The sequence below is a fragment of the Cupressus sempervirens genome, chromosome 2 (genome assembly GCF_028749045.1).
Source record: "Cupressus sempervirens isolate cs-2001-9-10 chromosome 2, ASM2874904v1, whole genome shotgun sequence".
Taxonomy (NCBI): Eukaryota; Viridiplantae; Streptophyta; class Pinopsida; order Cupressales; family Cupressaceae; genus Cupressus; species Cupressus sempervirens.
The window spans coordinates 363,588,825-363,733,003 of NC_143119.1; the positions used below are offsets into that span (position 1 = coordinate 363,588,825).

The 144,179-nt window shown below is 35.1% G+C and overlaps 1 protein-coding gene across 1 annotated transcript; it reads left to right on the forward strand.

Moving 5' to 3' along the window:
* The first annotated feature begins 2,322 nt into the window (after positions 1-2,322).
* LOC149572638 (phosphoinositide phosphatase SAC2-like) lies at positions 2,323-120,874 on the forward strand. The gene is made up of 16 exons (XM_089813749.1): positions 2,323-2,921; positions 13,290-13,494; positions 39,161-39,326; positions 61,897-62,119; positions 75,344-75,420; positions 75,539-75,726; positions 75,838-75,935; positions 76,210-76,343; positions 76,507-76,635; positions 77,525-77,834; positions 81,610-81,731; positions 81,883-81,996; positions 92,124-92,327; positions 107,732-107,917; positions 119,601-119,703; positions 119,810-120,874. Exons 1-16 carry the CDS (start codon positions 2,820-2,822, stop codon positions 120,002-120,004), a joined length of 2,556 nt encoding a protein of 851 aa, XP_089669875.1. The 5' UTR covers positions 2,323-2,819; the 3' UTR covers positions 120,005-120,874.
* The last annotated feature ends 23,305 nt before the right edge of the window (positions 120,875-144,179 follow it).

The following is a 144,179-nucleotide window of genomic DNA, read 5'->3' on the forward strand; positions in this document are numbered from 1 at the left end:
TTTATATCTCTAGAGGGACACAAGGAATAACAATGGTTAAAATAATATATAACACTAACCCTCCAACTTTTGCTATTGAGCTCATGCACATAGCAATATTTAGTAGGGCTCAGATGAAACATATGAAGGAGAGGATTGAAGAGTTGTAGATAAGGGAGATGGATATGAATTTGGCAATAAATAAAATGCATACAAATATTAGGAGGTTAGAAAGTGCGCTCCATAGTCTAAAAGCCCTTCGCACATCAGGTGCCATTGTTGTTAATTAGGCAACCCCTGCTATTATAGTCCAGGAAAAGCAACCCAAATAGGTCAAGGAAGAAAACATACATTAAGAATGTACCTATAAAAAACTTTAGGATATCCTAGCATTTAGGATGAAGATTATTGTGGCAAAGTGAAATGAAGTACATGAAGGATTTCATAATGTAAGTAACATGCTTAATTTCTTCAATAAAAATAAAACTATATTGCTGGAATTAGAGAGAAAATGGAAGTCCTCCCAATTTGAATTGGGTCAGCTTTATGAGATAACCAAAAGAGACCCTAGTGCTCCTCGACAGATTAAATAAACATTGATATGCTGGAAGCTATATAAAAAAACTTGGCATATATGGAGCAAGATTGAGCAAAAGATATTGCTTATCATTTTTATTGAACATTGTGTCACACCTGCTTTGAAGGACAATGATGAAAAAACTAGGAACTTGGAGGAATGGAGAAACGAAAAGATGACATTACCTCAGAGAGCTATGACTTGTTTCAAGGAAAATAAGAGATTTCAGATAAATGATTTTCATATCTTATTAGATAAAATCATTATTTTGGAAAGCAAGTTTGTCAAATTCCAAAATGATGTACAAGTTACTACAAGGAAGAAGTGGCAAGATATACAAAGGTTCATTCTCAAGAGCATCAATTAGTGAAATTTGCAAAAGTGATATTAAGCAGTTTTTATAAGGTATACCCACCTAGGTTAGCAGAGCCTAAAGAGAAGATGATTTGATCATTGAGTATCAGTCCTAGTCGTTGGTTGAATTGTATTGGATTACCTAGCATTAAGTAAGCAAGGCTCATAGGTTTTCCAACCAATAATTTGAGGAACCAACAGGTCACAAGGTCAATCTTAGCCCCATGATTGCCTAAAAGATCCTTTGCTTAACTCTCCTTTACAAAATAATAGAATAGTGAATACTCTTTGAATACTATCCTTAGTTAAAACAACCTCTCTTTACCAACTTCAATAACTATATTCAAACCCTAAATGAAAACGAATAACTTGACTACAATCTTTTTGCATGAGTTATGTTTCACGTTTCCACAAATACCATAGACACTTAATAATCTTTTTAATTCCAATAAAGCAAAACATAATTATTATTAGAATATTCTTACAATCATCTCTCATGATAAGTACTACACCCACTTTACCTACATTATATTCAAAAGCTACTATTGACATTGAAGTTTAAGAAACAAGAGGGAGTCCAACCCAAAGAATATTTACAAGACAATTTTCTTCTATTTATATTTTACTTTAATATTTATAATTACAAATAAAATTAATCAAAATCTAATTTCTTTCCCATGGTATTTTTTTTATTAATTACTATGTTATAATAATAAGCACTACACCCACTTTATTATATTCATTTTATTCACATTGGGCTTCAAGAAACAAGAGGGCTCCAATACACATGTTCTTAAATATTCCCATATTCTTCCACTTTTATTTTTATTATAGTAAAAAACAAAATGAGTGGAAACCTAGTTCTTTACACATGACGTTATGTTCTCTCTTAGTGACACTTTTTGTTTGGTCTCTCTCCTCGCCCTTACCCCACACAAATCCTTGTAGATGAAGCTCGAGGAACATGAGGGATTGATTAGACAAGTGAAAACTCGGTCGCATGATTGCTAGATGAGCAAGGGAGGAAATCCAAATGAGACGTTCCCATGGGCCATGATTGAAGCAAAGACAAAATGACAAAGAGAGGAGTAATTAATCAATTTGACTTAGTAAAGGCATCCAAGTCAGGGTCTTAAAAGTGTTCCTTGGAGCTGATCTCTCAATAATTGCATTGGAAAGGAGGAAAATAACTTGCCATCTCATTCATCATTTGGGCCTTCAATCATTGAGTTTCCAAAGTCTACTAGAAAGCCTGCCTCGCCAGAGTTACGCGGGGCGGTCGGCAAAACATTACGACTTTGCACACGTCACCGTCGTGGGCCCCGTGCCACGCAAGCAGAGAATGCATGTCGACGTGTCATCATTTATTAGTAGGTATCTGTTTTATGTGAAATTAATTGGGCTTGTCGTTTAGTACAACCCCTGCATGTGGCCACTTGGAATTCGTGTTCAACTCTGGAAACTAAACTAAACTAAAACTCTGCGTTTATGCGAACCGCAGAGTCCGCACAAGAGGATAATTCCTCCGCGGTAAATCTCGGAAAAATTGAAAGAAAAACGAGAAAAAGCCCAAAAATATAGCGAAATAAAAAGAGGAGGCTTGGATTTGGGCTGGAAGGAAGGTGTGGTGTGCATTATTCGCAGGCAATTTGGAGGGATAATATTTATGCGGAACAATAGGCGGTGCTCTGTTTAGCTCTCGTGAATCTTGACAACTCCTCTGCTTTGCTTTCTGTTTGCCGTCACAGGCGCCGCTTGCAGAGCTCTGGTTGATTTTCAGCGGTTGATTTGGCTGAAGAGGGAGTGTATTTGTTGTGCTTTGGCAGCGGGAGCTCTTTCCCCTGTCGCGAATGAAGAACTCGGAGTATATTACTTGAGTGATTGAGGGAGCTGACAGGGGAGGTAATTGATGTCGCTGGAGCACGAGGAATGCCCCACAGATGGCTGTGATGAAAATTTGGAGGAGAAGAGCTTTTCTTTGCAGAAATTCAAGCTTTATGAAACTCGATCGGTACGTAGATTTATCTCCCAGATTTTGATGCTCTCGGAGTACAGATCAGGCTTTTGTTATCAGTATGGAGCGTCTGAGATTCGTACATCATTTTTTTCAACTTTGCATTTCCTGCACGATTTATTTGGATCGGGATGATGTGATGAGCGCGTTTTTTGAAAATAATCTGTTCTCGAGTAAAGACAAGACTTAATTCTATGCCTGAGAGACAAAATGAATGATATATTTGAATGAGAGTTAGGTAACTCATAAAAGGCCATGCTTTTTATTTATTTTTGTATAAAATTTACATGTAAAACGATCTGCATCGTGCATGAGGTTTGTCACCTTATTCTTCTTCTTTTTGGTCAATTTCTATATGCCTTGTCCCATAATTTCCCAGAACTGAAATGTTGGGCTAACCTTTTGGCTAAGGTGCGAATATGTTCAGTAATCGTGCTATATTCCTTCGTGAATTGAGTAAATTGCATTTGGTCAATCCGTATCTTTGGTTGCATGTGCACTTCTAGTTGAGCCTTTCTTTGAGATTTGTAAGGGCTAAGCGGTTGCTCAAAAATTTGTCAGAACTGGTATTTGACAAAACAATTATGCGTTGATTACTGCGGTGAGATATGCAGTCACTGGTGTTTTGTTTCTCATACAAATTGTGTCGATCAAAAATCATCATCTAGCTCTTTTCGTGGTCTGTCTCTCGTTTCGTTTTGTTGGAAATTAGAAAAGAATTTTAATAAAATGATTGTAGTTGACCTGCTTGGCTAATGTGCTGAGATGTACACTAATCCGTGTTATATCTGATGCTCAAGTTGTATACTTTAGATTTTCATCATTCTGATCTGTTTTTTTCCCCTTGTTATTTGTTTCACATTATTAGTTCAATTTCATAAACATTTGTCCAAATTTGTTGATTTCTATAAATAATAAAATATGTTCTTATGTCACCATTGGAACTGAAAAGCAAAAGAAATTCAGCTGGCTGGTAAGCTAATGTGCCGAGATATCCTCTATATTGTTCATTTCACAATAAAAAGGCTCAATTTGGCTTTTCTTTTTTTATTTACTATTTGTTTTTTAAGATGTAATTAATGTGGGATGTTATGAAAGCTACCCATTTATCTCCTGGTTTCCAAGGCATTTTGTTCACAGATTACAACAGGGCTTTAGTTTTGACCTAAATATTGATTTTCAGGCTTTTTTCATATGGATACAAGATATCCTGTTGTAAGATTAGGCTAACTTCTTAGAATGTCCTTGAATATTTTGCCTTTCGACGAAAGAAATAGCAACAATTTATTAGAATTGATTTCAGTCAAGAGTAGCATGGCACATTGAAACACTCCTTACAAGTGTTGGATGCGATAAATTTGATTTCAAACAGGCTTTTATTAAGCCACTGCGGTAGGGTTGAAACTTGACTATTTTCAGCCAGTTTCTAAGCAGTTTCTTACTGCCTCTTATGTGAAAGAGAGATCTGTTAAGCTGGGGAGCTAGTTATGACCATTCTTAACAGTTTTAATTAGTTGTTAAAGTAGCTTAAAACATTCTTGTAGAATCTAAGGAAACAATATCGTGTCAAATTATTTGGATTGATTATAGTATTTTGTCTTCTTTACTTTGAGGAAATCAAACTATTTTCCTAGGGATTCACGAGAGCAGTCAATTGGTGCAAATGGCTTTTGATTAAGAACTACTTGGAATAGGGACATGAATTAAGACGAGTTTTTGATGTAATTATCTTTTTTTATAGACAAGATTCTCTTAGAAATATCGTCTTGGTTGATTTTCTGCATATTTGAGCATATTCTTGAGTAGCTTTGTACTTATAAGAATTTATATCTCTATAAATAATTATGTGAAAACTATATTTGTTGTCGAATTTCTCCACATTTACATTTTATTCTGTCCCTTTTGAGTGAAAGCTTAAGCTAGTCCTCTCTTTTGCTCTTTTGGTGGCTAAAATTTGTTCGATTGCCTCAGTTCTACAGTGGATATTTGGGAGCTTTGACAACTTGAACAAATTCTCCTATTTCTCTATACATTCCTAGAGCTTGAGTGCCATTCTTTTGTTGCTGGGTATAGTTTACCATGAGTGCAACACATTTATATGCAGGAAATTTATACACCTTTTAACTCTGTTTTTGGGCATATTGTATATGGTTCCAGTGATTGATGTCAAGGATTAAATGAAAGCAGTTTCTTCAGTAAATCTATGCATATTGTTTTTAGAATATGTGGCTCCTTTAGAGTGTGTTTATGGAGGGAAAACGTAAGGAGCTCAGTGGATACAGTAGAAAACATGTTTAGAAAGATAACTGAAGCAGACTGGAAACCTTCTTGCATATTTGTATTTTTAATGGAGGCATGAAAATTTGGAATTTGCAAGGGATGTATATCAAGTGGGTCTCTCTCAAGGGTCATATTATGAGTCTTAGAGGCAGAGAGAATCTAGGTAGGATGCAAAGTTTCAGGGAGCAAAGGTGTGAAATTAATTATAGAAGTAGCCAAACAAGATGGTGGGAGAGAACTAGATGATTGTTAAGCCATAATTCTAACCTACTAAGCCTATCAAATATGGACATTTTTCTTGGCTATGGTCACTCTGGGATGATGGCAATGTCCTTATCATCAATTTAATTTTCTGTTACCTTGCAGGGAAGTTAGCCTAAGAAAACCCTTTACTGAATGTCCAAGTAATGCATTGTCAAATTCCTATGCTTCATTGTCTTTAGACTTTATTTGTCTTCAGCTGCAATAGACTCAAGATTGGCTATATGCAGACACTTATGTTTTATAATAACTTGTGAATTTTATTTACAGATTTTCCAAACTCTTCCATTCCTTTGGTCGCATGAGTATAACCGTAGCAGTTCTCAAGCAAATAAGAGCTAACTGAATGACTGATTACAAAGCTCACAAATATTTTGGGAAGATTTTGAACCCAGCTGCATAGTCAACAAGTGACAAAAATAATCCAACTGAATGCCATGTTGGACAAATGACATTGGGATTTGAAGGGATGTAGTCTCGAGTGGGTGACTTGGAAAGTTCATCTCTCAGCCTAGTACACAAGCACCTCTATTGATTGGTGAATAATCATCATTTGGCATCGAGTTATTTCTGCATTTGGTGCCATTAATATCCATGATGAAAACCCAACAAAAACAAAAACAAGCAATTCTTATTTCATATGTCCCCCTAGTAAGTGAGAGCTTGCAGTTAAAATCTACTATGCACTCGATAGTGCAGAAGATGAATTTATTCCCCATGGTGTTTCCACATCTCTGGTGAGGTGACTTTATACCAAAGAATTTTTGAGGCGATATGTACCAAGAGGCATGTGGGTTAGCATATGGTTGCTTTGGAAAAAAAAGTGAATGCTTCACACTAAGGTCCATCTTGGTTTTGAGCATTATGAAATCCACGAGTATTCATGGGGCTATGCAATATCTGATTAATTATAGAGTAAATAGCTCTTTCTCTCTACGTGGGGACCCCACATTAGACCATGTGAAATGCTTGTGTCGTGGAGAAAGAGACAAGTAGTCAGAAGGTAAATAAACATATATTTCTTACAATTCCAAACAATTGAAATTTCATCACCTCCAAACAACAATTTACACAAATACACTGCAAAGCTGCAACTACAAAATTCTTAGCTTCAATAATTTAATAGGTAATTTTAGGGATTGGGACAGGTTGTTTGAGAGCTTGTGGCTATGAAGCACATTCACAATACTCTGTTTCAAAGCTTTCCTTTGGGTGCAGGTAGGTGACAAAGGATGCTGGTGTCATTGATGGGTTAAATGTGATGAGAATCATCAATGAACAAACTGCTGCTGCCATTGCCTATGGTCTTGACAAAAAGGTTACCGCTGTTGGTGAGAAGAATGTTTTGATTTTTGATGTTGGGGCTTGTGTGTGTGTGTATCAGAGAGATGCAAACAACCGAAACAAAATAGAGAAATACAAACCAAAACTGAAACTATTTTAGGTGGTGCCAATTGCTTGTTCACCTGTGTGCTCCTGCACCTTTGAAGCCCATCATTGAGCTTGTTGCTCAACTCAGCCGTGCTTTTTCATCCTCTTCTTTGAATTGTATCTTTTCAGTTTGTTTTTTGTTTCTGCAATCATGAATTGATGAAGTAAATAATCATATTGATATATTGGATCAAGGGATTGCTATTACGGATTAGCATTCTGTATTTGTTCTATAAGATCTAACCTGTTTCTGGTTCGCTTAAGTTATTTTAAGATTCACTTTATGTTAATACTCAAATATTGATTTTGATATATTACTATGGTCACCGTTCCTTGAAATCCCCAAAATTCGCTTCTTCTGCCATCCCTGAAACTCACAGAAACAATTTTACATTAAAATCTGATAGTATATGTATAGGTGTTTTTCCTTTTAATCATTTTCTTTTTGGTCTGTAAAATAAGTATTTATTTTTATAAGATAAAAATGTTTACAAGAAATTAGTGTCAAAATGATTCATCATGTCCAATCAGAAAAAAAGGACCCAATTGGCTAGGTGTGCAACTCCCCTGCCCCCACCCGTAAAGATCATTCTCCATATGATGGCTCGCACTGCATCTATCCAACAGAGAATTACATCATTCGTATTGAGATGTGCATTTACAAATTCATCCAAAAAAGTATGGAGAAGATACAAAATCATCAAAAAACAAGTATGGGAAATAGGGGCACAACTCATGCATGTCCTCTGTGATGTCCTAAACTACCTCTTCCTCGTGGATCACAAACGCTCGCCTCATTCTGATAGTCTCCCTCCAGCAATCCGCTCATTGAAACTTCTTTTTTTGCTTCTCCATCTTTTTTTTTCGGACACTTGACACCAGAGCCACCTCCAAATCCTGCACACAGTGTTTTATGAAGCCCTAGGTCTGTGCCATTTCACTTCTATGAGAGGGTTTGTCCTCCAGTGCACACCCTAGAATGAAGGGATGCACAGAGGTGGAGAGTCAGGCATATTCACCCAGTGAACCTCATTTGAAACAAAACCACACCATGGTTCAGCGATTGCAAGCATGACATCAAAGCCTTGGCGCCACTGTGGCCGAACACACTGAAGCATCACCCTTGTCACTTCTTTCTCACCGAATTCCAAATGGCAGACACAAGACATGGGTGCAACATTAGTATTTGTGCAATATTTTTTTTTCATCAGCATGAAACCATCCCCAACCAGAGAATGAACAAGCATAAGGTAGAAAGGATTGTCTATTGTGAAGATATTCCTCAATCTGTCCTCTATTATCCTCCCCCAAAATGACATTTTGTGCTTGGTGACTTTCAGACTGAAATTTGCTTCCATTGAGTTTAGTTCTTTACTGCAAATCAAAAGATGAAGGAATGTCTTCCGAAATGTGAATGCAAATCAATTTACTGCTCATGCACATGTTGTCCACCCTGAAGCCTCATAAATGAGATGTCCTCCCCCAGCTACCGACACACCTCACCATCACTTGGGTGTCACATCAACCGTTCTCAAATCTTCAAACAAAACACCGCAAAAGTTGGCACAAAGAGAGTTTACTGCTCTAGAGAAGGTACTGATAACTTTATTTACCCTTTTCAAGTTTATGTAAAACTTTGAAATTATTAAAATTGCCAACTTCATTCGAATGATATGTATCTCTTCTTGATCTTTCATGAGTACACATTACCATTTACAATTGCGTTTGCAATTATCTGTGAGTCTACTTCAAGATGAAGCTGATCGACAAGAATTTTATTGACTGAGTCCACAACCACTAATGCGGCCTTCATTTCTTCTTCATTATTGGCCCCATCCTCTAACTTTTAGGCTTCCATAGCTAATATATTGCACCCTGCATCCCAAGCAGCACACCCAACACACGAAGGCCCCGAGTTCCTTTTTGAGGGTCCATCAAAAGTGACCTTAACCCACCCTATATCCGGGCATTTCCACTTCAACTTAGATCTATCACAAGGATCATGTTGAATACTAGTTTTCCCATTAGCAAACCTTTTTCTTTTTAATAATAATTATTAAAGGGAAACAATCAAGTGGAACGAGTAGGAAGTATTTTTGTAATGTCTCAATTTATGAAATTAAATATTGTGATTCAACTGCATTGAATGATCTATATTTCATGAGAAGGGTTTTTCATAAACCTATTTCTTATGAGAATCAATGATCTACTTAACACTCATTGTTGGATACAATTGATTAATTGTGTGTTGTCTTTGATGTTACACAAATGTCATATCAGTTGATAGTCAGTGCATACTGAGCTCACTTGGTTAGTGAAGACAGTTTTTCTTGTCTACCGAGCGTTCCCGAGTTTACTCTGTGCAAAGACAATGTCTATCGAGCTCACTCGAGCATCGTAGGAATTTATGCAGAAAAGAGTGTTAACCAAGCTCACTCAGTCAATGAAGGAAAGTTGAACAGAGTTAGTGTTAACCGAGTTCACTCGGTTACCAAAGAATCAATTGAGTTCACTCGATTACCAAAGAATCTTCGCAAGTTCGCAATGTTAACCAAGCTTCTGTTGGTCAACACAGGAAATTGCTTCAGAGTTAGTTTCTACCAAGCTGGGTCGGCTAACGAAGGATTTTCTTTTTTAGCATGTGAAGCCTAATTATTTTACCTATTGATTCTAGCCGACTATGGTAATGAATATTGGTTATTCTAATTTGTATTTGAGCCAACTTAACAATCTGGAAGGTATAAGTAAAAGGTCAATTTGTGATTTTAAAGTATGCATGAGGTGTTGAATGAATTGCAAGAGATAAAAGGAGGAAGTCAACTTGAAGGATAAGAAAGTATCCTTGTGGAGCAGAAAAGTGATATTTGATCAGGAAGGATCGAGTATAAACCAGAACAAAGATCCGTAATCAGCAATTCAGTTGCATCTTAATCAGGTTATTTCGTTGTTACTCTCTAACCATTGTAGCAGTGATCTAAAAATCTCTTAACAGAGTTGGTTTAACAGCCATTTGTAAATCCTCTAACAAGGTGGCAATTCCATTGAATTGTTTCAAGACCTCTAACAAGGCCACTTCTAATAAAGTGATTGGGTCACACTTGACAGTGTGTTTTGTAACCTTTAATAGGGTTGGCTCCTAACAGGGCTCACTTCAGAAGAGTGAAAAACAATAACTAGTTACATTCGTGGTTTTCCCAAATTGGGTTTCCACGTTAAATCCTGGTGTCATATGTGTTCATGTTATTGTTTTCATGCTTGAAATTAAGATTAAGTAATCACTGACAATATCTTAAATTCTGCGAACATAACACATTCTGCATTTACCGAGTTACCGTATTTTATGTATGTTTACCGAGCATCAGCAGTATACAGTTATCAGATTATATTTTGTATTGACATCTAAGGGATCTAGGATTTATTTTAGTAGTAACTGATTCACCCCTCCCCTCTTAGTTACTCCTCTTATATTTCCAACACTCATTGCATCTTGGTGATGCTCATAGAGGTGAAGCGTTGAGATTTCTTAATAGGTCATCCATCCTAGTGCTATTTTGACTCAAGTATGCTTAGCCATGGACTTTTACTAGAGATCAAGCCCACGTAGCTTTCTACATCATTTCCAAAACCTTCAACAAGTTTTGTGTCTTACGAACCATTCATCACGGAGCCTTATGTTAATTTATATGTTTTATAAGATTGTGTTTTCTATAATTGTATAAAATATTATTTCTAAACTGATCATCTCATAAGGTGAATCTTATCTATATTTTTCATTCTTTCGCTAGATGTGATTACTGGGTTGAGGAGCTAATGCTATAATAAGAATAGTCCGGCTTGCATCATGCACCTTGAGTGTTCAAATTAGATAGTAGAATTCTCAATTCTATTTATGTGTAATTTCTTTTGATAACACAATGTCTGCCTTTGTGGAGAACTATTAGTGTTTGCAAGGCTAAATTTGTCTTTAGCAGTTCCATTGTCCATTTCTATGCAGGACAATGATGAGCTCCCCCAATTTTTCAACAGCTCCCTTGCTGAAAAGACTATAAATCAGTTGTCAAGACAATAACATAATTTCTCTTGATGGTGCTGTAATCATCACAATCCAAGAGGAAGCATCTTTTAGAATCAATTGCCCTAGAAGTGCAAAGAACACACACTCTTTCTTCCCAAGTTCCTTTCAGCTGTTTCTGCCACCCAATTTCACACTGAAGTTGATGAGAGTTAGCTCTTGATTGAGCAAAAAGAATTTTGGCTTTCCATGGGATACACGCCTTTATGCATCCTTTTCGAAAAAGATCACAAGTAGGATTGAATTCAACATGGTATTTTAATTTCTCCCAAGCACTTTACCCCAAGTATGCTTGCTAAATTTATCTTAAAAAAGATTTTATCAATTTCTTGCCCTTGGGCAAGCATTTAAATATATATTCCATTTACTCATTCATTTGCTGTTTTGTCTCATCCAAGTCTTCTTTCTTTTGCTCAAACTATCACCAAAAGCAATGTTTGGCCAACTATTTGTTTCCATGTTTTCAATTCTTTTCAAATAACCTACAAGACACATCATAGCAAGAACTTTAATAGGGCCTGTGTCTGCTTAACAAAATATCTTTTTTAACCAAACTTTTAAATTTTGAACTTTTCTATTCTCTCAACTTGTTTCCACTTTGAAATAGAAGTGCTGTTAGCCCACAATTCACATCCATAAAGCACAGCTGGGAGCACTAAAAGCCCAAAAAGAACTTGCATAGTTTTCCAATTCCAAAATTTGGCCGTCCTGCACCTAATTTGAAGAGTATACAATGCTTTCCATCCACCTGAAGTTTTATTTCCACAGCCCTCCCAAATTAATTTTTTGAAGTTGAAACCAAGATATTAATGCTTGTTAACTTCTTCAAGAGTGTTGCCGTAAAGTGAAAGTTATGCCAATTTTGGTTTATTTTGTTAGAAAAAATCAATTTCGTCAGCCTCTGTGTACTGGTGGAGCATTAAACATAGAGACATGCCTATTCTGCATAAAATAAAGAATAGAAAAGGTTTTTGTCACTCAACCACATTTGTGAATTTCACCACTCCCTTTTTATGTTTATTGTGAGGTCAAACTAACTGAAGAAACTATAATACTTATCTCGGAAATAATTATACCAAGAGGTGTTCGGCAATGACAGCAGGCCATAAAGCCTCATTTTATGACCATGTACATAAAAACCAAAGCAGAGGCAGTATCTATTTAAAAGAAACTAAATTTATACAATAAAAAATATAGCTAACAAAAAATAAAAAATAGAAATAAAACAAATGAATGTTTTTATTTTTATTTGTCGACAATAAGGAATAAATGTATATAGTATAAAGTAATTAGTTTATGATTAGTAATAATGTTATTTTTATTTGAATTATTAAGGCATCAAAATTTCAAAATATATATTAATGCCTACAACTAAAACTAATAAAAAGTAACATATAAGGATATAATATTTAATACACTTCTAAAAGTAGAAATAAAACAAAAGAATTCTTGATATAATGGCTGGTGGCTTTTACAAAAGTAAAAATAGAAGTTATCTAAAAACTAAAAGAGCTTTTGGCTTTTTAGATAAGAATAAACTGAACGTTGTAGATAAAATGATATAATTCTCAAATAAAATACTAAATATTAATTTTTTATTTGTCCATGTATGTATGTAGTAAATAAAATAGGTCTAAACTCTCAAGTAAAGTAACTCTGGAGCTTATAAAACAGCTCAAAACTAATATTTCTGGGCTCTTTTAGTTAGACATTCAAGATTTTACTCGTATAAAGTAACAGTGTCATTGTAAAGTGATTACGATATTCAGTTAGACATTTATTTGAATGATGACCATGAATTTATTCTGATGCACCTCTTAATGGCATATGCATTTTTTTTAATAACTAACATTGTTCTGATTCTCTTGAAATTTTCCATCTAAAATGCTTTTATGAATGTGCCAACAAATTGATCTTGAATCTCAGAATAGATCATTTCAATTTCCTTCTTGTGAAAATGTTTTCAGGTGTATTAATGAATTTCTGAATGTCACGCTCTGGCAGAATTTGATTCCTTGACCATATTCATTATTGATTGTCACAAAACATGCAATTTTAACCATTCTATTATACATCAAGATACTTGAGAGCCTATTAGAGGCAAACTATACATGCTGCCAATATAATCTAGTTATTACGACTATATCAAAATATTAAATATAACCTTATTTTCAATTTTTTAATTACAAATAGTTTTCTTTTTAATGTTCCATGAGACAATTTCTGAGCCAAGATGAGAAGGTTGTATTTTGTCTTACTAGCTTTGAGTACACTGAGATTGGCTATATCTCTAACATATCTAGTGGCTCAATTTATTACAGAACTTCTATATGCTAGGAAGGGACAAAAGAAGAGCACATTGGAGAGTCCTGAAGATAGATAGGTTAGATCCCTCTGAATTAATAATTCGTGAGGATCCTACCATTTATACGAAAGATGAGTGTCAAGAACTATTGCAGAGGATAGATGAAGGAAACAAGTCAACAGGAGGCCTTAATTTTGTCACCAAGTGCTATGGAATTGTTGGTATGTGCTTGCTGAGTACAACAATGGATCTTACATGTTTGTATTATGAAACAATTTCCCTTCGTAGAATTTATTCTTCTGAGTCTAAATAAGGGGATGTGCTGTACTCACTAGAAGTGATGCATATTACAAGATAATAATTAAAAAATAATAATTGTTTTTGCCATTTGTCATTTTTGCAAGTTAGAATTGCATCTCTTAGCTAATGGTAATACTTTCTATAGAGTTACATTTTCTAAAATGGCTGCCAATTTTTTTTTCATAATATGCTATAAAAATTAGGGTTCCTTTCATTGATTTTGAAATATTTTTATCATAATGTTATTATCATTGAACTGAATCATAATGATCTTCATTCCTGGTTCTTTGTTTAAAATAATAAATTTTTGCCATATGATTTTGTCTTTGCTCTTTGTTTTCTTTTTATCATTAGTATGTGGGAGATACTTTGGGTGTGATTTTGAGGTACACAATGAGAATGTTAAAGGGCAAGGTGCTTGTGTGGCGATGCATTTCTCTCACTCACTCTGTACAATGTTAGATGTAGCGTGAATATAATCTAGTTATTAACCACTCTATTCTGAAGGTTCATGTTCCCTCTTGTAATACCTGTCTTAAGCAGTATGTTCTTATTCAGTATTTTGCAATCAATAAGTACAACATAATCTTTAAAATATTTTAGGTGAGTTAAGTTCTATTAGGAAATGTTTCAATAGGGTGTTATTTAAAGGAATACAATGTTTGACATTCATTTGTTATCATCTTTCTTAGTTTAATTTCTTTTTGAGTTCTTTATGAAGATTCTTAAGGGGACTGTTATTTTCTATGTTCCTTTCTTTTCTTTTCTATGTCCATCTCTGTTAGTTATTTCACTCAGTTTTCTTTCTACATATCTTTTATAAATTGAATTCATTGTGATATACCTTTTTCTATGCTTGCTCCATTTTAAGAGCTGTTGGATCCTTGATATGATGGCACATAACTGGAAATTGACAACACTCAAAGAATTGCGTTTCAACTAGACTGCTGAATAACTGTCACCTGCATTTTCTGTAGTCAAGCATTACATTGCAATAGCTTTTCATGTCCATGAAGAAACATAAGTGTGCTGAACATCCTTTGGCTGAATGAATAGCCAATCATTCAAAACCAGGGCCACTGCTGTACCAAAAGAATGTGGAGAATGTAGCTATGTTATAATGAAAAACATGCCATTTTTGTGAGATAGATTGTAATTTTCTCTGGTGTAGTTCACTACCCTGGTAGCATGGGGTAGCTTAAATCAATTCAAAGTACTTACTATTGGTAGCTTGACAATCTGGATCAGCACTCAATACAATGTTACTCAATAGAAAAAGTTTGAAATTGCCATTCAAATGTCTGATCAATCTTTGAATCTGCATTACTTTTTGCATGTGTTGGGAATTAAAAAACCATCCGCAGTCTCTGATTAAACTGGATCCATGAAGAAACTGAACTTGGTTGTAGCAGATTGCATTAATGGTTTATGGCTGTGCAAATTCTGTGAAATAAATTGTTGTTAATACTGATGTGTACATACTTCAAAGGGCACCAATTGGAAGCTATTGCAATTTTGGATAAGATGAAAAACAATAACTTAACAAGTACTTTTTAGGACCAACCATTGTTAACACCAGCTTGCTCAAAAAAAGAAGGCAATGTGATACTAGAAAATAATTGGAATGTAGTTCAAAACAACACTGAGAACAAATTTGCTATGAGTTGCCAATTTTGGAACAATGAAAGGGGGCTAACAAAAAGCTATAGTTGCTGAATGCGGATTGCATGGATTCTTGAAAATACTTTGGAGATGAACTGAAACAATGATAATTGATTTCTGGATTAGAAAATTCCTTCAAGAAGAGCTTGGGAACCTATTGATGCGAGTTTCGTTCCACTACAACAAACAAAATCGAATACTTAGCATTTCAGGATGAAACACCAAATCTCCAACTCTCTCTTGATTAAGGATGCTCATATGCCAAACAGGACAACCTCAAGGTTCCTTCTTGTTGTTTTCAGAGTGTATATATGTATACATATTCTTTTTTATTCATTACCAAGAGGAAGATTTGATCTTCCTATATATATGTTGCTAGTGCATCTTCACCAAGGGTCACCACTCTTGGCTCAATTATTTAATTCAATTAATCCTATTATATTATTATATAATATAATTATTTTATCTTAATAATAATATAATAATTATTCATCATTAATTATTAGTATAATTATTATATCGTAATAATTATATTATCACAACCTTTATGTTATCTATGTCGGTCTGAAGGAATCTGACCATAGCTGCAATTCCCTTAGTGGATTGTTTCATTGGCAAATGGAGGAATATGAGGTGATCCAGCTGAGGAAATTGCCAAAATAGAGGAGAAGGAGACGAAAATAAAGCCCAAGTACAAGGAGGAAGGTTGAAGGGAACCCCAAAAGACAACACCAGTGGAGTCAATGAGACATAAAAAGGTACGAGAGATATAATTTTCCTTAAAAAAATCATTAAGGAAGAAGGCCAACCCTAAAGGCGAGCTCATGATTATAAAATGAAGAGGCCACTTGAAGACTCCACATAACATAAACATAACTTTGGGAAAAGGAAACATGAAGTTCGCACGAGGTGTTGTAAAGGCAATAAACAATCACTATAGAAGCTTCATGCTCATAGGGAAGGGGGAATCACGTACGCAACGTACGTCCAAAGTTTTGTGGGATCTCATATGCGGAGGGGAGAGCTTCATCTGTGGTGTACGATAGGAGCCTTGTACGCAAGGAGCCAAGGCCACGTACACAAGAGAAGGAGAAGGCACCATGTACATAGGAGGTAGAGCCACGTACTCAGAAGGTAGTGTCACGTACGCTCAAGGAGGAGGTAGTGCCATGTATGCAAGAAAAGGAGGAATTGCACATAGGATGGAGAAAAGATGACACGTGGGTGGCTATTTATAGCCTTAGTCGTGTGGCATACATTTAAAGAATCATATAAAGGAGTAACACAAAGACTCAACAAACCTAAAGTGACCATTATAAAAGAAAAGGATAAAGAGACAAGGGGAAGAGAGAAGAAGGCCAAAACAAGAAACAACATGGCCACAACAAGTAAAAGCCACAAGAATAGAGGGAAAATGGAAGATGTATCTACTACAAACATCAATTTCGAAGGAGTTACAGGAACCGAAGTAGGAATTGGTGGCAAGGGAAAAATGATCAGCATCCATTGAAGGCCATGTTGACGAAAGTGGAGGTAGATAAGATTATATTCATGCCTATTTTTGATCTCAAGGAGTTTGAACCGGTAATGCAAATCCTAGTACATGACTACAACAAGAAACACCATAAGTCCAGTATCAAATACTTGCAACTAAATGTGATAGTCTCTAATGCACCCCAGAACTCCACAAAAGTATTTGGAGTACCTAGCAGAGGGCAACAAGCGACCAAAGCTCCAAAAATGACGGTGGAAGAAAGAACACAATTAGTAGAATTAGCATGCAAGGAAAATCTGCCACAAAAATAGTGGGATGACATTTGGAACAACAGTAGAGGTATCAAGAAGACCTTTTTCAGGAATGCAGAATGGCGTTGTATAGTGGACTTGATCCAAAGTAAACTAACAAAAGGGAGCTGACCATCGGATATTGCCATTTCCATGCTTTTATAGGTGAAAGGGGTATATGAGGGTAAGGTTTATAACTGGGCACAACTACTTTTAGATAGGATAAAGGAATTTTTCTTGTTCAAACACAAGACTTTTTATAAGCCTCATCATGCCATAACACCATTTCTAGAGGCTCTATGTACATAGGTTGTCCCTGAATATTGGGGAAGTTTTGTTCCAGCAAATAGGGTTGAGCTGTACAGGCCTGCCATGTTTTACTAATTGCATATGGACACTATAGTGGGAGGAGGAAGTATCGAAGCTATTGAACCATGCAAGAAGGCAAGACAGGGTGAACCCAACACAAATAACTCAAGCATGGAGAGAAGCCCCAGAGAAGAGGAAGAAACATCATCAAAAGAGGAGGAATCTAGCTGGCAGGAAGAAGAAGAGTGTCAAACTTCACGAACAACTGCGATAGATACATTGGAAGATATTGATATGGTGGAAGTCATAGAAGGACCACTCCCAACACCAACAGGCAATGTGCAGAAGAAGAAGGCTAAGGATGGTGTTTGTATGCATACAACCTCCAAGGAAAGCACAGGTTGTATGGATGCCAACCGTATGGGCCAGGAAGGTCATACGGACATCAGCCATATGGGTTAGGAAGGTCGTACAAACATCATCCATACGAGCTAGGAGGGCCGTATGAACATCACTCACATGAGCTAGGAAGGTTGTACAAACATCAGGTGTACAGGCATGGAAGGCATAAGCAAGAAAGAGATAGGGGGCACGTGCGAGGAAGGAACATTGAGTTGACTGACTTCGACAGATTGGGGTGCCAAGCAGATAAATTTTGCACCCTCCTAGCTTTCACAAATGACTCATCTTGTTCCTATAGACATGATATCAGGTACTAAAATAGTGGATTTGAGATGTACTAAAGTGGGAAGTCATACAATAAGGATCCCTACGACTCAAGGGATCTTGGTGTCACCCAGGACAGTACCACCAAACAAAGAAATAGCGGCACCCACTCTAACCGTCTATCACTACTACTGTGGCCTCACAAATGATAAGTAGGCCACATAATCAAGAGCACAAGTAGTGTGATGGAGAGACCATGGAGCAACAAGATAAAGAGGTTGATACCTTGTTGGCACAATTTCAGTTGGGAGTGGAAAATATAGCATCGCCATCCCTGCATTTTCTAGGAGAGCAAACACTACTTGTACTTTTGGTAGGACCCCTACAACCACACAAGGAGACTAGAGTCATTCAGGTAGAGATGACATGTTTAGAGGAAGAGAGCTAGCCCGATGCAAGAGAAAGCATATCCCCACCTAGTGACGAACACACTCAAAGGATTTTGGCTGAGTTGGAAATCATAACTAAGGCAACACAAGAAATTAGGCAGCAAGCCAAGGAGGCAGATATGACTACCATAGTCTCTCAAGATGAATCCTTTTTACACTTTATGAGGATAGGATGCCACGAAGACTTTAAGAGGACATTTGTAGACCAAGGTTGGCCTATTGAGGAGATGGAAGTATAGTCTCAACAATGTCAAGCGTCACAAATAGTATAGTCAGGTGAGCCATTGGCTCCGGTTTTATTTGAAATGGAAGGAACATTTCACGCTGTATTTTTTGACTCAGAAAAAATCCATTGGGAATTGGCAAAAACCAAGGGTGATCAGGTAATTCTGACAGAGCAAGTCGAGAGTTTGGAAGCCAAACTTAAGGAAGAACAAACTACACATACAGAACAATTGAGCAGCGGTAGAGAAAGACAGAATGAATGCACTAAGGCTTCTACAAGGTGCGCATACTAAAAAACTTGCAGCAGAACGGGATGTGCAGCTACTCAAGCAACAATTAACATGTCTCACAGCCTTGGCACTCTAATTGCAACTTCAATTTTAGCTTCAGCTCTATGGACATACTCTCATCCCTCTTCCTGAGCTTGTTAGTCGTATGGAAATGACTTCTTTTTTGGGGGGGTGGGGGAGGATAATGTAGAGGGCAATCTCATAATAAAATAATAAAATAGTTGTTAGGAGAAGTTTGTACCAAAGGTCACTTTGGTTGGTATTAGTAATGAACCCAAGCACCATATGTAGTACGCAAATAGAATAGACTAGCATGGTAATTTTGGATATCATTGGTACTAGCATGTAACTTGATAGGTACAATTAATAAAGAGATAATTTCCCATTTCTTGTGCATTGCTCATTCAAGTAATGCGATAGTATTATAATGTTTGTAGATCATAATTGATATCAATGTCCTTATGAATAGTCCATTATATATTGTACTTGGAATTGGCCCGCCATAGTGGCAATAACAAAAATCAACACTTCCACCTAGCTAGAGCAAAATCTTTCTTGATAACTTCTGGTTTGTCCTCCCAACATTAACATCCACTCCCTCTTAGCCAGGGAGGATCTTCTCAGATATTTGAGTTATAATGTCCGCCATGACTACTCCCAAACAGTGGCTCCATCATGGCTACTCGCATGAATGAAAAATGCAAACAAACACAAGTGTTCGTCACGGAATTGCTCTCGTGATATCGTCATCTCATGATGATGGTCACCATAGCTACTCCTAGAGGGTGACGCCACAAGTATTAGTCACGGAGTCGCTCACATGACGACCATGGCTACTCCTAGAGGATGCTTCCATGAATGGAAATGCAAGCAAACACAAGTGTTCATCACGGAATACTCATGTGATGTCATCATCTCACAGTGATAGTCACCATAGCTACTCCTAAAGGGTGACTCAACACAAGTGTTTTAGTCACGCACTCACTCACATGACCTCCACCATGGATCCTCCCAAAGGGTTGGTCCATAATGACTATTCCCATGAATGGAAATATAAATGAGCACGAGTGCCCATCACGGAATAACTCAACATGATGTTGTCATCATGACATTGACCATAACTACTCCTAGAGGGTGAATCAACACAAGTCCTAAGTCATGAATTATCTCACATGACATCCACCATGGCTACTCCTAGAGGGTGGAACAAGGGCTTTCAACTCAAACTTCTCTCTCTCACAGAGAAAATTGCATTACAAGGGTTGACACCTCAAATTTCTCCATCTTAGAGAGAAATGCTACAAGGGCTTTCACCTCAAATTTCTCCGTCTTAGAGAAAAATGCATTAAAGTATATCTCAAGAAATCATTGATGTCAAGATTCCCTCTCAGCAAGGGCTTCATTCTCCACAATTCCAAGCTTGTAAAATGCACAACCTTCACTTTGGCAAGAGGCTTGGTGAGAATATCAGCTGTCTGTTCTTCAGTGCTAATGTACCTTGATTGTATAGTGTTCCTTTGCACCATATCTCAAATACAATTGTACTTGATCTCCACATGCTTTGAGTCTTGACCTGTCATAAGGTTGGATTCTGCATCACTCTTGGTGAATCCCAAGCTCACCAATTATCCATCTATCCAGGAATATCGTGACTTGGGTGTCCGCATAAAGGCCTTTCAACCTACAGACATGGAACTCCATCCCATGAATCATAGTTCTTTGATTCCTACAGTTTCCTGATCACTAGAGAGATCATCTCGCTGCTCCCTCTGGACCAATATGACCAAGATTCTTGGTAGTCAATAAAAGCATATCCTCTAGCTGCTCCCTCTGACATGTAAATATACCCTTCTCACATGGTCTGAATTATGGAAGATATCTTGCTTCAACAATGCGGTCAGGTCTGAATTGTCTCCTATGACTGGAGAATCAGCCTGATTTGCTGCTGTTGCTGCTGAAAGTTCACGACTTTCCTTCTGCAACAACTCTTCACTTTGGACGAGCAATTCTACTGCAGGATGCATTAGAGCTGAATCTTCTGTAATAGGTCTCCTCATCACAGGGACATGATTATTGACCAGCTGTGGAAGTCACTGGTTTCGATGACAGTGACCAACCAGTATACCTCAGAATAGATATAATCGCAGCTAGGAGGAAGGACATAGATGTTGTTGATGGTCTCACAGTCACAAAACAATTCATAGCCTACATCCTCCTTGATTTATATAAATATTGTTGTTTCTATTAAATGACAGCTCCAAACAAGTCCACCTTTGAAAATGATACTGCCCCTTTTCTTTATCGAAACCGAGGATAATTGCTCAATATCCCTATGATGAAGCATGTTACCTTTATATTATATTGATGTGGTCACCAAGGTTCAGAACTTATGTTAAATTAGCTGCTCTTTATTAAATATCCGCTTCTCTATCTAGCATGGATAATCATCCAAGAGACATTGCTGCAAATAAAACTTGATATCTTGTATTAAATGTTTTCACCACTTATATATAATGATGCCTTTATATTATAGCCTTTGTATATTGCTGTTGATGGAAACTGATGCACAATATAAATGCCATCAAGGCTATATTGCAGCAGATAATACTGGCTTCTTATTGGAGAAATTGCACCTCTTTGCATATGTTGATGTTGCTGGAGGAAATCAATGCCACATAAGTCATATATATAACTTCTTGTGTATATCAATATCTCTGCTTTTAATATCAGCCTTATGATATTAAAAATACTGTTCCTTACAAAATTGAGTCTAATAGCATGTTGCCACCTTTGCACCTTACACAGCTACTCATTAGATGAGATATCGATGCTTACTATTTAATAAAATGCAAGTATTGATTAGAAAGGGGAGGCTTGATGTGGTTAAGTGCTGCCAATATATCCCTTCTTCAATAGTGATATCTCTCCTCTCTTATTATCCACTCCCTTAATAAGGTTTCCTTATGTAATTTCTGCTAATGAATGATGATAATATGGATGTGAAAGAGTTGGTTTCTTGGGTGATCAAGGTTTGGTTAAGTGCTGCCAATATATCCCTTCTTCAATAGTGATATCTCACCTCTCTAATTATCCACTCCCTTAACAAGGTTTCCTTATGTAATCTCTGCTAATGAATGATGATAATATGGATGTGAAAGAGTTGGTTGCTTGGGTGATCAAGGTTAATGATGTCACTGCCTTAATTTATTGCCGCCGGTTCTGTTTACTGGAGAGGAAAGGTCAAAGATATAACTGTCTTGCTGTATATATCTATGAACTTCTTGCGTAAACAATCATTCCATTATTCTATATCTGGTTTATTATTATTTCCTTATTTATTTTGGTTTCTATCATTTTGTAAATCATTTGCATTGCATCGCAAGTTGGCCAACAGTATTTTATGGATCACCATCTTTTATAAATTTTTCTTTGCCAATCTTATTCGATGATTGCTGCTATATATTATGAATCACTAGACCTGTAGAGAAATATTTGTGTAGAAATTTCCTCCTTTTCTCCTTTTCTCTTTTTAAATTCAATATCTCTTCTTATGATCCATGAAATATGGTAGCTTGGAAGCATATCCTCGCCAATAGGTTAGTTTATGCCACGTGACCTAGATGTTTCATTGAGATTGACGAAGGAGACACAGTTTCTCCCAAAAATCTAATAAATTCATTGCAACACATTGTGTGGACTTGCATTGAGTCGAGAATTTTTATTCAACTGCTCAATATTTGTAGAAGGTAAGGATGGAGGGATCAAAGAAATGCCCCCATCTTATGATTGTCTTAGACCTCGACAATACCATGGGAGAATTCTTTAAGATCTTTAGTGAGAATATCGACTTTAGCAGGTAAGTATCATAGCCACTATTAACTCTTCTTATGCCTATGTTACAATCTTCAGGAATAGAGTCGAATTCCATGTACAAGTGCCAATGGAGATGGTAAGAGCTGCAACACATTCACCACAAGAAGGCTACTGAAACCATAGATAAATGCCTCTTGCAAATATTGAAGGTAAACCAAGTCTGGACAATACTATTTGTATACCATCAATATTGGTGTCAATAGATCTTTCAAGCAATTCATTCACCCATTGAACTAGGCCAGGAGAGTCATACTGGCAAAATGGAGACCTTAGCAACTTCCTGAGGACTTCATTGATCAAATCAGCTTTTCTAAAAATTAGCAAAACTTAGATTTGTTCTTTCAACTCCATGACCATGCGCATAAATATACTCCTTATTCTTGTAGAGTAGTTCAATCAATTTGTTCTTTTCTTGCTATAGGAAGGGAATCGATCCCGCTTTGATACCATGTTTTTTTTTTGCGAAAGTGGCAAAGCCACTATATATATATATATATTAATAAACGCTGGTTCAAGGGCTCATGAAGGGAAGAACACAAGAAGAAACCCTACAATCGTTAGCCAATACGAAGAGAACATATACAATAAATCCATAACAAAAACACTCCCAAAAGCAAGTTCCCACTAACTAATCATCTCTCTAAAAACTACAAGAACTTTAACAATTACAAATACGAAAGACCTGAAGACAAAAAGGCCATAACAACAAATGTGTTTTTATCAAGGAAGACCACATAACAATGCTCCAAAAATGAATGTAAATACCAACATAGCAATAAAGGAGAGACCCAAATATCATTGGATAGAAATTAGATCGAGATTATACAAAATCAGCTCTCCCTTAATCATCCTACTAGCAACTATTTATGACATCTATCTTGCATATTTACTGAAGCCATAACATATGCCAATACAATAACCCTCGAACAGTTGGAACCCGTACTCCACCAATGTCCACGTTGGCCAAGAAAAGAGAATGAATGAACTATCTTCCATGTCCATCTCCTAGATCTTTCCCCTGAGCATCAAAGAAGAACATAAAACAGGGGGATCTTGTAAACTTGGATACTTGTAGCCTCCACCCCATTACAACTTGAATAGAACATACCAGATCATATACTTTGAAATATGGGCATGTAGATCAAAATCTGCTTCCGGAATCCAAAAATTTTTACCCAAAAATGCAACCCACAAAATAATAGGTTCATCTCCCATAGGATTAGTACATATATATATTTCTTTCTTTTTTCTTTACCAAGAGGAAGATTTGATCTTCCTATATATATGTTAATGGTGCCCCTTTACCAAGGGTTACCACTCTTGGCTCAATTAATTTTTTCAAATAATTATATCATTATATTGTTATAATTATGTCACAGTAATATTATCATATAATTATATTTTGAATATAATTATTATATCATAACAATTATACTATCACAACCTTTATGTTTTCTATGTTGGCCTGAAAGAATCCAACCATAGCTACAATAACATCAACGCTTCTTATTTTATGTTGGTTATCACAAAGGGACTTACACTATTCATTCAATGGATATCAACTTGACTTTTACAACTTCAATCACTTCCAACCAAATAACTTGCTATCTAACTCTATAAATGTAAGATAATATTGATGTTGGGGTGATCTTCCAACCAATCTTTGCTTTGCTGTGTCAACTAGGCACAGGAGGCTTCTATCTTCTATGTATACAAGAAGGCTTATCACATTGACAATATTTATTCAAATGCCGTATGAAGGAACAATCTAAATGACCATCTCTAGTACAAGTTAAACACTTGCAATTTAGGTCCAAATTAACCTTACTATATTTTTTACAATTAACAAGTACCAAAAGGTATGAACACTAGCTTCACCATTAATTACCATTCAACAATATTTTCCATTCATCTTATTCTACTTCTGCTTAACATGAAATGAAATCTAACATAAGTAAGGAATTGAAGAAACCATGCAATACTTCAAAGCAACATTAAGTAACTCACCATGAAGACTGACAATGAATCATGAATTACTTTGATCTAATATAAGTGAGGAATTGAAGAAACCATGCAATACTTCAAAGCAACATTAAGTAACTCACCATGAAGACTGACAATGAATCATGAATTACTTTGATCTAATATAAGTGAGGAATTGAAGAAACCATGCAATACTTAAAAGCAACATTAAGTAACTCACCATGAAGACTGACAACGAATCATGAATTACTTTGATAGCATTATGGCAAAATTTCAAACAAGTCTTCTACTCTACTTCTACTAGCTGTCTCTCTAGTGAATCTAAAATTGAACCCTTTACAAATTTTAGGCATTGGCTTTTTATAGTTGTTCAATTACAATGAAGGGCCAAGATCAGTTCAAGATCAAGAACCATGACCAACCCACCACATACCCTAATTAGGGTTTTATACTATCATCCAATTATATGAAGGCAACACCATGTGGGCCAATAAAAAAATTATAATACTTTTGAGAGCCAATGAGAAAATTGTACACTTGGCATAATATGACTGAATGTTGGAATTTCTAAATGGTAGAAGAAAAGTAGGCACCACCTCAACGTCCTTATCTTGTAGACGTGATCAATCCTTTGGTAATGAGAAGTTATCTCCTGATACTCAACATTAACAAGTCTTCAATTGTGATAGCATATTTGAAAATTGCCTCATCTTCTCAAATTGTCTTTATCTTCGTTCTTGGAGATTTTCTCATTGCCATGATTTGAACTGGTTTGCACTTGTAATCTTAATGTCTCTTTCGATACCTTGTCTTTGATTTTCTTATAGTGATGAAGTCTTCATGCACTTGGATCCTTCAAAATAAACTTGAATTTCCTCCGGAAATTCAAGTTTTGGCAATTTTTTTTTTCCACTTGTAGATTTGCTTTCTTGAATTCCATTTGGGTCTTGCCTTGAATTTGTACTTTGATAATCTGATTTGAACCTCCTTCCCATTTGAAGTTTTGAGCTTGACTTTGTCTCCATCCTTTCTCTTTCCTCGAAGTCTTGAATTTACCCTTGCCATCATCTCCTTGCTTTTCAATCTTCTCCCTTTTCAAAGTTTACCTTGCAAATCTATGAGAGAAAAATTGCATGAAATGGTGAAACGAAGGAAACATGAAAGCTTCATGAAAAAAATCGACATCAAAACAAGGGGGCAAAATGAATTTTATTAAGTTCAAGATCATTTTTCTCTCTTCTTGTAAACTTTGAACTGAAATTATGTTAAAATTTGGAAAACAAATGAGTTTTGCAACATAGCACGCCCAAATTTTATTTTCTCACCACCCTTAATCTCAGATTTTGAGAATAAATCTGCTCTTATTTGTCTAAAATCATTGCTCTTCAAGAGATTTCTTTTGCCCCATAGAGTAACTTATTTAATGCACACAAGAATGATAGAAAATGTAATAGAACATAGTATATCAAAAAACTCACAATTGCTTGTTCATTAATCCCATCAAATGCTTTTTGAACAACAATACGACAATGCCAATAACCATAATGATATCCCTCGAAAGAAAGTACATGACATATATTTGTGTTGAAGGGGTGTGAGTGCCAACCGTCATGACCATTCTCAAATACCTACCCTTCGACCAACTAACAAGTACTAGCAACACTTAATTACCCAACAACATCATCCCCCCTCCCCCCCCGAACAGAACGTCATCTTCAGGTGATGTACACCAAAGTGGGAATGAAATAATTATACAACTCTACAAAAAAGGAAAATCAAGACTGAGATGGGGGTTGAGAGTGAGACAACATCCCTAATGAGGAAGGCAGCAATGGTGGTGTAGAGGATGCTAGTCGAGCTCACAACTCATGAAGCTACTTTGTTCCATGGTGTAGATCTCTCTTTGCAAGCATTTGTCACTCCCAAGCGCCCTTCATGAAAACGGCCTCCAAAATCCCCTTACTCTTTTTACCTACCTCCTCCAGAGCTGTCATATGGTGACACTATAGAGTTGCTACTTGCTCTTGGTGCTACACCTCCAAAGCAGTCACTGCATCACTATACTGTGACTCTAGAGCCACCATTTGATCCTGCTGTTGTGCTAACACAACTTTCATCTATGCTAGTTCTTCCTCCACGACTTGTATCCAAGTGCCTAACTCCTCCTGAGCTGCTACAATGGCGACCTGCTCAGCCTCAACCCTTGCCTATAGGTGCTTAACTCTCCTCAGCTCATAGTACACCTGTCAAAAGCTCTGATCCACTTGCTAGAGTAAAGTATGGGTCTGACTCTCCCCCTTGGATATTTCACTTCTGTATTCCACAGAGCGCTGCTCTTTTATAAAGTGTTTGCTGCCTTTTTGAGGATAATTCACTGTCTCAATGAAGAAATCACTGCCTTAGCAGCAAAAGTAAATCTGTTTTGATTTGATGCTTGAAATGAATGCTCATCACCCTCCTTAAATAGGTGATTGTCAACTCGAAAGAGTATGCCTTATTTAAAGGCCGACTTGGTCTTTTTAATTTAATTAGCTAATTTAATCACTTTTCTTTCTCCCTAATACAGGGGGACATGCTAAGAGAGCAACAAATGCAAGTTATAATTATCAACTATCAATCACATTGCAACCTTATCATATCCATTCTATTGTTTCATGTTGCCTATCACATTATAAATTTTGAAGATCCAATCCTTATGAGGACAAGGTGGAAATAATGAGAGGTTGGGGATTTTCACCTTCTCAAATTCACATGACATCATGCGAATTGAGTTTAATCCTTTGTCATTTTCACTTAGTCCTATGTTGAACTCACACTTGGAGGCTAAAGATTGGCCTTATAACATCCATAATGCTAGGCAGAATTTACGCACCCTAGAGGATAATTTATCTTGATTCCACAATCCCTCAAGGAATTTCCTTGACTTACCTATCTTCAAACTCCAATTTTAAAATCATATTTCTCATCGCCTTGCTTTCACCATTCTTGTGTTGAGGCAAAATTTGAGGGAAAGAGAGGTTTTAATCTTTGGTTTCAAACTTCGAATTTTCCCATCCTCTTTTTGCTTCGAATTTTCCATTGCCTCTCCTTTGGTTGATCTCGTGTTTGATTAGGATTGAGTCTTCTTTGTGTTTGTTCAAATCAAGCCATGGAATTGCCTCCACTTGAAGCGGGGAATTGGATGCCTCCAAGGATTTTTAAAATCACCTTTATGAAGAAAAGGCTGGATTGAAGGGCCTTTGAGGATTTTCAATCCTTCCTCTCACTTTCTCTAGTTCGGCCTCAATCCTTCAATTCCTCACCCCTTTCTCCTTTGTTGTCTATAATGTAAATTTGGAGGGACCTGATTTATGTTTTGTCCACTTCCTTTCAATGCGGAAATTGGAGGTATGAGAGGATTGATAATTCTTGGAGGGTGGCAAAATCCACCATGTCCAAAAGAATTTTTCTTTAATTCATGCTCATTCCCTCTAACTCAGTTTTCATCCCTGCTTTGTTCATTTTACTCTTCATCTTACAAACACATGCTTTCTTGTCCTCATGTCTAAGCGGAAATGTGGCTTCTTAGAGGATTTTTATGACCACTTTAACTGATTTCAAGTCAGTCCATGTCCTAAACTTGTCTTGCTCTCCTCAACGTTTCCTTTGAATTGATTTGTTTTACACTCCATGACCTCATGTTGATCATTTTGTTCAAACTTATCCCCCTTTCACACCATCAAATCATGTTTTATGTTGTCTTCCTCTAGATGGCAGAAATCATATTTTTTAGTGGATTTAGGAATCCTAGAGGGGCAATGGATTCCATCCCCCTCATGAGGGTTTTTATCCTTTACCTTTTTTCATTCTCAAATCACTATTTCCCCTTCAAATAATACATAATGCTTTCTATCAAATTGCAAGGTTATTTGTATAGTCTTCTCAATCTGCATTGGATGTTTAAGTTTGATTTCTAATGTATATCTCCACCTTTCTCTGTGATCTTGACCTCCAAACTATACCAAAATCACCCCTATTCACCTTTCGGATTTGCCCACAGACGAAATTGGGAGTTCAGCTAGGATTTTGAGTAATCGAGAATAAGGTGAAAATTTGGTGTGTTAGAGGATAATTAATCCTCATGGGATGATGGAATCTTCTGTCCCTCAAGAAATTTCATCATCATTTAATCAAAATCTATCCAACTCTCATGTCAATCTCTTATTGCATTCGGCCTATATTAGTCTTAAAGGTCACCTCCATGCCTTTGGTCTCTAGTCTCCTTTCATCTGGTCACTTCAATTATGGGCAAAAATTCTATACATTAGAGGATTTGGGAATTTTAGGAGGTAGGTAGATTCCACCACTTCCTAGGGATTTTTCTTCTATTCACAACTTCATCTCAAAAAATAAGCCTTTTTGCATTTCTTTCACTTTTTTAAAACAATTTGCACTTGGAACTTGACTTCGCAAGGGGGCAGCATTGTGGGGTGTCAGAGGATTGGAATCATAGGACATGGTCGGATTTCGACCTAGTGCCAAGATTTTTCATTTGCAAGTTAACACCTAAGTTCTGGAAGTCAGTTTCTTCAGCTCAAAGGGTGGGAGGATTTATATAAAATATAATACTTAAGTATACAAAATTTCCTTTCTTATACTTAAGTTATATTTAATATAAATATTGTCAAGATGTTTGAGATAGCTTTTAGATTCATAGGAGTTATAATAAAGACTCTAGATTTCAAGAGTTTCCAAAAAAAATCAAATTTAGTGTAATGTTCCCTTTCAGGATCACCTTGTACTTTGCATTTGCTTTGAAAATTTGAATAATAATCTTTTGTTGCTGCTCCTCCTTTTTGGCCTGGTATGAAATCTCCTTAATACTTAATTGAAAAGGCCACTACCTTTCATTAGAATTGAATCACCACTTTTCATTGTTTCCTTTGAGAGTAATATGTTTTTCCCCAAATTTCTCTCCCTTCCTTGTCCCTCAAATGAAACATCCTCCATTTATTCTTCCAATGTGGAGAAGAGTTACACCTCTTCATCATATCTGCCCTTTACAATGGTTGCAACCTTTGTACTTACTACTCTTTTGAAGAGTTACAAGACTTCATCATTGTTACTGTTTAGAAGAGTCACAATGAAACATCCTCCATTTATTCTTCCAATGTGGAGAAGAGTTACACCTCTTCATCATGTCTGCCCTTTACAATGGTCACAACCTTTGTACTTACTACTCTTTTTCATTGTTATTCTATAGAAGAGTCACAATCTTTAATAATTACTACCCTTTAATTGTGTCACAACCCTTCATCATTGTTTCCATTTGGAGGAGTCACAACATTTGATCATTGCTGCCCCTTTGGAAGAGTCACAACCTTTTGAAATAATCAGCTTTTAAAAGAGTCACAACCCTTCATCATGGTTGCCCTTCGGAAGAGCCGCAACCTTTCAGATTTACTACCCTTTGAAAGAGACAAACTTTCAGAATTACTCCTCTTCTCTTAAAAGAGTTGCACACTTAATTAATTCCTATGCTCTTTTATTCTTTTCTTCTCACCCTCCAAATGAAGTTCGCTTCGCCTTTTTTATAGCTCATGTTTAAGGGAATCACAACTTTTCCTTCCATGCCTTTTGGCCCTTCATTTTAAAGTTTCTGCAAATTCTAAATGATCAGATCTGAAATAATACCTTTAATATTCTTGCTGTTCTGATTTTCTTTTCTGTCTGACCTTGAAATGAGGTCACAATATTAATTGTCCTTATTAAATATATATTTATTACAACAGGTATCAATTTGTGGCAGAGTCGTTTATAGGAGCAGAGTTGGTGTTCAATTATGTGTCCTTTAACTACAACTTCACCCCCCTTATATACCATAACCAAAGGGTATGTCCCTTAAAGGGACATGACCCTATCTAAGTCAGCCCAAAATACCTTCTCATAATCGGCACCTAGAAAGAAGAAGTTAATCTTGACTAACATATCTAGTTAATGTTAAAGCTAACAAACAGTCATTACCAAGGATTGCTGATGATAAAGGTGCAAGGTATTAATAACCAACAAAACAGTATTCCATAAGAAGAAGAGGATTGTGTGATCTACACAGTCAGACCAGTATGAGGATCCAAGTTATAGTTTTAACACTCCCTCTTAACTTGATAATCATATTGACATATAACATATCTAGCATCAAAAATTATGATGAATAAGCATAGAATGATACTCTATATCTATTTGAATCTTCTGAGCATGTGGTACCATTGAACACGTGATACTATGTCATATTACCAAACTTGTGATATGACATATCATTGATACTAGTGATAACAATATTGGAAAGAATACAATATACAAGATAAATCTGGAGAATAATTAAATTCTTCATTTATCCAAGTTGTGACTCGTAGGTATTGGTGTTCCTATATCACACCGTGATGCTGAGTTAAGATCTACCAGGACACAGGATAAACTCTAGAGAATAATAAAATTCTTCCTTTATCCAAATTGTGACATATAGACATAGCAATTTCTACATTACAATGTGATCTTGAACTCATCTAGATCTTACAGTAGAACTCTACTGTTTAGCACAATATCAAAGAGATCGTCATCTCTCATAATGTCATTCATACAAGTGTTCATTATCTTAGAGATTGTCACCTCTAAAATAATGAATACAAATGGTGGAGCCCATAACAGTCAATAGCTTGACAAAAAAATTATTTTATTAAATAATTTAAAGAATACAAATGAATTACAATTCAACCATACCAAATCTTTTTCTAAAGTGATCTATCTTCACTCGAGAGAGAGGTTTGGTGAGAATGGTTGCTGTTTGATTTGCAGTGCAAATGCATTCTAATTTTACAATATTTTTGTCTACCGTATCTCTTACATAATGGTAAGGTATTTCGATATGCTTGGACCTTTCATGAAAAACTGGATTCACAGAAAGCTTTATAGAACTCTGATTATTACAATGAATAATCGTAGGATTCATGGCTTGACCAAATAATCCCACAAGTAACTTTCTAATCCAAACTGCTTCCCGAGAGGTCATTGTTGTTGCAATGTATTTGGCTTCTGTGGAACTTTGTGCTATTGAAGACTATATTTTGCATATCCATGATATCATTGCTGATCCTAAACTGAAATAGCTTCCTGAAGTACTTTTTCTATCATTAACACTTCCATCCCAATCTGAGTCTGTGAATCCATGTAAATCCAAGTCAATTTTCTCATATTTAAGCCCAAGGTTAAGAGTGCCTTGTATCTCATAATGGATTTGACTGCAACTAGGTGAATCTCCTTTGGCTCACACATAAACTAACTTAAGGTGTTAACAGCATAGCAAATATTAGGTCTTTTATTTACCAAGTACATAAGGGACCCAATCATCTGTCTGTAGAGAGTAGAATCTATGGAAGGTGATTTTGTTGTTGCTTCTTTAAGTTTATGTAGATTAGTCTCCATTGGAGAAGGCATAGACCTGCAGTTCCACATTCCAAATCTCTTCAAGATATCTAATGTATACTTCCTTTGATTAAGTATAATGCTTTTAGAATTTTTCTGTACTTCTAGTCCTAGGAAGTAATGGAGTCCCAAATCTTTCATCTCAAATTCTCTAATTAGATCTTTCTTGCATTGATCTATGAGATGATCATCACCTGTTATTAATAAATCATCAACATAAAATATCAAAATTACCATATCATCTTTATCCCTTTTATAATATAGATTTGGATCAACTTCATTTTTGGAGAATCCTAAGCCGGTGAGATACTTATCAATTCTTTCATACCAAGCCCTTGGAGCTTGTTTAAGCCCATAGAGAGCTTTCTTGAGCTTGCAAACAAAAACTTTAGGATCATGAGTTTCAAATCCTTTAGGTTGCTCCAAATATACCTCTTCTATAATCTTTCCATTCAGAAATGTTGTTTTTACACCCATCTGATGTACTCTCCATCCCTTTGATGCTGCAATAGCTAGGACTGCTCTTACAGAGGTGTATCTGGCAACATGAGCAAAGGTTTCTTCATAATCAATCCCTTCTTTCTGAGAGAATCCCCTGGCTACAAATATGGCTTTATATTTTTGAATGCTACCATCAACAACATGCTTAATTTTAAATATCTACTTGGAAGAAACAACAGATTTTTCTTCAGGTCTAGGAACAATTTCGCAAACATCATTCTTCATAATGGATTTGTATTCTTCCGTCATAGCATCCTTCCAACCTGTATGTTTAATAGCATTTGAAACATTGGTTGGTTCTGATTTAGACAAATCATTCATGTTTGCTGTATAACTAGAAAATCTTTTGGGTCTTTTGCTTTCTTTGATTGTTCCGGATGGTGTAGCGAAGTCTTGTGCTTCCTCTACTATCTTAATGGCCCAAAGTGGTCTTTTCTTAGAGTTTTGAGTTTCTTTAAGATTGAGATTTTGAATTTCATCTTCAATTTCTTTAATGTTCTCCCTTTGAGACTCAGATTCAGTATTTCCTTCAGAACTAGGTAAGGGAGAGGGATCTTCAGAATTTAGGGCTCTTTTGAATGCTAAATCTTCTTCAAAAATTACATTCCTACTAAGTTCAATATTTTTCTGACCAGGTATGAAAATCTTATACACTTTAGATGTTTCACTATACCCTACAAAAATACTTTTCCTCTCGGAGGGTTTTAACTTAGTGCTCTTTTCTTTTGGAACATGTATATATACTGGGCACCCAAAATTTTAAGATGACTTATTGGGTTTAACCTTGGTAAATATTTCTTCAGGAGTTTTATCTCTAAGGTAGGAGTGAGGGCTTCTGTTTTGAATATAGACAATAGTACAAAAGGCTTCTGCCCAAAGATAATATTCTAGATTTTGATCAATATCATAGCTTTAGCAACTTCTATAATTGTTCTATTCTTCCTTTCTGCTACCTTATTTTGTTGCGGGTTATAAGGAACAATATACCCCCTCTTAATTCTAGTTTCTTTACAAAACTCTTTAAACAAATCTGAGATATATTCCCCTCTATTATTAGTCCTAAGAGTTATAATATTATGTCCTGATAAGTTTTCAGTTAAGGTTTTAAATTTTTTAAATCTCTTTAGGATTTCTTCTGATTCTTTGCATTTTAAGAAGTAAATCCAAGTTTTCCTAGAGAAGTCATCTATAAAAAGTATATAGTATCAGAATCCTCCAAGAGAAGGAATAGACATAGGTCCACATAAATCTGAGTGGATTAATTCCAAAACATTGTTAGCTTTTCTAGTGCTATCATGAAATGGACATTTGGTGTTCTTACCCAGAGCGCATCCTTTGCATATGCTTGAGTGATCTTTATTCAGTTTAGGTAAACCAATAACCATCTTCTCCATAGTTGATAAAGTTTTGCAATTTAGATGTCCTAACCTTCTGTGCCATATTTCATTTATATCAACAACTTCATGAATTAAGGCTTGAATAGGTTGACTAGGTTTTGAGTTTAATTCATACAAATACCCTTTTCTTTGACCAATCGATTTTTCTTTCTTAAACGAGGAGTTCTTAGCTCAGGTTATGACTTTACCATCTATGAATGCAACATTATGTCCATCATCTTCAAGTGTTGTAACCGAGATTAGATTCCTTTTTATTCCTGGTACATAGAGTATTCCTTTGAGAAGAAGAGAACTACCTAACTTTAGTTTCAAGGTGCAATTTCCAATTCCTTTGACGGAATGTGCTAAATTATCACCAATGGTGACTTCGCCATTAACCTTTTCTGATTTAGAGTCTAGTGCTTCTTTGTATCCTATAATATGTTGAGATGATCCACTATCAATCACCCATGCCTTACTTGAGACTTTATTTGATAGTGCCGAATACAATGCACGATTCTCAGGATCATAGTTATCTTCTTCCCTAGTAATGTTTGTACAATTCACTTGTTGTTTAGAATTCTTAGGGTAATTAGGTCTGTAGTGTCCAAACTTTTCGCATATGAAGCATTTTATTTTGGATAGATCTTTCTTAGGTTTGTCATTCTTTAGATTACCCTTTTTCTTCTCGAAGTGCTTCTTCTTACCTTTATAGGAATTTGTATTAAGAATATGAAGTTCTTCATCTTCAGTTTTCAATTTTCCCCCTTCCTTAAGTTTTCTGGATTCTTCCTGAAGACAATCTCCCTTAAGTCTATTGATGTCAGGAAGATTATCTCTGGCACTTACTCCTTGTGCGAATGTTTCCTATGAATCTGATAATCCATCTATAGCCATCTGTGTGAGTTCCATGTCATTAATGATGGTTCCTATACTTGCAAGTTCATCACTTAGACTGACAACCCATAGGAAGTAAGAATTCATCGATTCTCCCTTCTTTATTTGTATATGATTTAGTTGCCTTTTAGTGTGAGAACTCTAGTTGCATTGTTAGCCTCATATGCATTTAGTAATGCACTTATCATATCAAATGCTATTTGATATTTTGTTAGCATGGGTACTATATCATTTTGCACTCCATCTAATGTGAAGTTCCGTGTCATTAATGATGGTTCCTATACTTGCAAGTTCATCTCTTAGACTGACAACCCTTAGGAAGTAAGAATTCATTGATTCTCCCTTCTTTATTTGTATATGATTTAGTTGGCTTTTTAATGTGAGAACTCTGGTTGCATTGTTAACCTCATGCATTTAGTAATACACTCATCATATCAAATGTTGTTTGATGTTTTGTTAGCATGGGTACTATATCATTTTGCACTCCATCTAATATGATCTGTATGGCTTTCCTGTTTCCTTTACTCTAGATAGTTTTATGAGGTTCAACAGTAGGTTGTTTGGATGCTGAATCAACAAATTGTTTTACATCATTTTCTTCAAGAATCATCACGATTGTGAATTTCGAAGCATCAAAGTGTTCTTTCCCATCAAACCTGTCCTCGGGTTTGATTGTGTATGCCATTGAAGATAGGAGAATGATGCTAGATATATATCAAGTCTGATTATTTAATTTGTAGAGCCTAGGTTCGACTACCAAAGCTCTGACACCATGTAAAGTTTCTGCAAATTCTAAATGATCAGATCTGAAATAATACCTTTAATATTCTTGCTGTTCTGATCTTCTTTTCTGTCTGACCTTGAAATGAGATGACAATATTAATTGTCCTTCTTAAATATATATTTATTACAGCAGGTATCAATTTGTGGTAGAGTTGTTTATAGGACCAGACTTGGTGTTCAATTGTCTATTCTTTAACTACAAATTCACCCCCCCTATATACCATAACCAAAGGGCATGTCCCTTAAAGGGACATGACCCTATCTAGGTTGGCCCAAAATACCTTCTCATAATCAGCGCCTAGAAAGGAGAAGTTAATATTAACTAACATAACTAATCTAGTTAATGTTAAAGCTAACAAACAGTCATTACCAAGGATTGCCGATTATGCCTAATAAAGGTGCAAGGTATTAATAACCAATAAAACGGTATTCCATAAGAGGAAGAGGATGGTGCGATCTACACATTCAGACCAGTATGAGGATCCAAGTTATAGTTTTAACATTCATTAACTTAAGTTGAGCTACGTTATATTCTAATTTTATTATTATTTTATATTTTAATTTTAATTTTTTATATTTTATATTTCTTATTATATCAATCATATATAATATTATTATATTAATGATATTCTATATTATTATATTAATGATATACTTCATTATTATATTAATAATATATCATATTATTATATTATATTATTTATTCATTTATTTTAATTTTATTATTATTTATTTATATTGTAGTTTTCTTATATTGTTATTTATCTATTTATTAATTTATATTTAATATTATCATCTATTTATTAAATCTTCTTTTGAATAGGGGGCATCACAGTAACCCTTCCCAAAATTGCTTGTCCTCAAGCAATTCAAGCCTTCAAAGTGAGTTATGTCTGCTATGCAACTTTGATATCCAATCCGACGACTTTGAAATGGTACTTCTAACTTGAGTTTAGAACCACAATATATTTACAAACATAAACTTATCAAAACAAAAAACATTACAATATTCAATTTAAAATTCTTAGAAAAGTTCCAAAGATAAGATTTATCTTGATTTATGGTAGCAGTTCCTTTTCTTGTTTTATGTGTTGTTTTGCTCTTGGATAAGTAAACCTTCAAAGATATAGAAACTTTTCCTTAATCCTTTATAGGAATTACAACATTTGTTAAGAATGTTCTCTTGGTTTCAACACTCACTAAGAATGCTCTTGATCCAATCTTGACACCCATATAGAATGTCCTCAATCTTGACATTCACTAAGAACGTCCTTGATTGTCAACACTCACTAAGAATGTCCTTGATTCTCCACACTCGCTAAGAATGTCCTTGATCCTTGACACTAGCTAAGGATGTCCTTGACTCTTGGCACTCACTAACAATGCCCTTGATCTTGACACTTAGTAAGAATGTCTTGATCTTGATACTATGTAAGAATGTCTTTGATTTTTTGCACTTACTAAGAGCACCCTGAGCTTGACACTCAATATGAATGTCTTGATCTGGTTTGGCACTCACCAAGAATGTCCTTGACTCTTGACACTCACTAAGAATGTCCTTTGTACTTAATAAGAATGTCTTTGGTCCTTGACACTTACTAAGAATGTCCTTGACATTCGCTAAGAATTCCTTCACTAAGAATTCCTTTGGCTCGTGACACTCACTAAGAATGTCCTCGATGCTTACTTAGAATGCCTTCAATTCTTGACTTTTACTATGAATGCCTTAATCTTTGCTCCGATTTTGACTTGTTTCTTTTCTCAAGTTCTTCTTAGGTGCATTCCGACAAAACAACTAAAGAGATTTGGGGACCCTCGAAGCTTCTCTATGAGATGATCATGATGGATGAGAAGATGTCTCTCTAGGTACATCTTACAAAGATCAAGGACATCTGTAACCATATCAAGGCTATTGGCTGCAAAATGGAAGAAGATATGGTAGTGATCACACTGAAAAGCCTACTTTTATCCTATGATCATTTCATTGAGATGCTCAATATCACTTTTACTAGTGATGATCTAATTTTTTTCGATCTCTGCAACATGCTATTGCAGTAGGATAGATGGAAGCGATAATTTGTTTACAATGCTAGTTTGTGCTCTTCCGAATCGGACCTTGACAACCAACGCCTCAAACAAGAACAAAGGTAAACCTTAGTCTTCCTAGTAAAAAGCACCAGGTAACCTCTGACATCTACAAAGGAGAGTGTTCAGTGCAATTATTGTCGCAATTTTGATCACAAGATTGATTGCAAGAAATGGTTGGCCATCACACAATCTTCACAGGGAGGGTCTTAGTAGAAGGCCCGTGTTACTACACGTATTGATCAAAAGGTGTTTTCCTTGATGTGTTCATGGTCACATTCCGATTAGATTATAAGACATTGTCTGCTTGGTACATTGATTTGGTGCATCTCGACATTTCATACATCAATGGGATTGGTTCATAGAGTTCATGCCTTACACCAATGCAATGATCTTTGGAGGAGGTGAGAAGCATGTAGTTGTTAGCAAAGGCAATGTTAATATTTCACTTGGTGGGAGGGATTTGATCATTCTCAATGTATATATTGTCCTAGGTTTGAAGCTCAATCTATTGGTAGTTAGTCAAATTATGCTTCATTCTCCACAATTGGATGTTGTCTTCAGTTCGCACAAGTGCGACATTGTTGATAGGGAGTCTCATGCTATAGTTGCAGTTGGTCTTGAGGATTGTGGTCTTTATAGACTCCTTAATATAGGTGATTCTCAAGAGTAGGCCATGGTAGCCAAAAGTACTTCCATCAACAATCTTTGGAAACATCCCTCGAGGTCATCTGTCCTAGTAGTACTCTTAACTCAAGCCCATTTGCAAAAGCTATTCATAATTCAGTCATTTGGTTACAATCATACTATGTGAAGCAGCATTGCTATAAGCATTTAAATTTAATAAATCTAGAGATGGCATACTACAATGGTCATTTTACTAGATTCAACTTCCTTATGAAAGGTGTTTAAAGAGTTCTATGTTTTGTAAACCATCTTCCCTTGTTTACTACTTGCCTATGGTTTGTCTTGTACTAGCATTTATCGTATGCTTAATTTTTTTATAATTTATCACTATGGTTGGGTTTTCATCTTTCCCATAAGTTGGTTTTGACAATCTTTGTTATTATATATGGGTATATTGCTATAGTGGAAGTGGTTTGTGTATAAGAGAGACATAAGAACTAATTACAAACTATTGTGTATTGCAAATAGAACACCACCATGAAATTACAAAGCATAAACAAAAATATATAAAGACTACACACATTTTATTTATTTATATAATTCATTTTTTGTATGTAGGGTTTATCAAGTTTTTGGAGCCGTACTATATGATACTCATTAAAAAGCGAAGACAAATTGGAGATATATGTGGGCATGCCATATATGGAATCACTGAGAGCCAGATAATTTTGGTTCCTCATCCTACTGTACGAACAAACTTGGCATATTGCAAAGATGAACAAAGGTATATATATTGTGGTCTTCTATTATGACATCTAATGGTAATTTGTTGCACTTTTAATATCAAGTTTAAATTTTGTGTGGTTGGATGTGTTATTCAACAAAGCATAAGGTCCTCATTGAATAATGCCTTCAAAGTTGAAGGATTGTGCTTCTGTCTTTAATTTTAGAGCTGTAACAATTTATTGAGTTCTTACAAATAGGTAATTTAGTTGCTGAAACTTTTGATTTTTGAAGTACACAAAATTGGTGTGTCAATTTTGTTGAGGCTGCATTAAATTTTAATTTTCATTGTGTCTGCCAACGTAGATTTCTTCTTGACCTTAATTATATTCTTTGGCATTTCCTTAGATTTAATATAATTCTAGTTACAAAAAAATTGTTTACCGGAAATGCACTATTGCTATTGCTAAACTAAATGGTGAGACAAGTGCATAAACTATAAGAAACGCTGACAATTGTAAGGAAAATATTTTTGTTCTATGTGTAGGTTTGTCTTAATGCAAGTGCTAGTCAAAACCATATTTGCAGTGATTTGGATCCTAGTGATTGATCCAATATAGCTTATAGTTTCTTTTGTGAGTATGCCTTGATTAGATAAGATAAGGAAGAAAGTTTCTTTCTGTTCTATGGGTAACTATTAATTAATTATAGTCATTATGCAATGGGTTATGATTTAGCACATGCTAAATATTACGCGTGGGAACATTTTTCTAGGGCAGTGGGAAGACAAGTTATATAGTGTCTTCCTTAATTTAATGCTTTAATTGACCATCTAAATTTGGAGGTTACTACATATGCATATGCTGTACCAACTGTAATATCTAAGGTCAGATGAATGAGGTTTAACTTTGCACATGAACACTTGAATACCCAAAGAGATATCGCTAGTGGATGTCTGTGCTTATCTAAATATGGACATATAAAACTCTAAAAAACTGATTTGATGGTGTTACCAATACACCAAATATATAGAGTAAAAAGCGTTGACAAAAAAGAAAAATTATCTAAATCAAGATGATGACTAAAAGTAGAACTGATCAAGACAATTCAAACATAGAGCCTTAATGAGTGTTAAACTGAGATTCTAAATACCAGATACATTCTAATATCCTCAATGGTCATTCTATCAACTATTCAATTGACATAATAAAATCTGCTTATCAAAATGCATGGTAGGTTGACTTTTCTTTTGACCGCTCTACTATAGGAGTTTGCTCTTGAAACTCTCCCTGGTTGACCTTCTAATCAGCCAACCGCTTCCTGCAGAACTCCTGGATATAACCAAGCCTCCCAAAATAGTGACGTGATTTTCTTCTTGGAACCTTCCTTGGTTGTGTATTGTCCTTTCTGTTGAGTGGACACCCCTTTACCTTTATCTATGGTAGTAAGTGCTTGTTCTGTACTGACCATGTCACAGTTGCTACCAAATTGTTGTCTTCACCTATTATGCTACAAAAATTTATTGCACAACTCATCAAATTTCAAATCAACATTAGTCGGGGTAATGTTGAGTGTCTTTATAAAGTGTTTGTAGGAGCTTGGTAAACTCTTCAACACAATCTCCACCATGACCTCTTCTATATTGTGACCAGTGGCCTCCAATTGATCACATATATTCTTGATCTTCATAAGATACTCTTGTAGAGTCATCTTCTCATCCATCATAAGGGAAAACAACATGCTCTTTAGAAAGAATGCTCACCTCTTGTCAGACTTCTTGTGAAGACTGTTCAAGTGATCATAAATCTCTTTAGGTACCTTGTTTGAGGCACTTCTGGAAGTATCTCATGAGCAACTGATATTTTCGGTAGCATGACTGCCTCTTGGTTACACTTATCAAACTTGTTTTGGTTGTTTCCCGCCCTTGTAGTACAAGTAGTGGTACCTAGAATGACAACTTCTAAACTTCGGTACTAAAATCTTGAAAGCATCCTTTGCTTCCAAGTATTATAGTTCTTGTCATTGAAGCACTGATTGCCTTCCAAAATGATGTTGGTCAAGGATGCCCTTCCTCTCATTTTTCAATGACCTCTCATAAAATTGAAAGATCTGTTTTTTCTATAAAAAACCTTCAGTAAGCAGTTGATATAGAGTTTGAGGCACTGCTTGGACAACAAAACACACTTTGCAGAAAACAAATTGATTTTTCTCCAAAATCATGCAAAAATCAAAAACCACAAATTTTACTAAAAACCTAGGAATTTTTCTGCATGGTCTAGGTTGTAGGAAAATTATCAGCAAAACCCCCCAAAAATGGAAAAAACTTCTGTGCAGCAGAAAAACAAATTTCACATGGGTAGAAAACTATGGTTTTGTTAAAAAATTCTAGGTAACACGAATCAATCACGTAGGTAGAAAATTGTGCGGAAGATTTCTCCATGAATCACCTTTATTGTCTAGGTGAAGGGATGAAACACCCACTAATCACCTCCACCTTTGTACTTTGCCCTCAATATTGAGTTTTGTGCAACAAGTAAGCTTAATTGATTGTTAACAATGAACATAATTAATGTTAGTTTTATATGAATCAATTCGTCCCAAAATCCACAGCTTCTGGTGAATTAATGTAAGCATAGTTGAATGTTTGAATGATCTATAAGAAATTCGGAGTTTAGTATAAGTGAATGTTTATTTTCTTGAATCTATATTATGTAAGCAGTTTGCTTTTGAATTTTATAGTTTAAGAAAAGAAGAGACTTGGATCATAAAGGCCTTAAGGTCTCCAAAGTGGTATCAAGGCTTTAGTCTTGCTGTAGTCGACATAAAATGCCCATCGTGGTTTTCAATAATATTAGTTATCTATCATTTTATTAATTGTTGTTAATTTATTAATTATTGGTGGTTGTTACTCTTGAGTGGTTGCAAGTGTTTGTTGGTTGCTGGTTGTGTTCTTCGTCGCAACCATTAGGTCATTTAGATATGTTGTGTATTACAAAGGAAGGTAGCATGGTATCGTTAAGTAAGTTGTATTTCTTGGTTGACCTTCTTTGGTCTTCTTTGTAATGAATTTGTGAGCTAATAAAGATATATGTCATACCTTAGAGGGATCTGTGTTATTTGATCTTCGGGACAACAACTTGATGTAGTCCATTAGAATAACAAGTGGCTACCATGATCTTCGGGACAACAACTGAATGTAGTCCATCATGAATAGCAAATAGGTTATCATGACCTCCAGGACAACAACTTAATGTAGTCCATCATGACAGGTAGGTTATCATGACCTACGAGACACCAACTTAATGTAGTACATCATGATAACAAGTTAAGCCATTATTAAGATCGTCACCTTACAACAACGACCATAATCAAACATTGATGAATGATCGTCACCTCTCATGATGTTTTCCAACAGAATCATGTAGTAACTCACATGATATCCACCATGAACCATGTTAGAGGGTAGATCCACCATAGGTGCTTCTAGAGGGTGGAATAGGGGTTTTCACCTCAAACTTCTCTCTCACAAAGAAGAATGTATTACAAGGAATTTCAACTTGAACTTCTATCTCAAAGAGAAGAACTCATTAAGAAGGGATTGCACCTCAAACTTCTCCCTTTGAATGAAGATCCTGGGAAGCTAGATCATCTAGCTGCTCACTCTTGGAATACTGTCATAAGTTCATTTGAACGACCAATCTTGATTATTTGAACAAAATTCCATCATAGTCTGCTCCTTCTCGATGGAAGAGCCCCTTGTCTTGTCTATATTTCGTAGTCCTATATGTTATCCCTTAGCAATATCCCTCTATATACATAGTGAGAATGGAACATTGGGTATTATCCCCCCCACCAAAATGTAAAATTCCCACTCTTATATCATTGAACAATTTGTATCAAACTTCTTTATGCTTAATAGATATCAAAACCTTAGTCTATTTGCACTATGAGAGGATGCAATAGAAGCGACCAGGTCAAACTTTTAGTTCTGGTTGATAAATACATCACTATCACAATAGCATCTCCTACTACTGCTGAAGCAATGTCTTCCTTGTATTCATCAATTTTGAGGAAAGAATATATCCTCCCCCTTGATGTAATCATGTTGAGCATACCCTCTTATTATTGCAGTCCAAGCGATTGCATTTTGTTCAAACATTTTGTCAAAGACTATAAGAATTTGCCAAACTCCATTATGTTTACCCATGGAATAAGCTCCTTTAACTGTGACCTTGTGCTCGAGTCTTAAATACCCCCCCATCAAATTTCTCTAAAACTTCATTCCAATTCATAATAAGCTCCTCACATTTAAAGCAACTTTTGCGATTCAACTTCCACTATTTTACACGTATTCATTTTCCATTATCTGTTCTAATCATTAGTCTCCAGACATCAGGAAGCACACACTGCATCGATACTTGTGACACAAGCTTGTCTAATTAGACATTGCTCAGCATAGCATAAAAATAAAATTACTCATCACAACAGTTCTGCAATGCCCTCTATTGAATTGGGCATCTCCCAATTGCCACTTTTACTTTGCAAAGATCAAACATCCTTTTGACCACTTGAGCACATATATTTCTCAGCGCAACATGCAAATCCTAGATACAATATTGACCTTTGTTCAAAAAATATATATCTCTATCTGTAATATTTATTAATGATCTCTCATAGTGCAAATAGGGATGGAAAATCATTTGTAATGTGTCTCCTTGGAAGATAATTGGATGATTGTGGATTGAGGTAACTTCATCTTAGTTACAATTATATCATAGTTTGTTATGGTAAAATATAATTATTATCGGAGACCATTGCCCACAACAGGGACAATTATAGTTTGTTCACTCTATCTTAGTTTCAATAAACAAACAATTGGCTTCTTTATACCAGCTGGAAATTACCAATCTCTTGTACGATATTTGGGGATGTATATGCACATTTTCTGATTCGATGCTAGTGAAGCCAGATATATATATTCTGTAGTGTCTCCGTGGACCATTTCACTATTTGAGATCCCAGCTGTATGAAATGGATATATATATATATATATATATAGTGGTTTCTGTGTGGGAATTTCAGAAGACCATAACTGGTAAGTTTGAAGCTGTGGTGGAGGAGGTGAAGAAATACGACTATCAGATTAGGAACAATTACCAAAAATATATCGACTAAAAGAAGGAAACTGAGGCATGGCTAATGTCTTAGTACGTCTCCATGCTTGATTGCATGCATTTCCATGTCAAGTGAGTGATGTTGAGCGGTCATTTGGCATGATGCTAATGGCAGAAATTCTCACAAATTTCTTTCTTGAAAAGTTGACCAAATCCAAGGTTCCGGATGGTTGTTTTTCAACCCGCTGGGTAGCTCAATCAAAGATAAATGTCAATGTTCACAAGGAGGCCTTTGCTGGTATCTGTTAATTTTGGACTACTTTGAGGAAATGTAACCACAAAACCAATGTATTTAGTATTTTTTCATCTTATGATGAATGCAATTTCTAATCAATGCAACTATATGAATTTTTATTTTAACCACATGGTTGAAAAACAAATAACGAAGATAGAGTAACGAGAGATTAAAGAAAAATATTGAAAGGGAAATTCCTAACAGAAATAAGACAAAGAAACAACACGTCTATGAATTAAGTTATCAAAAGGACCTTGTAGAAAACAAATGAAATTAGGAGCAGGGCTTCCTCAACTCCATTGATGCAATCGTTGATGGGAACTTTAATGAAAACTAAAAGATGTTTCACTATTCATCAAATTGTGTAGCCATGGAAAGTGTGCACATATGAGACAAAATGCTATGCACAAACAATAGTGGAATTTGTTAACAAATGGAAAACACCAGAACTAATTGATCACACACTTATCACAACACAATAAAACCATTGGCTCCATTACTATTCATGAACATAAATTCATAAAAAATAGCACACACAGGCAAGATTTACTAAACTCAGAATGAAAGCACCATTAGCATTTATTATTGTATCAAAATATCGGCCTTGAATACATATTGCATCCATGTATTCATAGTGTTCCCTCTCCTTAGGACTGAGGGTTCTTGTAATGCAAACAATATGCTAAAAACTAATAAAATAAAGCTAATTATATACAGACTCAATAAATGGTGCTAATTATATCAATTGGGTGCATGAGCCTTTACATGACTGAAAACAATAAAAGAAGAAGAAGATAAGAAGAGAGAAGGCATGAGATGATTTGGAAATCATAGGAGCTTCAAAAAATACAAGCTCGACCTTCTCTAGGAGTTAAATTGTCGTCAAAATGCGCTTTCAGTGCATGGAGTGATAAAAAATTGGAACTGGTAGTTAATTGTCGGCGCATCGCAACTGATCCAAAAACTATCTGTGCACCTTTGTGTTCGGTACACCTTATGAGAAGCGCACCTTTGTGTTTGGTGCACCTTATGAAAAGTGCACCTCTGGGTGACAGGACCAAAATTGATATAATTTTTCTAAGTCCACAATTTTCCAAAAGTAAGAGATATTTTGGAAGTCCACAATTCTCCAAAAGTGACAAAAACTTTTGAAGTCTGCAATTTTCTAGAAGTGATAGAAAATTTCAAAGTCGACACTTTTCCAAAAGTGACAAAATTTCAAAGTCCATAATTTTCCAAAAGTGACATTTTTTTCGAAGTCCACAATTTTCCAAAAGTGACAACATTTTTCGAAGTCCACAATTTTCCAAAAGTGACAAGATGTTTCTAAGTCCACAATTTTCCAAAAGTGAAGAATTTTCCAAAAGTTACAGAAATTTTCCAAGTCCACAATTTTCCAAATGTGACAAAATTTTCCAAGTCCACAATTTTCCAAAAGTGACAAGATTTTTCGAAGTCCACAATTTTCCAAAAGTGGCAAGATTTCTTCGAAGTACACAATTTTCCAAAAGTGAGTATTTTTTCGAAGTCGACAATTTTCCAAAAGTGACAATTTTTTCTAAGTCTACAATTTTTAGTTTCTAGCATCTGGGTCTTGTTGATCTTCAATCAAAAGGAGTTTGGGTATTCCCCTTTGAACTTTTGGAAGGTAGAGGTGATTTCTTGAGGATCTGACAAGTCTAAAGCTTCAAACTTTGCCTTCACTTCCTTGTGGAAATCATGAACTTCTTTCCTTTCTTCTGCAAAATCAGCCAACTTAGAGTCCAACTCCTTTAGCGTCTCCTCGGTTTTGAAAATGCATTCGACATCATCTTTAGAAAATATTGCTTTAAATGATGCTTGGATTGTTGTACAACTGTTTCATTGAGAATAGTTGTCTTCTGGCATCTTCATCAAAAATCTCTAAGTTGGTTGCACTAAAGTATTTATCCACTTCTAATAGTTGGGCATGTGTTCTCTACATATCTTGGATATCTTCATACATAGATAACATGACCTTATTATTGGCCTGTATATTCTCAATCCAATCATCGATCTTATCTAGTTGTTCTCTTGTATAACATCTATACACATTCGTTATCTCTCACTTTTGAGCGCAAATCCGTGAAGTGCAACTTCTTGGGCACTCCCAGACTTAGCACACCTTTGCACTAGTACACCTTTGTGCTTAGCGCACTAGCACACCTTCGCACTTAGCGCACCTTTGCACTAGTGCACCTTTAGGGAGTTGCGCAAGGTGCTCAATTCGCAAAAAAATTGAAGTTCCCAAATTTGAAAACGATTTTTGGGTTTTGGTCAAATGAGGTCTAGGACCACTCTTGTGTACTTATTCTTGACCTTTTTAATGATTTATGCCCTCTTTATACTCCAACATTGTCATGGACTTGAACTCATTTTGCTTCTTCTATCTGAAATCCCAAGGTGTCTGTGTTGAATATGCACATGCAATACCATGGTAATCTTTGCTGCTATGGATGATGAGGATGCCATGATGACCTACAAAAGATAAACATTAGTATACTGGTACTAGGGGGTAAAAATGACACTGACCGACTAGACTCCTAAACCCAAACTACAGAAGTTCCGTTTCCTAAGGCACCTTGGAAGATACCCTATTCTGAGGAATGAGCTTCTTTGAGTCAAAAAAAGGGGGGTCCCCATTTCCAAAGTCGAAAATGGGGTGTGTTGTGGAACCACAACAGGCGGACCAAGCTTCTTCACAAGTATCTTTTGAGCTAAATTGCCTGGTCAAAGCATTAGATCCATTTGACAGAAGTGCAATCCACAATGCTATTATGAGAGACTTTATGATGCTCGAGAATCAGTTACCTTTGTTTCTATCTACTAACAATATATAATAATACATCTAAATTGTGCCTTTTCACATTTGTAATATTATTAGTATTTAGATGATTATCGAGCTCTTCTAACAATTAACATCTTTATGAGTATTAATCTTTCTCCTTAATCAATCACTCTCTTAACCAACATAATCACAGCTCTATCCATAGTGATTAATAAACTTGTGTTAATCAAATTCTAACATCTGACGTGGCTTCCAACATATGTCATGCCAATTGGATTTATAGACTCGATAATTCACATTGTCGTATAGTATCACCGTCATGACATAATCTAGTGTTATCATTTTTAATTCCTTTATTTGCTTGAATCGGTTTTCTTTGACTTAGGCTTTCATTGATACATTAATACTACTGACTCAATACCATTTAATGCATATGTTGGCTTGTCGCTTTGTTTCATAATGATCTATATCCCTTCAAACTTCATATGCTGTCGTGTAGGGTTACTGTTCCATATTGTTTCCATGCTTATGATCACTCACTTTGTATTCTAATCTTTAGTACAATATATATATATATATATATATATATATATATATATATATATATATATATATATATATATATATATATATATATATATATATATATATATAGTTAGTTAGTTAGTTAGTTAGTTTCTTCTATCTAATATAATCGCTTCTTCTTTCTGTGTGTCATCGTCCGTATTCAGATTTGTTTATTGGGTATGTTATTATCCTCATCTTATATACTCTTGACGACATCTCTTTGATTTTGACCTGGATTAAACAATATGACTGACGTGGAATATTTTGTAATTGTTATTTGCCATGAATCCCTCAGTCTTCCAAATCGTTTATGTTGTAGCTATTCGTATATTTGTTCAAAATTCTAGTTGACATGTATGATGACAGGGCGTTGATGCTGAGTACATGACGTTGGGTGTCTGTGATATGCCATGCACATCTTATGGAGTCCAAACACTTTGTAGCCCCTGCATATGCTATATATTATTCAATGCTGCACCAATAATAATTATCTCTGTATCATGATCTCTTCAATCTTTAACGTATTTAAATCAAACTGCTTTTGATGCTGTTAATTTTATAAGAGGAAGTCTCCAACAATATCTTTTTAGAGTTCCAAAGCTTGTGAACAATCCAATTTATCATGCTTGCACCAAGCACGTTAAGGTTCATCATCACTACATTTACAGCCTGGTGCTCTGATACCATGTTAATTTTGGAGGATTGTTTTTTGCAAATGTAATATAACTGCCTAGTTGGTATATGTTTATTCCAAGTGCAGATTTGAATATATATATATATGAGTAGAGGAGACACGTCTCATGGGGAGACGTGTCTCTATGGTAATTTACAAGTTAATAACCATTATATATATATGCTAAGTTGTTGGTTCAGGTTCGGTTCCAAGTTCAAAGTTCGAGAACCGGTTCGCAAGTTCTTCAAAATTTTGGGAAGGGGTTTGGGTTCGTTAGTAAAAAACATGTAATTTTTTTTTTTTTATAAATTAAAAAAAAATAAAATATATATATATACACATTTTTATGAAGCATGAGTTAAAATTAGAATGTAGCATAGTAGTATAAACACATTTAAACAACAAAAACTTTAAAACACCATAAACAGTTAAACTTTTAATCATAGTGATGCTTGCTCAAAAACTTATGTGCCCTTCCTTAAGACAAAATAACATGTTTGGAAACATAAAATGACAATGAGAAGCCACTAAAAGCAATTCACAAAAAATTTTAGGGTTGTGTATGCCAAAAAACATTTGATTTTTGCCTTAAAAAACACTTTCTAGTTGTCTGTGAGGCCCAGTTCGCTGTAGGTTCGAACTTTTTGGTGTTGGTTCACCTGGGTTCGATCCCAATTCAAACCCGCAGGGCAAAAATAGTACCTTGGTCGAACCAAGTCCGAACTAGACCAGAATTGCGAACTGGTTCGAACTTTTCCTGGTGCGGGGGGGCGGAGGTACTCATGCAACTTAGTATATATGTAATCTATATAGTAAATATAAGTAGATATGTGTGAGTTTGTCTAATTGATGATTAACCAATAACCATAGAAGGATTATCTTTAGATTAATTCAATCCGATTGAACCTACACCATTACCACTCGCCCCTTTAGAATTTGCACAATGTTTTATTTGGTTTGGTTACTTCACAAACTCAAGGGCTTTGCCGACTTTGTTGATGGTAAATACCATTATTCCTACTTGACCTATTGTACCTCAGCTTCGGTTGTGGCCTCAGACCCTACTAGTTGTGCTTGGTGCTAGTATGCTCAAGCCTCTAGTCTCCTCAAGTCCATGGGTATTGATATTGACCGCTTTCCTCCCTTTCATTATTCCCATTACGTTCCCGCTCATTCCCTCCCCCTTCAATTAGAGTTGAATGAGATTACCAAGATGGATATCTACAGGAGGTTTATTCACTTGACTTTGATCGACCTGTTGGGGGAGTCTCCACCCTTGTATGGCCTTTTATGTGGAACACTATATTGACATTTAGGATGGCATTATTGTTTGACCTTACTACTCTTCCCAGTGGTGGCCCCATGCCTTACGTATCCAGTTAGGCTCTTTCAGAGTTGGCTCTCATTGCCACTGTATCCAAATTGATCACCAGACCCACAGAGATGGGTGGATTTGTTAGTGTTGGACATGGGTGTGGTTGAGACTAAGATCCATTTCCTATTTTATTCTCCGATCTACTATGGGATTTGAGGGAGGTTCCATTTCTTATTTTGAGAGTGTAAGTCCCTCTCCTTCAGTTATGATGATCAACGATGCCCTGCACTCTATCTCTAGGAGGCCTTCCGTCTTCGGGATTTGACTCTATGGGAGTTACCGCCCTCTAGACTTGCGTCCTTTCACTAGCTTATCACTTCCTTCTTCAATTCAGTTACCTCTCCTAGAGGAACCAAGTGGGCTGGGAGCTTGTCCACTGCTACTCACACCAGATCAGTGCACATACACCATCAGCGATAGTGGTCCTCTCTCCGGCAATGGGCTCGAACTTCCTCGCACATGGACAATTATCCTTCAAATTTGAGCTTTTTTTTTTGATGACTACAGACAACTAGTTGTTTCGTGTTGTTGTAGCCTCTCTTGTGTGGCGTTGTTGAATTTTCATGGATCTGCTGCAAATGTATTATGCATTGCCTTATTAGGTATGTGTTTTCCAAATGCAACAATCACTTACATTTATATTGAGTATAAGCCATGAATGAAGGGGCATGTCTATTCGTTAATCATATAATTAATATAATAATATATTCAATCATATATATATATATATTATATTTTAATTTCTCTCATATATTTATATCTCAATTATATCTCATATAATTATATATATGTTTATTTGACAGAAGCTATAAAACACCAACACTCCCTCTTAGCTAGGGAGGATAAACACATGTATTACCTCAAAGTAATAACATGTTAGCAAGATTAAGGATGTCTTTGATTAGAAGATATCCATCATTTTGATATCAAGAGTATTGGTCTCCTAGAATATCAACATATGATATTCACCAAATACTCAAAATAAGGTTTGATATCAAGAGTATTGGCTTCCCAAAATATCAATGATATTCACCAAGTACTCAAAATAAAGTTTGATATCACATCTGATATGCACAGTATTGGCCTTCCAGAATATCAATGATATTCACCAAATACTCAAAATAAGGTTTGATATCACATCTGATATTAAGAGTATTGGCCTCCCAGGATATTAATGATATTCACCAAATACTCTTTGAGTAATGGCCTTCCAGAATGTTTTAATTAAGAAAAAGGACCCGAAACCTTGTACAAAGGGACATGAAAGATATAACAATGGGAATCTTAAAATAACTGTGGAGACCCACCTAACAAACTAGAGGGACACACTAAGGTTCCCATCAAGAGGGCAAACAACCCAAAATACCACTGATCATCAAGATTTACATTTTGGTCTATTCTTTTGAGAACGTAAAGCCATATCAAATAAAGGTTTGGAGAATTTTCCTTTTTTACCTTTAACTGAAGTCCAACCATCCTCCACCTTCCTCGCAGCTTTTTGCCAATCCCCACTAACCCCCAAAAACCCGACAACAGAAGAACCAACAACAGTGTTTTGGGCAGAGTTAGTAGCAAAAGGAACAACAATATAATTTTGACTAGAAGCAGTCAAAGGGACTGAAACAACAGAGTTAGCAGTTGGAAATAGATCAACATCAACACTTTGAGTCAAAACCGTCATAGGGACAACATGCAAATCATCAGTGACATCAACAAAATCCTCATCCAAAGTGAGATCAATATGAGAAGAGCTATCCAACCCATCGACATCCGAAGCAACTTTCTGAACCATATAGTGATCATCTGAAACCCCCAACCACCAAGAAGGTGATTTTTTTCAATCTAACCTTATTAGAAGAGCTTTGAGTAGCGAGATGGCCAGTTTTATGACATTTCTTGCATCTGAAGGAATACCTTCATAATCAAGAAGCTGAGTCCAAGAACCACATGAAGAAGCTAACTTCAACATAGCAAGGAGCCCCTTACAGATATCCATCTCCACAAGGATGCGAGCATACGTTGTCCTATAGACATTGGAGGAGACCGAATCAACCAATAAGAAATCCCTAAGGGCTTCCCCCATAGCCTCCAAGACTGAGTCCTGCCATAAGTGAAGGGGAAGATTCAACAACCTAACCCAAAGAGGAATCTATTAAAGGACTTGGTAGTCGGATTAAATGCCAGATACCAAGGTTTGGCAATCAAAGGGAACCGTTCCTCCGCAGAGAAACTAGGACACAGGATGGAATTCTTGTCATCAACATTAGCAAATTTCACAATAAAAAAACCCCTTGCCATAGGGTAGATCTGAGCTAATTTTGAAATGATTGGTTCCCAAAATTTGGAGATCCAAGCATGCAAATCTGAGAGAGAAGGCCAAAAACCCCTAAAACGAAAGATAGCAACAGTAGTAGAGAAATCATCCACAATGTATTGATCTCATCAACAATGTTTGATTCAAGATTAAGCAGTATCGGATTACTTACAGGAACAGGGACAACCGCACGACTAACCACAGTTGGATGAGACCCCTTCCTTTGAACCGAAGCATTAATACCTGCTTCAAAAGCAACTACATCTACATAAGAGATAATAGATCGGCCCACAACCACCCGAGATACATCAGGAAAGGCATCCACAGCTAGAGCAACATTATCAAATCCTGCGGCAACGATTTTAGCCATAGTAGGAGGGGGCACAGGAATCACACAGATGGAGGAAGCCGCATGAGCGGATGTAGTAGAGAGCGGGCCGCAACAGAGGCAACCACTATACCATGGGCATCCTCCACACCATCGCAGGACAGGGAGCAGTGAGCGAGAGTTGAAGCTTGAAACACATGGGCAGGATTGAGGTTTGAAATGCATAGGTGGGAGCCATTTTATTTGAAAGTTTCAACAACGAAATAAAATCATGGCTTTCCAAAATGTTGAGATGCAAGACATTCACCATATACTCAATTTGTTTGATCTCATAATACAAGTTATTGTAAGATTGTCACCTTACAATAACTTCTGCAAATACAAGTTACATCATTTGGAAGTCGTCACTTCCTCATGGTGGACACAGGGGGTAGGCCCATTCAAATCATACTGTCACGAGGAATATTCATGGATCACAATCCTCTTGTGTGATACAATTTATTGATCACGTGAAAATCCATCTCAACATGGTTTACTCCCTCTGAATCAATATGATCAAGATTACTGAAGGTTGATTGAATCATATCCTCTATTTGCTCCCTCTCTTTCAAGGTTTCCTCTAATGAAATGTTAGTCTCCCTCTAAATCTCAATCTCTCTCTTCCTGTAATAATATTCTTGGAGGAAAAGATCAAGACAAATAACTCTTATAGTACGTATTGAAATTACAAATAACTTAATAAGAGAGAGACTAACATAATACTCAAGGATAATTTTGCATAATGATATAAGATCATTCCAATGTAATATAGATAAATATCTAATTTGAATATATATACTTTGATTATATTTACATATTTTGTATTTTTATATTCAGTTATACATATTATACATATATACACATTATATATAATATATATAGTGAACTATACTAATGAATAAAAACAAGATATTATGCATCATCTATTTTTCTCATATTATACAAATAAATAAATAATCATTACGTACCTTAATTGATGAACATAATTATAAGTCATTAGTCTTAATTAAAATATCATATTGCATCATACCTTAGATACCTTTACTTGGAATTGGTTAAGCCTATCATACACCTTCTCACTCAACGTCAACTATTAAACCTCATCGTTTTTATTCTATCACCTTCCTACCACGATGGAGCCGTTAAAATAGCAGCAAAGAAGAGACATTGTGTCATAGTTGAGGAAGATGTCTATTGGAGCACGACGAGTTGGAGGGCTCAATAGGGACCTCGGGTCATAGAGAGCTTGACAAGATCATAGTTTGTTTGCGAGCGCAGACTCCTCAATGCTTTATCGCACATGCTTATCGAGATTAATTTCTTTGGGCTAATTCCAAAGTTTTCTTCAAACAAAATTATTTCTGTCTAGCATTGACTCATGACCGAGTTCCTTTCATAGTTGAGTTCCATTATACTATCAAATTGTGGGATGATTCATATTATTGTATACCAACAACATTACAATTCGATCCTTAGTATTATAGAGCCTGCCTTTTAATCAAGTTTAGCTTCTGTTGATAAGGCATTAAGCCCAGATGACTTGTATTATTTCATCTATATATTTTCCATTCAATTTGAATCTCTTATTTTATCCATAACTTGTGTTCCAGTCTGAGCGTACGTATTATATTCATTTGAACATATAGAAGCTTAATATAGAATCTAGGAAATAAACCAACAAGTCACATGAAAATGTAATGGTACTATTTTGTTGTATGTGTATTTTAATATCGTGACTCTTGTAATGGTACAAGTCCTGCGACTGAATCTTTCTCACAGTGTGTTTTCCAATAACAAGCAACACATTTACAAGGCTCGTGACACATTTTGATAAGCGATTAGAGGAGACTTAGTTGTGGTGTGTAGGACAACAAATGGAAAGATTTAAAATTTGGTTCTCAAAAACATCATTCCGTCTTACGAATCCAATGCTTGTTTTTTCTCTCTTCATTGTATTTGGGATATGTTTATTTGGTCAATTTGTAAATTTTGCGCTTGCCACTACCCTATAATTTCTATCCCGATATTTTGTATTTTCCTCATTCCTAAAGGTCATTCCCATATAGTAAATCAATACAATCTGGACATTGAGTTCGAAAATGCCAATGCAATTCTAAGAAGTTCGAATCTGGTCTGATACCATGTTGAATTTTCATGGATCTGCTGCAAATGTATTAAGCACTGCCTTATTAGGTATGTGTTTTCCAAATGCAACAATCACTTACATCTATATTGAGTATAAGCCATGAATAGACATGTCCCTTAATGGGACACATCCATTCATTAATCATATAATTAATATAATAATGTAATCACACACACACATATATTGTATTAATTTCTTTCATATATATATATATACTCATATAATTATATATATGTTTCTCTGACAGAAGCTATCAAATATCAACAGTTGTTTCTCTTTATTTGCTTCTTACTCTATTGGTTTTCTTTTTCTCGTACACCATTTGGTGGTCTTGCTGCCTTTTGGCCTCTATTTATATCTCAGTCCCTTAGGCCCGTTTGTGGTCTCTTGTTGGACATTAATAATTTATCTTATCTCCTATAGAAATTGGGAAATGCAATCATTATTTCTTGTTTCCCGTTAGAATCTTGTCATAAATTGTAAGTTGTTGAGTAAGATTGAACAAGACCAGCTTATTAGTAGGGTAACTCAGAAGCTTGTATGGCTTCAAAGAAAAGCCTTGAACTTGGATGTATGGAAATGTTGGGAATTGAATGAAGCAGACTCCATAATCTTCTATCAACTTCATTGGTCCAACTGACAATCTCATATGCACCCTCTTTTGTAGGGTCCTGACAATAGGCATGGCAAAGACATTATTAACTCTAACATAGTCATCCCTAGAATGTAGATTTTATTGTGGGTAGCATTCATGAGCTTTCAAATGTTGATTTCCGCTCTTGATTGGCTCATTGCTTCTCAGTCCATCATACTTCATCTTCGGGCTAGCATATAGATGATGTAGGAGCTCATAAAATTTCCTTGTGTGCTCCAAATTTATCAGTTGATCATTCATATTGTCATTGATGAGTCCAGCCTAATCTATCCTGTTGACTTCTCTAGTCACTTGCTCAATGAACTACCACATCCAAGCTTCAAATTTATAGGAATGGGGGATAACAAAAATACCTTGAGCATCATTTCTTTTCCACTTACTCTCATTGGGAATCTTGAAATGGTGGGATCTATTCTTTTTCAACCATTTCCTATTGACGACTTCCTCACAAAATTGTGTCCCAACGACGTAGACTCTAATTACCCGCTCTTGTATTTCTGTCACCATGCTCGAGGGTGAAGAGATTCCAAATGCTTAGATATGGATGCCAGAGAGAAGTCTGTGAGGATGTTTCCATCTGAACCCTTGATTGTTCCGTCTTTGGCGCTACAATGTATTGTGCATTCCACGATTAATTCTAGATGTTGAAAATTTGGAAGGAAACCAATTGCAGCTATGATTCCATTGTTCATGATCCTAGTGGCCAAATGCGTAGGTTGATGGTATCTGTATCCAAACATCCTCCGACTGAACTCATTCCAATTAAGGCCGCCAAGGCTTGTATCTCCAATTTCCACCCATTTTGAAATGATCTTCGATTTAGGGTACAATCCTCTCTTCTCATTCTTTACCAATTGTCCTCTAGTTTCGCCTGTTCGTCTGGGTTCTGCCATTTCTTCTTCTTGCAAAATAGAAAGCACCCATACATAAGAACATGCAAAAAGAAAAAAGCAGAGTTAATTTCTCCAAGAAGAGAAGATTTTGGAAATTCGTCTGAATTTTTGGATTTCTCCTCAGAATTTGCATTCTATGCTTTTCTCAAGAAATGTGTTCTTTTTTCCTACTTACTGAAAAATGTTCTTTCTGATGAAATTCACAATCCTTTTCAAAACTCTCTCACAAGCTCCTTAGAACCCAAACTTTTCATTCTCAATTTGCTCTTAAATTTTTTGTCTTAGAATGAAAGAATGAAAAAGTTTCTTGTATAGACCCCCTTCATAAAAAGCCACCATTATGATTACAAGTTAATTTTAGGCAGCAACTTTATTTGGTTTCCAAGATTCCATTTTGGTTGGCACTACTACTTGTCATTTTTCTCCTTTTACAAAAAAGTTGCCAATCTTACCCTTTTAACTTCATGAAGAAGCTATGTCATGATTTATCTAAATTTGATTTTTTTTGGAAATTAATTATATAAATAAATATTAATTAAAATAATATTTAATTAATTTCTAAATTTAAATGCAAAAAATCACTTTTCTTTTCAATTCTTCTCATTTTTTTGAATTTTTAGATTATTTCTCAAAAAATAATCAATTAAATATTAATAAAATTAATATTTAATTTTTAATGTAAATCTGAAAAACACAATTTCACAATCAGGTGCATTTTCAAAAAAAGTAATTTTTGATTTTCAAAATTTATTAATTGAATATTGATAAAAATCAGTATCTAATTAAAGTAATTGCTTTAAATCCACTCTATCCCTTTCAAGAATTCCATTTTTCTAAAAACAAATCGAGTTTAGATTGGATTTTGGATTTCCAAAACAGATTTTAGGGAATTAGAACATTTCAAATTCTTTGATTCCCAATTTTTGATTTTTCAAGGATTTTCGAGAATTTGCTCTCCAAAACTTCTAATTTTCTAGAATTCCATTTAAAAAAATTTCTTGACTTTGAGATTTTCCCATTTTCACAAATTCGTTGGCTAACTTGAGCACATTTTGGACATGATGAAGGAATTTCTCCTTTGGAAAATTTCCAAGGTGCATACAATTATGCGCTCCAACTACAGAGTTTGGCGGAGCTTTTAGGGAGTCATGGATTTTGTCCAAAGGAACAAAAATCCACAACCCTTTGCATTTTGCGCTTGAGGAAAGGGAATTGGCAGATTTTTGAGCATGTCATGGATTTTATCCGCCATGGAGCAAAACCCATGACCTAGTTAAAGGTGCACCCGACAAGGGGAATTGGGCGGGGATTTCAACATGTCAAGAATTTTATCCAAGACAAGAAAATTTTGTGGCCATATGGATATTATGGCCAGCGATGATGAGAAAGCGGGGTTTTCAGCGTTTTAATGATTTTAGAGAGGTTTTACCCTCCTTCACCTAGGTTGACTTGCGGTCCACTTGCTTCGGTTATGTTTTTGTGTTCATATTCCTTTATTGAATGTGCCAAAGTTGGCGCTTCTCATCATGGTCCCTCTTTTTTTCATTCATTTTTTTGATTCATGGCAAATGTCTTCCACTCGTTCAAGACTGTGCCCAATGTGCATGGGCTCCACATGGGGTATTACTGCAACTCTTCCTTGGTTTTGTAGCGTATGGTGTTACTTGAGTATTTCTCTGCAACTACAAATGCTAGAGCCAAGTCCCTGAAGAAAATGTTGAGAAGGCATATAACCTCAGATTATGTTCAGGCTCGCAGAGTTAAAAGGCTGCCTTTCTTTGCATCTTGAGCATGCCTAATGCCTTCCACAAACCTTGTCCTTTCTCTATATCTCACGTTATGCTTGGGGTTGCGTCCGTTTCATGTCTTCCAACAAGGTTCTGTGTGCTTTGATGGCTGATAATACTTTGATTTGTAGTGTAGGTTGGGAGGATGCTAGCTGAGGTTAGAAAGAGTTGAGGTCCCATTGCGAATGGGCGATGTTATAAAGATCACATCACTACTTCTAGAGGGTGATTAAACACAAGTGCTAAGTCATAGTGTCTCTCACACGAGATCTACCATGACTACTCCTAGAGGTTAGATCCACCATTGGCTACTCCCAGAGGGTGGAGCAAGGGCTTTCACCTCAAACTTCTCTCTCACAGGGACTAATACATTAACAAGGGCTTGCACCTCAAAATTCTCCCTTACAAAAAAAATTCCGTTAACAAGGGCTTGCACCTCAAACTTCTCCCTCATAGAGAAGAATGCATTATAGTACATCTCTAGAAATTACTGATGTTGAGACTCCCTCTCAACAAGGGCTTCATTCTCCACAATTCCAAGCTTGTCTCGAAAAATGCAGAAATTTTATTTTGGCAAGGGGCTTGGTGAGAATATCAACCATTTGATTGTCAGTGCTAATGTACCTCAACTAAATAGCATTCCATTGCACAATATCTTCAATATTGTTATATTTGATCTCCACATGCTTTGACCTATAATGAGATCAAGGTTAGAGTTTGCATTTGGTGGATCCTAAGCTCACCAAGTATCCATCTATCAAGAATATCACGACCTAGGTTTTAGAAAGCCTTCTAGCCTACATAAATGGGACTCCGTCCCATAAATCATAGTCCTCTGATTGCTACAATTTTTTGATCACTAGAGAAACCATCTCGACATGGTATATTCACTGTAAACCAATATGACCAACATCCTTGGTGGTCAACTGAAACAGATCCTCTAGCTGCCCCCTCTGTCATGGAAGTACACCCTGCTCACATGGTCCCAACCATTGAAGATATCTTGCTTGAAGAATGCAATCAGGACTGAATTGTCTCCAATGGCTCCAATGATGAGTGAATCAGCCTCCTCTGCTGCTGCTGAGAGTTTAGGACTTTCCTTGTGTCCGATTAATATTTTCAAAATTAAGCACACCACACTCTTGGATTTGGAATGTATAAGTATATATATCTTGTCTCTTCTACACACCCTTCATACTTCAATTTCTTTTCCTCTTACTACACAACTCACTATAGAATGAATGCAAAAAAGCAGACCTTCTATACATTCTTAAGTAACCTTTCAAGGAAGGGTCATATTGTTTCAATGCCCAATCACAGTCTTGCCTTTCCTTTATTTTTTTGACTTTTAATCAAATCGGTTGTAACTTTAACAATCATACCTTTTAATTATTAAAGTTGCTGTCAAAATGTATTAATTAATCATTCTCATTTTTTTTAATGCCGTGTGTATTGGTCTTTTTTTTTCCTAATAAATTTGCATCTTGCTATATTAACATCTCCTTGTCTAGTTTAGAATTATACTATGATCGCATTTTAATAAAATGCCGATCTGATTATGTATTGACTACAATTGCAGATTTTACAGATTAATCTCATTGTTGTGAAGTCTTTAAAGTTCCATACTAGACCAAGAACATAAGCAATCTTCCATAATCCTCCACCATATGTTGCTGTTTTTCTATTTGATCTCTAAATACGTTTCACATCAATTAAGTCGAACATCATTGTTTGTCTTCTTATTATTGCAGTCATACTTATTTTGACTTATGCTTTTAAACATAACTCTGTATTATTGACTTTATGGTTGAATCAATTCCAATAATCATTGGCTAATGACTATTGTTGCTTCGTGTCAATATATCAATATGCGAATATGAGAATCCATGGTATTCCCCAAACTCACAATGATATGCAACTAAACTGTTCAGATCATATGAATCACTCATGATTTAATTAGCGGACACTAAGATATTGTGATGCCAAGAGACAATGATGCTTCCTCGATTTTCAATATTCCATCAACTTCTGATTGGAGTTACTCCCAGGTTGTTTGATATGAGCCAATATCAATCTTCAAGTAAATAGCACCACCCCTTCCATTTTAATACGATAATACTTGGTAATATTATCATATCTCACCAAGCAAAATGTTTCCATGTAACCTTCAGTCTCTGACGTCTTCGACAATACTTATGCAGAGAGGAAAACAATGTTGCCATGTAACCTTCAGTCTCTGTATAATCCAATAGAACAGAATTTGTTTCACACTGCAAGCCATAATACCAAATGTTATAAAGCTGCGATAACATTAGAATGAATATAGAGCCACATATGTTCTTGTGAAACAGCCTTCACAGTTTTACTTATGATACTCGCATTTTATTTCATTATCTCAGTATTCGATAATCAACCAGTTTCCTCCATGCGTCAGACTACTCCATATGTGCAGATTCAGTTTTGAACTTTCTTCAAATCACAGAATAGAAACTTCAATCTTCTGTCTGACATATGGCTGTAGGAGTGTTTGGCTCTGTGAATAGAAAAGACGCAAAGAAGTGTTCGACATTCTTCTGCAATTTGTTGTGGGATTTCAACTCTTACAAAAATTTTAAGTCCCACTTACAATATATAAGAGAATCCCGATAGAAAAGAAGTCTGTGAAGAAATGAGAAGCCAAACAAAATAACGCAGGTGTCTACCAACACAGAGCGATAGGAATGAATAACTGACAAACAAGAAGGTCTGAAACCAACACATTGATAATTCCCCCTTTTACGAATATACCATCTCTATCATCTCTGAGGTGGTCACTCCTTAGTACTGCTCAGGATATGATGAAGAATGATCTGCGAATTCATGATCCAAGGCAGATAACCCCATCAATGTGGATCTGCCTGTGAAAATTACTCCTGCACTGTCACCTGCCCTGATACCATGTTGTTTTTGGTGTGTATATAATTTAATTGCCAACAGATGCGGATTTAATCTTTATACCTATTGGCAGTGCCCCTTCATCAAGGGACACCAGTCTTCCAAGTTGGTCCCAATAATTATATTATCAATAATAATATAATTATTATATTATCACAATAATATAATTTTAATATTAAAATAATAATGTTATCTATGTCTCCTTGAAGGAATCCGACTGTAACTGCTGGTCTCAGTGAGGGTTTCTGCTGCACTGATCTGAAATACAATTCACATTGCATTGTTTAATCTTGTTTAAAATACAATCATGATAAATTCTCGAGCAGATGTGTATGGGACACAGATGAAGGGGTTTTGTTTACCTTTTTATGTTTATATAGCTGTTTTACTCAATAAGGTAATCGTTTAGCACGACTTCTTGAATGTTGCAAGGTTTTGGTCATAAGCGCTTTATCGTGCTGCCTTTTGATATCTTATCATGAAGACATGTATTTCATGGAATATATAACTATTTTGGAAGTTGAGTACAAATATGTACTTATTATAGTAAATAGATATTCTAAAATCTTATTTGGACTGCACTGTACTTGGAAATCTTCTGTTGACTGGATTAATTTCTGCCATTTATATTTTATGTTAGTTTCCTCAACACATTGAGATCATAAGATCTATATTTTTTTGGCATCCCTCCATGTGGTGTAATAGATACAAGAAGCTGCTGTGTACTGTGGATATTACAAAGGACTTCTTTTTCAGCTACACATACCATGTCACCAGGAGTCTGCAAAAGAATCTATGTAATGACGAGGCAGATAAAGTGCTATTTGAAACAATGTTTGTATGGAATGACTTTTTGACTCAGCGCATCCGCAACTCCCTGAACAACACACTTTGGACAGTGGCATTGGCATATGGTTTTTTTAAGCAGGTAACTAAGTCTGGTAATATATTAATGTGAAGTGTTTATAATTGTTTGAACTTTTTTATTTTTATAGATGAAATAATTGAAATTTAGCTGAAGAGACTTACGGCCTACTCTTTGGTAAATATTCTTCATGGAGAGCTTCTAATTTTGTTAATTTGTACACATCAAAATGCAGCAGTGTTTCTGCAATCATGTGAAGAGCTGTTGGAGTTATGTCTTGTCGTGGTTGATTGTTGATTTTGGCAATTTCAAGGATTTAATTAATGATGTAAATCATGTTCATTTTTGCATGACATGTATAGATTCATTCTAAAGGCTGATTATCGACAGTAATCATTGTGTTTCCAAGAGGAGTTCCATAATACATGCATTTCATCACTTAGTTATATCAATAATCTTGCAGTATTTCTATGTGATTTTTTTTGTTTTTCTTTTTTGTCTCGTTGTTTATGGAGTTTTTTTAAGCTATGTTTTTTCATGCAACTTTTCTGCAAAATGATTCCAAAATCATTTCCACAAACTTTAATTTTGTTCTGCTGTCTGCCTTCATGAACAGGATGATATTTTTATTTTGGCATTTGAGTAAATTTGTAGGGCCTTTTCAAGCACTCTAATAATCAATTCTTTGATCTGATTATCTACTCGACAAGGTTGATAACAACGAATTTGGCACTTTCTATTTTAATAACTGAGTAACTTTGTAGTGCATTTTCAAGCACTCTAATAATCAATCCTTTGATATGATTATCTATTCGACAATGTTGGTAACAACAAATTTGACACCAAACTCAATTTTAAATTACGGCATCACTAATTCCCAAATTATGTGCACAAGGTTTTAAAAACTGCAAATCTTAAAACAAAAATGTTGTTCATCGGTGGCCCTCTTCAATACCAAAGGGTTGTAACTCAATTGGTGAGGATGATTGTGTGTTCCTTGACTATATAACAGTCATGAAGGTTCAACTTCAAATCTTCTAGAAGTGTGATGGAGCTAGTCTCAACTTTTTGGTGATATTGATGAATTGGTTCTCGCTACTTGTGGCAGCTGAGCCAAAGGATTTCTCTTGGTTTATATTTATTCTTCCCCATAATTTTGTAGGCCGCTATGTAAAGGAAGAGATGCTCATACTTGTGTGATCTAGTTGTTTCACATCCCCCCTTCCCTCCGCAACACACACAAACACACAAACATAGAGAAGAAAGCTCAGATGCCAATGCGCCCAGGAAAGTAGTGGAGGTTGAAGTGGATGCTGGGGGAGGCAGAAGTAGGAATGAAAGCCCTATGGATGCTGCCTAGATGCATCCATCTGAAGCTGTTCAAGATTTGAACTTGTAACCCATAAAGCATGGCAGGGAATTTATTTATCGAGCTTCTACTAAGTCGTGTCCGAGAAATTCCACTTGAGCTAAGCAGATAGATAGGCTCCTTTGAGAATGGAACAAAATGATTGGATCAGAAACATACATCATCTAGTCGGGTCTTGCCGTTATCTACAACTGGATTGATCCCATGGCAATGGGAACAACTCCTCGCCATGGCTGTTGGCCTAGACAATGTTTGCCCCTACTCATCCATATCCCGTAGATGAACACACACGACAAGACAAAAAAACAGTCCTAGGCTGTAGTGTGTAATAATCCCAACCGGTTATAATTTTGTCAAACACCAATTTCTTCTCTAATTCAGTTGTTTGACATTTTGTTAAACACTTTGCAAGCATACTCTTATACCACTGTAATTTCCTATGCAAATTCTGATTTTTATTTTGTGATTGCTAACTTGAGAATTTTGTCAAACACTTTGCAAAACTCCAAACAACCAACAACAAATTTATTTATTTATTTTGAAACATAGAGCATTGACTACAAATGAGAAAATATGCATCTACATCAATGAGACATTAGGGCAACAATTATGATATAAATAAGATTACAAATGATCTTCTAAATTCATATAAATCAGATTACAAATGATCTCTACATGCCCTAAAATATTCAAATCTATCCTCCATGCATTACAAATGAAATAGATAGGAACTTGGAAAACTGCTCAAGGGAATGTGGATTTTTACTATAGCAAGTTCCTATAGCAGCAATGACACTGTAGCGAATTATTGTAGCAGCTTACTATAGAGATGATTCTGTAGCAAGTTACTATGTGATAATGCTGCAATAATCTCATCCTTCTTCACCTTCAATTGAGTCTCCAAGCTATGAGCAACTTCAACCGCACATGAAGAACCCTCAAATTGTTCTTGTTCCTTCATGTTTCAAATCTTTACCAAATCCTTTAATTGACCAGATTTGTCAACTTCATTGTTGTCGTCGGATCCAAGTACATTTTTAGATTCATTCTCTGTTTGAAATAAGAGTCTTCTAATGTTATCCATCCTCTTTTTCCTTGCTATGCTGAGGAGATAGACCTTTCCTTTGACTTCTTGAAGATGTTGTCTCACATTGGCAGCCAACGATTTAGCAATTTTACCTTTTTGCAACCATTCATCATTCATTTCTTTAAACTTCTTCACTTCTTTAATCCCAAAGTATGTTAAAGTAGCTCTTGTATAATTGATATCTCTTAGTTTAACGATAGGTGTAAGGCTGCCATCAATGGATGTTATCATAGTGTTGATGTTTTCATTATAAGGAGAATGGTGGTGCATAACACAATTGTCCTCAAACAAATCAGTAATGATATCATGCCATTGTAAATATTTACCTTCAGCATGTGTAATCAAATTACTAGAGGTTGTTCTACTATGTAGAGGATCAACTTTCATATCCACCTTAAGTGGCTCAATCAAGTGATGAGGTCTTTGTAACTATCCATTCCAAAACAAGCTCCCTGACTGAATTGAATCTGAATTAGATGCATTATGTTGTGTGCTATTGTCCATGCGCACATCAACATCCACGGTACTGCTGCTATGTCCTTCAACAGATAACTCAACTGCATGTTCCTCTAGCTCGTAGTCCTGGGGCTCCATGCCAACAACTAAATCTTCAAACTCATTTGCTAAGGTCTGATTTGAAGAATCAGACTCATTAGTGCATGAATCTACATCATACATTGTGTCATCAATACCCCTTTCTTGAGTACTACCAAGTGACATCTCAAGGCTAGCATATGGCCCTTGTGGATGCAAGATTTCATAACTGATGTCATAAAAATCAGAAGTGTTTATGAAATCTCCATTCATGGTACCGGTATCTTGAGTGTCAACACCCACAATCACTTCCATAACCTCTTGTGAAACCTCTTGTAAGAATGATGTAGACAAATCATCGCCCGAGATTGTCATACTATTTTCTTGATTCAAATTTGCATGTCTATCAAATTCATCATACAAACTTTTACATACCTTATTGGAACTAGCAGACATAAAGTCATTCTCCTTTATCATGGGTCAAAGGTTCTTATGAATCCAAGACTAAGCTCTAACATTCCCACTTCCATCAAGCATAGGTCATGTGATACTGCTGGCACATGCTTCTGATCTTTGTTTTGGTCTCTTGGCCTCGATCTTGCCTTTTCTTGTAATGCTCTCTCCTTTGACTTAGAAATTTGTCAAAGCTCAGGTGTTCCCTAACCTCTGGTGTCAACAATTCCCATTCAACATTTTCTGCTATAAGATGATGTGCAACTGTTGCCTTTCCTTCAGCATTATCATCTTCATGTTTATTACTAAGAAAGGTAGGGCGTGTAGGCCTATGAATGTTCCAAGAGGAAGCTCTTTGTACTATACTCCTGTTAGCATCTAGGACTTGGTTTTGTTTGATTTGTAGGTTCATCTTCTATATTGTTGTCATAAAGCTTCAACTATCCGTTGCAGCTCGCTGCCAAATATCTAAAGAACTCTTGTGCTTCTCTTTCTTATTGTCTCCACCATCTTTTCCTTTATTTCTTGCCATCTCTTCTCCCTTATCACCCATTTCTTCTATGGGTATATTCTCAAACTGATTTTGCTCTTGTTCTGATCTCCTACGAGTGACAACCCTAAGGTGACCTTGCTGTTGTGGCTGCTTATGAAATTTCAACCCTCCAGGATGGCAGGATCAAAGCTTTGATACCACCGTAATAACCCCAACCGGTTATACCTTTGTCAAACACCAATTTCTTCTTTAATTCAGTTGTTTGACATTTCGTCAAACACTTTGCAAGCAAGCTCTTCTACCACTGTAATTTCCTGTGCAATTCTGATTGCTCACTTGAGAATTTCGTCGAACACTTTGCACACAAGGTATATATATATATATATATTGCAGATCTAAACTCTGATTTCTTTCTAAATGCCAAACCTTAATTGGTATGCTTGCAAAACACCAAACAATCAACAACAAATGTTTTTGTATTTTTTTTGAAACATAGAGCATTGACTACAAATGAGAAAATATGCATCTACATCAATTAGACATTAGGGCAACAATTCTGATGTAAAATTCTGATATAAATCCGATTACAAATGATCTTCTAAATTCATATAAATCAGATTACAAATGATCTCTACATGCCCTAAAATATTCAAATCTATCCTCCATGCATTACAAATGAAATAGATAGGAACCTAGAAAATTGCTCAAGGGAATGTGGATTTTTACTGTAGCAAGTTCCTGTAGCAGCAATGACACTGTAGCAAATTACTGTAGCGACGACACTATAGCAAGTTACTGTAGTAGTGTTACTGTAGCAGTGTTACTGTAGCAGAGTTCCTGTAGCAATATCCAACTTATTCCTTACTCCACAAATCTGGTCCTAGGCCACAAATTTGGCACAATGAAAGGACTGATTTGTCTTCTCCAACACCCGCAGCCCTTCGGAAGATATTTCACCACCTCAGTTATGCAAATCAATGTGAGTGTTCGTTCCCAACGATCTATATAGCAATTGCAGAAACTCTTGGCTCCACAAGTTATCCGAAAGAGTTAAAAACAACACATTCGATGCTCAACAATGAGGCTGCCCTCCCTATTTATTCTTTTCCTCCAATAGATGGACCTCCTTCTAGAAGAAATAAAATAATATTTAATTCCTCCTCCTAGAAGAATCTTTTAATTTATTTATTCTTTAGTCACTTTTAATTAAATTAATTAAATATAAAGTCACCTTTTAATTTAAATTTATTTAATGACTTTATAAGAAATTAATTTAATCAATTTCTCCTTATTTCTCCACTTACCCTTCGGAGAATGTAAAGGCTAAGAACTCCACTAAGATGCTAAAAAGATGGGGACATTACACAGTGAATAGATTTGATTGAGAAGAGACAACAATGGTTTATCATATGTTAATATGATGAACATATTTTTTTACTATAGTTTATTTTATTTCTTAGTTAATTATATTGATATTTAATATATAATAAACGTATGATTAATATTATAATAAAATTTATATCGTAATTTATTTATTAAGCTATATATTAAACTATAAATATTGATAATTAATTTGATCAAATTGATTGTAATAATAATTGTCTAGAACTATATATTTTAAAATATTAATGATTGCATATATATATATATATATATATATATATATATATATATATATATATATATATATATATATATATACTGAGTCACAAGATATGCCAAATTTCATCCATGAAGTTCGAATTTTAGCGAATTTTTACCCTTTCTGAACTTTATCCGAATTTTATGATATTTAATATAAAATTCTTATTTATAATAAAATTGTTTTATTTTAAAATAATGTTGAGTTATTTAGTTTAATTATTTCACAATGTCAAACTATTCTTACAATTTTATTTATATTTAAGAAATAAATAAATATATATAAGTTAAATTTAATGTTGATTTTTTTCCAAAATTTTACCATTGTTGAATTTCATCCGAATTTTATGATTCACAATTTGAATTTGAATTCAAACCTTGTGATAGTATATATATGCATGCTTTTGCATCCCCCCACCAAAAAAAAAATTTAAAAATTTAAAAAATCAGGCATCCACATCCGAATCGTCAACTTAGGAAGAAACCAAAAATATCAACATATTTATTCTTCCTCATGATGTTGTTATCTGCTACGTAATGGTAGAGATACTAATATTTATGAAATCTTTAACGAAGTAGACAAAACAGCCAAATCCTTCAATGCGGCTAATGATTGATGCATTGTGTCCATTCACAATGTACATTTAGAATCAAATACTTAACATTCCTAGATGAAATACCAAATTTTCAACTGTCTCTTGCATAAGGATGCTCACTTGCTAAACAATGTAGATGGATTGTGTGATCAAATGAGACAACCTCAAGGTTCCTTCTTATTGTGGAATCTCACTTAGCTATAATAATGTGATATGCTGGTTATCACAAAGGGACTTACGTTGTTCATTGAACGGACATCAACTTGAAACTTCTTCCTATCAAATGACTTCAAAGGATAAGGGTTTAGAAAACTATTCTACCCCTATATTGTAAGAATTTTTGGATGTCTTTGTGACTCTGCTAGACGTAGTTTAGCCATCGACATCAACCAAGTGATTGCAATCTCCTAAGTAAATGTAAGATGTTAAAACTGTCAACATTTTGTTAACACAATTCATCGATGCATATCAATGTGCAAGTAGTAATTGAAGTTAAGCTCATAAATATGCCATTCGACCACACAAGGTGTACTTACAATTAACAAGTAGCTAGTGATTTGGTCTAAGCAAGTTCACCAAAGGTGCATCTAAAATATCTTCCATCAACTAAAAACTACTTTTCATCAACATGAATTAAAATCCTATGCTAAGTGAGGAAATGTGGAAACCATGCAATACTCCAAAGCAACACAAGTAATCCACCATGAAGACCAACAATGAATCAACAATTACTTTGATAGTATTATGGAAAGAATTTCAAGAAGTTTCCTCTCCTACCCTACTTTCTAATCTATTGTTAATCTCCTCTCTAATCTCATATGTTACAAATGTGAAGGCCTTGGCCTTATATAGTTGTTCAATTATAATGAAGGTCCAAGATCGGCTAAATATCAAGGGCGAAAATTATGCCAACATTAATCTAATCTATCTAATTGCTATAATCATTAAATGCTCATCCAATTACATGAAGACACCACCTTGGGGGCCAATGAGAAATTTATAATCCTTTTGAAAGCCAATGAGAAAATAGATTAGGTAGAGGCACCTGACGCCTATTACATGTACACTTGGCATAGTATGATTGAATGCTCGGACACGTACAACTGAAATTTTTCAGTTGGATGAAGACAAGTGGGTGCCACTTGAGAATCCTGATCTCATAGACTAGATCAATTCATTCTGCTATAATCATTAAATGCTCATCCAATTACATGAAGACACCACCTTGGGGGCCAATGAGAAATTTATGGTCCTTTTGAAAGCCAATGAGAAAATAGATTAGGTAGAGGCACCTGATGCCTGTTACATGTACACTTGGCATAGTATGATTGAATCTGCTCGGACACGTACAACTGAAATTTTTCAATTGGTTGAAGACAAGTGGGTGCCACTTGAGAATCCTGATCTCATAGACTAGATCAATTCATTGTTGACAAAGAAATATTTCTTCATACTCAACAATATCAAGCCTTCAATTATGATTGCGTATTCCCACATCGATTCATCCTCTCAAAATTTATCCACCTTTAATTTGGAGATCTTCTCATTGCTCTTGGTAGTTCGGAAATCTTGATTTTTCATAGCTATAATTTTCTTGGTAATGAAATCTTTCGTATAATTGGAACTTTCCTAGGGAACTTGGATTTCCAAAGGAAATTTAAGTTGGTGATAATTTTCTCCACTTAATAGTCTTTGTTTTTTTTTCCTTGTGCCAAAATTTGTTCTTTGAATTCCATCTTGATCTTGTCTTTTTGAGTTTGCACTTCAATTTGATGCCAGTGAGCCAAAGTTTCTCAAACTCAACTCTTAGACTTGGAGACTTGAAAATTGCCTCTAACAATGACCATCCAAGACCACTACTTCTACTACCAAGTGAAAAGAGGGGGTCCCCATTTGCAATGGGGTGATCGTGTGAGAACTAGACAATAATACTTATGCTTAGTAAAATATTTGAAGAACACCTACAAAAATTAAACAAAAGTTTCAAATATCACATGCATTCGTGCATGTTAAACTGACAAGAAATTCTATATCTCTGCTATGCCACTCATTAATAAGAGTTTATGGTCATCTATGACATAGGTCATTTGCCATTGCCCACCAACAAGCATGTTGGAACATCATAGGCCCAGTTCATTAATTGAAGGACAACTTAAGCCTTATCCAAATTTTTGACACCTTTCAAGGTCCTATGAACTCAAAAAGAAAGTCTCAATATGCATTGATATTGCACCAAACAAGGACAGTGTACAAGGATGCAATCATGGGAGTGATGATAAACTTAAAATGATAGTGGTATTGAAAGAGAGATCACAGTGTTCTGTGAAGAGCCATGGATATTATAGTCAACAAGTTGTTATCTATGAAATGTGATTCATGGTCTATTCAGCCTATAGTCTATAGAGCTCATAATCATAGGTGATTCTCATGTCAAGTAAACCCAAGTCAAATGATCTATAGAGAGATATTCATCTAATACATATTAAAAATAAGTTGAGACACAACTCTGATCACATTGCAGCAGTTCGTCTTTCTAACTTTTGCCTGGACTCCACATCCAAGAGAAATGCATTCATACACACCTTCAACTAGATTCACCTTTATGAATCTCAGGGTAATGATACAGTATAATATATGTGGTGTGACTCCTCAAAAAAGATATTGGCTTACAATCGACTGATATGATTGATGCACTACCGTGTAAATATTTCATGGTCAAGTGTGACAACGTCGACGTTAAAATGTGAATGCAAACCATAGAGGCTTCAAAGAGATCATCCATAAAATGCCTGCACAAAGAAAACTTATGCACTGCGATGGTCATACGTGTGTCCATACAACGTGGTGGACAAACAATTAATTATTATTATAGTCATATGCCAAATGATTTCTTTTTTTTAATGTTAGAGAATTAAGTCTCAAAATTGTAGGATTCAAGTTGGGGGATTTTATAGCAGCAGTGAGAAATTTAAGTGTTTTGGAAAAAACCGTCCTAGTTCCTGTTGGTGAGATATTCATTTTAGTGGGGATGCCGTTCATAACATTTTAAAACTCCCCACTTGCCCGTGGCAAATTCATACGCCAAATGATTGTATTTTTTTCATGTTAGAGAATTAAGTCTCATAATTGTAGGATTCAAGTTGGGGGATTTTATAGCAGCAGTGAGAAATTTAAGTGTTTTGAAAAAAAACATCCTAGTTCCTCTTGGTGAGATATTCATTTTAGTGGGGATGCCATTCATAACATTTTAAAACTCCCTACTTGCCCGTGGCAAATTCATGCCTATAAAATAGATGCAAAGTGGCCCTGCTCCATGTAAGAAGCCAATCAAAAGTAAATAATAAATAGTTTTTTTAAAAATAACCTTTAATTTAATATGTTTTACTTATGCTTTTCTAAATTATATTTTTTAATATTTTGAGCCAAAATTTAAGTCATTAACAAAACACAAGTATTTTTATTTTATAATAATGTTAAATTATATAAAAATAAATAATATATATATATTCCGGTACGAACAAACCCAAAACGAATCTGAACCCAACCAAAAACAATTTTGGATGAATTTCGAACCCAAATCTTGAACTCGCTTCTGAACTGGCAACTTAGTTTTTTAACTTAAATATATATCATAATATATATATTCCGGTATGAACAAACCCAAAACGAATCTGAACCCAACCAAAAACAATTTTGGATGAATTTCAAACCCAAATCAGCAACTTAGTTTTTTAACTTAAATATATATCATAACGTTCAAGTTTGACTAACATTTGTCTATGAACGTGGTTGCACATTTACTCGTTTGCTATGTTTTTTGACTATTGATCTGGTGGTGTATTTTGAATTTAATTACTTCTGCAAATATGTATATATTTCTGATTTTAATATGTTTTTGTACTGTCAAATCCAAAACAATGCCGATCCCCAAAGACATTTTGACCGAACCTAGGAACCAAACCATTGAACCCGAACCCGAACTGGTCACTTAGACATCAATTATCATCATAGGCAGTGGTAGAGAGACCACCAGTTTTAATTGAATTTGATATTTCACAGTTGGGCTATTAAAGGCTATTTTTCGTTCAAGTTCATGAATATCTGTCCTAAGCAGTTTAAACTTTAGACTGTCCCTCTGATAGGTCGGGTCAAGCTCAAAAATTTTCTGGCCTCTAAGAAAAATCTGAATAAATTTGGAGGATCATTCGATCATTAACCAGCCAGTTAGTGACCTCATACATGCAATCTCTTGGGTTACGTTTTAACATGTCTGAATGCCCTGCTTTAGAAAGGGATGTGAAGTTCACTTGCGGAGGTTGATTCCAGGACTATCATTAATCAGCTAAAAGATACAACTAAAATTCAAATCTAACTGGAAAATACTTTCATACACCTCAAGGTAAATATGTAATCCCACAAAGCAGTAAAATATATATTTTATACGTGGAGCACATTTATTTTTAACTTTTTAGTCATCAATTGAGACAACCTCAAGTTTAGGGGTGGAAAGAACAAACCAAGGTCACGAGTACTATGGATGGCAGAGGCCTTTACAGTAACAAGAGACAGTCATTTTGTATCTCATCTTATTGGTCCATGGAATTTCTCTGGTTTTATGGGTTGCTGGCTCCACATTCCAGGCAACTCACAACTCCTCAGTCCACATACAAAAAAATACAATGGTATTCATGAGATGTATGTAAATAGCAACTTGTTGTTTTAGTTCGGCTTCACAGTGGATTGAACACTCAACTTCTTATTTTCTCTCTTTTAAGTAGCTGTTGACTTTGGGAAGATCTGTAGAGCAATAAAGTTAGATGCCACAGATTTAGAAATTGATGAGGGGAAGGCACGTGGTTCAGGTTGTGACAAGTGTTCAAAAAATGACGAAAGAAGAAAAAGAGAAAGAGCAATAAAATCTTACATTTGGTGATAAAAGTGTCATGCTGAAGGATGTCCAGATTTTGATCACCTTGTAATATCTAATCTGCAATGTCAATCAAAACAAATGAGATTTATTATTTCCCATTGATCATTCAATGCAAATGATAAACCCTAAGAAGAAAAGCAGTCAGTGCTGAAACAAGAAATCCCTTGTAACTTGGGGTATAGATTCACTTGAAATCAAAGATCACGAAGTTACAGCAATTATTATCTTTTAAGATGCGGTGATCCATTTTCTAATGTCATATACGCGGCAAGTGTGATAATTTTGTAATAGAATGCGCAAAAGAAACTACCCTTTTAAAAGTTGCATAGTATGTGGTCCTTGAGATCACTCAATTGAAAAATGTAAACTATAAAAATAATCTCTTTCAATATGTTAGAAATATGTCATGTGAATCACGAGGAATATATCATTGTCGTCATTTTAGCATTCAGAATGAAAGAAAGACACATGAATGTGGAAAACCAAACAATGCAGGAGGCAGGTAAAACAGTAAAATAAAACACGAAGTTTAAAAACTTAAGCCAGGCAGATTATACCTTTATTAAAAAACTTGATCTTATGATGTATCAAGGAGATCTGGCAGCATATTATTGTTGGTTCAGGTATCACTAGTAATTATGGAAATGTACCTCGAAGGGGTTTCACCAATTGTTGCTTTTGGAGGTAACCTTTGATTGTTGATTTTATGTGGATATTTCTGTTATTCCTATCATCAAGTCTTTAAGAAAGAGAACAGATTTTATTTTCATCAATCTACTTGGTGTTATTTTTTGTATGAGATCTACTCTTACGTTTGTTTGTCGGGAGTGATTATTATTCTGCATACATACATGAGTCGACAAAGCTGTTATAAAAGCTTTGTAGATCTTCAATGGCTTTACAAGGAGTTGGAACTATGTTTTTGTGTCTCAAAAAACAGTAAGCGCTAGAAAATTATGCACAGATGGTATATCATTTAGGATAGTTCTGGGAAAAATAATAAACTGTAATGAATTGATTTTGGTTGTATGGATGCCCAGCTTGTGGAAAATGGATTGTATAACTATATTATTTTTCTATCACAGTTTACACACCACACAATTACATACTTGCAACCCAACATCCGTAAGTGTAACTAATTGTATACCCATGTAACCTGGGATATGGGTTCCCCTTGTTAGCTTTAATATACCTCGCGGGCTTACATATTACTAATAGTAATAATAGTGTATGTGCCTGGAATCTACTGGTTGCATCTAGTCTCTTTCTAGAGCAGGACTCCACCTTGCACAGCCATCCATGCTGTTCCACAATTGCATCCTATGTTACTGGCATAGATAATTTAATATTGAATATTAGGCTTTCGAGAATATGCAAAATTTAGTCACATTGATCTCTCAGCAGACAAATTTGTAGAATGGGAGTTCTTCTTGATACTTGACATAATCACCACTAACTACCCCATACTCCTTTGACCTAGTTTTTTAGCTTTTGTCTGGTGAATATATGCCTTGATATTGAATGGAAAACTGAGCTTATCTGGCAATTTCATATAATAATGATAGGGAGAAAGAATAATGCACACAAGTTAGTTTAAGCCTAGGTCAACTGGGAGCCTTCTTGGCAGACCCCATTTGACATATCTCGGAAATGGATTGGGGCTCTTATGGCTATTCGTTGTCCATGACATCTGTATGTTCTTGTTTCTTCAGATGTGCGTTCAAGTATCTAACATGATTTTGGCCTGTAATTGGGTGCTTTAGGATATAAGGGTGGATATTTATCAAGAAACAAGCAGAGGAACAAGAGAGTGGCTGAATGATGTGTGGATTTGACAATAACATATAAGAGACTTGCAAATAATGTCAATAAATGATAATTTATGGTTCTTGTGTAATTTAAGGGTAAACAAACGTAACATTATCAAAACTTTGCAAACAGACATAACATCCTCACAATTTGAGATCTATTATGCCTCCTTTCCTGTCATCTTTTCTATGTAACACATGTAATCTATTTGAATGTGCATTGTTTTGAATGTTATGGCCTTATTGCCCATGAATTCCTTAATTTCCATTATTTCATATTCATAACTTTATTAAGAATGGAAACGTCATTTGAATCCTATCCTTACATTTTATAATTGACATTGATTCAAATGGGGTCTTGTCTTGTGTCGATCAGGCTAAACTTTTGATTTCTGGGAAACAGTTTACTTTGGCTCTCATTGCCAGGCGTTCAAGGCATTATGCTGGAACAAGGTAAAATGCATTTGAGTGAGGTTATATACAATTTTCTGACCGGATGAAGCTATTTAACGAAGAAATACAAAGTAACTTTGGGGCATTTCTTAGCACTTTTTTATTAATTGTTGAACAGGTATTTGAAACGAGGAGTTAATGATAAAGGTAGAGTAGCAAATGATGTCGAAACAGAGCAGATTCTTTTTGAAGATGTGTCTGAAGAAAGTCCACGGCAAATTTGCTCTGTTGTCCAGCATCGAGGCTCAATACCCCTATACTGGTCTCAGGAAACTTCACGCTTAAATTTAAAGCCTGATATTATATGTATGTCGTCAAATTCTACAGCATGTATTTAAGATTACACTTCCATGTGGTGATCACAGTTTTTCCTGTTTACAAGGTGTATGCTTTCTAACAACTTATTATCTTGTTCAGTACAAAAAAAGGATCCGACATATCAGGCTACAAAACTTCATTTTGAGAACCTTGTAAAGAGATATGGGAATCCTATCATTGTTTTGAATCTTATCAAGGTAGGGTTTTTTTTTTCCAGAAAAGGAAGAGTTCAGCTATTGCTGCAAATGTGTTTAATGAGAAATATGACTTTTCTTACAGTAATCTTTAAGCATAGACAGTAGTCCTTACAGAATTATGTTTCTACTTGTGGCATGACAAGAATTTTCCTCTTCCTCCCATCCCTTCTCCAGAATAAGATTTAAAAGATCTATTGATTGCATAAAATATCCTTTTGTCTGTATCCTTGTTTCTATGTTTATTTCTACTAATATATTTTATCTTTCAAAGCAGGGACATGAAAAGAAGCCTCGAGAAAGTATTCTATGTGCAGAGTTTGCCAATGCTGTTAAACAAATCAACAAAGATCTCCCTGAGGATAGTCAGCTGAAGTTCATACACTGGGATTTACATAAATTTTTTAGAAGGTCTGTGCTTAACTGTAGCTATAGTTAATGGATCTGTATGATCTCGTATATTTTATGGAGTTTCACAAACTTCAATGGGTTATTTGTAGAGGGAATATTTCTTCTAATTCTATTGCATACAACATCTCAGCTATTTGGTAACTGTGGTGTTTTGTGGTTGCAGTAAATCAGCTAATGTTTTACAATTATTAGCGAATTTGGCAGTCAATGCATTGGACAGCACTGGTTTCTTTTATAGTTGGATAACTTCTGACATGAAAATTGACAAGCAGCAGTCAAGGAACAATTTGGAGTAAGTATGAATTACATGAATATGTCTGTGTGTATTTGATTTGTTGTAATAACAATATTCAATCTCTATAGCTCTTGGAGTTAACATCAGTCAAATTACTTATTGTCTTCACTGGTTAAATTTTTGTTAGCTCTGGGTTAATGTGCCATTTCCCAGCAATTAAGTAGAGTGTATATGAATATATTTCACTGCAACTCAGTTAAAGGAAATTGAACTAGATAGATCTGATTGTGTGGGTTTCCATATCAGACATTTGGCATTTACATGTTAAAGGTTTGTATATTGAACACTTGCATGATACTGTTTTCCATGACAGAGATGAGCAATAGGACTAAGTTTATAAAGCTTCTTCTAATATTGGAGCTAGGGAGTTGAGAAATTATTAATGATCATCATTTTCTCCTATTAAATAGATAATGCTTAATGGCATTCTCCTTTGAAACAGATAATAGAAAGCCAAAGAATTATTATCACTACATAAAAATACAGAATTTTAGGTAAAATTTTAGGGATCCTATAGGTTTATTTAAGGAAGTATATTGTCCATTTTATTGAGCATCAGACCTGTAAACTTCATGCAGAATTAATTATATGCTCAAGATTTTTAGTTGTACTTAGTGCCAAACATGCTTGTTAGCACTGCAGTAAAGCCTTTAGTCTTCTACTTTATACATAAATCTTTTTACCCTGTTGTAAGACAATATTTTACAAGTACAACATTTGTTACAAATTTATGCCTTTCTGTTTTGATTTTGTCATTCTTTGGGCGTATACAAAAAGTGAAACCTTAGCTTAGCAGGTGTTTTTTACTATGAATTTTGTTTTTGAATTAGTAGTGAGACGCTACTGCCTATTTTATTATCGTAATTTATTACATTTTTTTTAATAGAAATGACAATTCTGTGGGAAAGTGTACACCAACGGTTTGTGATCATCCCAATGAGAAAGACCTGGAAAGAAAACCTTTGTATCAAAGAGGAGTTTTACGAACAAACTGTATTGATTGCCTGGACCGTACAAATGTTGCTCAATATGCATATGGCCTGGTTGCACTAGGCCGTCAGCTTCATGCTTTGGGTTTGATAAATGTGGCTGAAATTGAGTCAGATTCGCGATTATCTGAAACTTTGATGGGATTGTATGAGAGTATGGGTGATACACTTGCTTTGCAGTATGGTGGTTCTGCTGCTCATAACAAGGTCAGTTGCTTTTGTTTCTTAAAGCACTTCAATGCAAGTAGTGTTAATTGAGAGTATTTCAGCTTGTTCTTTTAAATGTTTTTGATTCACTGAATTGTGATCTTATGTTTTAAAAATTTAAAATGCTAATCCATCTTTATCTTGAAGCATCTTAATTCAGTTGTAGAGGTTATTATCTCATGATTGCTTATAAATATCTTTTTTTTTTTTTTCATTGAGTTTTTCTGAACTTGCACATCCATAATGACATGTTCCTTCTCTTCTTTCTTTCACTTTTAATTTTTAGAAGAGCACCTTAATCCATATCTTTTGAGTCTAAAAAATACCTTGATGCATTACTTATTGGGTTATTGTTATTTTACCAGATAAAAGTCTCTCTTGTAATGAAAATTATATGTATAAATAATCAGATGTTTCAACATAAAGTGAATTGAACTTCTAGAATGATGCATATTTAGGATTATATTACATGAGATTGTATCCCTAGTCTTCAGTCGCTTGTCCTTGCCCCTCTGGTCCTGATTTCACACCCTTCCCTTTGAAATACTGTTTGTAGGATTTGAGGGGTTCTTCTAGGTGTCTTCCTTTCATGTTCCGGATTTCCCTTTGAAATATTTTTACTAGGATTTTATTAGGGGTTCTTCTAGGTGTCTTCCTTTCATGTTCCAGAGTTTTCCTGTTTTCCTTGAAAGACAACTTTGTGGAATATAGGGATAACACAAAGTGAGTGTTTGATTTTTTTTGCCATAATACTTGAAATATATGCTTGGTGCAGATAACCTTAAGTAACGATACTCAGGCCCTTGAGTGAAGCATAAAATTCAAATTGCTTGAAAGGAAAAGAATTGAAGGGTTCATTTTGCTGGTGACAATATTTGTCAATGTAATGTAAAAATATAAAAATGAAACATCCATACATAGTGGTGATAAATTGTACATATTTATCTAACAAATAGATATCATGCAGGTTACGGGTTACCTTATTTTTATGCATTCTTTTGTCTTTTTTCCTTCTATTTATATTTGTCACCGCTCTCCAGGAATATTCCATGTGTGTGCTCATTCAATCTTTTGTCTATACTTTTGAATGGTTGTGGAATCTTCCATCTATATATGCATGCTTTATTTGAAGTTCTGTATATTGTTAGCACTTTCACTCAATGCACTTGTGTATTATAACATTTTCCCTTGATAATTGTTAATTCTTTGGACACTTTGGTATCCATAGAGCTGGTATCTTGTGATTAGATCTGGCTGTGGGACCTACTCATTTAGCAATTTTCTTACTTGCATTCTGTGGCTATTTTCCCATCCAAAATTGCTATGGTGTGATAGTCTCATAAGAAGGGTTTTCAGTTTAGAAATGGAGGTTTCTTGCCCTTCAAATGAAAGTATAATGCATTTGTTTTTGATGATATAATGCATTTATAAATCTATATTAATGCTTGTTTGTTTCCCTAAAACTCTTGGTTTCTCTTGTGCATGATTAGGATCTCAATTGAGAGGATATTTTTATAGACCTGATTTTGCCTAACATATTGATCTAAGATAAATGACACTTGTGAGAGGATTTTGAAGATTGGAGAAGCATAGCGTAGAAATCAGGATCTCAGGTAGGAATGCCTTCTTGCTGATGCAAAATATACAAGGCACAGAGGAGAATCAGCATTCCATCATCACTTATTTGCATAAGGGGAAAAACTTATCAGTGCTAAGGCACTTCTAGTAGTTTTTTCAATAGCATACTGAAGCCATTGATAAATTCGTTTGTTGAAAAAACTGAAAAAGAGAATTTGATGCTGAACATCAGTTTCAAGTTTGAATAGCACCAACTCCAAAATCCAGCAACTGACACACTATTTTGTGCTCAATGAACCTTCTTGTCGACTCGGTTGATGATAACCCCAATTTGGCAACTAGGGATATTAGAATGGTATCGGCGATTACCCTCTTCTCGGAGCAGCATCAGTATTAGGCTTCACACTACTCCAAGGTCTATGCTAAAACTTTGATTATAACTTGAATTGGTTGGGATGAAAGCAGATAGGGAGCAATAAAAATTGCAAACAGAATGGAAGAGGGCATAGTAAAACCAACAATGAATGTTTGAGTATCTCACTTCACTTTCAATCTTCATTTGACTACATTTTCTTTGCTGTCTCAATTCTTTTCTTTGTTCAAACAGTTTATGCATTACATTTAAATTTCTCGAGTGGCCTGGTGCAGAGCTGCATGATCTGTCCAACTAGAGAAGTTACATCCAATGAGCTAGCAAGACCTTTTTTATCGCCAAGGAGATATAAGGCATTATGATGATGATGATATCAAATTCTTCTACTATTGGATGGTAGCTTGGTTTGTAAAGTAAGACTTTTGAAAGTGAAAATGTGGCCATTTATTGTCCTGGTCATTAACACATCATTAACACAAGACTTACGAATCTTCATCCTCTTAGCATATATAGTATTTGCAAAGTTTGGAATTATAATATGGTGTAAGCATTGCAACTAGCTTTTGTTACAGGAAGCAAATGATGTGTTGAATGATGATCACTTCAACTTCTTTTAATGATGGTTTTGTGAACGTGGAAATGGCCCAAGGTAGTTTTGTCTATTGGGTTGAAAATTTGTTTTGCTATTTCTTATTTTTCTAGCAATTTCTTTAATGTTGACATTTCATTTGATTTTCTTTTTGTTCAATTTACCTTGAAACTCTTGCCTAATGACACAGTGAAATTTGGCTTTGTTTAGAAATTAGAACTTTAGATATTTAATGTGTGCCTAGACATGAAATAACTCTAGCACAGCCAACTGATTTTCTTTTCTTCTTTCTTAGGGTCAGTGGTCTTTTTCTTAGTTGTCTACCACTTTTCCTTTATTATTCTGTGTTTCCTAACATTAGGTGCTTAAATGAGTCAAACAAACATATTCTGCTTAACATGACCAGTTATGAGCAGGCTTTTAAATGTACCAAGCAAACTATCTTGACATTGTTTGATACTTGCAAAAGAATCAAAGGTGACTAGCATTTTTGTCAATTTCACATTTATTTGCCTTAAGATTTAAGACACTCATATTATTCTAACATGCATATTTCGAAGCCTAGTTTTTAAACATATGATTAAGAAAAAAATTCATTTGAATTGTTAGTTCCATGACATTCTTATTGCTAATGACACTTTCAGAGAAAGAAATCCATTAGTGGTTCATGCTATCAGTTTTGCCATTGGATCTAGGCAATGTGCACCATTTTCCATTTTATATTGTTGGTGCGGGTGTGTGTGTATATGTGTGCATGTGTGTAATGGCGGGTAGGATAGGGACATCATTCTGAAATAGGGTATAAAAATATAGGAAAAATGGCATTAAATATTATCACCAAGAGATGTGAGCATGAGTGACAGATATGGGTACAGGGATGGTGTTGTCACCTCTGAACATAAAATTCTTAGTGACAGTTAGGGCATGACAATGCCAACCTCATACTTGTATCTGCCAGACTGCCACCCATGCCTCTTTCTTTGGTGACTGTGTTTAAATTCAATTCTTATACTTTCATACCCTATTCTAGAATGATGTCCCTATCCTACTTGCCATACCTATCTACCAAATCTCATGGTGACTGTTTCGAGCTATTATGAGCTTTTATATTTTCATTATGTTCCCTTTTTGGAAAACACAGTTATTCCAAAGTATGAAATTGTGTCTTTTGCAATGTGTGTTGTGCAAACTTGATTTTAAAGAGTAAATGTTCAAAGTGTTAAAACGCTTTGTAGGTATTTTCTGAGAGAAGAGGACGGTGGAGAGCAGCCACAAATTCACAAGAATTCTTTAGATCAATTCAACGTTACTATAGCAATGTTTATATGGATGCAGAAAAGCAGGATGCTATAAATGTGTGAGTACATACCTTTTTGTATCATCTGAACAGGATTTTTTTAGCGGAGAAAATGTGATTAATTTTATTCAACTTTTTATTTCATGTGTCTACCATTCCAACATAGTTTTTCTTTGTATTGCTGCAATGCAACTTCTATTGAAGCAAACAGGTTTTTGGGCTACTTTCAGCCACAACAAGGGAAGCCTGCTCTTTGGGAGTTGGATTCTGATCAACATTGTAATATTGGACGTCGGATTGATAGTTTTGTCAATGATAATACAAGGTAAGTGTATGCTTTCACAATGGAATGAAAGTTCCCATGTACTTTATTTGGTTCTTATTTTAGACTGTGGCTCAAGGCTATATACTATATAGGCTTTGGTTATACTGTTATGCCAAACTTGTTTTTTCAGATCTCTTTGTTTCTTAAGACACCGTTGGACTGCCAAAATATACTGTTCAGTTTGGTTTACTTTATGCTTTTGGGGACTCATATATTAATCTAGTTTCAGGAAGGATATGATAACATGTTAAAGATTTTTTAAAAGTCTTTACTAGATGTGATTTGATCAGTTTATACAATGGATTTTAGACAAATATAGAAATTTTTCTTTTAGTTAAGATACACGTAAACATGTAATATTTACATTTTAAATTTCTAATAGAACAGGTTTTAGGTTGATAACATGCCCTCTGAAGATGTCCTGCCCTTGTAGCGTGTATATCATAACAATAGTACTTTAATAATGCAAAACAGTAACAGGTCTTAAAATTGGAATTTCATCCCAAATTAAGTTGAACATGAAGTGAGATTGCTGAAACTAAAATACCAATTTCATCAATATGAATGCTGATGGCTTGAAATCCACATATTTCTTCCGTTTTCGTGATTCAAATCCTTTGACCTCTAACATTGTAATCGACTACTTTATTGATACTTGAATGATCTTTGAAACATTTTCAAAAATTCTCTGAGACTGCAACCTGGGGGTTTAACATTCTTTTTATGTTTTGCTGAGCATTGGGACTTCATCAATGTTTCTACTCACTGATCAATCCAAAAATGGCCCAAACATGAACGTTGAGGACTGTTGCACCACTTCTTCACAACCTAACCCATCCTGTTTGATATTGAACTGTAATATTTTGTATAAAATAGTTATAATCATATTTAAATTTTATTATTTTAATGAAATATGATTTCTTATAGTAATATTTAATATTATTTAATATGATATGAAGATGATATTTATATTATTAAATTATATTATAAATTTTATTCAAGGCAAGTGAAATTGTGTTTGTTAACTACTATAATAAAATTAATTAAGACGTAGTCAGAATAGGTATATTATGAACATTGGTTAAAGTTATTAATAATTATCAATTGATTTTAATTAATTTTTAAAATATTAATACAAATACAAATATGAATATAGACTATTATTTTTAATATAAGTTTGAATTAAATTTATATTGATATCAATAAATATTATTTTTTATGTATTATTATTTTTATTTCAATCATATTAATATATTTTTATTTTTATTAATGTAAATGTTAATCAAACTTATGATCAGACTGTTATTTTTATATATGCTTTTGTATTAAAGGTTATTATTATTATTTGTTTATGTATTATTGTTTTCCTTTTTCAATTAATAAGTTTCGTATATTATATATGCTTTTGTATTAATAATTTTTTTTTATTTCATATATATATATATATTAGTTTCCTTATATGTTTCTATAAGGATGAACTCAAAATGAAACCAACCCCTAAAATTGTCTTCCCCAAGCTTATGAAACCTAGCTCAAACTTGAACCAACAACCTGACTTGATGGTGAGGATGATGATTAAATTTTTATTATATGTTTCTTATATTTATGTTGATTGATATATTCAACTTGCACCAAAGATACATTTAATAGACCATCTGTATAAATTTTTCTTCAAGTTGATTTTTTTTCAATATTTGTCCCTTTCAAACTTTTTCTATTTAGACTGTGTTTTACCAGACCATGTGCAATGCATATGTTAATGTTGTAGCTTCAGTCGGATTGATTTAACCATGAGATACATTGGTATGACTGATTATTATGATTAATCATCATTAGACAATTAATGCGTGTGAGCGCGCGCATGTGTGTAATCTTATAATAACTATCATCTAATTATTAATCTTAAATATTAAATTAATGAATAGACATGCCCCTTAAAGGGACATGCCTCTGCTTGTCTTAAACCTGTTGGGTAACGGGGACCATTTTCTGCAAATGTAATAACATTGCCATTGTTATTGGTGTGTTGCAAATGCAACTTTGAAGACTTATAAATATGAGAGGAGACATGTCTCATGAAGAGACATGTCTCTACAGTTAATCATCATTAGACAATAATAATATATTAGCAATAATATAAATAACCATATATATATATATATAATATTTATATTATAATATTATATATATAAGAATATTTGTCTAAATGATTAGATTCCTGCTTCTAGGTAAGATTGTGTGAGAATTTTTGCATCAACGTTTCAAATCATGCTCACTGATCCATCATCAAGATGAGAGTGCTAAGATGTCTAAATGATGATTTACCATCAACAATGTATCTCATGATCGAATCAATCTGACTGAAGCTACATACTCAACACTCCCTCTTAGCTAGGGAGGATTGTTGTAGAGCACATTATGCTCTCAAGCATATGGAGAGATATCATCTCAATATTCCTGGAATAAAATATCAACATATATCCATCAACTTAGATGTTATCTTTCAATATAATCCAAAGTATGATTCAACAAGAACTATCAATCATATGATATTCATCATATTTATATTCTTTTGGTATGTGCACTGGCATAAATCTTTGATGTCTACCAAAATAATATGTTATATCTTAGAAAGATGTGTGTTATTTGATCTTTGGCACTCCAGGACAACAACTAAATGTAGTCTATCAGATAACAAAACAACAAATATAGTATCATTAATGTCATGAATTGATGCTTGATACGTGAGAGGAGCTATCACAGTATATATATTAATATATACAACCTGATAAGGGCATGCACATAAAGTATTGAATATACTGATATCAAATCCAACCGAAGCTATTACTTTAACACTCCCTCTTAACGAGGGAGGATATGATCAATTTCTTAATCTCAATAATCTCTTATTTGAGTTTGCATAAAAAATGCTTATACACAATTATATCCCTTTAAGAATATATACTGTCTAATTTTTGGCACATTCCGGGACACAGTGTGTATCAAATAATCAGTCTTAATCACATGATTTCTAGCTCAATCGAGGACTATCATGATTTACTTATTGTCATGACTTTTGGCCCAGTCCGGGACATCAAGATTAATGTAGTCTATCATGACAATAGATCAAAATACACCACAACAACCATAGTATCATGGTTTGCGACTCATTTCGGGACAACAATTTAATGTAGTCTATCATGATACATTCGTTATCATTATATTCGGCACTCCGAGATAACAACTTAATATAGTCAATCATGATAATGGGTCAAGCTATTGTTAAGATCATCACCTTACAATAGCAACCTCACAAATACATCAATGAAAGATTGTCACCTTTCATGACATAATCCATATATGCAAAATAGTAACCACCATGAACCAAGTTAGAGGGTGGAACAAGGACTTTCACCTCAATTTCTCTCTCACAGATAAGAATGCATTACAAGGAATTTCACTTAGAAATTTTCCCTCATAGAGAAGATATAATTCACAAGGGATGGCACCTCAAAATTCTCCCTCTGAACAACAGTCTTGGGAAGTTAGGTCCTAGAGTTACTCCCTTGTAGACTCTCTTCGCTCAAGAATGCATATCGGACTCCCTTTGAATTTGATATCGATCTTCCAACTTTCCAGTGATAAGTCATTATTTCCTCATGATGTACACAGGGGTAGGCACATCAATATCATGCAATCATACATGTATTTTAGACTTCCTATGGGCATCAGTCTTCTAAGCTCTTGTATTGCCTTGGAAGAAGTGTCAGACTCCCTCTTGATAGACAAGGATACTTATCTCTCATAGTCCTGCACTAATGCCTTAACAACATACATAAAAGCACCATTCTTCTCTTCCTACAAAAGCATCCCTGGAGACCAATGAATGGAACAAGAGCACATCAAGGAACATGACTCTTATTATTCATACATATAAGCAAGAGACTATACTAAACAAATAAGTATAATACTCAAATATAACAAATACGTATCTGTACATCAACATCCTTGATATAATTTGTTCCAATGAAGGTCCATCAAATCAGAAAATGCCTCCAATGGGTAATGAAACATTGGTTAAGGGAATCATTCACCCCCCCCCCCCCCCCCCCTTCAATGTAGAATTCCCACATGCTTCATTATTATTAATTTGAACCACCAATTAGTCTAGTTCAACAACTTTAAATAAAACATCACTTCCACTTGTAGATTAATTATATTCCTATTCAGTCCTCTCGAGATGATCCTTGTGTTTTTGCTCTAGTTCTATACCCATGTTCCAACACATAAATCTTCCCTAATGACTGAAAAATTTAAGTGTCCTCAAACTATTTTAATCCTTATATTGTTGATCAATTTAGAAATTCCCTTCTAGATTTTGATCTTTATATCCTTATAAAGATGTCCCTTAACGAATATTGAGCATATATTTGACTTCTTTATATATGTCCAATCTGATCAAGACAATTGGATCATTATCTGTACAATGCTTGATGATCAATGTTGACCAACTTCATAATCAATTGATCACCATTTTCTTCTTCATTGGATGTATATGACTGATATGTTTGTTCAGGGTAATATTATTCATTTGTTTTGCTATTACCATTCTTTTAATTTTCTTCATAGTCTGATCTTTATTGTAATATGTACTGGAATCCGACATGCTGGTCAAGTTGACAACCTCCTTAATTGTAAATGGGATCCCGTTACATAGCCTCCAACATGAATATCAAAGTAGGAGGAGGACATTTGGTTTCCATGAAGGCTTCGTTGTTTTTGTCGAAAGATGCAGTGCTGGTCTTTCAGTAAAGCAAATGAGTGACCAAAGATAGAAAGGAGAGGGCTTTGCTAGTGAAGGCTTAATAATTGAAGCAATTTCTGCGCATATATCTATTTGGAACAAAGTGTATGGCTATTGCATTGCCAATTTGAGGGTAGTGAAATCAAAGAATTCAAAGCATTACAGATGCACATTAGGTCCCATAAATTTATGTTTTTCATGAAGCAATCATCTGCGAACACTAAAATAGGTATAATCAATCCTCCTCGAGCAAGGCCTCGATGCAATTTTGGCAGATTCTATTCATTTCTGTGTATTCATTGAAGGAGGGCATGGTACTCATTTATCGTGTCATATGTGTAAATATTGGTATGAAACTATGATTTTTGTAGGAGTTATAGATCAATATCCCTTCTGATAGCTTCAATCCACCTGGATCGAGCAGTACAAATAGTCGGTACACAATCCATACACGGTCCTTACATTGGGGTCTTCGACAATTGGCACATTTTCAACATGGTGAGCGCAAACAAGACAACAAAGCCCGATCACAGGATTGACAAGGTTTGAATCCAGGTCTCAACCTTGGAAAGCAACAAAGTGTATGCAAATTCATACCCACTTCTGGTTTTGCTCTTATCTGGGCTAAAGAAAATGGGGGAAATTAAGCTCACAGTTCAATTCTCGTGTCTATTCACTGTTTGATGTGATGCAAGTCTACACACAACCGTTGCTGCCCAGAATGCATTATCTTCACCCGTTGGAGCCAATGCAATAGGACATGCTCAGAAACATAGCAATGTAGATCGTTGCACTCAGATTGTCTCATTCTGAGCCTCACCAAGGCAAGAAGTCATTCAATTCATAATGGGTACTGATTCGAATGCCTGGAGCATGAGGAGGAGTAAAGCAAACTGGCTCGGAATCTTGAATGTTCTTTCTGGCCTCGTCAATGTAGCCAAACGGGTCAATGACATATGCTAATGGAAGAATCTTGGAACTCATCGTGCCCACCATTTTCTTCTGTGTTTTTGATCGGCTCATGGTACTATAGATTCTTCTTGAGAATGGCTTCGTAGGTGACATCCGCAATTTACAGGTAGATGTATTCCTAGAATCCTATGTATTCCCTGCAGTCAAACAAATTTCAATGTCCAATGCGTTCGAGCTTCATTTGAAGGCTACGTCCAAACTGCTGGGTATAGATCTCATTTTTGGCGGGCACCATTACCTTTTTCAACTGCGTCCAAGAATGTAGATTGCGTGAATTACTAGATGATACATAGGCTTCATTCTTTTTTCATTGATTCTTTCTTTCAACTATTGTTCCTCAGTATGTCGATGATTGAGTTGGATTATGTAGATGCTCATCAAGTTCCATATCATCAATGGTTCATATGCAAACTTTTTTTTAATAAACTGTGATGCAGAGGTATTTATGATCTAAGTCACCGTTTCCCACTCTTACTATTTTCTTTGTTCGTTTTAGATATACCATTTCAAATCACTAACTTAGAATTCTGCACACATATTATGGAAACTTCTGATTTGTCACTGCTAGTTTATGCACAATATGCCCCATTGATTGCCAAATGGTATTCTTTCCTTGTTGCAATTGTTGGTTTAATCTACATTTTCAGGCATCTTGTTTCTGTTGACCTTTGGCTCCTTATAATGCATTGTAATGCTGTATAACATGGTCAGACTAAAAAAAAACCGATCACACTTATCTAGCATACTGTATTTCCATTCAAATTGAGCAAGTGAACATAAAGGGTCCATCGAACATTGAACATCGACAAATTATCTCTGCCATGATGAATGCCTAGCATAGTCTCTAACCTATCTTTGTGTATTGTTATTTATACAATCGCTGCTATGATTCATTGTCTCCTTTCGATAGTTAAGAAACCCTTGATATATTAGGCATGGATTTCTTACATTTGCAGTTGGCTCTGATACCATGTTGAGTAACAAGGATTATTTTCTGCAAATGTAATAACGCTCGCATTTTTATTGGTGTGTTCCAAATGCAACTTTAAAGACTTATAAATATGAGGAGGAGACATGTCTCTGCAGTTAATCATCATTAGACAATAATAATATATTAACAATAATATAAATAACCACATATATAATATATTCTAATATTATATATATATATATATATATATATATATATATATATATATATATATATATATATATATATATATATATATATATATATATATATATATATATATATATATAAAAGAATATTTGTCTAAATGATGATTTATCATCGACAATGTATCTCATTCAAATCAATCTGACTGAAGCTACAAACTTAACAAAACCATGTATAAATGCAAGAGGTCGCTGCACTTAAAAAACACATATCATAGAGGCAGTGCCCAGAAAATTAACATGGTATCAGTGCAGGTTCCTTACCAACCTGTGAGGTTTGATAATGGAAGCAGCGATTCTACATATCGTTGGAAATAGACTTCCAACATAAACGTAAAAATAAAGTGTTGTGCATAGTTAATGTAAATCCCGACAGTCCTGAGTGTATTGAAGTTTTTGATCTGTGGAAGATGATTATATCAAACCCTTGTCTTATTTGCTTGCTCCTCAACCAGCAGGATTCGAACTAGATATGTGAGTTAGAGGAGATCAATCATTTCAAGCAAATGATTATTATCTGCTAATTTTGGAAAGGTGAAAGAGATAATAATAAAATATGAAAAAAATCATAAGTCAACAGAAGCAACAACATATATTGCAGACATATGTTGCAAGTCTTTGAAAGGAATCGGGTGTTGTGTATAAGATTATACATTGCCTTGTACTAAAACATCTATAGGCATTAAGAGATATTGTGGATCTATGGGAGAATACTAATATCTAAGGAAGAACATTTTCAGGAGAATATCAAGGCAGTGTTTGGAGGAAGACGTGCCCTTGGTGAAATTGTCTGGGAAGCCATCAAACCATATGTCTTGTAAAAATGTTGATCCAGAGAACAAGATCTAGACTCGCTTAAACAATGAGTTTTTGACATTCAATAAAGAATGACAATATGAATCACATTAGTATAATATATTATTATTAGTGATCACTGAGAGGATCAAGATTGTCTCTAGCTTCTATTGTCATGCTGCAGACACGTCAAAGATCGAGCTCATCAATATAGATTGGAATTGGCACCTTAATATTAATGACCATCAAAAGCCCTCGCCATTTATTTGAATAATTGTACACGGAAGCTAGTGGTGTAGAAGGCATGAGCTTGTGCTCAAGGATGATTTTGGAAAGCCTTCGGGCTAATTAAACATGTGCTGGGGGCTATTTTTGGCGGAAAAACAATGAGGCTATTCTATCCGCTTCAGCTTTGATAATTCTTCCGTTATATTATGTCTTGTACTTGCCCAAGAATCTTTATTGCCTACCGCACAAGATATAGAAAACTTCATATGGTTGAAGTTAATGATATCATGAATTTGGGTGTGTGAAATATTCAAATGCGTTGGGCTGGTAATAATATCCTTTCCATTCAAGGAAGAGCTACTTGAGCCACTCCTGCAACTCTTTAAAAGTAATCCTTTATAAATTGTTTATATTAGGTATTTTCATGCATAACATGAATGCTTCTTTTAACAAAGATCCTCTATATAAATGAAAGCTTCTAGGAGATTAAAGATGTCATAGAGATGTAGAATATTTAAGAATATACAATGCATCTATGAATGCACTAGTCCATGTGACTGTTTTCAATGTCCATAGTTGAAAAGCTTGCTGAAAATGTGCAAATCTTTCAAATCAAAAGCCTTGATGAGTCAATTACCTGAACACTCAACCGGCGACTTTTTTGAAAATGCGCTTAAACTTTTGATAAAACTTGCAAAAAACTTGCATACAACTTGTGATGTGAAAAACTAGCCTTAATGATCATATTTTTTATTTTATTTTTCATTTATTGTAAAAAGTTCTACATGTTTTCAAAGCATTTTCAGAGTACCTGGATACTTGTTTGCCTCTCACTAGGCACCCATATCCCCATATCCATATCGGTTAGAAATATGGTACGACATTGATACCCATTAGATACCATACCCACGTGCACCCAAACAATCCTTGATTTTTCAACTCTGTTGAGCATTGTAAGATTTGATTTTTTTAAATTTTGATGTAAATCTACATAACCTTAATTGTAAAAAAACTTCAATCATGCAATTTTTCTTTGGTATATTTATAAAGTTTAAACAAAATGTACACCAAATGAAATATTTTTCTATTTTAGCAACCCATTTTCAGGTTATCTTCCAATGCAACTGTACCATTTTTTGCATTATATAAATTGTTAAATCAACCTTTATTTATGTATTTAGTAATTATAATTGTGCCTATATTGCTTTTGAAGTAATGAAAATGTCCTCTTAAACTTAGAAATCTATGTTAGATATATGTGTTTTTATGAATGTCGCATCCAATTGTATCCGTATTGGGGGTCTTCAAAAAAGGCAGTATCGGTATCTGACATGCTGTATCTGTCTCCATGTTCATGCAACTTTGAGCATTTTTATAAACAACAAAGCACCAAACACCTAATTTTACTCTTAAGTGATAAAATTGTGAAAAGGCATGGCCCTTAACTCCTGTGGAGGGCATTGCTCCTCAACCCCATTGGGGCCTATGATATGCATTAAACATTCAGTTTAATTTATATATGTGATTGAAATCAATAATATTTTCTACAAATTTCATGTGTTTTTTAAGAATGCTTTTAAGATTTAATTTTTTTTTTAAATGTTGAAAAATTACTGAGTTATTGCTAACATTTGCAAAGTCCTGATTTCAAATATTTTTGGCCTTGCCAAGACCAAGTTTTGCAAATATGCTTCGTTCAACTTATCTTAAAATATTGTTTAGTTCATTTTGTAATGATAATTAGGATCTTTTCCTACAAGAATCTATATTAATTATTCTCTGATTCATTTATTATGAGGTATGCTTTTCCTTGCAAGATACTCTCACTTTTTTTTTTCTGATACAAATAATAGTCCTAACATTATATTTCCACCATTTGACATTTAAGGGCTTTCTAATAGTTTGGACTCTGAAGAAAATAAGTATGTTTCTTGGAATACTTTTCTTCAAAAGATAACATCAAAAGAATATGCTATGTCCGTGCCACTGGAGTTCTTAAAATTTGAAAAATTATAAAATAGAATATTTAGCTGCTAGAGATAACATACTATATTTCATCTTGGTGTTCATTTATATTTCTCTATTGCACTCTCATCTTATTCTTTGTGGGCACATAATTTGATTGACCAAAAAATTACTTTTATTTGTACAGGTCAGATTTTAAAAGGTGTTTATCAGATGGCAATATTCTTTGGCAAAATGCTACTTCAATGTCCACAAATTCAAATGCGAGAGATAACCCCTCAAAAGCCAAAATGCCATTTACCGAAAGGTCTCTACAAGAATCAGGTGGAACTTGCACAGAGGATTCCCTATCAGATTATCGAAGGATGCGAGATGGAAATTCTTATTCAAGGTAATCAGTGGTAAATTTTATCATTGTTTCGCAAAAGTGAGACTATTGCTCGAGGAAAATGTTTTAAATATTTCCATTTTTTGAGAAAGGGCATTATATACTCAAATATATTAATTTTAATCCCATTATAGTATATGTTTAGCCATATTCAGGAATTGATAAAATTAACAAGTTAATTTCTGTATCAAAGATCAAATCTTCACTTGTGTGTAGCAATATTTATCCTTTAAATTGTTGGCCACCAATCGCGGCCGTGGGAATGATTCTGAAGGTGTTTTGGATGTAGGGAAAATAAAATAGTTGGGCTTCACTTTTTGAATAAAAATGTAAAAATAAAACCCTTAGATACAATGCATTACAATCATCAAAATTCTTCTCTAAATAGCAGCTAGCAGTTACCAAAATACGTGAGAATGCTAGTGCACTAGGCTGCACACACATAGATTAGAACCTTAAACTTGCTAATGGAATTCGAACCACAGTAAAAGGAATAGCCAGAACATTGATTTCAAAAAAAAACCCTAAAGACACACTACTTAAGCCACCTCACAGCATCCCCTGCCAACTGGTGAAGCATGGTCAATGTCAATCACCTGGTCAGCCCATGGCACATTCTCAATCACTAATCTTCCCCTGATATTCATAGCTAGAGACAGGAAACAAACTGCCAAGATTATCTCTCACTTGCACCTGATTTGTGCATGGTAGGGGCACAGAAAATCAGTATGGTGTGTTTACAATATCAAGACACTCTCAATATGATGGGCATGGAGACCAGCTAATACTCCTCCGACATCCTTGCAATAAGCTCATAGAATCCTTATCTTGCTTCACAATTCCTCAAGCACACTCAATAGATCCAGCCACAAAGAGAGTCAAAGCTGAGCCAACACCTATTTGTTAATGCTTTAGACAAGGAGAGAAATAAGCAGAAAATCATTAGAAAATAAACAATAAGGCACAGTATTTATCCTTGGAAACTCACAACTTTGATTATCATAATAAATTACAATTGGCTCCAATGTTCAACCAAACAATGAGCTTTTGAGGCCACACTGCTTCTCGGGATTTCTGATCCTCTGCAAAGGACTTGGCACTCTCGCTCTGCCACATAAGCTGTCCATCTGAATCTCATTTCCTTGAATTCCTTATGTAATCTCTCATTTTCTTGTTGCTTCTCGATTCATCCTTGAAGCATTTTAGATATAATAGTAATAGACTCAACCTATTTCCAGAATAGAAATATACAGCCTAATGCTAAAGGCAGACATAGTTCCCTATTCCCTATGTTATTGCACGAATCAACTTTATAAAATTCATGATCAATATTCAAAGGTATAATCATAAAATAATTATCTCTATATTTTTGATCAATTTAGCAATGCCTTGATAGTAGCATCAGCTGCTACCTCCTGTACAGAGTATATCTTCTTGTTTTGTTTCTGAAGAAAAAATAACAATACAAAGTTTTCAAAGAGCTTCATGATTCCTCAGATACCAGTGCTATCTTTGTCAACTCATCATGCCTCCTGTCTGAAGAGTTTGCTTGACTGAATGATATTAGTTTACCCATAAACCAGTGCTCTGAATTTTATTCTTGTCCACCCCCCTTGATGTATTTGGCGTATTGGACTTTAAATGTTTTCGACTGACATCTATGTGTCTTTTCATAGAAGTAATGCATCACCATAGCAAGAGACTAATATGCTCCCACTGATGGCAAAAATCCCAAAAGGTAAAGAACGGTTTCTTAAGCTGCTATGACATCTAATGGAATAAACAGATAAACACACAGAAGAAGAAGAATCTGAAGCAGCATAAGCATCAATTAAGGCCTGTCATCGGTCATGGTAGCCCCAAGCAAGATGCGTATTATTCAGAAATACAACTCTCAACTGCAACCAAAGCCCTTAGCTAAGAAAAGAAATAAAACAGGAAGAGATGGTCGATCAATTTGTATAAATCTAGCAGGTGGTGATGAATGCTTCCCCACAGACATCTGATCCCATACTCCATGCTGACTTCAGACATAACCATTATGCATTGAAATCATACTCGATTGCAATTGATTTCAAGAACTCATCAAAATGGATTTGATGCAAAGACCTAGGAGCATTTCCACAGTTAGATTCCTATGATCACTTGCATTGGTTTCTGCACATAAGATAGTACCATATGATATGATAGAGTATTCAAGATAAGAGATAAATACTTGAAATCCTTATTTTTTGTTATTCAACCTGGCTCTAATACCATGTTAATGTTTTGGACCAGGAATGAAATAAGAAGCAAAGCATTAGAAGAAATAATAAGACACAGTATTTATCCTGGGGAAACCCTCCTACTCACAGAAGAAAAAAACAACCAAAAAAATTTGATTGTTATTGAATAATCAGAAGTCTGGATACAAAGATCGCAAGCTCAATCCTCCACTGGTATTGTTGACTCTTAACAATCACTCAAGAAATTTTACAATTATATAATCACACGCTGAACTCCTACTGAAAAACAATCATCAACATAACACACTTCTAATAATGATTACACCATATCATTCTTCCACCACTGCTACATATATAAATTATAATACACTCATAATAATACTCTGCTGAGGATACATACTATCGCTGACTACACTTCATGGGGATACATCAAAATATGATGCTACAGCATATAACATGTTGCAAGACAGTGAGGTTACACTATATTCAATCACTGGTACAGTATGATGCACATTGCAAGGCAGAAAGGTTGCATAATCTAGTGTCGATCCATAGCACAAGCCATGGGGCATAATGAATATGACAATTACATACATGGTAACCTTGGGAGTTCCAATGTCTCTTCATATTAAACGCTCTTCAAAACATAACTTGTCAAGACTTGAACCAAGAGACTCTTCATATTGTAACCAGAAGTCTCTTCAGTTTCCAAATGTGTGTCTCTTCATATTTCCAAATGCATGTCTCCAAATGCGAGAATATGAGAGAGCACCATAGCAGTAGTCAGGACATCCCTTGCAGCTATAAACATCAGTGCTATAGAAATGGCTTTCATCTTCTAATCAACCTCCATACCAATACATTGATCCATAATGCCATTTTGGAAGGAAAAATTTAAGGATTTATAGGTTAACTTCAGCTTCTGGATGATAATCAACAAGGTGATAAAATCCTCATGAAGAGCTGCTATGAACTAACAATCTTCCATTAGAGTTTGATCTCCCAAAACACCTTTAAATTTTTAACAAAACCTAGCGTTGTTGGGTCTTGGTAGGAAAGAAAAATTGTAAGCCTTTGTTTGAGCTGCGTCTCTTCATATTTCCAAACACGTCTCCAAATGCGAGAATATGAGAGAGCACCATAGCAGGTAGTCAGGATATCTCTTGCAGCTATAAACATCAATGCTATTGAAATGGCTTTCATCTTCTAATCAACCTCCATACCAATACATTGATCCATAATGCCATTTTGGAAGGAAAATTTTAAGGATTTATAGGTTAACTTCAGCTTCCGGATGATAATCAACAAGGTGATAAAATCCTCATGAAGAGCTGCTATGAACTGACAAACTTCCATTAGAGTTTGATCTCCCAAAACACCTTTAAGTTTTTAACAAAACCTAGCATTGTTGGGTCTTGGTAGGAAAGAAAAATTGTAAGCCTTTGTTTGAGATTTGCCTTGAGCTATTTGAAGCTCATCAAGAATGTAATGTCCCTTGTTGGGACCTCACTTAATTTGTCCTAAATTTCTCAATCAGGATTTAGTTTGTAATGCCCCCTGATTGGAATAATCAACCATTCTATTAGATTTAAGTTATTTGTTCAAATTATTATCATTCACGTTTACCTTATTACTATATTCCAGCTCAATGATGGAAGGAGTCATGTTATCCAAGTTGACTAGATACCAGCTTGCAATGGATTCCTTCTTAGTTTATAGATCCAAGCTGTTGTCCTTTCTTGGGACTTTGTCTGTACAAGGTGCTCAGGGTCCCTGATCTCTACACTATTTTGGGACAAAGATCCATTTCTTGAATTTATACATGCCCTTTCTTGGTAACACTTCAGTCTTTCTTCTTAGCCAAATAGTAATAGGACCTGAGTTTAGATTTATAATCTTGATTATGCCAAACGAGGGACCTAACCCTAAACCAAAGACCAAATTATCAATGCTAGAGCCCTATTACCATCACCGTACCAATGATATTAAAAATATCGAACACTTTTCTATATAACAACACATTGCTACCCTGTCACCATACAAAATGGCATTAGAGTCTCATGCAAATCTCAGTCAATACTTCCAACTTTATGTATGCTACCATGAGCTTTAATCATAGATATATGTGCTCTGTAGCCTGCCAACTACTAACAAATTATGCCTGCATGATTGTTAAAAATTTGGCTAAAATGCAGCAAGATTTAAGGGGGCTTTTATGCTATCAATTGTTCTAGACTATTCCAAACGTTAGCCTTATACATGACCATAACTGAGGCTTGATTAACTCCCTTATTTGCTGTACAATCAACAATTGAGTCAAAATGGTGTTTACAAAATAGAATGTTCAATCTTATATATATGAGATTTTGATTTAAAATGTTAACCTATTCTTTGTAATAACCTGGGCTAAATATTGATGGAAAATATTCTTCAATACCTTTTCAAATATTTTCAAAATAAAAAAATTAATCCAATCTTTGAAAAACTCCAAATTTTCATTATATTCATGAATTAATGTTAATACCTAGATTCACAAATGAAACTGCAATTGGAAGATAACTTCAAATTTCTATGTTTTGACCAGCTATGATAAAAACTCAGATCTCATCAATGTTTGCACAGTGACCCAGATTTTATCATTTTATTTAACATCTCACAAGTCATTGACACCCAAACTATAAGTCGGGCTCACAAAGGCACAGCATGGCACTTTCTATATTACTGTTCTAAAATACACTGCAATATTGCAACAACACCTATAACCAATGGCGAATACAATGTTCACTTCCATGATAATTGAAATGCCGTGCAACTCACTGCAGCCAAAGATATGCAACTTTTGGTTGATTATCCTACCAGCTAAAGGAATTTTCATCCTTGTGCTTGGGTAAACAATGATTTTTACTTTTTTGTCATTTGATCTTTGCAACTATGAGTGTTTTCAACCTGGCATTCGACTAATCAAACACTAATTCTTAGATCAATGTCAGCTAGAGTTTCAGCTTCAAGAATTGCCAATACTACCAGAGTAATGAAATTACTAAAATGTATCTGGTTTTGCATATTTTAATGGTTTGGGGAAGAGATTTGCCATTTTGGCCTTTGATGTCATCAACATTAATGACATTCTTCGATTTGAGTATGTCGGGCGGAGAAGAGTTTGTAAAAACCTTTGAAATGACTTGCAAACCTTAACCATTACTTTAATGAAATGTGGCAGTTATAATTCTTCAAGCTGCATGTACATGTGAAAGACACCCCTTCTACTTCTTGTCATGCTTACAAGCCACTCTTTATCAACGAAGAAGCCTGTCCCCATGGGCCATGACAGTGTTCCCATGTGATTGCTTCCTAAAGGTAGAGAAAATTGCTCGGTGCATTGATGTCAGCAAGGTACCTCCAACTGATCGGAAGAAAAGATAATTGGAATTAGGATCAAGGTGATTGGCTATCTTAAATTGTAAGAGGATTTCATTTGTATGCTTTTAAAAAGTCACTAGACAAACTTTGAGTATAAGCTTGAACCATATCAACTCCAAAAACCAACTCCAAAGAGAAGTGTTAATAATGTTTTTGGGCAGGGAAACCCTTTTGGAGAACTTGTGAGGTCAAATTTGGCATTAGTGGCACTTATGTGTTGTCTCAAGAGGTAGGTGAGTTGAATAGTGTAAATAGGTGGCAATGGTAAAGTTTGGGAATGGGGATATTGCATGACAAATTCCACAAATTGGGAGTTGGGGAGTCAAGGGAAGGCATTTCAATTGGTAGAAGTCTTGAACCTTGATAAGAGGGAAAAAGAGTGAGGTGTGGTGTGAAGGCACATCATGATGGAAAAGTCCAGAATTTTGATAGTATAGGAGATGTGAAATTGGGTGGAAAGGTTTGCTATTATGGCAACATGAGAAAGCTAGGTCAGAACTAAGAAGAAGTGGACTTAGATGAAAAGGATAAATATCCCAAACCAGATATTTACTCAATTTCCTTTTCAACAGTAGATTCAGGACTAAACATTGTAGATGTATTACAAACACAATCGAAACTTGTAGAAATTCCAACAGATATTTATCCAGCTTCTTCTTGAATATAATATTCAAAACACAAACATAGGCAAATGTAATACGATACAACAATAAAACCAGAAGATTCTCCACAAGATAATAATCCATTCTTGTCAAAATAGTATTCAGGAATTCAAGCATATAAAATGTGTTACAAACCAACAACATAAAACCAATAGACTCTCATAAAAACTCCTTAAAACAACGTTATTGCATTATACCACAGCAATACAATAACCGGCTTCCAAAATCCAATCCTAAATATAGCTTCACAGTCAGATTGGGAAACTTAAGAAAAGAATTTGTAAGCACATGCGGGACACCTGATGTGATGTCTCCAAGGACAATGGGTTTGCGTCCATTGTTTGCCAACACGAGGGGCAACGTCCTCATACTAGCTGAAAGATGAAGCTTTCAGATTACTCTCCCAAGAGAGAACTGCAATCTGAATAATAAATCCAAGCTTATCAAATGAATGAGTCTCATCTCCTTTTATCTTTATAGCTGTGACTCTTCGACTCCCTTCATGGCCTTTCATCTTATCTCTCTTTGTCCTTTTTGCCCACTTTGTAATATTAAATTGACCTTTTATATTTTGAGACCACGCTTTCCAAGTCAATTTAATATTATAAGTAATATGTCCTTAATATTTGTAATGTCCCAAAAAGGGGACATTACAAATCTCCCCCCCTTAAAATTGCTTGTCCTCAAGCAATCAGCACTAGGATCCGATATGAATCTACATGTAGCTTTGCAGCCCAAACAAAAAACAAATCCGGCCAAACTGCGAAGCAAGGTGCCCTTGTGCAATCCATTTGTCAATTGGATCCTTGGATCTCATATAACTCTAGGAAAAAATGTTGCACCTGTAAATTGTACAACTCTGATCATCACTGCATCCAGCCTCAAGCCGAATAGGATTGCAACCAAGTACTCAACAAGCCATAGGTACATACGATCAACACCTAGTTCCCAACCTATCCTATCATTACAATCCTGGGAGGAGTAATGGGTGTCTAACAACCTATCATCCTAGATCAACCAACTGAACAAATAGATCACCCAACCAAAACCAAAAACATCTCTCATATGTAGGAAATCCAGCTCATAAGGTCCCTGCACACTGCTGCTATAAACCATCTCATGAAGTATGTGCTTCAAGAGGAAATCAAATTGCAACTCACTATCTTCCAAAAGTTAAACCAAATCTAAAAATATAGTAACAGTCCATGTGCTACTATCATATGTGAGAAAATCCAATTGAGAATCTCACTCCAATTGAGACCATAAGCACTGCTAGAGTTAAATAGAGATGGGAACTCAACATCATGCCAAGCAGCTCCCTGAAACTATACTGGCCATGAGGCTGATCGTCTTGGGTCTCACAAACAATAAGTTCGTCCATCTTCCCAGTTGTCTAAAATATCATGTCCCTCCATTGTAGAAAATATTAGAATACCAAAAATATCAAACTGCCACAATACAACTCCTCCAACAGGTATGCTGGAACTGTAATTGTATTGAAGAAGCAAACGGGATATGGCTTCCTTCGTTATGAAGGGAAGTGTAGAAAACCCAGTGCCAACAGTATGCTTGATATTTGTGACAACAGAGTAACCATGGGAACTAGATGAATGACGAAAATAGTGAATCAGTGAATACCCATCGGTACTGTCCCTTCTCCTTGTATGCTCCTTGGCCATATTGTTAGCCAATTTACTATCCAAGGGTGATTTGCAATCAGCATTATGCCCCTCTTTCAGATGTAATAAATCAGTCACTTCATAGCTGCACTCGTTAGTAATTTGTGATTCTTGACCAATATCAAAAGATGTTTAATCATCAAGCTCAAATAGTGGATTCTCCAATATCCAATCACTATCCGCTTCGAAGAGTGAATTTCTATGCTTGATCCACTCAACAATATGTGGGCTGAAAGTATTATCATTATAAGAATAATTATCCTTAGGTACTACTACACAAAAAGTTGATCCAAAAGATACCTCATCACCCCTATAGTCATTAACCAAAGGGCATGGTGTCATATTGGGAAAAGACTCCATTGAATTTCCTAGTAGTTGATCCACAATCCCATCAGTTTCATCCCTGTTGAGCTGCCCATTTGACTGAGTTTTATCTTTCTTTTCATCCCTCTCTATTGGCTGAAACAAATCTCCTTTCTTTCCTTCTACAATCTTGCCCTTTGCTAAGAATGATTTCAATTTTTGTTCACATTGCTTGATGATGTTGTTAACCAAATTACAAGCATCAAAAGAACTAACACATGTTTGTTTTAAATCAGCCAATACAGTAGATAATAATTTTTGATAATCATCATCACTCTCTTCAATGATCAATGACATAATGGACTGCATGGAAGATAAAATATTTTACTTGTGGTTCCTTTTGATGGCAATAAAAAACTGATGGAACATATCAAGAATTAAGTCCTCACAACCAAGATCCATCATAATCACACCAGCTTTAAGTTCTGCAATAGATTCTAAAATTTGGGCTACCTTAACAAAGGATGGATTATGGAAATCGCTCAATCCTTGAAAGCTTTCTACAATCGATTGGAAAACCTCCTTCATCACCTCCCTATTGTATGAATCATGTGGCGTTGTTATCCTTATAACATGAACAATGCACTAAGTGACTGCAAGCTTTACCTCTCTGTCAGGATGTCTCAACAATGCTGGTTTGACCAAAGGAATCACAACCATAAGGATGTTTACCAATTTACCTTTAGAGCCTAGATGTCCTATTGTGGATAAACAATTCTCAATTCCATCCAAATCAGAGAGTACTCTATGCTTTGATTGGGGCAAACCTACAAGTTTCCTTTCTATAACATAAAGCTTTTCTTCAAGAATTTGTTCCTTGTCCTTGGTGATAAATTTAGGTAGCTACCGAAACATGTTTGTTCACTGCCCTGAAATACTATTTGCCAAATTCCCTCACAGAAAGCCCTTGATAATAACAGTTCTAGCCGTTATAGTACGAATTCCACCTGTCCATAATTACAAAAACTTTGCCACCATAACCGGACATTTTACCATGTAAGCCTGAACAATTAAGGTGTTTTTGCTCCTGCTCTGCAATGTGTTCAACCTTAAGATATTTACCATGTATGTGAAGGGTGCGTTCCTTGCTTAGATACATAAGCAATGTCTGTCGTCAACCCCTAAAGATAATCTTATTTTAAAGGAGTATAAGCACAGACTGAGTCAATTTTCAACCTCTACTGACTGTGCTCCCTTACCATTGCTTGTTTACAGTTTACATATAATACTTGTGTTTCTCACGGTTTGTTTTCTAACTTTATTTGCTCAGAAATATTTTTCAAAGTTTGTGGTTAATAACTATGAAATCCACGATACAAGCTTTCATTGGAATGTGCTTGTATATGAGGTCAGAGAAAAAAATGCCAGTTTCCACTTGTAATAAAATTTCATCTATATTACCTCCACCTGTCTTCTTTCCTCTAAGGCTCAGTAAAGCTACTGTTCATCACATATTGTAAAAGAAAAACAATGCATCCAACTACTATCCCAGTGTATGAGCCAACTGATACTTACTTCCAACCTGAAGCAGATATCACATTCCTTTTTGCCAATTTGTGTGCTCGTTATTCCTTGTCCGTTCAATGTTACCCTTTTACTGACAATATTACGATCAATTGAAAGGTCCCAGAATTCTTTTACAACCACTATTTTGTCTGCTTGCCCATCTAGACTGAGCCAATGGTAATAGGACCCAATAAATTTGTCTTATATGTGCTGGACGAAGTATACTGTCACTTGGCTTCACCATTAACGGAATCATTGTTACTTATTCCAGCAGTCATAGTGAATGACTCATCAACTCTTCTCAATAACGGTTGTGCAGATGCATTAGAAAAACTCTACGTTCTCCTACAGAATTATTTTCTGGTATAAGATGCATTGTCTCTAGCGTGATTCCTCCACATGTCTAAGCATCTGTCGAGTTTCCATCTAGGGCATTACTGTTTGAGTTTCTAAGGTAATGTTAATCACTCCTGCAACTCTTATCTCATATCTCACCAAAATTATTATGTTCCTGCAGATACATATAACCCAAGTCTCCTTTCAGATTATCCCGTGCTATGAGTATGTTAATTTCCCCGACAAGGATACCACGACAGTTATTAATCTCTGCTTGGTAACACCACTATGCCGGTCACAATGATACTTCCAGCTCAAAACAAGGATTAAGCTATGAGTTGGGCCATTTCGAACTTCGACCTCCGAGACTATTTTAACTTGACACGTTGGGCATATAACGAATTCTTAGAAGTGAAGCCCTTTCACCAGAGTAGAGGTAATATTCGCACCCTTAATCTGGTCGGGTTTCATCATAGTCAAATGCCGAGATCATAAAAGGATAAACTATAGTATTTTGTCGTTGATTGTCGATTGCTGAGATTGTAAAAGGATAAACAAACTGTCCACTACCGTTGAGTGTCTCCCGCAACCAAAGATATATGCAATCCACCCGCAACATGAGAGACTATACAGTTAATTGTTACTGCTCCTGCCACGTGCTTGGCACCGGAATGTTGGTGTAGGTGATGTGACCATTCACAAGTTCAAACTCAGACTCTCGCTTATCCCACTACCAATTTTTCTGTTAATTGTTCTCTCCACTGTCGGTTATGTGCCAGTTAAGACACGTTGCTATTTGGTGTCGTTCCTGTACAGTTCTCACCTTCTTATTGCTGTTGGTGGACATTACTAACTCCACCAATATTGATGCAACTTCTGAATCTGGAAGTCACGTTTTCGTTCTTTGCCGGAAGGTGCTTGAAGTAATTGCTCTATCTCCAGCCAAAAGTTTGGATACACGACTAGAAAGGACAGTGAGACCTCAATATACACTATCAAAGTGCACCAATACAATTGATCCTCTCTTCTTTCAGATCTTAGTATTTGATCCCATCACCTTTTCATGCATTTGGTAGGAGTTGATGAAACAACAATAGGAGCCAAGAATCATTTGTAAGCAAAAACACCTATATTAATTTATTCCACCATAGCTGAAAGGAATATTAAGAGACGCCTATGCAAAAGCCATGACTGGCAATACCAGATGAAGATTTGAAAGTATCAAGCTTGATGATGCAATAGTAGAGTTTCAACTATATCCTTATTTCTCTTGTGATCATAATATTTCCATCCACCATGAGACTGTTGATTAAATTCCAGGGAACAAAATATGATTGGGACGATCAATTTGCCCACAAAGATAGAATTTTTTTTAACAACCCTTTGTCTCAAGGAACCTCATAACCCTGTTATTTTCAGCACAAATATTTTTGGCTTCTCCCAAATTTGATAATTTCATCAAGTAATCTAACGGTTGGCTAGGAAAATCAGCTCTGGTAATTGTTTTCTGAATAAACCTCAAAGGATGGCAGGACTTTTAGCCCTAATATCACTGAAATATCCCAAACTGGATATTTACTAAATTTCCTTTTCAACAGTATATTCAGGACTGAACATTGCAGATGTATTACGAACACAATCGAAACTCGTAGAAATTCCAACAAATATTTATCCAGCTTCTTCTTGAATATAATATTCAAATTCAAACATAGGCAAATGTAATACGATACAATAATAAAACCAAAAGATTCTCCACAAGATAATAATCTGTTCTTATCAAAATAATATTAAGGAATTCAAGCATATAAAATGCATTACAAACCAACAACATAAAACCAGTAAACTCTCATAAAACTCCTTAAAACAACGTTATTACATTATACCACAACAATACAATAACTGGCTTCCGAAATTCAATCCTAAATACAACTTCACAATCAGATTAGGAAACTTAAGAAAAGAACCTGTAAGAACATGCGAGACACCTGATGTGACGTCTCCGAGGACAATGGGTTTGTGTCCACTATCTGCCGGCGCGAGGGGCTATGTCCTCATACTAGCTGAAAGTTGAAGCTTTCTGATTACTCTCTCAAGCGAGAACTGAAATTTGAATAATAAATCCAAGCATATCAAATGAATGAGTCTCATCTTCTTTTATCTTCACAACTGTAACTCTTCGACTCCCTTCCTGGCCTTTCATCTTATCTCTCTGTCCTTTTTGCCCACTTTGTAATATTAAATTGACCTTTTATATTTTGAGACCGCGCTGTCCAAGTCAATTTTAATATTATAAATAATATGCCCTTAATATTTCTAATGTCTCAAAAAGGGGACATTACAAAGGAGTGCCTGTACAATAAACTTTAAAAGTTTGACAACCTGCAAACACGTAGAGATATGACAAGAAACACCATTATTGGGATGATCAATCTGCCCACAAAGATAATCATAAAACACTTTTTAACAACCTTCTGTCTCAAGGAACCTCATAACCCTGTTATTTTCAGCACAAATGTTTTTGGCTTCTCCCAAATTTGATAATTTCATCAAGTAATCTCACGGTTGGATAGGAAAATCAGCTCTGGTAATTGTTTTATGAATAGACCTCACAGGATGGTAGGATTTTTAGCTCTGATATCATTGAAATATCCCAAACCAGATATTTACTCAATTTCCTTTTCAATAGTATATTCAGGACTGAACATTGCAGATGTATTATGAACACAATCAAAACCCGTAGAAATTCCAATAGATATTTATTCAGCTTCTTCTTGAATATAATATTCAAAACTCAAACATAGGCAAATATAATACGATACAACAATAAAACTATAAGATTCCCCACAAGATAATAATCCGTTCTTGTCAAAATAATATTAAGGAATTCAAGCATATAAAACGCGTTACAAACCAACAACATAAAACCAGTAAACTCTCATAAAAACTCCTTAAAACAATGTTATTGCATTATACCACAGCAGTACAACAACTAGCTTCCAAAATCCAATCCTAAATACAACTTCACAGTCAGATTGGGTAACTTAAGAAAAGAACCTGTAAGCACATGCGAGACACCTAATGTGACGTCTCCGAGGACAATGGGTTTGCGTCCACTGCTTGCCAACACGAGGGGCTACGTCCTCATACTAGCTGAAAGCTGAACCTTTCCGATTACTCTCCCAAGAGGGAACTGAAATCTGAATAATAAACCCAAGCATATCAAATGAATGAGTCTCATCTCCTTTTATCTTCATAGCTATGACTCTTCGACTCCCTTCCTGGCCTTTCATCTTATCTCTCTTTGTCCTTTTTGTCCACTTTGTAATATTAAATTGACCTTTTATATTTTGAAACCACACTCTCCAAGTCAATCTTAATATTATAAATAATATTCCCTAAATATTTCTAATGTCCCAAAAAGGGAACATTACAAAGGAGTGCCTCTACGATAAACTTTAAAAGTTTGACAACTTGGAGACACGTAGAGATATGACCAGAAACACCCCATGGTTACAATTTTAAAAATCTTTTCCTCTTCTAACACATTGGTATGCATCAGGGTAATGACGACAAACATACTTAGGTTTGATCTCAGCTCAATGGAGAGAGGGGTCGACCCTTTATTCCAAAAAGCACAAATTGATTAAAAAGAGGACATTACAGTACATACAATTTTACTTACAGCTTGAACTCCTGTCATTTCTTAGAGAAGTGATTACTATTAGTGAGTCACCTTCCACTGTCAGGTTAGACAGATTTTGAAAGATGCTGCTCCTAAACTTGCCATTAGAGCTTTCTCTTTTGCTTTGTTATTGGTGCAGATTCCAAAAATAAGAGCCATTGTAATCAATCCACTAAGAAAGTTTTAGATCATGAAACCTCTGCCAGCTAATCCAGGATTGTGTATTTAGCAGCCCCATCAAAGCTTAACTTGGCATGCCCTTAAAGGGAGATCAATTTTCCTTTTTCTTGCTAATATTGTTCAGCCCAAAACTACCCCTGTTATCGTTGCCTACAGGAATCCAGAAAATAATAATAATTTTGTAATTAAAAATTATTATTGCTATTACCATCACTATGTGAGCCTAAAATGTGGAAAATTTTAACCTCCAATATACTATGAATTTGTATTTTCCTACAAAAACTGAATATACAAAAGTGAAATTAGATAAGATGGGATATTTTTACTACCAGTATCATCCTCTTCTTTCACAGTTTTTTATCACAGTAGTGTGTCACCTATTTGTTACAAAGAATGCTTACCATAAGGAAATGCCTACAAATTATATATTATTCTTCTAAGTTGCATTTTCAGTTTCTGAGGAGTTAAAAAATCATTAAATTTTTGGAAGAAATATGCTGCTAGGATTCTTAAGTCACTTTATAATTGATTCCATGTTGATGTTGTATTTAGTTATGAAGTCTTTGTTCTCATTTTGAAATTTTGTTTATTATTAAAAGGGATTTTTCCTCAGTTAAAATTCCTGCTTATGAAGTTTTTTTTCTTTTGCTGTGCTGCAATTGTAATTTGCAGTTTGGACTTCAACTTGAAGTGTCATTTCAAAATCACAAAGTTTGGATTACTTATATTCACAAGACAAAAGAGTCCTCGAGAAATCTGCAAACAATAATGTGGGGAAATATTTGCAGATAGTAAAATTTGAAAACATTGTTCAATGTTGGCGTGTTGTCCTTCTGATATATGGTTTCTCCTTTTTAACACCTCTTCATTATGAAGACCCTAATATTAAATCTGATTATTTCCAGTGAATCAAATTACCATTGATACAATTATGAAATTGCATAGACCCAAAAAAAACAGAAGAAGATTGTTGATAAATTTGCAATGAATTTCAATTTCTTGATCATTTTTCGCCTTACCCTTCTGGTCTTATAGAATGATAATATGTTTATGTCAAGTGGATCACCATGTTGTTTAGAAATTGATCATGCACCATAGCTAGAATACAAACTTTAATTATATTATATATTTACCACCCTCAAAATTCATGTACCCAGATAGCCATGAACATTAAGCATATACTTGAGTATAAAATGACTCTAAAGATGCTCTTTTAATGTGCAATATTTGTGGACATTTATTTCCTTCACTAGTTATCTTCATGTTCTACCATATTATAGTTATCTTTTTGTAACTGAATTAAACATTGACTTCTTTAGGTTCTGTTCTGACAAATTTCATTATTGTATTTCAGATTTATGCCATTAGCAAGTCGCAGGACGGTACAGTGTGATTTTAGCGAGAATCAACCTCCTACTAGTGAAAATATTTTTCAAAGTGATCAACAAGGAATAGGAGATGGCTTTACCAAATCAAACTTGATTGACGTGGATTGGCTTTCTTCCTCGGGAAATTCATGCGAGGAAGATGCATATGAAAGGTAAATCTTGATCCATTTATGAATATAATGAGCTGGACAATTGTAAGAGATCATATTGATCCATTAGATTTCTTGGATTTGAATAAAAAGAAGCTACTTTTTTTATCATCAATTCTATAGGTAATATCGTCACATCTTTTTCTGTTTTAAAGTTAATTTTGTTCTGAGGGGAAACGAGCTGACTGCTAATTTATTTTCTAGCATGCTCTTCTCCCTTGCCTCGTCCCCCTTTCTAGGGTGTTGAAACTAAGGAAGTTATCTTCATGGCCCAGTGGAAATGCTTAAAGAAGGCTGATGGTAAGGAAATTTTAGCACAAGTACGGTGAAGTCTGGGCTGGAGGGAACCCATAGGGATATTCACGAATGGAACTATCAATGTGATGGGTGTTAATACCTGTGAATTTTATAGGGGGATGCAACCTATGATTTGAATTTTAATCTCACGCAACAACTACCATCGTGCCTCTCATAATCCTGTAACATCCTACATTTCAGCCTGGTTGCTCCATTAGGAGGTGGAAGTTATAGAATGTTTTGAAATTTTGTGGGCTTTCCTATCATACTATTCTCAACAGTCATTCTTTCATTTGCTCTTATTTTTTTCCTTTTGTACATTTGGTTGCATGATAACAATGTTATTCCACATCTACCATAGGACCATAGTTGTAAATCTTGGACTCGGCAGAAGCTCAGTGGACTTAAAATTCACAACTTACTAAATACTTGACAAAACCTTCAGCAACTAAAAAATATGTTTAAATTGATTAAAAAACACTTCTATTTTTACAAAACGCAACGACTATATCCATGAGGCCATAAACGTGTACAAAAGTATTTTCCTATTAAATTTGATTCATTTGAATACAGATTGAGTGCAGAATTACATCATCATGGGAAATCCTGATACAATAGTTAGATGGAAACTAAAATGAATTTATCATGTTTTCTTTTGAAAATTGTCATCATAATTCATAAATTGCATATTGCAACATTTGACAGTGGTGAAAGGATCTTTGCACATCATTGTAGCTCCATGCCCGACATTGAAGAATGTGATTGTGGCTTTGACTCGATCAAATCAATGATTTCTGATTTGTTGTTTACCTTTCTTGTGTAAGGCTAGAGGTTGTACTTATTGTATAGTAATAATGGCACTTGAATTTTGGATGCTAATAGTATGATACTTTACTCCCGTACAATATATGTAGAAAGTAAAACATATAAGGGTTTAAGAGTTGTACTTTACTCCCATACCAAACTTTGCTTCGCCAAATTCAATTGCACAAAGCTGGTGCAATCTTCAAGGGTTGTGCAAAAAATTTCATATTCTAATGAACACCTTCATAACAAACAATGTGCATCAGAGATAGAAGTGAAGCATCCACATAAGGGCTTAGAACCAACCTTACATTGTGCTTAGGAATTACCTAAGAACAAAAGGTATGAGCAAGATTATACCTCATCACAATACTATCAACCATATTCATCAAAGGACTTAAAAAAGAATCTACTCTAAATGAGGGAACAATAAAACCATGCAAGCACCAAAATACTTTAGGCAATCACCATGAAAGCAACAATGAAAACTTTGTCATCTTGGTATCTCTTAGAAACAATCTCAAAATTCTCTTCGTTACAAATGAGAATTGATCCCTTTATATAGATCTCATATTACAATGGGTGGTAAGGATTGAAACAAAATTGATGGCCTGGATCTTTCCACCTCAACCCTAATTAGGGTGGGAAAGAAGAGAGAATCCACAGCAAATGATCTTAGACCAATGGAAATGCATACTCCAAGTAAGGTGGGGTAATAAATGCTCACTATATAAGTCCACTTAACACGAGAGTGAGGTGAAATGAATACCCACTATGCATTAAATGCCCTGTCACCCTTAAAATAGTCAATCAAGGATTCCCCTCTTTAAATGGAGAGAATTTTGGCTTTGTAATATCTCGGGTGGATATTTTTCTCCAATTTTTTCACAAACAATTTTCAGCATATAAACAATTAAATTTATGCAACTAGAACCAACAAATGAACCAACAGGTGCTCATTTAAAAAGCTCATAAATTGTTATTGCATTATTAACCAGCAACACAATAACTCACAACACGAAAACCCAATCTTAAATATAGTATTATAGTCAGATTGGAATTCTAAGGAAGAACCTGAAATGCAAGGTGAACTTTGTCGTGAATCCACTTTGAAGATGAACTGGGTTTCTATCCAATCCACCAAGAATCCTTGAAGGTTACTGTCCTCAGATTCAGCAAGAGAAAGCTATAAGTTTCCCAATTTTCTCCAAGAGAAATAAAAAATTCAAGTAAGCTCAAATGAACCAAGCTCTCCTTTAATGCTTAATGTTGTGACTCTTGTGCCTTTTATTAATCCACTTTAAATTAATATATCCATTTTAATAATAAAGTGGCATACTAATAGACTAGTAAAACTTTTGGCATTAAAATAAAGGATCAAACAAACTCGGAAGGCCATGCATGACGGCTTGCTGAAAAGTAAAAAGCTATCAGTGATGCACTCCAAGTCCAATGCTGCAAAAGCTAAAAGTCTGAACCCAACTGATTTACTATAAATAGTAGGTATTGGGAAACCCACTCAGAACAACTCCAATTGGCCTAGAATTGGAAGTGCCAAGGCCAAGGCCAAATCCCATACTAATCCTTGTACTGTCCTGATTAGCTTGCGGGATCATGGCAAATAGTGCTAATGACGCATCTGAAATAGCTAGAAAAAGGGTACATTACAGTCCTTTCCCAAAGATTGCTTGCCCTCAAGCAATCTACTTTTGCCTATTGTGACTAAAATACCCGCATCCCATACTAGTCTCAAGGGAGCTACTCCACTTTGTTGGTGTGCTACTCTGATACAAACAACATGTCCTAAAAGGTGAAACCACTCATCAGTCCCCAACATCAGTAATGCATTGGTCGTACTAATGCCAAGATCCCAAAATATCACACTGTCAAGGCTATCTAGTGTGACAAGATATAAATATCTCGAGGAGCTATTAGTATTGGAGGACTCTCCATCTATGAACGGTCTCCCAAAGGAATGCTTACCATCTATAATTGCCCCTCCCAAATTGTTGATGATGGAATCAAACCATAGTAACGAGACTCGCTGCGAGTCGGGCGAGTCATCCGAGTCAGCGAGTCAAGTTACCCCAGTCGGGTCAAAATGACCCGTGACTCTTAACTCGGTGGGTCAATTGAGCTGACTCATGTGACTTGGCCAATTTTTAATTTTTGTTTTCAAAATTTTCTTAATACATCTAAAATTTGCATTTGTACTTACATAATCGATGTATGTTATGTATGTGATCAAATTACATTCTATTTTACAATGTTATTGTGTCTTTAAGCTTTATTCAATAATGGGTGCATAGAATTAATTTAAATCCTAAACAATCTCTAAATTTCAAGGGTTTTATCACTTTGCCAAGTCACTACCGAGTCACAGGGGAGTCCGAGTTGGGCCATGAGTCAAGTTACCCTTGCTGAGTCCGAGCTGGGTCGGAGTCTCGTTACTTTGAATCAAATTGCTCAAATGTGAAATCAACACAAGGGTGCAGGAAAGCTAATGCTACAATCATCAATCTGAAATACACCTGGGTACATAGGTGTCATGAATAAAGAAAGGACTAAGAATCCATCCCCTATGATCAAACTATAACTCCCATTAGTCCTCAACCAAGATCTATTTAGGTGTTGAAGCTAAGTGTTCATCCAACTCATATGTAAATGAGAAACTGAAACCATGTGTAAGCTGATTGGAGAATGAGTAAGAGTGCTAACTCTGAAAATCGAGTCACCATACCAATCATGTGACCAAAACTCACCACTAGGAACTGCAATTGGGTCCAAGATCCTACAATCAAAACCATACTTATCATGGAAATTAAAATAATCTTCCTCATCTAGTACAAAAAGTGGATTATCAAATATCCAATCAGTATCCACCTCAAATAAACAAGTGTGAACCAACTGAATGTTTTCCAGCTTATCTTGACATTCTAGTAGTATCAACAATTTCTTGGGGCAGCTATCCAAGCCATAAGTCTGCTGAATGCTATCAAATTCCTTAATCACTTCCTAGAAAAACTCTTGTCTTCTTATGATCTCTTGTTCCCTGGATTGGTTTGTGGCAACAATCGGATTTTCCGGTTCATGAAGAGAAACCCATGTATTAACCAATGCCCTCTTGAGCAACATTAAGCTCCCAATTGTGCTTATTAACCTCATCCTCTTTTCCCTCAATTGTTTAACATATATTTCAGCTACCTTTAAGATGTAATCCCTATCTGAAAGTAGACATAAAATAATCTGATTTCAAAGACTAAAAGGCTACTTAACCCCTTGTAAATTAACAACATAAGAATCACTTTCCATTCCCATTTCAGCCTTCTTGTAGAGATCCTCAATGATCCTGTGAGTGTCATCATAACACGCTAAGGTTGCAACAATCCTATCTTCAGTAAGTTTTAGCTGCTTCTTCAAGGCATGCTTCTCATTATTGTCACTGTGAAGTGCATTTTCTAATTGATCATCCAAAATGCCAACATCCTTGAATACCATCTTTGTTTGGTCCTCTAAATCTCTATCATGTATAAGTGAGTTGCTGATATAAGAAACACACGATTCATCATACCTCTTAGGGATGTCATCATATGTTTCAAACTCCTTGTTTGATTGATGTACATGCCAAGGCAAGGTTGCTGCTATGTCATTAAATAATTTCGTATGACAAAGTTTTCTAAACTTATTTAAAAACATCCAACATGCTCCCACATTGAGTATGACTATCCTTAACAAAGTGTTTGTCGATTACAATCTCAAAGTCAACGTTTTAGAGTTTTGAATATTGCATACCTTTGACAATAGTTGAATTCATGTCATCACCACTAATTGTGTTACTTTGTGGGCGAAAATTGATGAAATACTTATCATCTCCATTGCTGGTCCAAATTTCTTTTGCTGCCTTGTCTTCATCACAAACATGATTAGGTGTCCAATTTTATTGGCACATGAAACAGATTTGTTCTCTCATTTGATTCTTGCTCATTTTTGGAAACCCTGCAACCTGTATGCTTGTTGATATTAACTCCTTTTCAGTCATAAACTCGTTGAATATTTCAGTTTTATGGTCAATCAATCTTTTGGAGAATTTGTATGCAGTGGGAGATACAATATGTTTTTCCCTCCAAATGGCCAACAAATAGGATTGCAAGCTTTTGCATATCCTATCATTTTCTTCAAGGATTAAGGATATAATAGTCTGCATGCAAACCTTCACATTGTCAGGATGATATTATCTAATTTTAGCCAAGAAGCATTGAAACATGTGGAGAATTAGATCATTGCATTTAAGGTCAATCATAATGGAAAATGATCTAACCTTTGTCATAGTTTCTAAGTTCTTAACCTTCTTAACAGAGGAAGGGTCTTTATCGTCATGTAACCCCTGAAAGCTTTTCACAATTAGTTGCAAAACCTTCCTTAATACTATTATCATTATAGGCTACTATAGGAGCCGTTATCCATGTAATCTCACTAAGACATGAAGTCACTGCAAGGCTAACATCTCTTTGTGGAATTTTCATAAGCCTGTGTTGGACCAAAGAAATCATTGAAGGCTGCAAGGCCCAATTTAGAAGCCTGCAATCTACCTGGTCTACTTTGGACAAACATCAATTCTTCTAACTTAGGAAGAAGTGCATCAAAAGATTTCAAGGATTTCAATTTTAAACCAATTATATAGAGCTAATTGCCCACTTCCTATTCTTTATCCAAGTCCCGTAGTTGTTGACCAATAAATGTGTCGTTGAATTCTTGTGAGAAAAGGGTGCTTTTTAGATTTGTGATTGCCTACACTGAAAGATTGCTCCTATTTCCACCGAGTGTAGTTGGACTTGGTGTGTTTTAGTTTAAAATGAACATGTATTAGGCTGCTTGGTACTGTCTATACCTCCAAAGGAAAACCAACAACTTTAACTGGAGTAGAGTTCATAAAATTTCTTCGGTGGTCAATTACGAGTGTATCGATAGATTAAATCTATAAGATATCTTTGAAGTAGAGGAGTTGACACCCAATGAGATCAAATCTTTGAATTAAAGAAGTCGGTATCCAACAAATCAAATTTATTAGTTTGATTAAGTAGTAAAATTGTATTGGAACCCTGGGAAAACAGTAGGATTTTGATAGCTTTTGCAAGGTTTTTTAGGAAGTAGATCATTGTGGAACTAAGGATGGACAAAATCTCTTAGTCGATCAACTATATGGTATTGAGATACTACCTCAAGAAGATTAGGGTGAGTCCTCATCAGAGTTGCTAGACTCGGACTTGGAAAAGCCGACTCTACTTGTGACTTAGCTTCAATTCAGCAACAACTTGGCAAAAGGAAAAAACCCTCAAAATTACATACTTTTATAATTATATATATTTATGTATGTATCAAATTATATATCATATTCCATGACCTGAGCCGAGTCATGAAAACTTAGCTAGATTTGCTTAGCATGACGACCTAGATCGCATGCACGACTCTCGTCAAGTTATGGAACTCTAGTCCTCATCATTACAATTAGTGCAGTGAAAGATCGAAGAGAAACCACCGTCTCCTACATACAGTTAGAGGTTGATTTGAGGGAGGACATGAGAAATCCTAGCCCCAGTGAACAAGAGTTTGATGCGGAAATTATTTCAGCTTTGAGGGAATTTAGTGAGCGAAATTAGCTTAAGGATGGGACAGAGCTATCTACAACCACTGGTTGGTTGAAGGACAACATGAAGAAGACGGTAGAAGAGTTGCAACCAATTGAAGATATTGATGCATTCTTAGCTCCAACTATAAGGCAAAGGAACCGAAACAAGCTAAGAGTTCACTTAGATTACTAGAGATAGTTCAAGACTCCCCACCCTACATTTTTCCATCCCTATGGTTGACAAAACAAGAGACATCACTCCTATGGACTATCGGATTGCGACCTTTGATCTTGGACCATCAACAAAGAGGCAATAATTGCAAGAGTTAAAATACACTGCTAGTGCAATTGAGGAAATGATGGATAGGATTGAAGGAATTGGAATGATAGAGTTGAAGAACAAAAGATTGAAGGAATACATGCAAGAGTTATGAATTGAACTCGACACGAAGACAATAAAGAACACACATCAAGAGATGAAGAAATAAGTTGAAAATGGTAGAGAACAAGCATAGGTTTTCCTTACCAAGATGGATCAAGCTCATGAAAGAACCATGCTGCTCATGAACAAGGTCTAGAGTTTAGAGGATATATCGAAAGAGTTTCAACCAATCCAAGGCGAAATGATCCCTCACCTCAAAGCATTAAAGAAGAATCTGCATCAACACTAATTCAAGAGGGAGTAATAGAAGAAGGAAGTGCATAGAACTTCAATCATTGGTATTGTTCCTTACTCTTAGCCATGAGGAAATCCACATTTGATCATGCACAAGAGGATTGTCTTGAGATTGCAGGACTTATCCTTGACATACATTTGGAGGTTCTCATAGAAATCAAGGAGTTATTGGATCTAGATATTGATGTTTCCATTGAACTAAACTTGTACGAATTGAAGGAATACTTGAAATTTCTTTACTTTCAGGAGATGGGATTCATCAAGAAAGGTCATCTGGATGGTCGTGTTTCTCTCATGGTCTCCATCAGCAAGTTACAAAGGTATACTACAGATTGGGACAATGTTTTTGATACTTGCACGAAGGGATTGGAAGTGATAGAGTTGCAACACAACAGCTTTGCAAACATTGCAATAAGAGCTTCATGAAGTGATGTCTAGGTTTATTGAATCTGCTGAAAGAGAAAAGTAAGGGCGTGCATCTTCTAGATGATGAAGTGTTTGATGACTAAGCATCCTCCATTTTTCTCATTGGTCCTTTGGGAATAATCTATTTTTCTGCATTGTATTAAATGATGTCATTTAACATTTGTTGCAACCCTGATTTTCCTTTGGAAAGATCTTGGCCATTGGTTTCAAATAGATACTGGCCGTTCATTGTATTTGGGGCTCCTATATAAATCCCACGATCATTTGTAAAGGGAGTTTTTGGAGAATTGTCATTGAGATTTTCCATAATTGAAATAATTCATTGAAGTGTGGCGATTTAGTCAAGATTTTGAAGTGTTGTGCGGTTCTTTGAGCTCTCAAATTAATTTAGAATTTTCTCTAAATATTTAGTTTAGAATTTTCTTTTGAGTGCTTAAGCTGAATAGAAAGGGATTGTGGATGAATCTTTGTGAAATGCACCTAATCCATACTACTTGTGGCTTGCCGATTGTAAGTCACTGTGTTTTCACCTGGAATTGAAATACATGTGTTTCAATTCTAGCTTTCTTTGAACTTTTCCATCTGCAAATTTAGACAATTTAAGATTGAGATTCAAGTTGCAGCGAAAATGATATAGTACTATTCAAATTCAGAGGTTCAAAAGTAGAGGGATGCACTCAATATTTAGTAGTGTTCTGACATTGACTGAGATTTCTTCACATATTCCAATTTGGTTGCTTGGCTGATTTACAAAATATCATCATCAACTCATGCTATCTCATGCTCACTAGATGACTCAGAGTCGTCATCAACTCCAAGTGTAGTGAAGTGGGAAATTGAAGCAATCAACTCAGTATGCTCTAGTTTGATATACCACTTTTTTGTCCCCTTTTTTTTAGGCATTTTTATTAATGTGTGTAAGAAGCTGCAAGTTTGGAAACAGTGAGTCCTCCGCCTTTCTGGAGTGGAGTCTATTGCACTTTGCTGAGAGGATGAAGGATAATGTGCTCCAATCCTCTCAAGTGAAGATGACCTAGCAACTTATCAAAAAAAATTAGAGAGTCAAGAGTTATAAATAAAATTTAATATATAAATGAAACTTAAAATATAGAAGATTTTTCAATACTATAAAACTAAGAACTAAGAACTACAATATTTGGATCTCAGTGCAAAGTCGAGATGCAATGGAGTGTTCATTTTGTTCCATCTCTCTACTACTATTTGGTGTAGTTCCTTGAATTTTTTCCTTCCAGATCTTGCTCTTTTGCATTTATGAGGACTTTTATTTTCTCAATCATTGAGTCAATGCCATCAAATACCTCACCCAAGGCCTATCCATGTCAATGTAATGAATCATGCTGTATATAAGCTAAGAGAGATTGAGAAAATACTTAGCATGATCCCAGCAAATGTCATCTAGGATCGTTTTCTTAACCTTCGCTGTCCTTGCGATAGATAGTATCTCACAAACCTTCAGAAATTCTCTCAAGACAATCTTGTTGGAGGCAAAATGGCTCTTACCAACCTATTCCAAAATTTAAAAAGAAAAAAAAATGAAATTAGAATAAAATTATAAAGTTTACAAAAATAAAACACATTTACTATTTAACTTACCTTCAGCAGATCCAATATCATGAATTGTCTAAACATGTCTTGTGACATAGGGTGGTTGGTTATCAACATCTGGATGTCTTTGGCATCATCACACACTTGTTTGATCCTTTCAACTTTGTTGCCAATTTTTAACAGCATCAAATTGAAAGAGTGAACAACACAAGGTATCTAAAACATGTGTGAATAACAGTTACCCAATAACCCAACAGCCCTACAGTATTTCGTATTGTTTGTTATAATTTGCACAACATTTTGAGGGTCCACTTCCTCAAAGGCTTGGCAAAGAATGCTTGCAATAAATGCACCTTCCTTCACATGTCCTTCAGAATTGACTGCTTTAAAAAACATTGCTCTTTTAGGGGACACTAGAATAACATTGAATAATGGGTGGTTTCTTGAATTTTTCCATTGTATCTGGGGAACACTAGAATAACATTGAACAATGGGCAATTTCTTGAATTTTTCTTTTGCATCTTGGGGGCACTAGAATAACATTGAACCATGGGTGATTTCTTGAATCTTTTCATCCATCAGATACAATGGACACCTCTATTTGAACCCATGCACCCTTTATGGGCTTTCACTCAAGTGTGTAAGCTGTTAAATTATGCTGACCAAAAATCCAAGTGTGAGCTTCCTCCACAGGAAGTGTTTGTGCTATTTCCACATATTTCGAAAGGGGAGAGTGTGAGTCTGTTTTGAATTGGGGTTGGCTCAAAAACCTAGAAGCACTTTCCATGTTAATGCCTAACATGACAAGTTCTATAAACGACATGGATAGGCGCAGATCAAGAAGACATTTTCAAAACAAAACTAGAGATTTCATTTGTAGAAAATACTTACCTATTTTGAAGAAATATTCTTTTACACTTTCTTTCAGAACAAACCAACACCTACAAATGCATAGGAATAACACAACAACTAGCTTGGAGCATTCAGTGATCAATCTTCAACTCTTATGTGCAATGGCAGGCAAATAAACAAGTTCAGCAATGGAGCAAACTGTTTTAGTTTTTCATTCAGTGTGAATGAGATAGGTTCTGCATTTTTGTTGTTTTCAATTGAAAAAATAAGGTTTAGGGGGTCAGATTGCACTAACTTTTTGCAAAAGAAAAAAAGCATCTCAAAAAGTTAAAAAAAATAAAATTTAGCCCAGTTCGGCGGATAGCATTGTTTCAGTGGCAAATTTATCTCAGGTCAGCCCAGGTTCAGTAGGGCCAGACCCACCCTACTTGGACTCAGAGTGGACTGGGTTGGGACCCTGAACCCAGTTTGAACTGGACCGGGGCCCAAGGCCTGAGGGGGAAAGATCTGTAAGTCTGTATAAAATCACTGTTTCATGGCATTTCCAGGATGGCAGTTTTCTAGGCTATAATTGAAGATTTAAGGTTCATTGATTCAAGTACAACAGCATTCAAAATTTAAAGCAATGAACGTAGATAATTTTCACCTTTTCAGCAGGAGACATTTTTTTGTCTTTTTTTTTTATATCCCTCCAAATTTAGCAGCATAGGATCTCCAAAAGAGATACATCAGGGATGTGCCCCTTGAAAATGTCAGGGACAGAGGATAGCCAGGGGACATCTCCTTCCATTGCTGTGCATTGGGGATGCCAGAGGTGTGGGGCTGAAGGATAAATGCAGAGTTGGAAGGTTGGATGCGTCCGTGTAACATAGTATAAAATAAGAAAAATTGCCAAAGTTCCATTCACTCAAATGTGTCTTGTTTTTGTTAATTTCAGTTGAAAGGGGAAGATATAGATAGCAAAGATAAGAGATTAAATTGACGGCTATCATAGTTGAGGAAAAATGATGCATTGCACCTTGAGAAAAGAGCATTTTGTTGCTATAGTCATAAAAGCATCAAGAGCAGATTACATTTAATATTCACAAAAATGGACAATTGTTAAACACGTCTTAATAGATTATAAAATTTAAGACGTGTTTAACTTTATAAAATTTAAGACGTGTTTAATAGATCTTTTGAAATTTTATAACTTGATGATTGAGATCATAGATTAATTAGATATTCCATTCATGTTGGTTTGAATTGCAGAGCAAGTTGATTTTAGCAAGAGTCTGCATTAGACCATGAGTTAAACCAATCAGTAAAATATTGGATGTCATGTTTCTGCATTTTGTTATAGTATTTGAAATAAAATCACCTTTTTGTGCAGAACTGTTTGCTAGTCTTATACATTTTGCAGCCATTTTATGTTTTCTAACGTGAATTTAAATTTGCAGATTTGTGGTCACCAGGGAAATGAGAACAAACTCTTCTGCAAGTGACATTACCAATGCCATAGAAATTAATGACTTGAATATTGATTGCGATCAGGGGTCAGAGGTAAAAATAAATAAACCCATGTTTATGTACATATAAATTTTATTTGTGAGCTAGCTGCCATTTGAGACCAAAGATTATATATAATAACTCTAAATATGTAAATCAGATTGGCAAAACAAATCGACTTATCATGGAAAGAACTGATTGCAAGGGGACACTACTCACAGAATCAGGACTGGAGGAGATTAAAGAATCAGATTGCACTTTAGGAGAAAACCAAGTTGCAGAATGCCTGAGTGAATTCTCACCTAGCTTTGCTCAATGGGTCTTCCATGGACAAACATTATCATTATGCCATTAAACCATTCCCATTACTTCTCAGATATTGTAACATCGATTTTTTATCCCCATTTGCGTCAACTATGAGGAGATTTCTGCTCCATATTCCCTGGTACTGTCCTTAACACTATGATATTTTCCTATTTTATGTGTTTCACTCTCACTTTCCCCAACTCTACTTGGCAAAAAGGGATGAAGGTTTAATGAATGCCAATCTATGCCTCCGCAGACAGCCTGGCTTTGTATGATAATTCTTTTAAGCTATCCTGAGTACGACCCTGATGTTGTCGAATGTTGTACTGGATCCAGCAAAATGTTGGATTCCACACTACTGTTTAAAAAAAATGCCAAAAATAAGGGTTATATTGAATGAGTTCTATTGTCGTCACCTTTGTACCAACGCTATTGCAAGCCTGTGTGTCAGGGAACTAAGATAACAAAAATGGTTGACTTTCCATAGATCGGGCTTGATCTTCTGCTATATCCAAAATTACAAGATATGATTTCCATTCTTGGAGGGATATTCAAGATTCATTAGGCATTGCTGATTTCCACCATCAAAGCTAATAAAATATTGGCTTTTAGTGGGGTGGGATGCCGGAGGTGGCAATTGTAAATATTAAAAAACAAAGACAACTTCTGTGAATTATTTCTGCTCTTATCTTTTGTAAATAACAATCCTAGGTCAGTGAGACATTTTGCGGCAATAAAATTTGTCATTTGGATCAACATTATGATTGTTGATTCATTTGAGCTTAATAACTACCATTGAGGAGATGTTAGCATTTTAACATGTGCAATAAACATGGATCATAAATTGCCAGGATTTCTACTGAAATCGGGCATGAATGTAAATACAAAGAAAAGCTCAAGGACCATTATTGACATCAAACTCTACAAAAAAAACATGGAATGTCTTTCTGAATGCATCCTACTTGAATGATGTGTGTGATTACTTGAAGATTTTGATAATGCCTTTCAAGCATGAATGAAAGAATGGAGGAGTTTTAGTGATATCCATCTTACCCAAGCCTGTAAGAGATCTTATAAAACAAACCAAGATTGACGAATTAAATTGTAAATCATTGGGAAGTCGAGTGTCTTTGACATTGACATTCTGTACCCAATAATATTTATATTTGTTAAGTTTTAGCAGAATATTGATAACAATGTCGTGTTCACTTTTCAATTAGTTGCAGAATCGAATAAATTAGCATGCCTTCTGTGCATGTTGAAAGCAAGTGCATAATAGATTTTAGATTTTGTTAGCCATCATTGTTCTTCCTTGTGGAAGAGTGCCTCTATGGATGGCTCGCCATTGTAGCCACGTTCATGGTTCCACTATGTAGAGTTGTGAAGCTTGGCTGGGGAAAACACTTAAAAAGTACATCTCCTTGCTTTAATATTTAAATTCCTTTGAGGAATGTTGTTTGGCTTTCTATTTTGTACTCCTGTTTTCTTTAATACAGAAAGGAGTGGCATGGTTGTTCGTCATTGGATAGTTTTAAGTCTTAATTCAGTTGAGGGAGGAAATTGCGTGTTTAGAGCATAGTGCAAATCTTATTTTAGTAACGATGGAAATATTTTGTAAGAATAGAGTTTGATCATTAGAACTAACAATATTGAAAAATATTTAATGTCATCCAAGTTCTAGAAGAATATAAGATGTTTTCATATTGGAAGGATAGCCTAGATCACTCCATGAATTTATTAGGGTGCTACTAAACCTTGCCATCATGCATTATTGAAATATATATTTTATGTTCAGACAAGTAATACTTTCTATGATTTTGTTTGTATGGCATGTATAACACTTAGACAAAGAATTGTAAATTTTTTATTTACAATTAACAAGGGTGAATTTTAAATTGTTAGCTCTTCAAACTATTTCCTTGTGTCCTTATGGCGATAAGAACATTAATATTGTATTTTTCAGAGTCACCATTTATTGTTGTTATGCTAAGATGAGGTCCTGAAGTCTTATGTCTAAAAATATCAAATTTAGTCACCAATCTTTGAGCTGCAGATATGTGCCATCTTTATAGTTGTGGCTCAAAACTTAATTGATTTTATAAGATTAAAAAAATTTAAAATTAAAAAATAAAATAAATAAAAAACATTTTAATTCATATGTTTCCAAACAAGAGCCGTTAGTTTAACCTAGGTAATGGGAATTAAGAGGTTTCATGCTAGTGTCATGGTTTACAACTATGAAAATTGGTTATGTGGATCTAGCTAGACAAAGTTGCACACATGAATATGACTCTATCTAATTTATAGTGTGATTTATTTATTTATTTAAGTGGGAAAGTACTTGTCAATAGGATAAGTACTATTGGACTTATTGTACTATTGAAATTGATTTTTTCAAAGTTTGTAATGTCTAAAAATTATTTATTGATAATTTGATTGGCTAAATCATTTGAACCTTATACAACAAATTTAAGGAATTCTATTTGTCACTCATATTCCTATCAATAGCAAGCACAAAATTTAATCAATCCATTGATTTGCATATGTAGTGCACATCCTTTATAGGCTATTTTCTTTTTTATTTGAAGTTTCAATTAGAAAAATGTCTCATTATGTGATATAAAATATAATTGAAGTAATAAATTATTGTGGTGTTAGTTTCTTATAAGGTTAAAAAAATGTGACAATCAATTATTATAATAAATTATAATATTTTATTGTTAGAGTAAATTTATCTTAATGTAAGAATATATAAGACAAGCTTAAATTGAATTAATATAAAATTTATACTTTTACTTTTATATTTTATTTTTTTGCATTCAGGTAGAAATGTTAATAAAAATATTTATTATATAATCTTCTAAGAAATACTATGTGTGTGTAGTATCAAACTAAAAGTACAAAACAACTGCTTTGAAAAGTTTAGGAGCATACCCCAACCACCCTATCTATTAAACTAGTAAACAAAATTACAAAATGTTCTAGTCCTGAATGTACAATAATAAAGAGTAGAAAGTATGCTAGACAAAAAACCAAAAAGGAGCTTCCAACATAGACTACGGTTGCAACTCAATGGTTGCCAATTGCTTGGTAACTACATTAACTATCTCTTCTTCACTTCTATCTTGGGTGTTAGGGTCTTGATCAACTTGTCTCTCCATGATCTGGCCCTCTTGAGCTTCTTGGTTCCTAGTGCTCATGTTCATGTTATTTTCTTGGATGTAAATATTTAGTCTTTCCCTTTCCTTCATGTTAAGCATGTCTGAGAATGAATCAAAGTATTTGATAGAATGAACATCTTTGAATAGGACCATTGCTCCCTCCTGGATCAAAGTCATGAATATGTCTTTGGGGATCTCCATAACACCTAAAACCTGACATTATGAAGAAATGAGGTTGTTTAATGTTAAACCCAGTAAGCTCCCTCTTCTTGTGCTGAAAAATGTTGTCATTTCTCCTATTCCAAAGATACCAGAGGATTTTCATGGTAAGAACAAACCAAAACTTCGTCAAACTCAAAGAAAAAGACTCAACAAATCCAGCAAGAATTTCATGCCAAGTAATTTTATCCTTGTAGTTCCAAAGGTTTTCCCAGAAAAATAGAACAAGTGTCGCAAGCAAATTTACATTCAAAAAATAGATGCTCAAAAGATTTAGGTTGGATGCAAAAAGAACCAAACACTAGAATCAATCCCCAAAGACTCCAATGTAGCACAAACAACTTTTTTAAGAAGTAAAATTCATTTGAAATAAACTTTCTTTGGTTCACAAGGACAATGAAAAAACCAGTAAAGGATAAGGTGTCATCTAGAGTATGATTGACTAAAATTTCAACTCTAATAAATCCAATTTAAGATAGAATCACTATCTTTAATCATATTATAGATATTTTTAGACGACCCATCAAGAAACAGAGTACCATCATTCCACTTCAATTGCTGCATGAACTAATTAAAGCTAAGAATCCTGCCAGGAAAGAAGTGTCCAGTGGCTTTACAAATCAAAGTATATGTTTTCTTTTGAGGAGCTTGGATATTGTTTTTTTTTAAGGGTCTCCCAATCACATAATTGGATGCCAACCAATAGGTCCCTAATGAATCTAATGCTCTTCTCATGCCAAGTTTTAGCTAAACAACATTGAGTTAGGGCAAGGGGTTTGCCATTAAGATACATGCCCCACCAAATAGATCTGTCAACAATAGAGAATTAACAAGACCTACCAATAGCTTCTTTAGAATAGAGCAGTCATCTAACCTGAGACCAAGCCTTCCACAAGAAGGTAAAGATTTTGGAACCAAAAACTTTCACATCCAATTGTCCAAATAGAATATCACAGAAGGGAATGTCTTTCTAGTACTTACCTTTCTTGACTTTGAAATTGGCAATATTATTTCTAACGAGCACTTTCCAAGGTTCATTACCTTCAGTCCATATAAGAATCCATTTAGCAACAAGAGAAATGCCTTGACATTTAAGATCTTTGATTCCAAGACCCCTTACCTTTTTAGGAGTACAACACCAGTTCCATTTCTCACAATGTCTCTTCCCATTGCCTAAGCCATTAGACCATAAAAAGTTCAAGAATCCTTTCTTGTTGATTAAACTAATAGTTAGCAAACAACTAGGAAGAGTAACAAATTGCATGAGAAGAAAGAACTTTTTGGACAAGTTGCACTCTACCTGCTAGAGAAAGCAAATGGTTGTGCCACTTCAAGTGTTTTCTCTCAATCTTTCTATAGAGCCATTGCCACATATCCTTCCTAGAGGGTTTAATAGCAAATGGGATACCTAAGTATCTGACAATGTTTTTGGGATCATTCCACATTCACTTATTATTAACAATCCAATTAGGAGGTTGATCTACCCACCCAAGCAAAATAGATTTGTATCCAGAAGCATAAAACAATACCTAAAGTCTATGGATAACATTTTCAAAATTATTACTATCAAGCTCTAAAAAAAAAGCAACATCATCAGTGAACTAAGCATTGATGTGATTCTCATTGTTTCCCTTTGATAGGAGGGCCTAACTCATATGCTCTTAGAATATAGAACATAGCACTTGCAACATTGACAAATAGATAGGGGGCTATAGCACAACCTTTCCTTATGGATCTCTAGAGTTGAACAGTCTCAGGAAATTCACCATTGACATCAATTATGGTGGAAGAATCTCTAAAAAATGATAGAAATCCATTTGCAAAACTCGGGAGGAAAACCAAAAGCCTCCAGCAATCCCAAAACAAAAGGCCTTTCAATTTTGTCATAGGCTTTTTCAAAGTCTAAGAGAATCATTCCAACATTCTGACCAAAGTGCTTAGTCTAGTAAAGAGCTTCCCAAGTAGTAATAAGGTTCTCCAAGATATATCTTCCTTTTATAAATCTAGTTTGAGTAACAAAAAAAATTCTACAAAGAATATTAGATATTCTTCTAGCAAGAAACTTAGCATTAATTTTATAGGAAAAATTCAACAAAGTAATGGGTCTCCAAATTTTGACTAAAGTCTTATATTAACTCTTTGGAAGATGCTTCATTAATCCTTTGTTTATCACAGTCCCAAAAGAACCACATTTAAAAGCATGATCATAAATAGAAATTAACTTTTCACAAATCCAATTAATATTATGTTTATAAAATTCAACACATAGACCATTGGGGTTAGGTGTCTTACCATTATCCATACTATTGATAGCTTCCAAAATTTCACTGACTTCAATATTGGCTTCATCATAGGTAATCTTTTTGGGTATGTTAGCTATTGATTTAACAATGTTTTAAATAATTAGGAAACTAAGATAAAATGCATCTAAGGGTAGCTAATTCCTACGATGGATGCATTTGAATAGAACCTGAGCCAACTATCAAGGCTATACTCCTTATACACTTTAGGGTTTGCAAAACCTAGGGGAGTAAACCTTAGATTCATTAATGTCAACTGTGCTAAAACATAAATTTGAATCTAAACAAAGCATATAATACTCTTAATCTTCTACAGTTATGCAATAAACTAGATGTGCAGTAGCTAATTACACAAAATAGAAGCTCACATGCTAAATGAGGGTCTTCCTTTCAACTCTACAACATAAAAAGGAAATGGCCATTTTGATTAAAGAATTTCAAGAAAACCTAGATATTAAAAAACATAAATATGCAATTTCCCAGCCAAGCTCAGTGCCCTGTAAATTGGGTATTACACAAGTCAAGACATAAATTAAGATCCTTATGATCTATCCATTTACTTTGTAAATGAGACATCAATTTTCACCATGAACCCACTACTCATAGAAATCCTTCCTTGAGATCTATAATTCTATCAAAGTATGCTAAGCATTTACTTGATTCTTTGAATCAACATCAAAGCATACAATGGCATACAACTCCAAACAAATTGTAACTAAAATTTGTGTTCTTTGTCCACATATCACACAAAATTGCAAAACTCAAAGACATGAGACAAGATTCAGAATGAAAATTTGTAAATGTTGCTTTGTATTCATTTCTTTGAAATTGAATACATCAAGATGCATGTAATAACTCTAGACAACACATAATAGACTAGGAATATATCTATTCCTTCATTATTTGCTTAAGAAAATACATATGTTGTTCATACAATGAAATATGTTGAAAGAATGGTGGAATCACAGCTTGAGACTTGCTCAATAGGCTAGAACCAACCCTAACTAATGAGAGAAAAGAAGAATATGTAGAAGAGGAAGAATTACAGGATTTGATCTAATGATGTCATTTCTCCACTTGAATCTCTTCCATCTATTTCTATTGCAAAGCCTCTCTCATCTCTCCCCAATTGAAAATTAAATCTCATTATTTGGCACAATAACCTTGCAAAAATATCTCTCCCAAATAATGAGAAAATTACTGCTCGAAAGAAAATCAAATATGTTGCTAGAATCATCATTAGAATGCCCATCCAATGGATTAGAAAGAAAATTAGCACTTGTGGCAAGACATTCTCAAGGTTTAGAGACAACCAAGATCATCATCTCCTCAAAAAACCAAATTTGAATAGCCATGGGAAAGCAAAAATAATACAGTTTGAGAATGCCCCTATGGTAACAAATCCAAGAACAACTCTTATCCTCCAATACCTGCACTTGATCTGATTGCAAAAATAAAAAAGTTCATTTCTTCCCCTTTCCAATGGTACATGATAAGCCTTTTGTAAGGAAACTTGCAACAAAGAAATATAATTGTTTCCACATAACCCATAATAGATCTGAAATAAATATGCAATTGAAATCCACATGCAGAATAGACAACATACCCAAAAAATTGTGACACAAGATATACCCTGGGAAACCCTCATTGGGGGAAAAACCCAACCTCCAAAAGCATCCATCACCATGTATAATTCAACAAAAATACCATTGCAAACAACCATGGAAGCCTTTAAAGCCATAGCCACTACCAAAAAATCTATGTAAACAAACATGATTCCACACATCCCATGCCATGCTTCCAACCTTCAAAAATGCTTCCTTGGCTAACCTATCAAACCCAGTCATGCTAGACTCTTTCCTTTTTCCCATCTTCTTCTCTCACTAACAACTACCCTTATGGTTGCTTATATAGTAGCAAGTTGCACAAAACCACCCAGTGGTATTACATAAATCATGTGCTACCTAACCCATTCACTCCACATTTAATATTAGAATTTTAATTCTTTTTCTCAATATTAAATAATTACATCAAATATTATCAAAATGTTACAATACAACTCATCAAGTATATCCCATGAGAATCTTTATATTTTGCATGTCCATCTAGGTGCTCCTAGATACAACATTACATAATAAAATAAAATAATACAATATAACAATATTATGCAATGTGTGCAACACACATTATCTCAACAATCTCCCACTTGTATACATTGCATAGGGTCAATCCGTAGCCACATAAATGACCAAGCGATTAATCCCTCCTAGCACATTTACCATCATGTATCAAAGTACACAAAGTGCTCCACCTTGGTACTTGCAACAAAATCAAAGTATCCAACATCTCAAACATGAATGATCTCACCTCCTATTATGCCACTACCATCGAATATATATAGAAGCCATCCAAAGAGAAAACCACCCAACTTGTTACATTAGAAGATCATAAAATCCTAAACCAACTGAAATGCCAAGCACAAAAACCTAATTCAAAGGTAATCACATGTATCCGTAGTTGTCAAAATATCCATAGCTAAAATAGCACCCACAACAAGTGCAAAACCATCCAACCATCCATACCTCCAAAGGTATACCAAGTGAATCTCACATCATCAACATATCCAATCTATCACAAGCCTCAACAACAATACCTGTCACATATATACCAAGAAGCTCCCACTGCAAAAGATAATGTCAAATATATAACCAATCCACTCACAACATCTCAAAGAAGTGAATCCATGTAGCCTCAAGGACATCCACAACATATAAACCAATAACCTGCAAGAACAACTCTCATAACAAGTCTACAACACTCTCCCAAGTTCTCCACAACCAACAAAGGAAAGAGATAAAGAAATAACCATTCCATCTCTTACATGACATACATGAACACAAACTAGTGATCACAATCTCTAACCAATCTCAAATCCAATGTAAGCAAAACCAAATATCTAGGAAGATAACCAAGACTAAAGAGAAACCATGGAAATCATAAATTGTATCATGTCCTACACACAACTCTAGATGTAAACTATGTAAGTATGATCTCCTCCATAAAACTCCAAAAAGAAGCCACAACAACACCCAAATCATACCATATTACTAATCATGGATGTAAGCCTCTCACAAGAAGATCAAATTCATAAAACATTCCAAATCCAAGAAATATGTCCAATATAAAACCATCTCCCAAACTCAACCAGCATAGCAACATATGTAAATGGAAATAACCAATGTTAAATCATCTCTCAAATGAACCCTTCAAAACTAACTCATGTACCATAACTCAAGATCCATATCCATGAAAGAAAAGCATAAACATAATGCAACTAAGAGAAACAATGGGTTATACCTCTCAAGTAGCAAAACTATCAAGTAGACCAAGAGTGGGGAATGAGAATGCTCATTAAGATATCCAACTTTCCAACTAAGACACATCGAGGAACAATCCTTTCTCAAGTCCATATCAAGTCAATGCCCCTCAGACTTCCTATTAAAACCATCAACCATCCCAAAAATACTTCTCTAATCCAAGAGAAATCAACATCACCACTGTCTCTAAGTATCCATGAGCACTTGTAGCCAATCAATCCATGCCAACTCCAAATGAAAAATAACAATATCATGAAGTATCCATCTTATGATAAATGCATTCAATACCAAGAAACTAAACCAAGATCAATGTCAAAGTTCCAACCATGGCCTCAAGAACATAAACATGACAACATGATCTTACCATCTTAATCAAAAAGATAACATGCTCTGTATGAACATACTATAACATGTCACAACTCTAAATGTGTATCAAGAGTATATGATGACATAAAAATGAAACCATCCTCACATTAAGGATAACATGTCAAATGAAAGCATAAACCACACCTTTACCAAGAACCATATTAGTCCTCAAGGTGCAACCATCTCTACACACCATGAAGAAAACCATCTCCACATACCATCAAAAACCATCTCCACACACCATGAAGATAACCAAGAACCCCATGAGTCCTTAAGGTCTAACCATCTTAACACACCATGAAGATAACCAAGTGCACCATGCAAATGTCAAAGACACTTCTACAAAAATAGGATCTAAGAAAAATCTCCAACATCTGTAAATAGTCAATAAATATATGAATGCCAACAACTCCCACTCAACTATGGTACCAAGTCACCTATGGCATCATTAAATTCATCTCCTACATGAATATCCTCCAGGTCTACACTCACACAACCAAAGTGTTAGTACCAAGTGAAACTAAGATCTCCAAACCAAGAAGATACAAACCAAACTAGGAACTAACTGTACAGTCACCTCATCACTATCACAAGCTCCCACTAAACTGTGTATCCAAGCTATCCATGACATCATGATGAAAAACCATCCTCCAACCATGAGAATCAACCAAAGCATCAAACCATCAAAGAACTCAAAGTGCACATCATGAGCTCCTAAAAAAAACCAAATAACCATGATCCTCAACCAAGAAGATATGCCACCATAACCAAATCAAGAATCCAAACCAATGAACATCAAGGATGTACCTATATATCCAATCATGTCATGCCAAACTTCATGGCACCATGATCACGTCCATGAATTGAGCATCTGACTCTCAATATGTCCAACCTATCAGCATAAAATAATCAACCACAATCCTCCAGCATGACTGTACCTAGTAACAACATCTCATCCCTTTTACATAAAGAAAAATTAGCAAATCATGTGACTTAGGGCATAGACAACCCTAATCCAAGCCACCAATCTGAATATGCATCAATAATAAAAGATTAATGGGCAAAGACAACCCATAACCAAGCCATAAATGCAACCTGTAAGTATAGATCACTTACAACACTACATAACTTGTAGACCCAACAAGTCATCATACATATTCAAACCAAATATTGATAACCATATCATCATGAGACCAACCTGAAATATGAAGTGAGTATACAGTGACATCAAATCTTAAATCTCGAAACATACAATGTCATAAACTCACAATGCCACCATAGTCAATATATACCATAACCTATTCAGATTAATATATCACCAAATAATTCATGCCAAACCTGCACCAAATATGAACCAATGTGTTGAGCTCTTCAAGAGCTTTCTGTTGACTATTTGAAGTCTAAAATCTGACTCTGTATGCCCAAGTTATGCCCTAATTTGTGCTCAAAATAAATAACATCAAAATTTTGGGCTCTTAAAACCTCATAAAATGTCAAAATCATAGAATCAAACATACAAAAAGTTGTAGTGCTCTAAATTAGCTTTCCAATGCTTGTAAGAAGTTTGAAATTTGATATCTTGAGAGAAAGTTATGGCTGTTTTACTAAGACGGTCTTTTTATCATTTTCACTGCAATTTTTTTTTCTTTTTGTGACGAAAATTTTGACGGATTAAATTTGACAGCCATCACAGGTTGAAACTAAAAAACTCTTTCATTTCTTCTAAACATGGCCAAACTAGGGCATATTATATATCAAAATTTATGAAAACATTGACCCAGATCCAATGGTGAGGTTTATTTTTATCCAAAAGGTCATTTTTGCAAGCTCCCCTAAAAATCTCATTTAAGTGAAACATCCAAAAAACCCTTTTATCCAACAATTTCACATTCCCAAATGCTACCAACATTTCATCATAATAGCAAACCCAAAACCCTCAGATTTGCAATAAATAACTCATATATATTTTCTTTTCTTTTATCCTCTCATGCATTCCCATGGATTCAATCTAAGGTTACAATAATAAAACCATAGCTCTGATACCACTTGTAAAGAAACTTGCAAGAAATAATATAACCGTTTCTATATAACCCATAATAGATCTAAAATAAATTCAAAATTACAATCCGCATGCAAGAGAATAGACAACATAGCCACAAAATGTGACACAAGATATACCCTAGGAAACCCTCATCCTCATTGAGGGAAAAACTATCCTCCAAAAGCATCCATCACCATGTATTATTCAATAGAAAACACCATTGCAATACAATCATGGAAACCTTCAAAGCCATAGCCACAACTTACCAATCTATGTGAATAAGCATGAATCCATACATCTCATGCCATGCTTCAAACCTTCACAAATGCTCCCTTGGCTAACCTATCAAGCCTTGTCCCACTTGACTCTTGCTTTTTCTATTTTTCCTTCTCACTCCAACAACTACCCTTGTGGTTGCTTATATAGTAAGAAGTCCCAAAAAACCACCAAGTGGTATTACATAAACCATGTGCTACCTAACCCATTGACTCCACATTTAACATTGTTTCTATTAGGGATGCATATAAGAGAGAATTGTTCAATCAAAACAATGGGTCCATTTGTAAAGCACACTCAATCATCCCTAAATCCATGTGGCACAATCAAATGTTTCCTTCCTATGAATGTACTTTGGACCCACCACATTTGATCTAAGCTAGAGTTACATGGACCAATGAGATCAATAATAATTTTTGATTGGACATGGCCCATTACACATATCTAAGATCAAGTCCCTAACATGTGGAAGCATCCCACAATTTTTCCATGGAGGAGAGAGAAGCTTGTGAATAAGAGTCATCGATCTATCAACCATTGCATTGGTGGTATTTTGAATGTTAGTTCTGCCATCAGACGTGTTCACATCTCATAGTTTTACAATGAACTTTGTCAAACTTCACAAAGGTGCTCTAGCTATTAGATTGTGACCCTACCTTGTTTGCAAGCACACAAAAATTAAAGGGTTATATACCAAGGTTTTATTCATTGATTAAAATGTAACTTAACTTAAAAAGTAACTTAAAAATAACTTCCTTAAAAAGTAACTTAAAGATATAACCTTTAAAAGGAAACTACACACTTTGCTAGGGGTTTCACAATCAAGGCAAATTTCTAATGGACTAACTTCACACAAGACCTTGACCAAGGACACACGCCAAGAAAAAATTAATTCCAACTTAAGGATTCTTTCATTGCAAAAAATACTGCTAACGGTGGCTCTATTTGGGGATACATGCCCTTTGTGAGCATGACAAGAATTTAGATTTGTCAGTTAAAGAAGACCATTCCAAATAAATTCCTTGAACAACTCTTTATTGAATCCAAATCTACTCTAACTACATAAATGAAGGCCCTAGACCATCAAAACTTCATGGAAATTTCTTACCACTATCATAAATTTGATTTTCATTCCTTTTTTCTTGAGGTAAGTTGAAAGTCTTACTTCCATCATTTTCACCAATCACATGATGTATATCCTCAATCAGCTCATTAGGCAAAACAAAATAATTATCTTCACTTTCATAATGCATAATCAAACTAGGAACAACTTCCACAATGTGCTCACTATGAAAATACAGATCAACATGCTCATGGATTTCAAAATTAATCTAAAACTCTTCTTCAACACATGAATCATGCATGCTATCAAGTGAAAACACAAAGGACTCATACTCTACTTGACCAAGAGATTAGCACATATCATGAACTTGAAACTCCCTTTGTGCAACCGACTATGAAAAGTATATGAAATCTAATTTTTCTTATTTTGCAACACCATTACTCATCCAATCAGATTTGCGACATATTGGAACCTCTTCACATTCTTCAATCAAAGAGTTATTTATCAAGTGACAATAATCATTATGAAAGTGCTCACAACAGGAAAGATCATTTGAATTAGTATCACTGTCAAAAACACCATTAGAAGAACATGTATATGGACTAAAATCTATGTCATGAAGATCATCAAAATAAGAAGAAATCACAGATTGAAAATCATGCATACTTTTATCACCGCTTCCTTCATTGCATGAATCATCAAAATCTATCACATGTGAGTGCTCCTTAATGTCACATACTTCATCTAAATCTTATAAAGAGAATATTTCTTCATCGTTTTGAACATCACAAATCAAAGAAGCAACTCCACCATGGGAACAATCATAAAAAGGAAAAGTAGGAACATCCTTAATGATATTTCCAAACACTAGGTTTGAGTTTTCATGACATAAGGCAACAAGTTCATCCTCATCATGCAAATTGTCATTTTGCAATACTTCATATTCATGTCTTGTTTCTTCACAATACACATGTTGAAAATGAAGGGAAAATAAATCTAGATATGCAACATACCTTGCAATAACACAATTATTTTCATTTTCACAAAAGACTCACACATGTTGGTAACAAGAGCTTTGAATCACCATTTGAGGCATACTTCTCAAAATCACAAGCCAATAATGCTTCATCACAAGTTTTTTCTCCTCAGCTATGAACATAGTCTAGATGATGTGAACTACTTATAATAGTAGGATAATTAGTAGCACAAATTAAAAAATCAGAGGCATTATTACATGTTTCCTCTTCTCTACATGAGGTTTCAATAACATATATTTCATCACTTTCATTTTCATCACAAGAAGAGTTATCCTTACTATTGTTATACTTTTCTTTCTCTACACATATGTTGTTATAAGAAGAAAAATCAATCACATATTCATCTTCATGTTGAATGGATTCACCTATTTCATCAGACTATGATCTCTCTTCTTCACAATGATAAGACATATTGTCATGGGAAGATTCCTCATATTCAGAAAGATTTTCATCATTTTCATTATTTCTAATATAAGAATCAATTTGACTAATACCTCCAAGAATGAGTGCATCAATCCTTTGCATTGATTCATGAATATGGTGAATTTTTTCTAGTCTCATTTCAACTAACCAATTGACTGAATTAGGCCTGTTTGTTCATAAAACTAAACTAGCCCTTGATGTTTCTTGAGGCCTTACAGAAATAGAAATTTCCATAATTTCTAGTTTAAATTTCTTATAAAATTCAACATCATCTTGATCCTTACAATTTCCTACTCATATTTTTATGAATGTAATGACCTAGTTATGAATTTCTTTTCTCAACATGGCAATTCTTTCACAACATTTTCATAATTTGGCAAACCACTTTCAGATTTGAGATCTAAATCCATTAAATAAAAAACACCTCTTTTCCTAGTTGTAAAATCATTGAATAGAAGATCTACTTTCTATGAAAGAGAAGAAATAAAAATCACTATCTGCTGCAAACTCATGGAATCCACATTCAAATCTTACAAAATTTAAGTCACCACAAGATTTTACCACATCTAACAAATATGATATGAAATCACAATAGTAGTTCTTCTCTATCAAAATTCTTCATACGTCAACCATAATCTTCAATAAGCTGAAAATTAGAAGTATGATTACTTACTTGATGTGTTGCATATGCCAATAACTTTCATGATGAGTGATACTTTCCTTGAGAAATTTGCACCCACTTCTTCTTCAAGAAAATGAAGCTCAACCACATATCTGAAACAAGGTTTCTACTCCAAAATGATATATGTCAACTCCTTCAAAACTTTACAACATTGGATGTTGTAGTAACTTTCAACACTGGTTAGAGATAAGAGTTACCACCCAATTATGGAATTGGGACTAATTTTTCAACAAGACCTTGCATAGACTACAAGACTCACATACAATTTTGACACAAAAAAAAGTGGCATAAAACTTTTCTCAAGAACTCAAAATGTTTTCTTCTCAAAATGAAAGAGACATATGTCACTCTATGTTGGGATGCAATATAAAAGATAATGTATATGGATGCTATAAAAGCTTGCAATAACAATTCTAGCATCTCTAAACATGGAGTTCCTTACTATTCCCCAACAGAGTCACCATTTTATTAGCTCTTGATTTAACAATGTTTTAAATAATCAAGAAGCTAAGATAAAATACATCTAAGAATAACTAATTTCAATGATGGATGCATTTGAACTAAACGTAGGCCAACTAACAAGGTTATACTCCTTCTACACTTTAGGATTTACAAAACCTAGGTGGGTAGACCTTAGATTCATTAATGTCATCAGTGCTAAAACATAAATATGAATCTAAACAAAGTAGACAATACCCTTTAATCTTCTACACTTATACAAAAAACTAGATGTGTAGTAGTTAATCATACAAAACAGAAGCTTACAACTGAGGGTCTTCCTTTCAACTCTACATCATAAAAGGGAAATGGTCATTTTGATTAAAAAATTTCAGAAAAAACCTAGATATGAAGCAACATAATTATGCAATATTCTAGCTAAGATCAGTGTCGTATGCATTGGGTATTATACAAGTCAAAACATACATCAAGATCCTTATGATCTATTCATTTCCTTTGTAAATGAGACATCAATTTCCACCATGAACTCTCTACTCATCAAAATCCTTCCATGAGATCTATAATTTTGTCAATGTATGCTAAGCATTTACTTTATTCTTTGAATCAACAAAAAAACATATAATGACGTACAACTTTGTTGACACAAAATTCTGCACGCTTTCTTAAGGTATAATCATTAAGCAACTTCATGTAACATGCAAAAATATCTCAATAGTGTGGAATTTTGAATTTAGAGATTGAATCTCCAGAGAAGGTTAGCTTCCTTACTATCAGGGTGCACCTAACTACTTCTTGAGAGGAAAAGGGAGACCAAAATGTATGAAAATCAAACTACCTATTCTAATCTAGAGGGGGTGATACATCAAATAGTATTTTGATCTACTTCTTCCTAATAACCAAAGTAACATCCAATGCACACCACAAGATATATCACTATCTATATTATTTCAATCTTAACACCATGAAACAATCAACAACTAACATAATCATGCAAGGAATATGACAAATTCACTTAACATATTAGTCAATTAAATTGAACATGAGTACATAGTGTTTAATTGTCAAAATATATCCAAAAAAATGACGTATAATTAGGTTACACAAATTCAACTAGCTGAGAATGAATATGATAATAGTGATTTCAATTGAATTAGAGGCAAGAATGTTTACAGAGAAAATTTGTAGAAGACTTAAGAAAAAGAGTTCAATCGAACAACAACAAAACTTTCCTTTATAGGGTGTAGGCATAACCTATATACAACCTTGAGTTTAACTCTATCGACCATAGGATTTGATTGTAGATGACCAATAACTGAGAATTAGAGAAAATCTTTTCATGAAGTGCAATTTCTCAATGGACCTGACAAAATGAGCAACAAAAGGAGTACACACAACTGTAAGAGATCCAATTGATTAGAATTGATCATGATATGCATTTAAGAAGCATGAGATTCAATGGTATTAAGGACACAAAAAGTGGTTGGAGACAAACAAATCCTTTCTCCTTAATCTCTCCAACTTCGTCTAGACATTTAATTTCTTCTTGGTGGCTATTTAGTATGTTTGACTTCATATAAATTTCTTGTTGCCTTACTCTATCTAGAAATATGATCCCCATCATTGTTGAATTGACCTTCATCTTTATAGCTCTATTTAGTGATGACATGTTCTCTATTCTACATCATCTTTAAATTTCATTGGCTGAGGGCCTCTGTCATTTCCAACTCAAAAAAGCAAGAACACCTTTTGAGTCAAACTTAGGGTCTTATGATCTTGCGATCACCCTGAAGTCAAAACCCTTTGTATCATCTCTAACAAGGAAGTTAGCCTCTATGACCTTACGATCACTAGCATATCACATGGTCAAGGGTGCCTTTTGAGTCTTCTATGATCTTACATCCACCAGCTTTGGCCGAACATTGCCACTAGACATCTTAGCTCCTATGATCTTATGATCATAGTCTGACATGACATCAAGCCTTTACCTTTTCTTTCCTTACAATCTTACGATCATAGTCTGGTATGACATTAAGCCTTTACCTTTTCTTTCCTTATAGTCATATGATCACAATTTACTAAACCTTTTCATGACATCAGAAGCCATCTCATAACTACCACCTTTACTTCTCGATGATACACTGGCAGTTATCCCTCCTTTGTCACAACTTTGGAGACCCCTACTATTTACCCATGCGATCTCATGACAATAGTTTATCATGTCTTTAGAAGACTCGATTACTTGCTTCTACATTCTTACAAGAAATAGTATATCGTAAGATCAGAAGATTCAATTGCCATGTGCTTGAGTCTTTATGCTTTGGCCCCACCTTTTCCACATGCCATTGCTTTGCTTTATCGCTTTGGTTGAACTTCATGTAACTCTATAAAGTGAGAAAGAGAAAAACATTGATTTGCATCTGATCTAACAACCACAATAAAACTAAAACTCCTTTGAGCTTTGTTAGTACCTCTAACCAATTAGAACATGCCATCCTATCAACCCTTCTGACACATTTCCCTATTTATGATCTTACAATCACTTCCCCCTCATGGCTTTAAAATCTTCCTTCATTTGACCCTATGATCTCATGACAAAAACACTTCTTGTATGGCCATGAGACCTCCTTTGAGCCTTTTACGATCTCATGGTCAATGACCTATCATAACATCACAAGATCAACTTGTCATTTCCATGATACCCTTATGATGACACAACAATAAGGGTATCATGAGATCACAAACCTTGAAACTTACATCTATGATGCTATGACCAAAAAGTATATCATAAGAATAAGACCTTTTATAACCTCAGTACTTTTATGCCCTTATGATCTTACAATCCCCTGCTGTCATATGGTCGAGAGATTCAGAAATCACCTTCGCAATCCTTTGCCACATTACAAGATTGCAACCCTTGTGCTCTATTGTATGGTCGAGGGTCCCCTTGTTAGATTTTACAACCTTATACCCTTCATCTTTTTGTAAGATCAAAACCACTTGTCATTGACACTTATGATGACATGATCAAATAGATCTTGTAAGATCGAGAGACTTATCATTTATCATTATGACCCCCTACCAACCTTACTTTGTATCATTAGGAGAAACATCACTGAAGGCTTATGAACTTACGCCATTAATCCCTATCCTAAGATTGTAGCACCTAATGGAAATATGAAAATGGAAATCTCTCACTTAAACACAAAACCTAAGGTAAGGGCCACATCTGATCATGGATTCCAATGGTGAGATGGAAATTAAGGCGGGGGGCGGGTGTATAAAATGGTTAACATTTTTGGTGACTCGGAGGGGATGCTTCCTTGCTAAGCATGGAATCAATGACCTTTAGCAATCTATTGGGCATGGAGTCACAAAAAATGAGCCCTGTCATTCCACCTACAACAACCAAAAAATTGCAACCTCTACAACTGCAAAACCTCAAAAAAATCTACTAGTTCACAGAGAAATAACATGTGCCTATGCACTTACTAAAAACTAAAAAACTAACTTTAATATGTACAAAAAACTCAACCTTCTCTAGAAGCAAGGCTCAAGGTGAATTATATTAAATAGAATTGGCAAAATTTCACCATTAGGCTTGGATAGTTGAAAAACATTGACCTCCTTAAAACTAGTTATAACATATAGGCCACTCCACATAGCATCTAACTTGGAGTACCTGTCCAGTTTAGCTCTATTTTCATCCCACTTGAGAATAAGGTCTCCCTCTTTGAAAACTTTGGTTGTAGCCTTCTTGTTAAAACTTCTTTTGACCTGTTACTAATGTGCCTCAAGTGTATGCATAACTTATTATCTCTCCCCTTTTAATTCCATTAATTTTTCCATCCTAACTGTCATGGCACTATCTTCAGTCAACTCCAATTGATGAGCTAATTCAAGAGAGGGGAACTCAAGTGAAATAGGAAATCTTTCTTCCCTTCCATATAATAACATGAGGGGTGAGTTCCCAATTGCTCTCTTAGGTGTAATCTTGTTAGCCCAAAGTATTCTTCTTAGCTTTGAATGCCAACACCTCTGATTATCTTCATTTGTCCTCTTTATTATTCTAATGAGGTTCTTGTTGGAGGATTTGGCCAAGCCATTCCCTTGGGGATAATAATGTAAAAAAGTGCTCAAATATATCCCATGTTCAAGAGTCCAAGAGTATATATGAGTTCTAAAAAGAGACTTGGCATTATCTGATATGATGGTTGAAGCAACACAAATTTGGTCATTATTCCATCAAGGAACTCAACTACTGAAGCCTTTGTTTCATCTATCAATGATATTTCTTCTATCCACCTTGTAAAGTAATCTATGGATGCCAAGATCTATTTGTGACCAAAACTAGATCATGGATTTATTGGACCAATGAAATCCAAACCCGAATGGGAAAAAGGTTGGTCCTCTTGAATGGGATGAAGAGGAAGGGAAGCCAATATTTTCTTTCTTGAGAAGAATGCACACTTCTAACATTTCCTCACCCACTTATAAGAATCATTGAAAAAGACCAGCTAGTAATAAATAACCCTCATTATCTTCATTGTTGTAATCCTAGCTGAAAAATGACCACCAATGGGGCCATCCTCTTTTAATAACCTTCTGATCCGATCAATTTGGATACACCTTAATATGGCTCCATCAGAATCCTTTCTAAACAATATTCCATCCACCAAGACATAAGGGATAGACTGTAATCTGAATTGTCTTCTCTTGGCTCTATTTAGACCTTGGGGATATGTTCCTTCTACCAAGAAGGTATTCATGTCATGCAACCAATAATTCTAATTTTCATTCTCTACTGGTCATTCGCCTTGTATTAAGAGGGAAACCTCTTGAGATGTCTCAAAAGATGAGGCCATTTACACACACAATCCCTTGCCTCTCACAAGCTTGGTGATTTTAATATCAATGTCATATTCCATGACTTTGGTAATCCATCCAACTCCCTTTTCATTGATATCCTTGTTCAGAAGGAACTCCTTCACACTTGCATGTGGGACCAAGGGATGGACCTTGTTATGGGATAGAATATATCTAAACTTTTTGAGAGATCTTACAATAGCAAGGGCTTGCTTCTCTACATAGTTATATCTACTCTCATAATCTATAAGCCTTTCACTAAAGAAAGCAATGGGTTGCTCTAAATTCTCTTCATTTAACTATGTTAGAATAACTGATATACTTGACTCTCCTCCAAGAGAGTAAGGGATGAAATCTCTGTCAAAATTGGGTTTGACAAGAGTGGGGGCTAGTGAAATTTATTTCTTGATCTCCTCAAAACTAGCCTTTCATTCCTTGGTCTAAGTGAACACCATATTCTTCTTCAAAATGGCTATGAGAGGTTTCACCATGGAAGCAAGACCAGGGATAAACCTTCCCACGAAGTTTATCCTACCAAGAAAACTTTGCAATCCTTTCTTATAGTTGGGAAGTGGGAGAGAGAGAATTGCTTCTACCCTTTCCGGATCTATTGCTAGCCCATCTATTCAAACAATGTGTCCCAGGAGCTTTCCTTGATCAATGGAAAACACACACTTCTTTGTATTTAGAGACACACCATACTCTCTATATCCAATGAATACCTACCTCAAATGATCAAAGTGATTTGTTACATGTTTTGAAAAGATAGTTACATCATCAAGCTATACCAACACAAAATTTTGTAGCATGCTCTTGAAGGCTATCTCCATTTCCTTTTGAAATGTAGAACCTATATTGGTTAGTCCAAATGATATTTTACAATAGGCATAGGTACTCCATTTGGTAGTGAAGGTTTTCTTATATTGGTTTGACTCTTGCACTAACACCTGCATATAGCCTAAAAAACCATCTAAGAAAGAAAACCTCTTTGAGAAACTAACCTTGGATAGAATTTTTTCCATTGAAGGAAGGGGATGGTGATATTTAAGAGAAGCCTTATTAAGGTCCCTAAAATCTACACATAGTCTAATCTCTACATTCTTCTTCCTAACAGGAACAAGATTAGCTACCCATGAGGAGTGCTTAATAGGAAAAATGATGTTAGCCTCTATGAGCTTAAGCAATTCTTTTCTCATTAAAGGTTCAATATTAGGGTTAAATGGACTTTGCTTTTGTCTAACAGGCTTTGAATCATGGTTTAAATCTATAGTATGTTGGAATAAACTTGGTTCAAAACCCTTTAAGTCTTCATATGTCCAAGCAATACCATGATTGAATTCTTGACATGAATTAATGAAAACTTCTTGTTCACTCTCAGTGTATACCTTTCCTAAGTTAAGAGTCCTTCCATCAGCAATGGTGATAGGCATATGGTCATCTCTCCCTATAGTGAAGTTTGAACCCTTGCTTCTTTCTTGATCATCGAAGTTGAATATGCCCTCTAAAATGACTAGGCCTTTAGGTAATTTTTTGGAATTAATATTCATAATCTAATGTCCATACTAACTATCTTAGACTAATTTATATTAGAGAACTTAGTTTCATTTTGTAGGAAATTAATAATTTGCAAATCAGAATCAAATAATTTCTAGTTTGTGCAATTATCTGGGATAGTAGGCCTTACAAAAAGTATGATATATTGGTCCTTTACATTAGCAACAAGTTTTGGTATGTCATGATGAGCAACAATTGCTGCAAGCCTATCGACATGTTTGTTTTTATTCGTAAGAAGACTCTGAATGTTGAATACTTGGAAGCCCTCAAGAAGATCCAAAACTCTATGCTTGTATGACTTGAGAAGGTTGTTCTTTATGACATTCTAATTTCTAATTTTATTTACAACCAACTTGTTGTCCCCAAATACTATCAAGATCTTAATGCCTATTCTTTGTACAAGTTGGAGACCTTGAATCAAGGCTTCATATTCTATCACATTATTAGTACACTTGAATTGGAGTCTATATGCAAAGTAATATTTCTCTAAACTTAGGGAAACAAACATTACACTAGCACTCAAACCATTATTATTCCTTGAGTCATCAAATAACATATTCCACAATCCACTTATACCTTCTTTTTTTCTAAGATTGGGAATAGGAGCACTCACCTAAAATATATAATAAGTTCCAAGACATGTCTCTTCATCTTCTTGTATTGGATCAGGTTGGAAATAATTACACCATTCATCTAAAAGATAGTCAGGAACCCCCATTAATAGTCTATCATGTTCATGAGATATGCATTCCTAATCCTGTTCTTGGATTGTACAATTCATATTCAAGGGGCTAGGAGTGTAAGTTTCTATATGATTAAGGGCCAATGGCTCAAATTTTATGGAAGCCTTTGTTCCATATCTTGTTCTAAAAAAGTTGTAGAACTGGTTAGATGCAATATAACCACCAATTTGTGCATTAAAGTCCCTAGAAAGATAGATGGCAAAATGTGGCTTAACCTCAACTACTGATATGTCTTGAGTGACAGTAAATACAGCACATGCATGCAATGCCATTTCCATATTTTTAAGGATTACTACTATTTTGATAGAGCTACCATCTAATTGAAGTACATCTCTGACCATTGGCTCATATTTAATATCAAGGAGCTCAACTAAACATTTAGGCATTACAAAACTACTAGCCCTTGTATCTATAATGCAATTATGAACTATTTTCTCTCATATAATCAAAAAGACATAAAAGGGAGGAGGCCTGTTTTTCTTACTTGTATCTCCTTCTTTTGTCGGATGCACCAAACTTATTGCATTATCTATAGTAGCTAGCTGATTTGACACCTTTATACTCTCTAACTCCTATTGTAGTAGCTCAAACTATGATGGTATAGTGGCAACATCCCATAGAGGAATATTAACACTAGTCCTCTTCATCTGATCTACTATATTGAGAGGATTACCAACTATTTTGACTAGAGCCTTGGGAGCTACAAGAATTGATGACTAAATTAGAGTAGTCTGAGGCTCAATAGACTTCTTTTTGCTTATATTTTGCTTTTTTTGGGGGCAACATTTGGTTGTGCACTTGTAACTAGAGTATGAGGAACAACACCTAAAGTTGAAGCTTAATTTGATGGAGGAGGTGCATTCTCCTTTATAGATCTTCTTTTTCTTCTAGTATTATGAGCTATAACATCATAGTTATCATGATTGGCATGAAAATGTTCTTCTGGCTAATAGCTCATGAAAAATCACCCTAGTGTTGTAGATGAGTTGCATCAGTAGGTTGATTGGCAATATACTTCTATCTTGCTTCTTGATCTTGTGTGACTAGTGCTTGGGATGGTTCTTCCCTATGGTACATATAATACCCATATGAATAATTTTAAGAAGGACAACAACCTTTCTCATGAGCAAAATTATTTAGAGGAACTAATGCCCTTGTTTTATTTATGCTTGTATTTGCTATAGAGGCATTACCCATGAGCCTATTTTGGTTGTGTGGAACATAACCTTGACGTTGATTTGGTGGTCTATTAAATGTGGGGGATTGAAAATGATGCTAGAGAGGCCTATTTATTTGATCTTGTTTCCTTTCTAAAGTCACCACCTTGTTGCTCATCTTTTGCACCATTGAGAAGTTATCTTCCAGCTTCTTTTCTAGATTGGAACCACAATCCTGCAACCTCTGATCACTTAACATCAGGGCCTACACTATGTTCTTTAACTCTCCTAACTCCTTTGAGAGTGTAGAGGCTATTGGGGTTATGGAAAGAGGTTGGCTTGTTGATGTAGTAGGAATAGGGGCTATTGTAGGCTTATGAATAGGCATGTCAGGAAAGAAAGACATTGGAGGCCTTGGAGCTAACTTCCCTCCTTAAATCAATATGTTTTCTACTTTTATGGAAATTTCATATGCAGCTGGTAAGGTATCCCCTCCCAAAGAT

What these genes read in the sequence shown, in the direction of transcription:
- LOC149572638 (XM_089813749.1), top strand. Translation starts at nt 2,820, where the DNA reads ATGTCGCTGGAGCACGAGGAATGCCCCACAGATGGCTGTGATGAAAAT. An exon ending in AGGCATTATGCTGGAACAAG is followed by an intron (nt 75,421 to 75,538) that starts GTAAAATGCATT and finishes ATTGTTGAACAG; the next exon opens with GTATTTGAAACGAGGAGTTA. An exon ending in ATTGCGATCAGGGGTCAGAG is followed by an intron (nt 119,704 to 119,809) that starts GTAAAAATAAAT and finishes TATGTAAATCAG; the next exon opens with ATTGGCAAAACAAATCGACT.